We start from the raw sequence: 144,179 nt of genomic DNA on the forward strand, positions 1-144,179 counted from the left end.
AGAAATTTGACTAGAGCTCTTTCCTGTAGGTTCTAGATTTACAAGGAACAATGAACATTCCTCCTGTCATACAAACTCTAGTAAATGAGGAGAAGAATCCTAAGAGGAGCAGGGAGGAGGCATCTATCTCTGCCATGGAGACTACTGATGAGCTATTTGAGCCAAGCAAGAGGCCCAAGTTGAATCCTGTCTTTGAATAGGAGGAGAACATTGATTTAGAGGAAATAAATGACACTGAGGCAATAGGCTAGAGAAGTAAAGAAACCGTTGAAACAACTACATCAGAGGAAACACAACGGCCATCAACCTCCAACACACAGATGATAGATAGACAACAGAATATGGATATCTCTTCCTATGTCAGGCCAGTTGACAAGGAAAAGGATATCAAAGACAGATTTAAAGAGATAAAGATGAGGAATGAAAAATTGAAAGTAGAAACATATGCCAAGTACCTTAAGCTTACACCACCAAACCAGACCAGACTGATGTCAGCCTTTGACATCAAAGAAGGAAGAATGCAAGTCTCATTTTTGTAGCCCACTATACAGTAGCCAAAGACCTCAGCAGATTACAAGAAAACTAATTTCGAGGTCTTCGCCAAGGATGTTCATCCCATTGATCAGATAGAGTTTCAAAAGCAGGATGGAGAAATGATCTACTCCACCCTCACAGCAAAGGCCATGGCTGCTTACAAGCTGTAGGATTCATTGGACAATGTAACAACTCAATACAAATTGGAGAGGGCCTCTTCACAGGCTAAAGACACCAGGATAAAGTCCTTGGAGGACTTGGTTATTGAACTGGGCCATGACCCAAGTGATGTTAAGGCCATAGAGAAACTAATCAAAAAGAAGAATGAGGACATAGCAGCCCTCAAGAAACAGCTCAAGTTTCCTCATTTGCAGCACCCACAGACAAAGGAAGTTCTAGAAAGCCAGACCAATCATGAGGAAATGATGGACTTAGTGTTGCAGCTGAATGACCAGTTAAAGGAGATGGAAAAAGAGTTAGATAGCTTGATTCAGCTCAAACAAGCTAGTATTGATAATGCTCCTGCAACTGTCATTCCAACAGTGACCACAACTGTACCTTCTACTTTGGCAGCATCATTAGCTCCCATTGCTCCAATGGCCACTACACTATCAACATCTACATCGACTACATCAACAACATGATCAACAACAACAACCTCCACAAGTGATGAAGTAAACATGCTGGTCAAAGCAATGGAAGAAATGTTCATTCAGGCCACTGAGATGAACAAACTGAAGGAGAAAGTCACCAGCCTAGAGATAGATTACAGACTTTCCCAGATCATGCATAAAGAAGAACAACAAAAGGCTACAACGATGAATGAAAGAATAAAAATCCCGGAGAAGGAACTGACACTAGGTGAACCTATAGGTAAGGCTAAAGAGCAACTGTGGGCCAATATCATTGACTCTATCAATGATATTTGGCCATCCATCCAGGTCATTTTTGAGCAGATTGATTTAATAAAGCAGGCTACAGAAGCCATTCAAAAAGTTAAAGAAGAACTTGGAGATATGCTAGAGGAGGCAACAAGAATCATCCATTTCCTCAACTCCAAGAATAAATATGAGCTGCAAGAACTTGAGATACCTGACAGGACAGGTACAACTTTGGAAGTCAGAAAAGTCCTTACTAAGAGGAATTTGATGTTGAACTTAGAATATAAGTGTCAAAACATGCAACTAGTCGTTGACAGGTTCATGGCTAAGTTCGAACTTTTGAAGGAAAAGGGATTACCTAATCCCTTAGTAATAAATGATAAGTTAATGACACATGAGGATTACAATAAGAAGATCAGGGAAGTGGCCAGAGAATAGGTAATCACTTCATCCATGAAGGGCTTACCAACATGAAAAGTGTTGTATCAAACTTTTGAAAACTTGTTTTATCTCCAGCATGAGGTAAAACACTTGTTTATTAATAAGCCTACTTTTGCCAAATATACAAAGGTAGATGAAATATACAGAAAGATGCTCAATATCCAATTACCAAATCAGGAAAGATGGGAAAAGCTCAATGATTTACTGTAGTAAATACACAGTAAAAATATAAATTTACAATAAAAAGTAAAGAGCACAGTAAAAGGATATTGACAGGTTAGCAAGGTCAAAGTGTATAAGATGAAAGAGTATCAGATGAAAGGTTAAAGTAAAACAGAACATAAAGCGTGAAGACCAAGAAACCAACCAGCTTAAAGGGCAAAAGATCAAAGTGAAAAGCCAGCAGAACCTAAATAACAGGGAGAGCAAGCAACAGTTCAATAACTATCTCTATCTTCTTGCATGAAGATATTTCTTTTTCCTAGATTAGTTCTCAATGCAGTTTGAGATATTTTTTAATTCCTTTTTTTATAAATACTTCATAACTCGAAGTATTATGGTGGATGATTTTACATTTGTAGAGTTATTTTGATCTTATATCATTTTCAAGTCAATAGATTGGAGCAAGTAATAAAAGCATTTCGCTACAAGATTCATGAGATGAACCATTTGCAGTGAAGTATCTTCTTTGTTTGATTTTTTTACCTTCTTATGTGTTTCATAATCTTAAATGTGTTCTAAATTTGAATGAATTAAATAGAGATATCACTCAGAATTTGTTTAAGTACACTCTGTTTTGCATAGTTAGTCATTTACATGTTTTCCTTGATACCCGGATTTGAGAACCTTGGATCCAATTTGAAACCATTTCACCATTTAGCCTTTGAGATCTGCAGTAACTCATCTATCTTTCCCTGTAGACACTATTTTTAGAAATGAATCCATTCTTGTTTGTCTGACATTCGATTCCATAGCCCAATGGTAAAAGCCATACCTCTGTACATCTAAGTAAAGTGATCCCACCACCCAATTTCAAACCAAAACCCAAGCGCAAGCAATAACTAGCCTAAAATCATCTTAACAATAACAAAGTTAAATTATAAAGAGAGAGCCCTCTCTGAGCATCAGGAAAGCTAGGTCCTGATCTCCAAAAGTGGTTTGTGGTTACCTTTGACTTTTCTTCCTTCATTAACTTCGAAAGAAATATCAGAGTGACAACATAATCTTGAAAAAATTCATAAAAACAGATAAAAAGTTAAAATTCTGGCTCCCAAGAAGATTCACCATACCAAGGCAAACCCAGATCCAATCCCTGCAACTATAGTTGATTACCTAGAGAGACTTTTAAGAAAACCAAAACATCAGAAACTCAAGCAAGTAGTAGTCGGTTAGTTAGAGCCAATTCACTCCCTGAGGAGTTGTTAACTTTAGAGGAAATCCCTTTTGATTTGTCATTTTACCTCTCATTATTTAGAAGTAAATATAGGAATGAAATCCATGAAACAGTCTTAGACCCTGAGTTTGTTCAATTCATTGAATAAAAAAGGATTATTCATTCAGATTTAGATAAATTTGTTGCCAAGACTTTTGACAAGATAGAAGCTCGAGCCTCTAAATTGATAAGTAATATAGGTGATTCTTACCTTCAACAATCTATTGAAATAGCTTCCCTTACTGCTGTTGCCCCTAAAGTTTCTGCATAAACTTCACTCACTGTAAATACCCCTTCTTTTACCACAACCTCACCAATTGTATCTACCACAGTCCAATCACCTAAACCAGTTATTAATCAACCATCCTCATCATCATCTAGTTTACCTCCATCCAGTTCAGGTCCTTCCTCAAGCACCACAACTTTACCCCCTAGTCAAACCAGAATCACAGCTATGGAAAACCGATATGCACCTCTAGTTTTACTTGCACAACTCCATGCCATGCCCGCAAATTATCAGAGTAAAATCTTCCTGTTTGATGCTACTGGTCAATACACTGCCCAACAACATGTAAACAAGATGTCTGACTTTTTTGAGTTTCATGAGATAGATGAAGCAGATGTCCAAATGAGGTTATTTTCCCAAACTTTAACTGGGGATGTCAAGAAATGGTTCAAAAACTTTCCCGCCAACCATATTGCAAACTTAGCTATTTTTCATAGATTATTCATTCATATATGGGAGAGAAAGAAAAACCCATTGCAAATACTTTCTGAATATGAAAACACTAGAAGAGCTCCTAAATCTACAATGCAATTCGAGCCAATATTAAGCCTTCACCTGACCTAACATTAATTAAATTCCGTGATGGTTTTGATGCTGACATATCATACCAGTTAAGAGAAAGAAACCCTGAAACACCGGAACAAATGCAGAGCAATGCTGTTATTGTAGAGGCCAACCTATTAGCCAAGAAAGCCCGAATGAGAAATGAAAAGAAAGATGTATTTAAAGAGGAAACTTCCACTTCAGATGAAAAGGTGGATATTTTAGCTAAGAGTTTAGAGAGAATAATGGATAGATTAGAAAGCATGGAGAGGAAAAATCAATGGGAAAATCAACAACCACCCCCAATAAGAAACCTTAATTTTAGGAAGAACCCTAACACTGGAAAATACACTACACCAGATCAATAGATTAGGCCTCCCTTCGAAGAGAACTATGTTGAGGATTCACAGAACCAAGAAGGAAACGATGATACCCAGATAAACTTACTAGAAACCAAAGATGAAGACATTGTTTTTCTTACTCAAGAAGAACATGAGTTATATATGCTGCAACGATTGCAATTAGAATCTGGTGAATCCTTTGATTTTAAACAGGGATATGAGTCAGCTATATATGAGGTACACAAACAATATAGCTTAAGAAGTAAAAAGAACAATGAGACTCCCATTAAAAGATCCATCTAGACCCAGATTAAGATAATAAAAGAAGCTCCACTTACCAAAGTGTTACAATTCCTCCCTAGGGGAACAACAGAGACTTCTACCCCTAAAATTGTAGATATAACCTCCACTGAAACTCAAACAGAGACAATTACTGAAAACAATCAAAATAAGAGAAATCAAGGCAAAACAATAGAAACATAGACTGAAATGCCTAGTACTGAGAAACAGGATAAGAACACACATATTGCATATGTTAAGGAAGATGTAAATCAAACAAACAAAGCTCAACTCCCTTTCAACATCAAAACTAAAATAGAAAAATTAAATATATCAGTTCCCTTGACCGAACTATTAAAGAATGAATCCTATAGGTCACAGATAACTAAAACTTTAAACATAGGAAAGGGACAGGATGCTGTTAACTTGAATGATGATCAACCTGAATTATTGTTTGGCCCTGAGGCCAATGGTATTCATCAACAAGGGGGAGTTCCTCCTTTCTACATTAGCCTGAACATTCATGACAAAATATTGCATAATGCTATGTTAGACTTAGGGGCATCCCATAATTTGATACCAAAGACAATCATGGAGAGACTGAACTTAGACATTACCAGACCATATAAGGAATTTTTTTCTTTTGACTCTAGCCAAGTTAAATGCCTTGGTTTGATCAAGGACTTATGCATAACTCTTGTCCAGTTCCCTGCAAAGAGTATTCTAATGGACAGAGTAGTTACAGACATCACTCCTAAATATGGAATGCTGCTATCTCGCTCATGGGGAGCAAAACTACAAGGATCCTTGCAGTTAGATATGTCTTATACCACCATATCTGTTTTTGGCCAACCAAGAAAACTATATAGAGAGACCTTGATGAAATGCATGGTGAGTAGTGATGAAAAACCACAAAAATTTCCCATATACTCCATGCATTCAGATATGGACTCTTTTATCCTATACAATGCAGAATATGACAATAAGGAAATCACAGCTAAAGACCTGAAATACAGAACAAATGATAGTGAGAACATTTTTCATGAGTCCCTATGGCATCTAGACTTTGATGGGTCTGTCAATAGGTTAGGGGCTGGTGCAGGAGTGTGGATCCATAATATGGAGAATAATCATGCTGAGGGACATGCTTTCAGATTGAACTTCAAGTGTACCAATAACATGGCTGAATATGAAGCCCTAATTCTAGGGTTACAATTGGTTAGGAAACTTGGAGCCAAAAGAGTTTCCATCATGGGAGACTCAGAGCTGATTATTAAACAGATTAATGGTGAATACTCTGTAAAAAATCCTAGACTTGGTCAATATAGGGAAACTGTCCTAGAATTGATTAAAGACCTCCTGGAAACAAAATTTGCTTCCATTCCTAGAAAACAAAACATGCAGGCCACAGTCTGGCCACTTTTTCTAGTACCTGTAAATTGCCATTTCAACCCAACCATCAATACATTGCAGAAGTCAGACATAGGCCTGTTATACCAGACAACCTGAAGTATTGGCAGATTTTCTCCCAGGATTCTCAGATTTACGATTTCATGAACAATGAAGGTGAGTTTCAGAATTGTAAGATAGATATAGACTGTACAGTAGACAATAATATAGAAAGTAACATAGATGTAAATATTTTAGATATAGCTAAACCAACTAAATTTACTAGAGTAGAAATAGATAGTTTAGAGAATGTAGAGATTGAATAAATAATGAATGATGATCCTAAAATTCTTAATCTGAAAAATATTTTTTTGCCTAAGGGATTAGTCCCTTTAGAAGATTTGTTTGACTCTAATGATGTAGCTAGGAAACCCAAAATGGAACCTTTGAGAGATGACATAGAAGAGGTTAACATAGGAACTGAGGATAAACCAAAACTCATTAAAATATCAAAAGCCTTACCTCCAGAGGAAAAGGTTAAATACATCAATCTGTTTAAAGAGTTCCAGGATGTATTTGCTTGGAGTTATGAAGACTTAAAATCTTATGACACCAACATAATCCAACACAAAATACCTCTAAAAGAAGATCATAAACCTTTCAAATAGAAACTTAGGAGAATAAACCCAGTTCTTATGTCGTCTATTGAGAAAGAAGTTAAAAGAATGTTTGATGCCCAAATTATAGCCCCCATTAGATACTCAGATTAGATTTCAAACTTAGTCACTACTAGGAAAAAGACTGGTGAAATTAGACTTTGTGTAGATTTTAGAAATTTAAACAAGGTCTCACTAAAAGATAACTATCCTCTACCAAAAATGGACCATATCTTGCAGAGGGTAGTAGGCTCATCCAGGATTTCATTGTTAGATGGATTCTCTAGGTATAACCAGATCTTAGTTCAACCTGAGGACCAAGCCAAAACTGCATTTACTACTCCTTGGGGTACCTTCATGTATTTGAAGATGCCTTTTGGATTAATGAATGCAGGTGCCACATTTCAAAGAGCTATGGATATAGCTTTTTCCAAGGAGATCCATGACTTCCTAGTAGTATACCAAGATGACATCACAGTCTTCTCTAAATCTGACAATGAACACCTAGACCACTTGAGAAGAGTATTTATCAAATGTAGAAAATTTTGGATTTCTTTAAATCCCAAAAAGGCACTCTTTGGTCTGGAAGAGGGAAAACTGTTGGGACATATCATATCTAAAGATGGGATTAGAATATATCCTGCTAGAATAGAGGCCATTTTGACCATTACCCATCCTAGAAACATTAGAGAGTTACAGTCATTTCTAGGCAAGATAAACTTTCTTAGGAGATTCATTTCAAATCTAGCAAAACTGATTAGAGAATTAAATAACATGCTAAGAAAGGACTCAACACTTAAATGGACAATGGAGGCCAAACAATCCTTTGAAGCCATCAAGGAAGCCTTAACCAAAACTCCAGTCTTGATAAGTCCTGATTTTAACAAGGATTTTATAATTTTTTCTTTTGCTTCAAAACAAACCTTTGCAGAAGTGTTGCTGCAAAAGAAAAACCAAGGATATGAAAAACCAATTGCGTTTTTTAGTAAATCCTTAAGATATGGCACACTCAAATACAATATTACGCAAAAACAAGCATTAGCTTTAGTAAAGGCTATCAAAGACTTCAGAGTATTCATTTTGTATTCTCACATTATTGCTTATGTTCCAAATTTTGTAGTAAAGGACATTTTGACACAAAATGGGCTTGAAGGGAAAAGAGGCAAATGGATTGTCACAATATTGGAATATGACATAGAGATAAAACCAACTAAGCTTATCAAAGGCCAAGGTTTAGCCAAACTCATGGCTGAATCGAACTGTCAGGCCCTTGATATAAACTTCATTAGTGCCCTTGATGATTAGGAAGAGATGGCAACTCCACCAATCAGTGAACCTTTTACTGATTCACCCTGGTATGCATATATTATATTTGTATTACAAAATTTACAAGCTCCTCCTAGTTTAACAAGAACTAAAGCTATATTTTTAAAGATGAAGTCATTAAAGTATTGTATCATAGATAATGCATTGTTTTGGAAAGACAATAGTGGTATTCTTTTGAATTTTTTATTGAAAAATGAAGCTGATAAAATCATGCAAGAGTTTCATGCAAGGGATTGTGGAGGACACTTGTACTGGAAGACTACTACTGACAAAATCCTGAGGGCTGGTTTCTACTGGCCCACTTTGTTTGCAGATGTTAAGAAACATGTGACCTCCTGTCATAAATGCCAGATATTTGAGGGAAAGAGAAAACTTTTACCCTTGCCTCTTAAACCAATTTCCACTGAAATGCCATTTCAACAATGGGGGTTAGACTTCATTGGAGAAATACACCCAACCTCCTCAGCTCAGCACAAATGGATTCTGACAGCCACTAACTATTTTACCAAATGGATAGAAGCCATACCTTCTAGACAAGCCACAGACACTATCATAATCTCATTTCTAGAGAATAATATCTTGTCAAGATTTGGATGTCCCCAAAAGCTCATTACTGATAATGCAATTGCCTTTAAATCCAAGAGAATGATAGATTTCTGTAACAAATACCACATCACCCTTGGCCACTCCACAACCTATTACCCTCAAGGTAATGGACTTGCAGAATCATCTAATAAAAGCTTGGTCAATATCATTAAGAAATTGTTGGAAGATAACAAAAAGACATGGAACAAGAAGTTAGTCAATGCCTTATGGGTAGATAGACTGACTACCAAGAAGTCCATTGGCACATCTCCCTACCAGTTAGTATATGGGATGGATGCAGTTTTTCCATCATCTTTGGGAGTGCCAGTGATGAAGATCATCCAGGAATTACAGGTGGAACCAAATGATATTCAAAGAAGAATAAATCAGACCATACACCTGCAGTAGACCAGAGAAGAAGTATATGTAAAATCACAAGTAATCCAAGACAAAATCAAGAAGGTTTTTGATAAAAATACTAAAGCAGATGATTTTTACATAGGAGATAAAGTCCTTAAGTGGGATTCAAGGAGAGAAGACAAAGGCAAGCATGGAAAATTTGATTTTTTGTGGCAAGGGCCTTATGTCATTTATGGCTATAGGGGCAACAATGCCTTTTTCTTGAGAGAGATAGATGGATCAGATCTACCAGGAGGACCTGTTAATGGTAGAATGTTGAAGCATTATTTTTCCACTGACTAATAATAGTTCACTTTACTTTACATCATTGTACATAACATTGCAGAGTGTAGATTGGATTGGATGGTGATCTTTGAAGTTGAAGCTCGGAGAGAAGGCCCTGAGCTTTGAAGGTTTCACCATCATAACTATTAATAAAGCAGAAATCACAGAAGGATAGTTCACAAGGTAACTACAGTCACAATTCAAAGGCAACTGATCTTTAGAGTTCTTGACATTTCAACATGAAATGCCATCCCCATGTGGAGCCACTGTTAGGGTCCTATAATAATAGGATTCATAATTTTGAATTGACTATGGTTAAGTCTTGTAATATTGTGCATACCTTTTCTTTCTGCAAATGTTTTCCATATTAAAATTAAAAAATGTAAAGAGGGTATGTCCTAAAAGAAATATCAAAGGACAAAAAGAATAAGGAAAGACCAAAAAAGTGAAAAATATGAACCCCAAACAAAAAAAGATCATGAAAGTCTGCAAGTTCAAGTGCCACTACTCTTTACTTTACTGTATAAAATAATGGTTGTGTGCAACTTGTCATACATGCTACAACCCATGATAGTCAAACTGTTTAATCTTGACTACTTCATGCTTTGAATTTCATGTTTATAGTTAGAGAATAAAGATCTGGCCAAACAGTTTAATCTTGGTAGATCAGTAGATAGGTAGAGAAATAAAAGGAGCTCATCAGTTTAATCTGAGCCCTTGGAAGGTATAATGTTAGAAGTAGATAGTTTGTTTCATAAAAGAAAAAGGAAATAAAAGGGTTTGCTAGCTTAAATGCACCCAACAAAGTGAAGAAAAAAATGTTAGGGTAAGTATAAGAAAGGTTGCAGAAAGTACAAAGTTCATTGAAACAAAAGCACACTTATCATGTTTAATCATGTGTTTCAGTGTGCAGGAGAAGTTATGAAAGCAAAATAATGCTCATAAGTTCATTTGGTTAACTTCCCCCCATTCCATTTCACCCCTCACTGCATACTTACTAATTTCCCCTTTTACCCCTTCATTTCTTATGCAAGCCCCTTTTCCTTCATTTTGATTCCTACCCCTTGGTTTCACACAATTCCCTAACAAAATACCCTCCAAAGTCATTCCCCTACCCAAGAATCCTTTTTCCCTAGTGTGAAACCCTTTCCCATGCAAAAAATCACTTTCCCTTGATTAATTTCCCTAAAAACCCCAAAAAACCCATAAAACCCTTTATCCTAAGTTTTACCCCACCCCCCGACATTACTTTATTAACTCCGCTACAATATCATTCTCCCAACAAAACCTTTACCCCACTTCATAAACCTGCATTACATTTTAACCCCGCAATTATCCATTAATTAATTATACTTGAGCGAAATTATTTCCCCAGGCTCCGCTAAATTTCTCCCCCATCTCCTGCTGTGCAACTTCACCACGCTATGGCCGTTAGATCTTGCACCCCCAGATCCTACGACCCTCACCCATATCGCACCCATTCATCTCTCGAGCTTTGCTGGCCCAAGAGCACGAGATATGAGCGGTATTGCTTGGCCCCCCTTGGGTTACATGGTGAAACCACGTTAAGTTGCGTGCTCTTGGGAAAATAACACCCATTGCTAAAAAGCAGTGCGTGGCTCCCTAAACAGCCTCCTCACCGAAAGCAAAAACCATCACTATTCACTAAACGAGTTTCCATTCCAATTTTTAATCATTGCAGGTTAAAAGGCCACAAACCCCCATTTTAACCCTTTTTGCTCATTTTCTCTGCAAAAGTGTCCTAAGATTTCCTGCGCCCCCAAGCCTCTACAACCATTTCTGACCACCAATTTCCTCCCGAACATGCTCCAGAAGCCCAGTTCAGCCCTCCAGTGCGCGACTGAAGCCACAAAACCCTCTGCAGCTGCCATCAAAACCAATTTGCAATTTGAACCTCAAACTCCAGGTATTTGACAACAAACCACAGACAACCCTCTCAAATTCAAAAGTATACAGTAAATTCAAACATTAAAGTAATTGAATTTAATTAATTTTCCTTGAATTGAGAGTATTTCCCCCCAAATACCAAAACCCCTATCCTGCAAATTTCCATTACCCTATCCCTGTACCAGAGTTGTCAAGACTTCATTTCCACAAGCTATATAAGCCCAATTCCCACATTTTATCACAAAGATGGCTACCCAGACCTCTCTGGATGTCAGACTTGTGTCAACCCCTCACCTGGACATTGACCATTTGGCCCTAGCAGACAGGGATTTCCAAATCAAAGACACTTCTACTCTAGGCCACCTTCTGAAAATCCACTGCTGGAGTAAGGATAGGTTCCTAAACCATGCTGATGACATCAACCTTTGGGAATCCAATTTTCCCAAGTATACATTCCCAGAAGTTCACCCATTCCCAGACATTGTACATTTTTGTCATGCCTGCTATATCCCTAGCCAAAGGGATATTGTGGCACCAAACCATGAGTTACTATTCACCATTACTGCTGAATATATCAATTAGATGCTGCAAATCCAACCTAGTCCTAATCTGACCCCTTTGTCCATTGGAAACTTATTGGACCTGTACATCACACTAGACCCAGTCAAAATCAAACAAATTTTCCAGAATTTCATCATTGAGGAATGCCATACTCCTACAGACACTCCACCCTATTTTGCCACTATTTTTCAGAGACTGGCAGGTGCATAATCAACATGCTCTCATGCATTCTAGGATACACATCAGATGAGCATGTGGATGAGGTCATCATGGCCTTCTTGTCCATTTTCACTCTAGGAAAGACTCCTGCTATTATGTATGATTATGCTCAGTTCATTGTAGACAGAATGCATGAACAATTCACTAGACTTCCCACTCAAAGAGTTTTCAAATACTCTTCAGTGTTGTTTTATATGTTTTTGTATTACTAGATAGACAAGTTCCCTGTGAGGATCCAAAAATTGGGCACCAAGGGAAAGGAGAGATCAGTCATCTACTGGACACCCTTGGTCCAGAAGTTTTCCACAACATTCACCCACAAATTCTTCATAGACCCTTTTGTGTACCTTGAATCAATGTAGAGATCAAGAGAGTACTTCAACTAGCCAAGAACAACAAGGTGGGAGATTGGTACTTGTACCAAAACCACGCTGAGATCAGAATTTATGGCTGTGAGCTAGCCCCTTATAAGTTTCCCAAATACCTCCCTATGAGGATATTTTCTCTTGAATACTTCAGACAAATCATTAGCTCTGTTGAAGTCCATTTCATAGCTTATAGGAAGAAAACCTAGTTCAAAGTGAAAAACCAAATGGGCCCATTCATTTGCAACAACAGAGAGGCTGGACCAGAGGCCGACGAGTTACATCAACAAACGAAATTCAGAAACAGTTTCATCTGGCACTATGACCCTCATGAGGTCATAAACAAGCTTAGACTCAGGGTCAAGTTGGGAGCATACATCCACCACCCAAGACCTGACATTGAATTGTTTGCTAACTAGGATGAGTGGGTGGAGAACACCTTGATTGATATGGACAACATTGTTGTGGATGTGGAGAACACATTGATTGATCTAGAAAAGAAATTTGACTAGAGCTCTTTCCTGTAGGTTCTGGATTTACAAGGGCCAATGAACATTCCTCCTGTCATACAGACTCCAGTAAATGAGGAGAAGAATCCTAAGAGGAGCAGGGATGAGGCATCTAGCTCTGCCAAGGAGACTACTGATGAGCTGTTTGAGCCAAGCAAGAGGCCCAAGTTGAATCCTGTCTTTGAACAGGAGGAGAACATTGCTTCAGAGTAAATAAATGACACTGAGACAATGGGGCAAAGAAGTAAAGAAACAGCTGAAACAACTGCATCAGAGGAAACACAACAGCCATCAACCTCCAACACACAGATGATAGATAGACAACAGAGTATGGAGATCTCTTCCTATGTCAGGCCAGCTGACAAGGAAAAGGATATCAAAGACATATTTAAAGAGATAAAGATGAGGAATGAAAAATTGAAAGCAGAAACATATGCCAAGTACCTCAAGCTTACACCACCAAACCAAACCAGACTGATGTCAGCCTTTGACATCAAAGAAGGAAAAATGCAGGTCTCATTTTTGCAGCCCACTGTACAGCAACCAAAGACCTCAGCAGATTACAAGAAAACTAATTTTGAGGTCTTGGACAGGGATGTTCATCCCATTGATCAGATAGAGTTTCACAAGAAAGCTAGAGAAATGATCTACTCCAGCCTCACAGCAAAGGCCATCGATGCTTACAAGCTGCAGGATTCACTAGACAATGTAACATCTCAATACAAATTGGAGAGGGCCTCTTCACAGGCTAAAGACACCGGGATAAAGTCCTTGGAGAACTTGGTTATTGAACTGGGCCATGGCGCAGGTGATGTTAAGGCCATAGAGAAACTAATCAAAAAGAAGAATGAGGACATAACAACCATCAAGAAACAGCTCAAGTTGGCTCATTTGTAGCATCCACAAACAAAGGAAGTTCTAGAAAGCCAAACCAATCATGAGGAAATGATGGACTTAGTGCTACAGTTGAATGACCAATTAAAGGAGATGGAAAAAGAGTTAGATAACTTGATTCAGCTTAAACAAGCTAGTATTGGTAATGTTCCTGCAACTGTCATTCCAACAGTGGCCATAGTTGTACCTTCTACTTTGGCAACATCATTAGCTCCCACTGCTCTAATGGCCACTGCACTACCGACATCTGCATCGACTACATCAACAACAAGATCAACAACAACAACCTCCACAAGTGATGAAGAAAACACGCTGATCAAAGCAATGGAATAAATGTCCATTCAGACCACTGAGATGAACAGACTAAAGGAGAAAGTCACCAGCCTAGAGAAAGATTGTAGACTTGCCTAGATCATGCATAAAGAAGAACAACAAAAGGCTACAAGGATGAATGAAAGAATAAAAAGCCTGGAGAAGGAACTGAAACTAGGGGAACCTATAGGTAAGGCTAAAGAGAAACTGTGGGCCAATATCATTGACTTTGTCAATGATATTTGGCTATCCGTCCAGGTCATTTTTGAACAAATTGATTTAATAAAGCAGGCTATAGAAGCCATTCAAAAAGTTAAAGAAGAACTTAGAGATATGAGAGGAGGCAACAAGAATCATCCATTTCCTCAACTCCAAGAATAAATATGAGCTGCAAGAACTTGAGATACTTGATAGGACAGGTACAATTTTGGAAGTTAGAAAAGTCCTCACTAAGAGGAATTTGATGTTGAACTTAGAAGATAAGTGTCAAAACATGCAACTAGCCGTTGACAGGTTCATGGCTAAGTTCGAACTTTTGAAGGAAAAGGGATTACCTAATCCCTTAGTAATAAATGATAAGTTAATGACACATGAGGATTACAATAAGAAGATCAGGGAAGTGGCCAGAGAACAGGTAATCACTTCATCCATGAAGGGCTTACCAACAGGCAAAGTGTTGTATCAAACTTTTGAAAACTTGTTTTACCTCCAACATGAGGTAAAACACTTATTTATTAATAAGCCTACTTTTGCCAAATATATAGAGGCAGATGAAATATATAGAAAGATGCTCAATATCCAATTACCAGATGAGGAAAGATGGGAAAAACTCAATGATTTATTGTAGTAAATACACAGTAAAAATATAAATGTACAGTAAAAAGTAAAAGAGCATAGTAAAAGGATATTGACAGGTCAACAAGGTCAAAGTGTATTAGATGAAAGAGTATCAGATGAAAGGTTAAAGTAAAACATAACATCCAATGTGAAGACCAAGCAACCAACCAACTTAAAGTGCAAAAGATCAAAGAGAAAAGCCAACAGAACCTAAATAACAAGGACAACAAGCAACAATTCAACAACTGTCTCTATCTTCTTGCATGAATATATTTCTTTTTCCTAGATTAGTCCTCAATGCAGTTTAAGATATTTTGTAATTCCTTTTTTGTATAAATACTTCATAATCAAAGTATTATGGTGGATGATTTTACATTTGTAGAATTATTTTGATCTTAAACCTAAGGATGATTGTACCATTTTCGAGCCAACAGACTGGAGCAAGTAATAAAAGCATTTCGCTGCAGGATACATGAGATGATCCATTTACAATGAAGTATCTTCTTTGTTTTATTTTGTTACCTTATTATGTGTTTCATAATCTTAAATATGTTCTAACTTTGAATGAATTAACTGGAGATATCACTCAAAATTTGTTTAAGTACACTCTATTTTGCACAGTTAGTCATTTACATGTTTTCCTATGATACCCGGATTTGAGAACCCTTAATTGCTCTCCCATCCCGGTTGACTGCTTTCATTCCTTCCAAAGTCTGGCCTAGGGAACCCTTACTTGCTCCCTGGATCCGATTTGAAACCATTTCACCATTTAACCTTTGAGATCTGAAGTAACTCCTCTATCTTTCCCTGTAAACACTGTTTTTAGAACTGAATCCAGTCTTGTTTGTCTGACATTCGACTCCATAGCCCAATGGTAAAAGCCAAACCTCTATTCATATAAGTAAAGTGATCCCACCACCCAATTTCAAACCAAACCCAAGTGCAAACAATAACTAGCCTAAAATCATCTTAACTAAAACAAAGTTAAATTATAAAGAGAGAGCCCTCTCTGAGCATCAGGAAGGCTAGGTCCTGATCTCCAAAAGTGGTTTGTGACTACCTTTGACTTTTCTTCCTTCATTAACTTCGAAAGAAATATCAAAGTGATAATAGTATGCAAGGGCATATGGTGCTGCACAATGAGGTCTTGGAGGGTTGCCTCCAAGGAGACTTATGGACAAAGACACCGCGAATACCTTTGGGTGTACTTTACCCAGGATCAACGGGGATGCAGATGAGTGATACTCGATGGTATCCATGGGCACTCACATGCCTGTACCTCTTATACATCACTTACAGGCACAGGCGATTTGGATGTTGTCCTTTGACACTCTAGGCGCAAGCAGCTGGGGACAGGGAGCTCATCTGAGATATTGGGATGACACTCAATGCACTAGGGGAGAGACTTCTTAGTGGTGGCATTGGGTTGGTGTATGAGTTGACAACCACAGGTTGGGAAATGAGGTGATCATTTGGGGTGGCATATCGTTCATCAACGAGCCTATGCTTGGGGACTTGGTCACGAGGGAGACATGTGCCACTGTTTCCACAGGGCATGTCAGGACCATGCATGAGTAGAGAATACTGTGTACGATTGAGGCAATTTTCCAGTATGTGTCCGACCTCCAGACATTGTATTGGCACATTATCGAGGGGGTGGATGGTAGACTCAGTGGTGATTGTTGGTAGGAGCGGGATGGGTCCACATACACTAAGTTGATTGCGAGTATCGGATACCCATCTATTGGCTACCTTCAAGGGGTAGTTATTTGGCACATGTGGCTTCCAATAGTCATCATTACTACGTAGTGGCAGGCATGGGGTAGTTTAGCATGCATCAGATTAGTACATGATATATGGGGCCTATATGTCAGTTTCATGCAGGGATTGGGGATGAGGAAGAAACATATTCCAATAGTTGTTAGAGCTATGCTACAGCAGGTCTGGCTATGGGATCTAAGGATTGAGTTGATTGATAGGACACTCCATTCTATGATGAGTAGGTTCATGGGAGAGAGTGATCTAGTTCACCTTAGGTGTGACACATGGGAGATTGTTGAAACCTCCATTGTATGGCGAGGTAGATTTATCATGTTGTTGCTCAGGATTGAGATTGATATTGGATGGGTAGACATTGACATCATGGAGATACTTGGGCATGATAAACTTTTTCCTCACAAATATCCCACCATTAGGTTTTGGGAGGGGAGGATATAGTCTGAGCATGATGGGAAGCTTGTCATAGTCAAAGTGGCACAATGTCAACATGGTGGCACCCTTCTAAGACTAGCATGGGATATGGGTACAACAGGATTTGGTGGTTCATCTACCCTAATGGTTGAGCTACTTTCTACAGGGGGAGATCATTCAAATATTCCATTACAATCTGGTGATTCACTGTTGACAGGGGGATCGTCACTTGTATGGCAAGATGTTCAACAACGAGGAGTGGTTAAGTGGCACATTTGGGACCCTGGCATTGGCTAGGCCAACATATAGAGTAGTAGGATATTCTTGAGGACAAGTAATTTTTGGCGGGGAGGATTGTAATGTTCCCAATTTTTGTGAGTGCAAAATTGACTAAGGAGTTTTGCCAATTTTTGGTGATATTAAATAAAAAGGAGAAAATATTATTTTGTGGGAGAAAAGTGGAAATTAGTATTTTAATGAAGAATGGCAAAAAAGTAATATTTTATTAGTGGAAGGTGGGGACCACCAAGGGAGAGGACTAGAAATTATAAATAGAGCTTGGAGGCCTCCATTGGTAGCTTTGACATTTGCAAACAAACACTCATCTGTATGCTTTGTTGTTTAGCAAGTCTACTGACTGTTTAGCCACGAGTCTCTCACACGAGAGATTCAACCTCTAATTTGGGGGACCATTCATGCCCGCCCTAGGGAGGCTGTTCTACATGAGTTTTTTAGGAGTTCCGGGGTAGCAACACACATCAGTAACCAACGCAAAAAGGGGAGTGTGTATTTTTGGGTAGCCAGGAATCACACAGAGGGAGTTTGATACTAGCAGGGATCGCATTGCTTGTCGAGTGGTTAGGGCACTGAGGTAGTAGCATTGCACATGCATTTTCACTAGAGCTTTCAGCTAGTTGAGCCAGCATACCAACAATTCACATTTCTGGGCAGAGGGACGACGTAGAGGCCACTCAATATAATTTCGTGGTGTTTGGGAGCAGCTGATCGAGCCAAGAGTTCATATGGGAAGTTAGGAGTTGGATAGCAGGGGTGAACCCAACATTTTGGAGGAGTTTGTAGAGGGATTTGCAGGCAATTTCCAGTAGGTCGAATTTGGCAGCCATAGCTGGGGTGAGGCTCCAAGGGGGTCGAAAAACAAAATTCAAAACCAACCAAATTCCCTTATGGGTTTTTCTGGGTTTTGGCCAAGGAGTCTAAGGTTAAAAGAATAAATTTATGGGCGATTTTAGAGCACTTTCCAACCATTCAAACTTCAACAGTGCAGTAGTTTTCTAGGCAGCACAGTGCAGATTGGTGCAACAGTTGGGTAGCCTTCAGCTCAACCATTTTCCTACCTGGGTTTGGTCCTGCTTGTCCATTGAGACAAGCCCAGGTGCACCATTCCACTATCTATTGTATTTGGCTTGTAAAAATATAATAAAATGGCTCATAGGTTCTTCATTTGCAGTTTTCCTGTGGGTGCTTGATGAGTATTTCATTTTGTATTTTGCTACATAGAATATTTGTTGTTATCACGTGTATTTCCTATTTAGGATCATTACAAAAAACCTGCCAATATTTGATGTTATCTGGAACAACTAGCCTATGCTTCATTTCCACCTCAAATTTTCTATTAGGATGAAAAGACATCTTATAAGTGTTGGTTGAAGTAGACAATGCATCATCTAAAATATTTTGACCCCTAGGAATCAAAGATAATTGATATTCTGGGAAACACTACAGAAAATATAAGACAACATTTTTGTAGGCCCTTAGTCTAGGGTGTTTAGCTGAGTACTCACCTTTGATTTGACTAATGATGAGTTTAGAATCACCATGTACATAAATTCTTTTAGCTTCCAACCTTTTCAAAAGTTGCAGTCCTAAAATCAATGCTTCATACTCAACTATATTATTTGTGCATTGGAAATTGAGCTTGTAAGAATATCCCTTTGCTATACCTATTTGTGAGTTTAAGACCCAAACACCTACCCCTACTCCTTCCTTACTCACTGCCCCATCAAAATCCATGTTCCAAGGGCTTCACCCTCTTCATATTCCTTCCCAGCATCTAATTTCATCTCCTCTGTTTTTCTCAATTCAGTTTTCAAGTCTGACACTTCCTCTTCTACACATATGTCATTATATAGGATGAAGGAGTCCATATTTGAATGCACAAAATACAATGGATAATTATTTGGTTTGTCTTTATTACTTACCATATACTTCATTAATGCTTCCCTGTACAACCTTCTCTGTTGACCAAAAATAGGAATTGTAGCATATGTCATGTCCATCTGCAAGGTACCCTGTAATTTTGCTCCCCATGATCTTGATAACAACATTCCATATTTGGGAGGTATGTCTGCCACTACAATGTCCATTACCAAACTCTTTGTTGGGATCTGAGAAAGAGTCACACATAAATATTTGATGAGACCTAGGCATCTTACTTTGCTAGAATCAAAATAATATAAATCTTTGTAGGGTCTTGTTATATCTAATCCTAGCTTTTCCGTAATGACTATAGGCATAAGATTGTGTGAAGCACCATAATCAATCATGGAATTATGTAGAATGTAGTCATGGATGTTCAAACTGACATAGAAGGGTGACACACTACCATCTTGAGACTTTCCTTCAACTTCAGGTCCAAACAATAATTTAGGTTGGTCATTAGTTAAGTTAACTGTGTTTGTTCCCTCCCCTATCTTTAGTGCCTTCATGAATTGAGATCTATATGCGTTCTTGTTAATTAATTCTCCCACACGAATAGAAATTTTGACCTTGGCTAATTCATTTTCAATACTGAAAGATGTTTGAGGTTTATCAACTTCCTTGATACTTACATCCTGTTTTTGAGAAGTATCCCTTTGAGAATCATCCTTTACCTGGATGGTGGAAGGGGCATCACTCTAAATCTTCTTGGGAGGATTTGCAATAGACTTCTTCTTAATTCTCAAATTGTACTATATGTGTACCTCCATTATAGCATTTTGATATCCCTTTCTATAATCATCTGATTATGCAGGGATGACTTTTGGCTATGATAACAAGAATAGATATTGTTCTTCCTTAGTTAAGAAAATATTGTCAATTTCTCCTTCCCCGAATAGATTTATTTGATTTTCTTCAAGGTCCTCAGCTATCTCAACTTCTTCATATGCATAATTCTCTTGGAATGGAGGTCTAATTTTCTGTTGATTAGTTGGGCCTATTTGCTCCCTATGTTTAATTTGGGGTGGATTCTTCCTAAAATTAGGATTTCTGATTTGAGGAGCCCCTTGAGTTTCTCTTGGTGGAGCCCTATTAGTTAAACTTATCCTTTCCATCATTATTTCCATGGTTTTAACTAAGGTGTCTAACTTTGCATCTGATGAAGAAGAAGAAGGTTCTTCTTTGATTATGACTCTTCTCTCAGCCTTTAACCTTGCTCTCTTTGCTAATAAATTGGCTTCCACACTAACAACATTTCTTTGCATTTCCTCTAGGGTAGCATGATTTCTCTTCCTTAGTTGATAAGATATATCTGCATCAAAACCATATGAAAATTTGATCAGAGCTAGACCTGGTGGAGGTTGTGATGCTGCTAGAATGGAATTGTAAATATTATTGAACATAGTGCAATAATATTGAATTATTTCAACAGGAGCTCTCTTTATACTTCCCACCTTGTGAGAAAACTCGATGAAATTGTGGGAGATCTGTTATACTAGTTGTTGGCAATGCCCTGAACCATTTCTTAACTTCTCATGTCAAACTTTGTGCAAAGAGCCTCATTTTCACATCATCTTCATCAACTTCTTGCAAATCTGAATAATCATTCATTCTGTGTATATGCTATTGTGCTATGATTGGCCCTGTGCCATCAAATTGAGGTATTTGGCTTTGATAATCCTGTGGCATGGCATTAAGTTGTCTAGGAAAGACAAGGGGGGCATAACGAGCTGCCATGACTGGTAAATGGGAGGAAGGTGAAACTACAATTGATGTGGATGTTGAGGGTGGTAAAGAAAATGGGATTATGACCTGAGTTGGTATAGAAGTAGTAAAGACAGTAGATGAAATAGGGACAGTGGAAATAAGAGAAACCACTGGAGGGGTGGGTGATGAGGCAGAAGAAGAAGAAACAATTGATTGATCAATAAATATTTTCTGAACAACCTGATTTAATTTAGTCACCAAAACTTCAAGTTTGTTAAATTGTTTTATAACATCTTCATCAGGATCTAGAATGACAGGTTGATGTGTTGAGATATAAGGTTTCAAAACATTTTCATCAAAAATTGTCTCAGGGACAAAAATTTCTGACTTGGTTCGGAAAATATTGTGCTCAAAAGGTAAGTCAAATTCAATATCATCTATAGTTATTAAACTTTCAAGGAGAGAATTAACCCTGGGCAGTGGATGATTGCTTGCTTGGCTCTTAGTGAAACTCTTCTTCTTAATCAGTTTCTCAGGATTATCTACAATTTAAGGTGGGTTAGGCTTTGGATAGGATCTAGTGTAGATCTATCTAGGGGCGAGATCTTCAATAGATTATTTACATATGGATGTTTGTACACAATCTGGGTGGAAAGACAACCTTAATTACATTTATTTCACAGTGAAACACTGAAAATAGCTTAAAGATTTGAAAGGAGTATTTACCAGGGAAAAAATGTATTTTGTATCAAGTGTCCCCAGTATGGTCGCCAGAATGTTATCACTCTGTAATTTCCCAAGGTTGTGGAGAGAAACCCAAAGGTAACCACAAAACCATTTGAAAATCTGGGATCTAGCCCTTGCAGCTTCATAGAGGAATCTCTCTTTCTGATTTAAATTTTGTCTTAAGGTATTAGGCTAGTTATTGAGTTCTAAGGTTGGTTTTTCAAAGATTTGGTTGAAAACTGCAAGGAAAGTCCATTGGGCATGGAGTCATGAGTCTTTGGGTGATCAAATACAAAAATGATAGAGCAACTATAACAGGGTAGGATAGGCAAGCTTTTGGATCTTTAAAAGTATTTGGTGGAGTGAATAGGGTGAAATATGATTTAGATTCAATTAAATATAGAGCATGCTAAGATGAATTCTATACTTAACATCATATTGAAAACATTAATATTGTTTACAAGCCAGAGAAAAGTGTACTTAAACAAATTTGGCCCTTTATCTTCTTGAAACAATAGAGACAAAAAAACATATGGAAAATTGAGAAAATAACAATTTCACATGAGAAGGAACATCACCAATTTCTTGATACGGGAATCTTGGAACAAACTCTTTGTATTATTGAAATTGATCACTTCAGTACATGCACAACTTACATCAAAATGTTTCCTTCACTCATACAAATTCCAACATTTTCTAAGTCCCATTTCTAAATATTTATAGAAAAATATTACATCTCGCATCGGACTTCAAAAAAAATATATTTACAAGATAATATATGTTAGAGGCACAAATATTTTAGAAAACAGAAGAAGAAAAATAGGGAGAATCTGCTAAAATTCACTGCTCTGTTGAGGCTTTGAAGGAATCTATTGATGATCGTGGCTATTTTGTTGTAAATGTTGTCTGACTGCTACCACAATTTGTGGGCTTCAGTTATCCTTTACTCGATCAATTCTAGCAATCGGTCCCACTTTTCTTCACTTGGGATAGAAAAGTTTACCATGTTTTTGAACCTTTCATCCACTTCGGTGTAAGTGTCAAAAGTTGGCTTATTGACAAAAAAGTGATGGATTTCATGTTGAATATTCAAATCAAACTGTAGGCCCTATATGAATGTTTCTCCACTTATAACTCCTTTGGTCTTTACAAACTTTAAAGCATCAGTAGCCATGTTACACAGTTGTTCTTGGTATTTTCCCAATAGAATCAATTTGCCATTAGAATTCCTCAGAGTAGGTAAACCCTTTTCCTGCAACAGTTTGAATTTTCTATTGAACGTCCTGACCTACAACTCAAGGTATTTTCATTTGTCCTCTAGCTGTATCATCAAATTCCTTTTTGTTAAGACCCTTTTAACACCCATTACTGTTGCTGTCATATCTGGAATGTTCAGGTCTTCTAGTTCATCCTTGGTTTTGGAGTTTAACAGTTTGATAATATTTTGTGCCTCTTCTGGTTTGTGCTCCAAATCTGCTTTAGTGTTCTGTATTTCTATATTAACTCTTTGCATGAGTTCCTCCTGCTCAAAAGTGAAGGACACATATCTGTTATATTAACATTTATGTTCTGCCAAATGTTGTTCTTGGCCTCTACCAACATCTGAATTACAAAAGTCCGATCTTCATATTTTTGATTTTGTTGAATGAGCTTGTAGTTTTTCTACATTTCTGTCAAATATGCATTATTAGTCTTAATTTTCTTCTCCATACGAGTCAATTTTGCTGATAATTTCTCTTTCTCGACTTGAATTGATGACTATTCTTTCAAATCTCTTGTAAGATCTTCTGTAGGATCTGAAGATGTTGCCTTTGCTAAAGTTTCTGCTGCTATACCTATGCCTAATGTAGATGTCCCTGCTACTGCTTCCCATTGTTCTTTTTATTTTAACAGTTCTTTTATGTGATTGATTGAGTGTAAACCACCATATTCAAAAGGTTATTTCCAACAATCTATCTCTGGCTTCTACAAATCGACTTCTCACACCAGCATTCTCCATCGCTCCTGAACCTTATTGACCATCAATATTATCTTAATCGTGTATGGTATGGATCTAGAAAACTTATTTATAAACTTGAAATAGTATATCTAGATGTTAAGGACATAATGCATTGGAAGTAAACTGACTAGTGGATACATACCAGTGAAGACATGTTACAATGTTTAAAGAATTTGCGTTGCAGAAGTGTTAAATGTTAGCACTTCTCCTGAACCTTATTGACCATCAATATTATCTTAACCGTTTATGGTATGGATCTAGAAAACTTATTTATAAACTTGAAATAGTATATCTAGATGTTAAGGACATAATGCACTGGAAGTAAACTAACTAGTGGATACATACCAATGAAGACATGTTGCAATGTTTAAAGAATTTGCATTGCAGAAATGTTAAATGTTAGCACTTTGAAATAATTCGTGTGCGCTAGTGCAAAAGATAGCGATGTAGCAATTCATGTGAGATAGATCAATGTCAGTGAAACACATAATTTTACACAGAGAAAAGAGTTTGATGGATAAGGGACTATGAAGTGCTCACATGGAGGCTTGTAGCTGAGCATTAGCAACAAACATGCGTATTTGTAGTGCATGTGAATGTCTAAGAATATTGCCACTTGTCATATGACTTAGTTTTTTATTCCTAAATATGGATGCAAAGAGGCAGAGAGGCAGAGTTTTGTTGGTGTTATCAGTTTGTGTTTAGGAGAGATTAGTGGTTGAAGTGTTAGTTGTGTGCTAACATTGATTGTGTTGTTGATGTTTGTGTTTAATTTGCTATTGCATTGCAATATTTTATGTTTGTGCACAAAAGGGCAGATTTAGTCTTTATATTGTTTGTTGAAGAATTCATAATGTGTAGAGATGCAAGGATTAGCATGTTTATTTTTCAACGATTGATTGCTGAATTTGCATGCAGACTGTAGCTGCTATAATTTTATCATGAAAATATTTTTGTAGTAGCCAGAGACCAACAACAAAAGTTATGTGTTGGTGTTGCACGGAAAGCATGGCAAAGTATTAGATGCTATAGAAATTTTATACACATTTTGTATCTTATGATGAAGCCTTGTAAGAAATGTTCAAATTTTTTTAGTCATGTCATGTGAAGTACTTGGTTGGCTAAAATGTGTCATGATCTAAAAGTCAGGTCCATAGAGTTATTGATGTCACAACAATGTAAAATGCTTATAATTTCCTACAAATTTTGGTCAAGTGTCAACATGAAATTTTTTATTGCAGATTTTTGATAGTGATGATGCTCAGGGGGAGCATGTCTAGTTGTTGATCAGTTGTGATGGTTTTGTTTTTGCTTGAGGGAGTTGGTGTTGTTTGTCACATATTATGTTGCTACTATGTTTTGCTGAGGATAATATATTCACCAGAGGTATATGTTGTTGTTTATTGAGTTAGGAGAGAGAGTGTTGTTTCTCACACTATATTGTTGCTGATGAATATGGTATGTTGTTGTTGTTGTGTGTTGGTGATCTGATTTGCTGCTACTACCATAACATGGATAGTTTTTTGTTGTTGCTTCATGGGAGAGAGCATTTGACAGAGTTATTGCTATTATTTCATGTTGTATGTTGTTATGAGGATCGAGAGAGTTGTATTGCGGTGAGATCTAGCTCATGTCCAGGGGGAGTTACTCTATTTTCATTGGATGATCAATAGAGTGATGATGTTGTTGATGAGTTTTATCCCTTTTCCATTGATATCAAAGGGGGAGTGCATGAGGAGATCAATTTCAGAGTTCAATATTAGTTGGATGGTTTGGTTGGGGTTGCCATTAATGCCAAAGGGGAAATTGTTGGCATTGATGTGTGTTGCAATGTTGTTGGTTGGCATTGATGTCAACTTGATAGCATGAGTTGCAGATTATTTCCAATGCATATGCTTGTTTGGTACACGTATTTTTCATGATCCATTGCAGATGTTTATGCAGGTATTCGATTGGTTGCACGTGGTTGGCTAACTTTACCAAAGAGTTTTCTGTGGTATTTGGTGTGATAGCTTAATGACTTACCATGATATTTGGTTTACCATGGTTTTTAAGGTATTGAGCATGAGTAAAATATTACCTTGTTATCTTCCCATGGTATTTGTTCGAGGTGGATGAGGAAAGTTTGTTCTATATGTGTGTGTGGATATTGAGTTGAATGATATGTGTGGATGGAGTATAGATAGAGTGAGTGTGTGAGAGAGTGCTACATTTCCTTGCATTTATTACTATACATTTGTAGCCAAGTTTAGTGTATTTTATCATATTTTATTTTCATATTAGAGGGGTTGTTGGGTTGCTCATATTGAGCAGATTCGAGAACCCAACATGAAACATTTTGAAATGTGGTTCGAATGGAGGAGTTTGAGGTGTAGAGACTTCATGCTTATAGAGACTAGTAAATAGTGATTAGAGGAGGAGAATCTCAATCCAATGGGTGTTGGGTGAGGCTTGTTGATTGTGGTGGCTTCCAGCGGATGATTACTTGCAGAGTTGTGTGAGTAGGAACTTCTCAGTTGATGGATGCCAGCACATTGTTATAGGAGCCGAGACCTCCATCTAGTGGGTGTTAGCTACTCCATGTACAAATTTGTTCAACTATTAATAGAAGATTTGAGCAGTAGCAATAACTGGTAGTTTTTTCCCTAGAGGGGGTTTTCCACCAGAATACTTGTTTCCTCTTGTTTTCATGTTTTGATGTTGTTCATGGTGTTAATTTATGTTGATTTTCTGTTGGTTTCATAGGTTAGCTAATGGGTTACTGATTCTTATTTGTTTTGGTAAAAAGAATACATTTTTTAATAAACTCTAGCACTACAATTCACCCCCCTTCTTGGTAGTGAGCTCATTTCTAACACATTCAAACACGTGTCCTGTCGAGTTTTTATTAAACAAACAAAAAGGTCGTATTGCAGTGATTTTGGCCATGTGGGTGAACTTACCAGTTCGGTAGACAATGTATATTATTTTATATCATAAATTTATGTTTATTACGACACATATATAAATGATATTGAAGCAGGGACAAAATGCAAAGTAAATGCACAAGATGCTTTTGGAATTTGGAATTTCTTTCCTATTGTTAATTGTTATTTATTTAGAGTGTCATGTGTAGCGATTTTCACACGAGTAATAGTAACAACCAATGTTTTTGAAAAAAATGGAGAATTGTAAAGTGAAATGAGTTTTGAATACGTTATTCATTGACAAAGTATTTTTTTTTGTTGCAAAAAAAATGGGCTCACGGGCGACGGAAAGGGGATATTTGTAGTGATACGATTAAATCACTTGCTGAGATTGAGGATAACTTTGACGAGTCGAGAACTTATGAGTGATATGTGAATCTGCCAATGGAAAAGAAAACAGGTAAACAAATTTGCAGTATTGGATTAGTGAATGTTGGGTGTGTTTTGAAGGTCTTTGATTTCAAAGAAATTGTTTATCTCTATGAAAATAATTTTGATTTCAAAAAAAGGAAAATTAAGCTAGGAGCGATAAAGGTTTCTCTGAATCCCAATGCATTCAAATTGTTATTCAAGTTATTGACACTGAACACGAATTTGGAATTGTCTGTTGCTGATAGTTTCCTGGAGCCAGAAGGGCACATAATTGACATTATGTGGGAATTCATTTCTGCAACTTCTAAGGTTCCTTCTGATATTTATCTTATAGATATTTCTTTGTTTAGGCAACTGTTTAGGGATTTATGTTGTCTCTTTTCCCATGTAGTAGGGCTAGAAAATACATCACATGTCTCGAAATGCATTTTCTATGTGCTTTATGAGACATACAAAAATAATTGTATGTTCGATTGGGATTATGTCATTTCGAATGAATTAGCTATTCAGTTACATAGATTACCCAAGAACAATGGCTTCTTTATGATGTCATATCTGATAAAATTTCTCGTGTCAAGGCATGTGTTTGATAGTTTTCCCTATAATTCTATATTCATATTTTGTGCAACAACCCTGGTGAAAATTTCATGTAATATAAGTTAATAAAGGAAAAACAAGACCATGGTTAAGGGACACTTATTCTAAGTTGAATGTTTGGCAAAGATACCCTAGTGGGCACCACTCGATGCGTGTTATGGCTAAGGAAAATTGACAAAGGCAAAGGCTTTGGAAAGGAAAAAGGCATTTTTGGCACATTTATTTATGAAAATAAAGGAAAATAGAAGAAAAGTAAGGTGAAAGGTCACAGGGTTCATGTGAGGAGCAAATTGAAGGAAAATAATGGAAAATGAAGAAAATAGAGGCCTTATTAATAAAAAGGCTTTTGAGAATCAGTTCGCAACCTTTTTTTAGTTCAAGTTTGGAGTGCTCTCATTATTTTCTCTCTCTCTCTCACTCTTGGTCACTTAGAGTTTTCTTGGAACACTCTAGCTTTGGATCAAGGAAGGAAAAGAAAGCAAAGGGAAAGGAAGGAAAGCAAGGTTCAAGGAAGAAGAGTAGGATCAAGCAACTTCTGCAGGAATACTTGCAGGTAACCTTTTGCATGTGTGATTTCCCAATTGGTTTGGACATGCATGGATTTGCATGTTGGTGTATGGTTCTCTTACTGTTGGCGGCATGGTTTTACCAGGTTATGGCAGTGGTTTTCTGCCTAGCCTTGCCTTTTTTCGAATGCCATGGTATGTTGGGATGTTTATCTCGGTTTTGAGCTTTGGTTTTCTAGATGGATTTCAAAATCCGGGGCGAAGGTGGTCTCAAGATTCATTCCCAAAGACCTAGAAATCCTTGACAAGTTTTGGCAAGATACACGGTAAAGCCTGAGGGCGAAGTCTCGATTTAGGGCCTAGTGATCTTGGTTTGGATTGTAGTAAAGCCTAAGAGACTGGTCTCGGTTTAGGGCCTAGTGATCTAGGATGGGATTGCGGTAAAGCCCGAGAGACAAGGAGACATAAAATTCCTCAAGGATAGTGATGGATTCTGGATGACATTCCAAGTTCGGTTTGGTTGTGATCGGGGCACTGGTTTTGGTATGATCACAGTTTGGTGAGGGTGGAGGTTGTTTAACCTCTAGATTCGCTTGGTTGTTCTTGTATTTGTTTTTCTATGAGATCCCACATTCATGCTTGGAATATGGCACGTAGGTGACTGGTGTAAGAGAGATTTAGTTCAACCATGTCTATGGTCGGGTGGTACGTGGAAGTCCTGAACCTAGTCAGATTTGCCTATAATTAATAAAAGCTAAGTTCTCTTAATTTTGCACTGGTTTATATGTGTATTTAATGGTTGTCATATCTCTGATATTTATATGGTTTTATGCTGGTTATAAGCATGGTTAAATGACTGGTTCATGTCATGGTTATTTCATGTATTTACTTGTAATTGTTAAATGGATGGATGCAAGACCTAATTGATAATATAATAGTTTAATGGAGAATGAGGTGATCCTTCTGGTTATGTTTCATAAGTTATTTCAGTCATTTATGCTTTGTCTTGTATCCTAGACCGATAGGTTGCATTGATGCCAAGCGTTTGAAATAATGCCAGTCCTGGTTGGGGATACTCAGGCTTAGTCCTGAAGTTGATTTTTGAACTATCAGCATTGTTATCATGTCTTTGACGAATTCTAAAGGTTGTAGCAAGTTTTGGGCAGAGGCAGGGATTCTGGGCTAGAAAAGTGGCTCAAATATTGGGGTCGTTGGCACAGGTCTGCTGAGAAAAGTCCACAGTCATTGGCACATAGGCCTATGAGAGCAACTTTGGGTTGTTAGACGCTATCATGCCTATAACATGAGAGTGACTAGGGGTTAAAAGGCTTAAATCATTAGTGGGACTCAGGGATAGGATGTCTGAGTGGCTGACATGTCTCCTGAGGGTGTTGTTGTTGATGTGGATGGGTTTGTTTGATATGTTTCATCGGTTCCATTTCCTTAAGGTCACCAAGGAAGTTGAATCCCTTATAGTAGCCTCTCTCGTTGCATGTTTACCCTGGCTGGCCGATTTCTTGGGTGGACGTGGGAGGAAGGGGTGTTACAGATTGGTATTAGAGCGTGGTTGTGCTCTCCTTGGGTGAATGTGCTTGGTCATGCATGCATGTCAATTACATGTGTGTCTCTCACACTTGCATTCCATGTGCTTGTTGCATTGCATCATGTTGACCATGATTGTAGTAAGGTTGTCATGAGGAACTTGATGTGATTTTGTGGGATGCATCATCAGAAGTATATGACTAGTTGCATATGGTTATATGTTGCTTACATGTTGATTATATGTCACTTGAATACATCCTTGAATGTTAGGTGCATTCTTGAATGTTTTGATTATATGTCTCAGTCTTGTAGGTTGATTACCAGAATTGATCGCTTATGCTTGACTACATGCATTCATACGTAGGTGTAGTTGATTAGGAATTTCTTATGCATGTTGATAGTTGCATGTGGTAATGTGTGCAATGGATTAATGTTTTTTTTCATGCATGAGGTCATAACATGCATTGTTGATATGACCTTGCATTGATGACTGGACCCTAGCTAGAATGATGTTTATGCGTTGATACACTTATTCGATATATGTCTATATGTTGTTATGATTATGTTATACATGTATCACGCTGATTTGATGATCTTGTAGACAAGGTATCCTCCTCGAATTATGATAAGGTATGTTGGTTTATTGTGATTTGGTTTAGCTGACATAGTATGCCTTGCAGGAAAGAGATCAGATGGCTAGCAAGGTGGTAGACTACATAGAATCTCCCTATGCATCAAATGGGTAGCATGGTGTGGGGCATTCTTCTGACTTGGCAGACACATTGAGAAGCTTGAAGGAAGAAATAAGGAGTTGCAAAGCAGACAATGACAAAATCATGCAGGCACAAGAGAAACAAGTAGAGGTGAATGCGATACTACTTTAGAGTTTGTCAGATTTGCAGCAACAGGGACCACTTTAGATTAGCCATGGACATGAGGATAGAACTATTGGGGCATATGGGAGTAGGTATCCTAGTAGACACATGTCAGATAGATTTGACATGATCAGAGATGGCAGGTTGTTGGAAACTTTAGATAAGAGAGGTGATCGGCATAGGTACTATTCTAGTTCTTGTTCTGATAGGCATCATGATCATCATCATTATCATCCTTACAGGAGGAGTGATAGGGGAAACTTGCTGAATGAGTTTAAGAAGGCAAAGATACCTACCTTTGATGGAGAGATGAAGAAATCGTAGGATGAAGAGGCATGGTTGTTTGGTATGAAGTAATTATTCTGATTGCATGATTATTCAAAGAACATGAAAGCAAAGATAGCCACTTTCAGTCTCAAAGGTAAAATGGATATTTGGTGGGAAGACATGAAGAATGTCAAAGGTATACATGAGGAGGATTTGACTTGGCATGCATTTGAAAGGCTCTTCAAGAAGAAGTACTTGTCTGAGAGGTATTATGATGACAGAGCTAAGGAGTTTTATGTGTTTCAGATGGGTTCTATGACATATGATGAGTATACTAGCAGATTTTTGGAGTTGTTGAGGTATGTGCCTTACCTCAAGGAGGAGAAGGCCAAGGTTTAGAGATTCATTAGTGGACTGCCAGTAGCATACAGAGACTGGATTGAGTTTGATGAGCCTAGATCATTGGAGGAGGCCATCTGAAAGTTGAAACATTGTTATGAGCAGTCGAAGCGCAAAGTTGAGCCTAAGCATGACTTGAAAAGAAATGAGAAAGCTAAAGGAAAATGGCCACCAAAGAGAGGAATACCTCAAGATGAAAGTGAGAAATAAAATGTAGTCCCTTACAAGAGATTCAATACAACTGAGAAGGGACATGGAGAGCAGCAAGCTAGAGGCAGTGGTAGGGAACCATTGTAGTGTTGGATATGTGGTAAGGATCATCATAAGAGGGATTGTCTGTAGTATCAGAGTGGTGGTAAACCAAAAATCCATAGTGCTCAAGAGGCGCATACAATTGGTGATGTTGGTCATATCATTCCTTTGATCTATGCAGATGTGGAAAACAGGAAGGCAGACCATCAAGCATCAATCATTGAGATGGACGGTAAGATTTGTGATCAAGTTGTTTCTATTTTAATTGACCCTGGATCTAACTATAGTTATATTAATCCTGACCTGGTGGATAAGTGTGGTTTGAGAAAAGAAGTGCATGTAGAATCTTGGTTGGTACAGTTGGCTACAGGTATGAAGAAGCGAGTTCACCATTGGGTAAGAGCTTGCGCATTTGACTTAAATGGTATGCCTATAGCAGCACATTTGAATGTATTTCCATTGGGATCATATAGTATGCTTTCGATATGGATTGGCTATACCTTCGCAGGACCAAAGTGGATTGCTTCAACAAGGTCATTGAGTGTGTGGATGATAGTGGGGAAAAGAGGACCTTGCGGGGGAAGAAGAATCCTACATCAGTGAGGATGGTTACTGCTATGTAGGTTAAGCGTAGTTGCAGAAAGGGTTATGTGATGTTTGGAGTACACATTTCTAGTGAAAAGGGTAAGGAGGTTGAGGATGTAGATGTGTTGAGCAGGTACCTAGTTTTGTAGCAGTTTCAAGATGTATTTCTTGAGGACATTACAAAGTTGCTATGTCACAGGGAGGTAGAATTTTCTATTGATCTGCAACCCCAACATCGAAAGCACATTATAGGATAAGCACACCTGAGTTAGCTGAGTTAAAGTTGCAGCTAAAGGAAATGTTGGAAAAGGGATACATTAGGCCAAGTGTATTGCCTTGGGGTGTGCCAGTGTTGTTCATGAAGAAGAAAGATGGTACTCTTAGATTGTGCATTGACTATAGGCAGCTGAAAAAAGTAACAATCAAGAACAGGTACCCTTTGCCGAGGATTGATGATTTGTTTTATCAGTTGAAGGGAGAAACAATGTTCTCTAAGATTGACTTGAGATCGTGATACCATCATGCATCAAGGAAGAGGATACTTCAAGACTGCATTTAGGACCAGGTATGGGCATTATGAGTTTGTTGCTGTTCCATTCGGATTGACTAATGCTCCAACTACATTTATGTGTTTGATGAATAGTGTGTTGCGTCTTTATCTAGACAAGTTTGTTATTGTATTCATTGATGACATACTGGTATATTTTGAGAGTGAGGAAGAACATGCCGAGCATTTAGAAGCAGTGTCGAGATTCCTAAGTTGTATGCTAAATTTAGAAAGTGTAGATTCTTTCAGAATGAGGTACATTATTTGGGGCATGTTGTCTCCAAGGATGGCATAGTAGTGGATCCAAAAAAGATAAGGGCCATCATGGAGTGGGAAGATCCTAAGAATGTTGATGAGGTGAGATCATTTATTAGATTGGCAGGTTCCTACAGGAGGTTCATCAGGAACTTCTCATGCATTGCATATCTTATCACATCATTGCAAAGGAAAGGTAAGAAGTTTGAATGGACAGAAGAATGTGAAGCTAGTTTCGAGCAATAATAATCAGTTGTTGACCCATGCACTAGTACTAAAGATTGCGGATCCAGAGGAGTTTTTAGTGTGTACAGATGCTTGCAAGAGAGGACTTGGTAGAGTTCTCATGCAAGAAGGACAGGTAGTGTGCTATGAGTCATGGAAACTGAATGAGCACAAGAAGAACTATCCAACACATGATCTTGAGTTAGCAGCGATTATACATGCATTGAAGATGCTAAGGCACTATCTTCTTGGCAGGAGGTTTACATTGATGAGCGATCACAGTGGGTTGAGGTATGATCAGTCGAATCTAAATTCCAAGCAAGTTAAATGGGTGAATACCCTTAGTGAGTTCGAATTCAATATTAGATACATCAAAAGGAATGAGAACCGGGTTGCAGATGCTCTTAGCAGGAAGATACAGGTAAATCATATAGCAGATCTAAGCTCTTATGGGACAAAGTTACAAGATAGGATCTTGCAGGCAGGATAGCGGGATGACAAATACATGGAGATTATGCATAGGTACAAGTATAGGTACAGGTGATAGGGATGCAGACTATCATCTCACGACAGATGGTTTGGTGAGATTTAGAGATAGGATCTATGTATCAAATTGCAGTGAGACTAAGAAGCTTGTCTTGAGGGAGTTTCACGCCAAGCCATACTCGGGTCATCTAGGATATCAGAAGATGTTAACGACAGTGAAGACGTTCTACTATTGGCCAAATTTGAAGAAGGAAGTGTTAGAGTTTGTGGCTAGATGTTTAGATTGTCAGCAGGTTAAAGCGAATGTAAGCATCTAGATTGTTTACTACAGCTTATAGAAATTCCAGAATGGAAATGCGAGGTCATTTCCATGGATTTCATCACAGGTCTTTTAAGGACAATAAAGCAGCATGACTCTATTATGTTCATGGTTGATAGGTTGAGAAAGGTAGCTCACTTCTTTCTAGTAAAGACTACATATTCAACCAGTGAGGTAGCACATATTTTCATTAGAGAGATAGTGAGACTGCATGGTGTTCCGAAGAAGATTGCTTTGGACAGGGATGCAAAGTTCACTTCCAAGTTTTGGAAGGAGTTATTTGTAGGCTTGGGTATAGAGTTTGCTTTCTGCACATCTTATCATCTACAGACAAATGGAAAAATATAGAGGGTCAATAGGATCTTGGAGGATATGTTGAGGATGTATGTGATGCACCAATAGAAGAAATGGGAGGAGTATCTTCCACTGGTTGAGTTTGCATACAATGATGGTTATCAGGAGTCATTGAGGATGAGTCCTTTTGAGGCATTGTAAGGACGGAGTTGTAACATTCCCATCAGTTGGAGTGATCTAGTGAATAGGGTATTTATTGGACCGGACATGTTTGCAGACATGGAGCAAGAAATGCAAGTTATAAATAAGAATCTAAAGGCAGCACAGGCTAGATAGAAGAGTGCGGATTAGCACAGGGCTTTCAAGGAGTTTCAGGTTGGGGAGCATGTGTATTTGCGCATCAAGTCCAAGAAAATCTCTTTGAGGATTGGTTAAAGTTCCAAGTTGGCACCACAGTATTGCGGGCCTTTTGAGATCCTTGAGAGGATTGAACCAGTGGCGTATCGACTTGAATTACCTCCAATAGTGAAAGTCCATGATGTTTTCCATATTTCATTGCTTAAAAAGTATATAAATGATGTTGATCATGTTATTGATTGGTCTGTATTGCAGGTGGAGCAAGAAAGAGAGTTCCAGCCAGAGCCTCAGTGCATATTGCAAAGGAAACATCTCATGCTTAGGAACAGAGACATAGAGAAAGTTAAAGTGCAGTGGAAGCACTTTCGGCGAGAGGAAGCTACATGGGATATGGCGGATCACATGCGGGCCCTCTATCCTTCATTTTTTGCCGGTTGAGGTAAAGTTGTTTTGGTTTGATGTTGGTATATGTTTGGCATATGTTTTGTTGATGTTTTGGTATATGTATGTATATGTATATGGATGTATATACCACCATGAGCTAAGTTATAAAGCTCCAATAAGAAATATGGGTGTTGTCAGCTCAATTTATTGTGTAAATTAAGGCATGTATTTTACTATCAATCCAGGTTGGTAATCTTAGAAGAAAACCACAATTTATGGATTTTTGGATAAGAACTAATATAGAAAGAAGTTATGAGAATGGAAATACATATTATAAATATAAATCACTCTTCACAACTTAAGCAAAAATATTTAAGTCTATTCCATAAAAGCATACATTATTGGTCAATGAAATTAGACTATTTTAGAAAAACAAGGAAGAGGCTCTTTTCAAAGAGACCTAGTTGTCCTCCCTCAACATTTCTATAATGACATTGCCAATATCTAAGTAAGCATAAGAGAATGTAATGAAAGCATAAGAATTTAATCTAAGAAAGCTTGAAAGAAGTGAATCTTGTTCAATCTTAGTCCTAGCTCACAGAGAAGAGGCTCTTTTCTAAGAGACCTGGTTGTCCTTCCACATTCAAGCTAATCACTAAAAGGAAGCAATATTCACTTAACACATGCCATAAAATGAATTCACATTAAAGATATTTACAAATATTTACAGCAAATGAATATAATAAACATGGAGAATTAAACTAACATATGCACAAATATGAACATCATACAATAAAGTGTACTTAGCTTGGTATGAGGCCCGCCAAACTTGCTGGCACACTGCTAAAATACTCAGCTACAACAACTCATTCACTCCAGCAAACATAAAGAAATCATGAAACAAAATCTCTGTCTTCAATTATCTCAAAATAATAATCTTCAAGTTTTTCTACATGTTCTAACTATGAATGCCTCTCTTTAAATAGGCAAAATAATAACCATATAAGCTAAAAAGTCTGAAACAACCATCATTAATGTTATCCCACTTCATCAGGTCGAAGCCATCCATTAGTTACAAGAAATTTGGAAGAATTCCAAAAAATACTAAAATTGCCCCTTTTAATAGGGATTTCTAGGTGACAGGTCAAGTTTGACCAGCGTTGACCAGTCATGTATTTGCAGATTTTGACCGAACCAATAATTGTTCATCCATCCATGGTTCCTAATATTTCCAAATATGTATTCATCTCGTACCTAGGTGTCCTGTGCATATCACTTTAATGGAGCTATTACGAGAATTTTCAATGCAGTCTAAAATTAATTTTAAAACCCAATTTTTACAAAAATTTCTAAAAAATGAAAAACTTAATCTAATTACCTGAATATGCAAAATAAGGGTAAAATGAAGCATATATGAGCAGAATAAGATGGAATATGATGGTAAGTAAGTGGGTTTATGATAAACAAAAATGACCAAAATTGAGGGCCAACATCTCCCCCTTGTTGATGCTGAAGCATGTCCTCATGCTTGCTTCCTTCGCTTTGACCTTCTGAGTGTTGATGTCCCTGTTGAACCTATACTTGTACCTGTAGCATCCTGTTGTGCAACTTGAAGTAAAATGTCAATGCCCTCATGCTCCCCTACTTTATAGATGGCAGCTTTTACCTTTTGTTTTTCATATTTGTATTGCCACAATTTCTTCTCTTTTAGCCATCTATAAGCTTGTTTTGAAATGAGCATGTTTTGAGTTTCAAGCTTTTTGACTTTATTTTCCAATTTCTTGTTCTCTTTGGCCATTTTATTGTTGTTTTCCCTGTACATCTTGTTTTCCTTCTTCAAGTATCTTTCCATAATTTTACTATCCCTTATCTCATCAGTCAACTCTATTATTTTCTTCAGATCTTCCTCATTGTGCAACTCTTCTCTTACCTCTTTAGCATATGCATGTGATGAAGTGGCTTCTATCCAAGGATCCTCAAAATAAGAGCCCTTTTCCATAGGCTCTTCCTGAACTCCCTTTTCCAATATTTGTATGATTTCATCGATTTCCTTTGATATGTGTGGATGTTCTTTCTCAACAATCTCATGTTCTAGTTCTTTCTCAACAATCTCAAGTTCTGGTTCCTTCTCTTGGTTACTTGGTCCTTCTTGTGATCTCCTTCTTGGTTTCCTTGGGATAGACAAAAATGATTTTTCTTTTTCTACCATGACACTATCTTGTTTCTTTTTAGATCTTGTTCTAGGATATGAAGGGGAATTCATAATGCTTTTTGTAATATGTAGCTGCTCAAGCCTTTCTTCACTCCCTATTTCTTGTTCTTCAAAGTTATTTTTGTCCAAGAACTCCTTCCAAGGTGTCCATTTGTTTATTTCTTGATATTGAACAAGCATTATAATCAACCCACAATGGTATTGATCTTCTGTTTTGTTTTTGGCTCCTTCTATCATTTTAATCAATCTCCTTGAAAAGAAGTAAATGATGTAGATTTTGCAATCTCCTTTAATGTGTTGTAGTAGTTTTATATGATAAAGATAAACTAGGTTGTGTCTATTGTCACAAGTGAAATATATTTGGATGATTGCAACTAATTTGGAGCAGGGCTCCCTGAACTAGTCCCTTTGAATTCCTTTTGATCTATTAAGGGTGCCTTTCCTCTATTTTTTCAGGAAAAAGGTCCATCCTTTTTCCTTAAAATGCAACCCCTTATGATATTCTTCCCCTTCCAAAGGAAGTTCTAAATCCTGAGATATAAATGTTGGGTTTATTGATATGGGAAGGTCACCCACCTTGGTTTTCCCGTTTTCAAAATTTTTGATGAATTCCTGTGTAATCTTGTCATTATGGCCATTAAATTTCCTTAGGAATTCAAGTAATCATGCTTGAAACGATTTTTCCACTACATCTTTACTCTAGTTTTCTAGTTTGAACACTCTAGGTTCCATTCTTGTTTCCATGTGCTCTATATATAATCAATATATCTTTGTCCCGTAAATAACCTGATAAAAATATATGACAGCAAAATATGCAACAAGAATTTTGGTAAATTTACTTACCAATCCTCCCTAGCTTTTAAAAAATAAATGAACTCTTCAATTTCTGTGTATTCTACCTTCTGCTACAATTTTTATGCTCTCTGAATGAAGGAAAAAAAAAACTATGTAAAGACCCAAAACACAAAAGATTTTCACTATAAATTTTCTCACTGTCTTTTAATTCGTGTTTTTTTTCTCCTCGTTTTGCAAGGTTTACTTGTGAAAAGTATGAGAAAGAAAGGAAAAATAATTCCTCTGTTCTAAAACATGCATGTTGTAAACATTCATTGCATAAATCATTTGACGAATTTTGCATGAAGAAATCGTTGTTTGATACCTGAACTAGAAGAGGAACTTGTTGAAAACTCCGTGTTAATGACTTCTCTTCATGTTTGTCATATAGTTCAATTAAAACTACTTCTCTATCATTTCAAGAAATCGTTGACTCTTACAAGTGGCAAAGGATTTTAGTGACAACACATAACAGACAATTCCAAAACCGAAGTCTCATATGACACATTTCAACTAAATCTGAAGTTTGATTTTCCAAATCATTTTCGTTTAATTGCTGAGGGGACTGATGCTTACCTTCACTGGGAGTTCTCTGCGTAATTCAAGGGATTCTCTGCGTAATTGATGGCTTAGGTTGGAGCTTGGCACAAAACCTTCTTCAAAACACCGTTAAACTCCTCTTTAACTCTCCACGCTGCTCGGTGTTTCCCTTATTTATCCGTGCCTCTTCTTATTTCTCCGTTCTTCCCTTGTTTCCTACACAGCATAGGGTTTTACGCCGCCCTTTTCACAATTTTCTTGGCTCAATGATTTCTCTATGGCTCAGAGTTTATGCAAAAATTTACAACGTATTCTCTATGACCAAGACTAGCTCTTTTCTACGGCTCAGGAGTAGCTCTTCTACGTCTCAAGATTGCGTGAATTCACCGTGTTTCAGAACTAAATGAGTGATGATGGCCGCAAAAAATTCTTTTGAAAATTTTCCCGTTTTTTATTTGTCCCTTTAATGTCGACTTTCAAATGATGTCACAACATGATTGATGGTTTTGTATTCGTTTGACATTTGTTTAATTAGGACCTTAGGTTATGATTTTCGTTGTATGCATTATACTCATTCCTTCAATGCATTTTGTATACTCATACTATACTCTTATCCATTATGTGTACCTTTTCTTGTTGAGTTTTTATCATTGTCATTTGTCCTTTGTTTATCATATGAGCTCATGTTTTTTTATTTTCCTTTATTTATCATATGCGCTTATGTATTTTTAAAATGACCATAGTTTTAGGTCATTTTAAATCAAATATCTTTACTATGATACTAACTTTATGACTTTGATTTTGTAGATCCAGAACCTAATCTTTCTTGGTAGTATATACAATAAAAAGGAAGGAGATGTGGTCAACAAGATTAGTCAATATTTGTAAATGATATGGTTGAAATATGAATGTATGGTATAATAATAAATGAATAAATGTGTAGGTATAATGTATATAGATGGTGGAGATGTGAATGTATAGTGGAATAATGAATGAATAAATGTGTAGGGTAATGATATAATGTATATGGCTAGGAATTTTCATATTCAAGTTTTTAAATTAAATTATCAATCTTAGGAAAAAATTTCAAAATCAAAGGCTTTAAAAAAAAATTAAACTTACAGTACTTTCTTTTGATAGCTCATTTCTTTTGTCATCACTTGACTTTCAAAATGAATTCTTGTCAATAATAGATTGTAGATAGATATTTGTGGTTGCTTCAGGTCCCTTTGATGTTAATTTTATTCAGGTCCCTTCTATATATGTTAATGATGATGTTTTCAGGTCCCTTCTTATACTTGTTGACGATGTTTGTTTCAAGTTCCTTCTGATAAACAACTGCTTGATATCAAACCATTGCATGGTTTGTTGATTTATTATGAATCTCCCCCCCTTGTTTATCTTGAGACTTGTCCTCAAGTATTTTAAATTTTGGAGAATGATCTTGTAAAAAAAAAATGGAAAGAAAAACATGAAAAAGAATTCATATTGGAAAAACATGTTGGTTTTCCGATATGAATTCGAGTTTGTATTGTGCTAGTATCATGGATCTTCACAATCAAACTCTTTTATTATTTTTTAACTTTTATTTTTATTTTTCAGGAAGTAGGGAAGGCATATTGCTATGCTTTTCCAATACTTCTATATCATTTTCTTCTGAAATTGTTTTCAAAAAGTCTTCTCTGTTTATAGGCTTATGATAAACTTTTAGTCTATGGCCATTAACCAGAAAATAATTTGCTTCTTCATCAATTGTCTTTATCCTTACTGCTCCATTATCAAATATTTCTTCTATTTCATATGGCCCAAGCCAATGAGTAGTAAATTTTGCTTTGAAATCTTTGAACTTAGAGTCAAAAAGTAGTGCCCAGTCTCCTTTATGAAAGATTTTGTTTTTAATGAATTTGTCATGCCATTTTTTTCTCTACTGTTGAACTAGAGATGTATGTTCCATAGCTTGTTTTTCTGATCTCATCTAGTTCATTAAGTTTCATTATCCTCTGTTGTTGTGCTTTTTTCAGGTCCAATCCCAATTCTGCTGTAATTTTGTATGTAGGATCTCAAATTCAATTGGCAACAAGACTTCTTTTCCATAAACAAGCTGATAGGGGCTAAATCTAGTAGTATTTTTCCATGTTATCATATAAGCCCATAATGCTTCATTCAACTTCTCTGACCAATATTTTCTATGCATGTTCATTGTCTTTGTCATGATGTTCTCAAGTACTTTGTTGATTCAACTTGTCCATTTTCCTGTGGGTGGTATGGAGTTGATTTCCTATGCTTAATCTTGTATTTCTCTGTTAGGTCTTGAACAAGCTTGGAGGTGAACTGTGTCCCTTGATTTGTGACAATCTACCTTGGAACTCCATATCTTACAAATATTTCTTGATAAAGAAAAGAAACTACTGCAGTTTCTGTTGCTTTGCTCATTGCTTTAGCCTCTGCCCATTTTGTTACATATTTAGTACATACTAGGATGTACTTCTTACCATTTTATGGTGGGTTGATAGGACCCACAAAGTCAAGAGCCCATTGTTCAAATGGCTCTATCAATATTTGCGACTTCAAATGGAATTTCATCTCAAACTATAGGTCTACCTATTCTTTGGCAGCTATCGCATCTTTTAGCATAAGTCTTTGAATCTATGAATCGTGATGGCCAATAGTAGCCTTAATTTAAGACCTTGTATGTTATCCTCTTCCCTGCAAAATGACCACCACAAGTTCGTCATGACATGTGTTTTATAATATCAATGATTTCATCTTCTCTTATGCATTTCCTAATTAAAAGATCAGGTCTAGTATAGAAAACATCTCCATTAATCCAATTGTATCTTGCATTGTCTCTAATTATTTTCTTTTTCTGCTAGCTAGTGAAATGAGATGGTAATATTCCAGATGATATATAATAAGCTATATCTGCAAACCATGGGGTTTTACTTGTCATAGAAAATATATGATCATCAGAGAAGTTATTTGACACAGGTATAAGATCATCATAAGAATGAAGTCTTGATAGAAAATATGCTACTTGGTTATCTCTTCCTAGTCGATCTAAAACAATGATATTAAATTCTTGCATTAATAACAACCATCTAGTGATTCTGCCATTGGTAATTGTTTTGTTCATTAAATATTTAATGGTTGAATGATCTGTATGGAAAAATACTTGATAACCTGTTATATAATGCCTAAATTTATTGATTGCATGGACAACAACTAGCATTTCTTTTTCAGTTACTGTATAGTTTAATTCTGCCGGAGTTAAATTTTTTCTTATGAAATAAATGGCATAGTTAAACTGATTTTCTTTTTGTCCTAGAGATGCTCCTATTGTTGTATCTGATGCATCAGTAGATATATGGAATGGTAATGACCAATTTGGTCCTCTAAGAATGGGTGCTATAGACAATTTTTCTTTCAATTTTTCAAATGCATTTTGACAATTTGTAGTCCATTGAAACTCAATGTCTTTTGCAAGTAGTTTGAACAAGGGTAAAGCTATCTTACTGAAGTTTTCAATGAATCTTCTGTAGTAGCCTGCATATCCCAAGAAAATTCTTACTTCTTTCTGTGTTTTTGGTGGCATTAAGTTTACAATGATTTGTATCTTTGTTGGGTCTACTTTAATTCCAAAAGAAGAAATGTGGTGTCCCAACACTATCCCTTCAATTAGCTTCATAAAACATTTTTCATTTCTGAGGGATAAATTTGTTTCTATACATATTTTTAGAACTTTTTCAAGATTATTTAAACAATCATCAAATGCATTTCCATAAACAGTAAAGTCATCCATGTACACTTCAACACATTCATGTATAAGATCTGCAAAGATAGCTAAGATTTCTCTTTGAAATGTAGCAGATGCATTACATAGTCCAAAAGACAGAACATTGTAGGCATATGTACTCCATGGACAAGTAAATATGGTTTTATCTTGATCCTCTAATGCTATTTTCATCTGATTGTATCCAATAAATCCATCAAGAAAGGAAAATAACTTTTTCCTTGCTAATGAGTCTAGTACTTGATCAATGAATGGTAGTGAGAAATGATCTTTCAATATTGTTTTGTTCAGTTCCCTATAGTCTACACATATTCTCCATTTTCTATTTTCTTTGGTACCACAACTAAAGGAGAAACCCATTGACTATCAAAGATAGGGTAGATAAATCCTACCTGTAATAGTTTCTACAATTCTTCTTTCATTATCTCTTTCATCATTGGATTCATTGTTCTTTGTGGTTGTCTTACTGGCTTGATTGTTTTATTTGTGTAAATGTGATGGATACATGTTTTTGGATGGATTCCTTGCATGTATGTATAGTCCTAGGCAAAAGATTTTGAATATTTATGTAATAATGCAATTACCTGTTGTTCTTGTGATGATTGTAGATTATTACCAATATTTAGATTCTTTCCTGGATTGATTTCAACAATTTTTCTTTGAGAATTGGTAATTGAGTTGATAGGAAAAATGCTTTCAAATGAATTCTGCAATGATTGAATAATACAATTTTCCTGAAAACATTGATTTAAAAGATGATTTGTAGCTTCATATTGTGTTATTCATAATTGTTCAGAAATATCAGGTTCTGAGATAAAAAAGGTCTATTAAATCCTCATTTTCTTCCTCTTCTCTAAAATTAAAGGCTTGATTAATGCTTAAAATAGGTTGAGTATTTTCTTGTTCATCATCAAGCCATGATAGTAAAGAAGGAGATTGAGCAGGAGGATAGAGTGTAATATGTTTCCTTTCATCTCCATGTGCTATGATCATGCTTCCTGATCTGCATCCAATGAAGGCATCTGCTATGGCTAACCATGGTCTGCCAAGAATTAAAGGATGGCCTCCTAGATTTGTTTTTTGTTGCAAGATAAAAAAGTCTATAGGGTATTCCCATGAATCCAAAGAAACAATGATGTCCTAAATTATTCCTTCCGGTACAACTTTAGATCTATCTGCTAGTTCTAAAATTGTAGTAGTAGCTCGGATATTAGACAATTTGAAATACTTCATAGTTTCCATTTTCGTGACATTTATAGCAGCTCCTAAATCAATTAAAGTTTTAGGAACTGAGAAATTATTGATTGAAATGGTAACCATAGCTATCACAGGATCAATATATTTTTCAATTATTGTTTTTGTAGACATCAGACTAGCTAATTTCCAATGACTTGAATTGTGGGTGGATTTGTTTTCTTTATGCCAATTTGCTTAATGTATAATTCCTTTATTGTTTTTGTATAAACTGGGATTTCTTTAATGGCTTGCAACAGAGGAATTGTGACATAAGAATACTTTAATTTATCTATAATATCAAATTTGGGAAGAGAAATTGATGGTTTATGTTCCACTAACCTTTCTGGGAAAGGTGGTGTTTGAGTCATAATAATTTTATTTTTCTGAATTTGATTCCTTGGATTGGATTTTTTAGATTTTTCTCCTTCTTCAATTTGTTCTTCTATGATTGGTGGGTAATCTTTTGGTAGTACATTTCCAAACCTCAAGTGAATGTCTTGAATGGGAAGAATAGAATATGTAGGAAATAATGTTGTTTCTTCCATATTATATGTTGGTCTTTCTACTATATTACTCGGATTTGCTACTGCCTGAGCTAATAATTGAGTTGGTCTGGGTGGTGGTTGATTAGAAGGTAGTTGAAGCTGCTGAGGTTGAGTTAGTGCAGGCATTGATTGTTGTGTAAATGGATTTGTGTTATGAAACCAACTCACAAAAAGATAGAAAAGATAGAACGAGTTAGAAATCAATCTCTTCAAGGGGAAAACCTCCTTTACATTAAACAAATGAACAATTCTTAGATGATACAAATGAAAAAACCACCTTTCTATATATAGGAGTCTAAGGGGTCACAATATAACCAAAGCCGACATAACAATAATAATATAAGGGCAATAACAATAATGGGCTTCTATGGGACACAATAATAACAATATGGGAACAACAGGGGCACAACAATAACAATAAGGGATACAATGACAATATTAATGGGGGAATCACTAGTGTTATAGGGACTTAACATGCCCCTCTCCTTAAAAAAAGTGTTTTTCTCAACGCTTGAGTAGTTCTGGATACTTCTGTATAAAATTCTCATCCTCCCGTGTGGAATCTTCAACGGGTAAGTTCTTCCACTTGATGAGATACTCTGAAATTGATCGATTTCGTAGCTGTCGAGTTTTTGTTTCTTTGACTACTTTAGGTTACAATACGATTTTTCTTTCCTCATCAAGTTTTGGAAATATTGTTTGAACTATGAGCTTGTCACCTATAACCTTCTTTAAGCATGAAACATGGAAAACTGGGTGCACTCGGGAAGCTGCAGGAAGCTCCAATTTGTATGCCATAGTACCTATCTTTTGCAACACCTTGTATGGACCATAATACTTTGGTGATAATTTATTATCCTTCTTAGCTTGCTTGAGGGACATTTTTTTATATGGTTGTAGTTGTAGGAATACCCAATCACCTACATCAAAACTTATTTTGCTGCAATGTTGATCTGCCTGCTGTTTCATTCTATTTTGTGCCAAGGTGAGGTTATCCTTTAAGAGTTGGAGAACTTGTTGTTGATGCTCGATGTGATCTTCCACTGCTTGAACCTTAGAATTTTATCTTAAATATGATGTGATGGATGGTGGATAATATCCATAAAGTGCCATAAATGGGATCATTTTTGTTGCAGTATGGAAGGAAGTGTTATACCACCATTCAGTCAGAGGCAACCATTTGACCCATTGTGTCTGTTTATTAGATACAAAGCAACAAATATATCCTTCCAAACATTTGTTCACTATCTCAATTTTCCCATCAGATTGAGGATGATAAGATGAGCTATGAGCTAACTGAGTACTAAGACAAGAAAATAATTATGTCCAAATATTTCCATTGAAAATGGGATCTCTATCGCTTACAATAATCTTTGGGTTTCAATGTAGCTTTTGAATTGTTTCCATAAATGCAGTAGAAACTGTACTCGCTTTAAATGGATGTGATAATGCACAAAAGTGTGCATACTTGGTAAGCTTTTCAACTACCACCATGATAACACTCTTTCCTATGGACTTGGGTAAACCTGTGATAAAATCCATTAAAACCTCCCAACTTTGGCTTGGAATGAATAAAGGTTGTAATAGACCCTGGGGTCTTAATTGTTTTAAATTTATTTTGTTGGCAAACTAAACATTCCACCACAAACTTTTGAATATCTAATTTAAGGCCATCCCAAAAAAATTCCTTCTTAACCCCGTGGTAAGTTTTTAGAAATACTGAGTACCCTCTTAAGGGAGAGGTGTGCAATTCCCTAAGAATCTTTTGTTTGAGTTGGGAATTCTTACATAGGTATAACCGATCTTCGTACCATAACAAATCATTTTTCCAGCTAAATGTATCAGATGTACTAGGATCTTGTTGTACCTTTTGAATGAGTTCCCACGCTTCTTCGTCATTCTTCCATTCATCCATTGCTTTGTTTATCCAATCTGGTTGGATAATAGAAATGTCGCAAAGAAATGCTTCCACATCCTCATCCTTTCTTGAGAGTGCATCCACCACAACATTTTGCTTCCCTTTTGTGTAGATTTCAAAATCATAATCCAACATCTTTGTGACCCATTTTTGCTGCTCTTTTGAAGATAATCTTTGTTCTAAAAAGTATTTAAGACTATCATGATTTATTTTTACCTTGAAGCGTCTTCCCATTAGGTAGGGTCGCCATTTCTTAAGTGCGTGTAGTATTACCGACATTTCTTTCTCATAAATAGCTTTGTGTAAATACTTTCCTTTGATTGGACGACTTTCAAAAGAAATGGGTCTTTCTTCTTGCATTAAAACAACACCAATTCAATTTCCCGAGGAATCACATTCCACAATAAAGGTTTTTGTGAAGTCCAGTGTAGCTAAGACCGCTGCTTGGCACATTTCCTTTTTAAGATATTCAAAGGCCTTCGTTGATTCTAGAGTCCATGAAAATGCATATTTCTTCAATAATGTTGTTAGAGGTGCTGCTATTCTCAAATACTTTTTAACAAACTTGCGATAATACCCTGTTAAGTCGAGAAATCCTCGAAGATATTTTATGGATGTGGGGATTTTCTATTCCTTAATGGTTTTGATTTTACTAGGGTCTACATTAACACTTTCATGAGAAACAATATGACCCAGATATTCCACCTCTTGTACTCCAAAGAAACATTTGGAGGTTTTTGCATATAATTATTTCTCCTCCAATAGTTTGAGCACCCCGTCAACATGTTGAACATGATCCTTCCAAGACTTGTTGTAGATTAGTATATCATCAAAAAATACTAACACAAATTTTCCAACGAAGGGTTTGAAAATGGAATTCATTAAACCTCGAAATGTAGAAGGTGCATTGGTAAGGCCAAAAGGCATGACCAAAAAGTGATAATGACCCTCATGAGTTCTAAATTTTGTTTTTGGAATGTCTTCAATATTCATTTTGATTTGATGATATCCTGAATGAAGATCCAACTTGGTGAAGTAAATTGATCCATGCAATTCATCCAATAATTCATCAATGACAGGAATGGGAAATTTATCTTTAATAGTGAGCTTGTTGAGCTCCCTATAATTTGGACACATGTGACATGATCCATCCTTCTTGTGGACCAATACTACTGGAGCAGAGAAAGAACTTTGATTAGGTTGAATTATACCAGCCTCTAGCGTTTCTCTAACCATACATTCAATTTCACTCTTTTGGGTGTAGGGTTATCTGTAAGGCCTGATGTTTGGAGGAACAATTCCTGGAATCAAATGAATAGAATAATCATGATTAGGAATAGGTGGTAGGCCTTTGGGAGTCTCAAATACCTTGGAACGATTGTCCAACACTTTTTGGAGATCTGGAGAAATAGATGATTTTGATGTGGGAGCCTCTAGTGAACATAATTGTGCAATTATGCCTCGTTGTTATTTCTTTAGAAGCTTTGTCATTCCGTTAGTGTCTATTATCTTTCCCGGTTTCCCTGTGATGCCCCTTAATTCAAATTCCTTTCCTTTTGAAGAAAATTTCATGAAAATTTCTTGAAAATTAAAAGCTATTGTACCCAATAATTGTAGCCATTGGACTCCTAGTACAACATCAACACCACCCATTGGAATGGAAAGCATTGGGCTATTCAATACATATTCTCCCATGGATAGCTTGTTATTATGGCACTTTCCCGAGCAATTATGGTTCCTTCACTGGCAACCATCACTTGACACTCTGGTGCTGGATATAGGAAGCAATTCAATTCCTTGGCTATCTTACAATGAATAAAATTATGGATACTGCCCGAATCAGTCAACACTATTACCTTTTTCTTCTTGATATGCCCTTCTATCTTGATAGTTTTAGGAGTGGTAAATTCCAACCAATGCATACAAGATACGGTCGGTTTCATTTCTTCTTTTTCTAGGGTTTGTTCCTGGTGTATATCCTCTTCTTTTGATGTTTCTTGTTCCTTTCTTCACCCTCTTCACAATCTATGTAAAATAATTTCTTCTCAGCACACTTATGACCTTTAGGGTAATTGCTATCACAATTGTAACAAATCCCTTTTGCTCTTTTTTCTTCCAATTGTTGTGGTGTCAACCTTGTAGGTTGTGGATGGCTAGGGGCAACAACACTTCCATCTTTATGGTTATGAGTGGTATGCTTCCTTGTTTCCATAATTTTTCTTTCCAAGCTGAATGCCTTCTCCAATGCATAAGGTTCCCAAAGGCGAACCTCATGTTGGATGTTATCCTTTAAAGTCCCTATGAACACATCAATCCTATGCTCCTTTGGAATATATTTTACCGTTATATTCAATTTTTGGAATTCCTCAATGTGCTCTATCATTGAACCCTTTTGTTTGAGATTTATCAATTGGCTAAAAAAAATTTGTTTTTTGTATCCTCATAATGTTTTATCATTTCATCCATAAAAATAGCCCAAGTGACAATTTGTTTACGAGAGAAAAGCCATAGATACCATACAAACTGATTTGGTTCCAAATATAAAGTTGCAATGCATACTTTTTGTGTGTTTTTCACATTATGGAGATCCAAAAATTGCTCTATCTGTCGTATCCATGTTACGGGATCCTTGCCATCAAACTTCCTCATATTGATCTTTGTAACATGGTGAGTATTCGATCCAACGTTAGAGTCTATGAAATCATGATTAAAATTTATTTTATTCTCATCATGAGTTTCCTTTACTACTCTTTCGCCATTAGTAAGCATTTCTTGTAGAAACTTTTTCAAATCTATCTTAAAATCTTCCATTTTAGCTTCCACACCTTCCTTTAAATCATCCATCTTAGTTTCCACGCCATCCATCTTAGCTTCTACGCCTTTCTTTAAACCATCCATCTTAGCTTCTATTACTTTTTGTGCGAGTGAATTTTATTGCACTTGGTCTCGTAATTTTGATATATCATGTTGCATTTCTTCCACTTTTTCATGAGTCATGCTAGAGCTTTCTGGTTACTTACTAGGTGTTTCCATTTTCTTTTTTCGGGGCATCAATTATTGATAATATTTTTTCAATATGCCATTTGAATTCCTTCAAACTAATTTTTCAAACCAAACTTATGCAAAAATTAAAAAAAAACTACATACCTTTTTTCCCTTTGTAGGAGCTCGATATTGAATCTGTTGCATCTCTGTGATTTCGGATCTCTAAGGTCTGGAATTTCTTTCTGCGGTAACCCTTTGAGTCATTTTTCTAACCCTACAAGTCCGATCAAGATTGGATTCTCTAATGAAGAGTTATGGCAAATCTCCCATGACGACTTGATTATAGACTAATTCAGTAGAGCGAACTTGTACAACATGCCATGTGTCACTATTTCGACCTTAGGTTCTAAAAATGATACCCAACAAACTATAGTCTGTCTTCTTTCTGTCACTTCTTATGAAATTTGAATCAGATGCTCCGAGAGAGAGTTATGATGATTTTTCCAAGGTCACCTGTTTGGGATGTAATTCGGGGGCCTGCAGAAACCCTAAATGTCTTGGACCGTATCTCCGAAAATATAGCGAAGAAAAATCTGAAATTCAGGCCTAAGCTTCAACAAGATTTCAGCTCAAATGGATTTTAATTTTAGAATCTAAAACTTCATAGAAAAAACTATAGCGAAAATCCCACAATGACCTGTTTGAGATGGAATTCTGGAGCTTGCAAAAACCCTAACTTCCTCAGGTCATATCTCTGAAACTATAGTGAGACAAGGTCTAAAATTTGGACTCGAGGTTCAAAACGATTTCGTCTCAAATGAGGTTTTTTTTTTTTTTTTTTTTATCTTCTGAAACATTGCAAAAAAAGAGTTATATAGAAAATTCCACAAAGGCCTGTTTGGAGTAGCGAAACCCTAGAATCCAAAGCTCTGAAACTAACTCACAAAAAGATAGAAAAAATAGATCAACGGCTTAGAAATCAACCTTCTTTGAGGGAAAAACCTCCTTTACATTACACAAATGAACAATTATTGGATGATACAAATGAAGAAACCTTCTTTCTATATATAGGATTCTAAGGGGTCACAGTATAACCAAAGTCGAACTAACAATAATACTATAAGGACATAAAAATAACAATAGTGGGATTCTATGGGGCACAATAATAACAATATGGGAAAATAGGGGCACAACAATAACAATAAGGGATACAATGACAATAATAATGGGGGAATCACTAGTATTATAGGGACCTAACAATTTGATTAAGTGGATTGCTGGAATTACTGATATGGGAACGATTGTTGAGGATATCGCTGTTGATATGATTGATAAGATTGATATTGTTGAGGGTAAAATTGTTAACGAGGTTGGGATCTATAAGCATATCCTCGCCAACTTTGTGAAAGTTGGTTTTGGTTTTGCTGAGGAGGCCAAACCTGCCATGGCATAGGAGTATTCCATGAATTCTGATAGTGAAAATTTTGGGGAATTTGTTGAGATGTACCTACAAAATGTGGTTGCCAAGCTCTTCTTGGTGCCACATAATAAAATCTTTGAGTTTCTGCTATTTAACTTGCTTGCAACTCTTTTAATGTTGGACAATAATCTATAACATGATTTTTTGTACATAGTCCACAAACATGTATATTATCCAAGAGACATTCTCGTAAAATATGCTTCTTCCTACACTTAGCACAAAATATTGACATTGTTTGTTCTTCTTGTTGTTTCTTCTTTTCTTTTAATACATCAACTTGTGTTCCTAATATACTCAAAAGACCTGTTTTAAATTTTTCTAACAAACTTCCTATTTTTTCTCTTGTCACTCCTCTTGCTGCAGATTTAGAAGCTCTAGAAGTTACATCTCTTTTTCCTGTTTTGGATCTACCTCTAGAGTATTTTTGACATAGTTCAGCTATTTCATCAAATGGTATGTATGAAATATCTCCTTTACCCATCACATTGAGAATATCAAGATACTCATCTCTTATTCCTTTAAGAAAAATTATTCTAATGGTATCGGGATTTAGATAATGTTGTTTAAATTTTTGCAGGTTGTAAATGAATCATTCCAAATATTCTTCCAAACTCTCATCTTCTTGTTGAGACATTCTAAAAATATCTTCTTTTGAATCTCTAGGCCTGCAATAGGCTTGATATTTCTTAAGAAAAATTTTCTTCATTTCTTCCCAAGAAGTAATAGAGTGTTCTCATAATCCCATAAACCATTTTAATGCAACTTCTTTAAGAGTAGTAGAAAAAAGACGAAGCTTGTGTATCATTGATGTAACCATAAGTTCTACATAAGATATCAAATTCGAACATGAACGAATCAAAATCTTCGGCAAGCATTCCATAGAAATTTGGTAAAACTGAAGGTGGAATATTCTTCATTTTTACTTCTTCTACTAGAATTGCTCTAGTATCTACAATTGGAAATCCAAAAGTAGCTTCTTCATCATTTTCTTCATCTTGTCTTCTTGTATGATCATATTCTCTTTTGAGATCTTCTTCTCTTCTTGTCTCTTCTTTTTTGCCATTCTTTTTGTTGTTTTTCATAGTGTAACCTTTGTTCTTGAGCGAGAATGGTAAATCCTTGCCCTTCTTCTGCCATATTTTTTTCAGCAGTTCCAAATGTTTCATTAGCAATTTGAGATTCAATTTTTTATGTGTTCAAAGATAAGTTGATCTATTTGTTCAAGAATAGGCTGATCAATTGGTTTTCTTATTTCTCTTTGTTTTCCTATGGAAAGTATTTCTATTTGTTTTTGTCTTTTTTTCACTTCATAAGCTAACAAAGTTTTTCTTTCAACAAGTGTTAACCTTTGTCCTAAACGTTGCTTTTCCTCTAACTCTTCCAAAGTTGGTTTTCCAGCAATTGGTGTAGTTAATTCAAATGGAGGCAGATCTGTTTCTACCAATGTTTTAGTAGTTGGGGGGTCTTGTTTTATGTATCTACCATTTCCATATCTATATCTAGGCATAAATAACCATAATGAAAAATCATATCTATGTTTTTTTTTCAAATGATCTTCCTAATTAGTTATATCCAAAATTTTCTTCCCCAGCAAAAGCGCCAAAAATGTCAGCTCAATTTATTGTGTAAATTAAGGCATGTATTTTACTATCAATCGAGGTTGGTAATCTTAGAAGCAAACCACAATTTTTGGATTTTTGGATAAGAACTAATATAGAAAGAAGTTATGAGAATGCAAATACATATTATAAATATAAATCACTCTTCACAACTTAAACAAAAATATTTAAGTCTATTCCATAAAAGCATACATTATTGGTCAATGAAATTAGACTATTTTAGAAAAACAAGGAAGAGGCTCTTTTCAAAGAGACCTGGTTGTCCTCCCTCAACATTTCTATAATGACATTTCCAATATCTAAGTAAACATAAGAGAATGTAATGAAAGCATCAAAATTTAATCTAAGAAAGCTTGAAAGAAATGAATCTTGTTCAATCTTAGTCCTAGCTCACGGAGAAGAGGCTCTTTTCTAAGAGACGTGGTTGTCCTTCCACATTCAAGTTAATCACTAAAATGAAGCAATCTTCACTTAACACATGCCATAAAATGAATTCATATTAAATACATTTACAAATATTTACAACAAATAAATATAATAAACATGGAGAATTAAACTAGCATATGCACAAATATAAACACCATACAATAAAGTGTACTTAGCTTGGTACGGGGGCCCTCCAATCTTGTTGGTACACTGCTAAAATACTCATATAAAACAACCCATTCACTCTAGCAAACATAAAGAAATCATGAAAAAAAGCTTTGTCTTCAATTATCTCGAAATAATAATCTTCAAGTTTTTCTACATGTTCTAACTATTAACGGCTCTTTTTAAATAGGCAAAATAATAACCATATAAGCTAAAAATTCTTAAACAACCATCATTAATGTTATCCCACTTCATCAGGTCAAATCCATCCATTAGTTACAAGAAATTTGGAAGAATTCCAAAAAATCCTAAAAATGCCTCTTTTTAATAGGGATTTCTAGGTGACATGTCAAGTTTGACCAGCGTTGATCGGGCCTGTATTTTCTCATTTTGACTAAACCAATAGTTTTTCATCCATCCGTGGTTTCTAATATTTCCAAATAAATATTCAGCTCGCGTCCAAGTGTCTTGCACATATCACTTTAATGGAGCTATTACGAGAATTTTCAATGCAATCTAAAATTAATTTTAAAACCCAATTTTTACAAAAAACTCTAAAAATTGAAAAACCTAATCTTATTACCCGAATTTGCAAAATAAGGGTAAAATGAAGCATATATGAGTGGAATAAGGTAGAATATGATGTTAAGTAAGTGGGTTTATGATAAACAAAAATGACCAAAATTGAGGACCAATAGGTGTCATGTTATTATGGTTGTTATATTGTCATGTTGTCATGATGTTTTTCTTTTGAGCAGGTCTTTCATTGTAAATAATGCAACACGCTAAGTTATAAAGCTCCATGGGAAATATGTTTGATTTTCAGCGGTTTTGCTAAGGTCTTAATGTGGTTTAACACCGAGGATGGTATTCCCCGAGGGGGAGGGTTTGGTAATATCACTCATGAAAATTTCATGTAATAAAAGTTAATAAAGGAAAAATAAGACCATGGTTAAGGGACACTTATTCCAAGCTGAATGTTGGGAAAAGATACCTTAATGGGTATCACTGGATGTGTGCTTTGGTTAAGGAGAATTGGCAAAAGATAAGGCAAAGGCTTTGGAAAGGAAAAAAGTCATTTTTGGCGCATTTATTTATGAAAATAAAGGAAAATAAGAGAAAAGTAAGGTGAAAGGTTACATGTTGCATGTGAGGAAGAAATTGAAAGAAAATAATGGAAAATAAAAAAAATAGAGGCCTCATTAATAAAAAGGCTTATGAGGATTAGTTGGTAACCTTTTGTAAGTTCAAGTCTCTTAGATCACTCTAGCATTGGATCAAGGAAGGAAAAGAAAGCAAAGGGAAAGGAAGGAGAGCAAGGATCAAGAAGCTTCAATAGGAATACTTGTAGGTAATTATAGAGTTCCATAATTATTTTGTTTTGACACCCTTTTTCCTCCATTTTCTTCTTTTTCATCATTGCTATCAACTTAATAAAAGAAGTAAATCATAGATTTTGATAAGGTAAAAACTCTTATATGTCTTATTTTTCATATTCGTTAATGTGCCTTATTGTTATGTTAAATATTGCATTAGCTACAGAATTAACATGATTCTGCAACTATTTTACAAATCTGTAGCTACCTCCATGGTTTGCAGGGTTCTGGTGCACCAATGAAGTAAAGAATCACATGGGTAGTTGAGGATCGATCCCCTCATGGATCTCCTCCTATTCACTCGAGCCAATTCACTGAAGGAATCACACAATGGCACGATCAAAGGCATGGGTCAAACACGTAGCAACAGAAGTCCAAATGCATCACGTTTCTCTGATTTGCTTTCCAAATAGAAAATCGACGAGATAATGCTTTTTCTGTTTAGTTTCAAATTTGAATAAGGATTGATTAACAGATCTTTAGGCATAGAAGTCTCAAACTGTTGATCACGCATTTTATATATAAGTATGTATCCTTTGTAAAGGATAAGGAGGAAGTAATAGTTAATTTATGAAGAATTGTGAAACAAACCTTTGTTATCATATTGAATTAAAGTTACCTCTATGTGATTTGATGTGTATGTGAGCGTAATTTACACCTACTGGATGTGGAGGGCCCGTGCACATAGTCAAGGTTTTAGTTTATTTCATTTCATCGCTTTCTGTCGTTTCGCTTTATGTTATCGCATTATCACTGCGTTCTAGTTTAGTTTCATAATTTCATTGTTTTCATCATTTCATTATAACTCAATTATTTCGTTTATCATTTTGTTATTTCATTTTCACTTACATTTCTTCACAGTCATTTAATGGTTTAGTTCTTCAAACAGTTTTTTCTTAATTACAATCAGTATTTTTATGCTTTTAGAATTAGAACTTGTATCTACTCTATAGTCAACAGTTAAAATATTACTTTCATGCTATTTAGAATCAGAATTTGTATATATTTTGTAGACAAGCTTTTAAAGGATCGTTAGAATAATTTGAATTTAATACTTTGTTTTATAGCAGCAATGTGTTTAGATAGGTTCATAATTTTAGGATGATTAACATAAGATATTTTAGGATAATACTCAATATAGATATGACCTGGTAGATTAATGTAACAGTAGCTTAATTTCTACCTATTAATTTGTAGAAATGTATCTCTAATCTAATAGGAATCTAGATAACAAAGAAAATCCCAAAGCAAACATAACCATCATCTTAAATACTAAAGGAAAAGATTATAGCATATATAGTGCACATGCACTTCATAAGTTTATCAACTCCGCTCAATAATTTATGCTTGCAATAATTTAAGAACATTAAATTGAGCAAACATTTTGGCACTGTTGTCGAGGATCTGTAAATAGAAGCCTTAAAAATAATCAAATAAAAACATGATATGCATAGGGAAAGAGACTCTAGAGGTATGTTTGTAGGTTGAGGAAGAAATTTAATTCCTACAGCATCACTCACTTCACCACAACCTTGTAGTGTCACACCACCCACACAAACTCAAATTCCATCCATAATAGGCCAATATAGACTTCCTGAAGTTTAAGATCCAAAATCCAATTTAAAGGTTCACCAACTTCATCAACAGAAGTTGTAATAGAAGTAGATCCTATATCTCTAATAGCTGGAATAATTTTCCTATCTTCAACTGGAGAACAACTTCTAGCTCAAGAGTTGGAAGTTCTTACTGAAGAACAAAAGGAAAAAACTTACTTCAAACCATTGATAGATGAACCAGAAGAACTAGAAGAAAAACTAGATAATCCTGTTGTAGAATGTAATGCCCAAATTGATCCTATCATGCTAATTTATTAGGTTTAATTAACTTGAAAATATTGACTTATAATTATTAGGAAATATTGCTATATACCTACATTCGTGAAACTGTAATTTTATTTTACTGATATGACTTTTATTATTGTTATTATTTAATTCCCAAGCTGTCTTATCAAATTTAATTTTGGATAGGATATGGTCTCCTCCAATTTATTTCCAAATTAAATATTCATATCCCTAGGTGTCTTCTCAAATCTATTTTGAGAAGATATGGTCTTCTCCAATTTATTTCTAAATTAAATATTTATATCCCTAAGTGTCTTCTCAAATCTACTTTTGAGAAAATATGGTCTTCTCCCATTTATTTCCAAATTAAATATCCATATCCCAAGGTGTCTTCTCAAATCTACTTTTGAGAAGATATGGTCTTTTCCAATTTAATTCTAAATTAAATATCCATATTTTATTCCTAAAGTGTATTCTCAAATCTATTTTAAATAAGATATGGTAAGAAAAGTCAAGAATACTAAAATGAAAGGATGGGGGGTAGTTATGATATTAATGATAGGTGGTTGAGGTGGATGGGAGGAAGAGACATAAAAGGGGAAGGAGAATGATAGGAGGAGGGATTCTTGGTCTTGATTTTGGTTTTGGAGGATTTTGGTTTTGGGGGAGGAATGTGGGGAAAGAGAAATGAGAGAATGGAGAGATAAATGAGAGAATTCAAACTTGAATTTGGAGAGTGTTCATTTAACTTGGACATACTACAGCTGGTTGAACTTAGGCTCGAAAGGCTAGGGAACCTGTGGAGGTTCCCTGGGCTAGGAAATCATTTCTAGTTGGATGGGAGGTAAATTCAGTCAAGTAGTTGAGAGGAGAATCCCAACAGAGTCAAGAGTCCAAAAAAGAAAAGGTTTGATCCAGGGCCTTTAGGTGCATATAATTAAAGAGAATGAAGTCTCTGGTAGAGCCACTCAATGACGAGGCTTGACAAAGATGAATGTGGATCTCCTTGAGATATCATGACAATGGTCCCCTCCACTCCATTTTATCCTCGCAGTGTTGGCAATGGGAACCCTACTTTTGTCCCTGGTTGTCTCGACCAGATAGCATGGGATATCAAACACCGTGGGAAAACAAATGGCTATCGAACTGTCGCTCTAGCTCCTCTAACTTTAGTAATTACAGCTTCGAAACTTAGCAAAAAGCATACCATGTAATACATTCCGTGGAGCTTTCAACAAAAACAATCCTGATCCATTTATAATGTGTCTTTGCATATACCGTTCACCCCTACCGAATTTTATTAACCTTTAAAGATTCAAAGTTGTTACAATATCTCGTTGTTTTATTTTATCATCATATCTCTCATACCTAAACGTCTTATAAATCATATTATGTTTTATGTTTCTTCTAAATATTTTAAACGTATTTTCTTTTAATCTCTTCTTCCTATACCTTTAAATGGTTTATTTATTGGACAATATAGGATAGTCCAATTACCAATAAGGTTAATAAAATAATTATACTTCATTTAAATATATATAAATTTCTGTAATTTATATTATTTTATGGAAAGAGTTGTGATGGGAACCTTTAACTTTAGGTGTTACTTTATTTTTAAGATTTATATTTTCTTATTACATAAAAATATAATAATTTATTTACCAACGAAAATGTTGTTTATGGTTCTCCAAATAACCTAATTATACCTTAATTTTATTGATAACATATATAAAGCGTTAATTGTGCTTTGTCTAAATTATGATAATAAGTGAAATAGAAAATAAACCAGTGAACAAAAACCATATCAAAAGACTTGTGATAAATCAATTTGTTAATCCATAATTTAAAGTTTTTAAACATTATAATAAAATTGAGTATTATATATATATATATATATATAAACCATCAATCAAATTAAAATTGAAGTGATTTATTTGTTATATAATGTTATATAGTTATAGGATATTACAGATATTTAACAAATAATTATATTTATTTGTATTTATTTATATCAAACATTATATACATGATATTATTATATGTTTACATTTAAATGGGAAAAATATTAATAACATATTTTTATGTTATATTTGACATAAATTAGATATTATATATCAATTGTTTATTTTGTAGTTTATGAGGGATGTGCAAATAAATAAAGTAAATTGGTGTTAATAAAGTATTAGAGCATGACTAATAGGTACATTGCATTAGTAACCTAGCTAGTATCAAGAGAAAATTTGTTGGAGCTCACACATGAGAGGAGATCCTTCGGAATCTTATTAATATTAGTGATGCTTGTTTATGAGCATAGTAAAAGAAAAACTTATGACTATCATTATATACATGTGTGTGAGTCAACTAAGAATGGACAAGTCCTAAGTTGAATTAATAAGTCTTGCGTATCATATAGATATTTGAACAATTTAGAATGGTGAGGACGCGAAGAAATCAAGGTCAAGGAGGGTCATCACAAGGACCTCCTACAAATAACCCATTACCATCACCGGAGTTGGCTCTCATCTTGCATTCCCTAGAAGCAATTAATGAGACTTTAAGAGGGTGCCAAACAATTGAAGTGGAAGTATAGCACCATCCATCAAGGTTGGGCAATCTCGAGGCATCAAAAGACTCTGGTATAGGACCTCCAATTGAGGACATTACTAGGGAGCTCCAAAAGATTAAGCTCCCATAGTTTGCTGGAGTTCGTGCCAGTGAACGCACAAAAGCCTGGTTAGAAGGAATGGGAAGGTGCTTCGCACTAAGAGATTATACTTCCAATTCAAAAGCTAAAATAACGATATTCCAACTCAGAGATAGTGCTCTGAATTGGTGGGGTAACTTAGAGTGTCAACTACACCTCACTCCAGACACAGTTACTTGGGAGTTATTTGAGGAGAGATTCAGGAAAAAGTACCTACCAGCATATTATGAAGAACAATAGGTAGGAGCCTTCCATGCTTTGGTACAGGGAAATCATACGGTAGAAGAATATGAGATTAGATTCATGGAATTGGTCAAGTATGTCTCCTACATGGATATTGATCAGCACCAAGCAGATCATTTCATTTATGGATTGAACCCTAATATTAGGGCAATGGTGCAGATGTGGAAACCATCCTTAGTTGCAGAAGCTGTGGAACATGCTCATTATGTTGAAGAGCACTTAGACTTAAAGGGTGGAAACAAAACCATTTTTCCACAACAACCAAGGTTTATGGGGAAGACCCCTCGTACCTTCCCCAGGGGAGGAAGTTTGAGGCCACTGCCATATGGAAATAGGGTTGTACCCAAAGCACCGACAATGGGGATTTCAATGGTTACTAGTGCAGCTTCACCCGCAGCTTCAAGGATGCATGCAAATCAAGGTCATACGCGAGGAGAAATAAATAGGGGCAGGGGTCCCAAGGGAAGGAAATCTTTCCAAAGAACTCCAAAAAAAATTGTTCAAAGTATACCATGCATCACTTGTGGGGGATGCGAGGGACCTCATTATTAGCGTGACTGTCCTGAGTTACAAACTAGTAACAACCATAGAGAAGGAAAAGCACCAATGGGGGGAGCAAGTAGCCACCATCGAATCTATGTAGCAGTTGATAACCAACAAGTTGAACACCAATCTATCATGGTAGAAACCTCAGGTATGATAAACAAAGTAAAAGTTAATTTTTTTTTTGATTCAGGTGCTATAGATAGTTTCATTTTACCAGTTGCATTAGAAAAATGTGCATTGGCAGCCTATGAGCACGGCGATTTTAAGCAAGTTGAGATGGATTCTGGGATAAAACAAGCAGTAGGACCTAATGTTGACCATTGTCAGGTAAACCTCGGGGTGTGTATAACTAAGTTGAAGGCATATGTCACAGCATTGGGGACGTACGATGTAATTATTGGAATGGACTGGCTAGAAGCTCATCGAGCTTTGGTAGACTGTTTCAAGAAGAAGGTGATTTGTTTAGATGATGAAGGTAGGTCAATTGAGATTTGTGGAATCAAGAGAGGAGTGTCCTATGATTCATATCCATGATGAAGGTAAAACATTGTCTCTGACAAGGTTGCAAACTATATGTGGTCAAGGCTGTAAGTGACCAGAAAGGACCCTCCCTAGATCAACACCCAAATTTGTCAGAATTCAAGGATGTTTTTCCTAAGGAATTTCCTAGATTACCTCCTATAAGGGAGATTGATTTCACAATCGACCTAAAACTTGGTGTAGAAACAATATCTAAGACACCCTATAGGATGAAACTCCAAAACTTTATAAGTTGCAGACGCAGTTAAAAGAGATTTTAGACTTGGGATTTATCAGACCTAGTATTTCACCTTGGGGTGCACCAGTGATTTTCGTCAAGAAGAAGGATGGTTCCTTAAGGTTATGCATAGATTATAGAGACTTGAATAGAGCCACAATAAAGAATATGTACCTGATACCTAGAATAAATGACCTATTTGATAGAATGAAGGGAGCAATAGTTTTCTCAAAGATCGATCTATGATCTGGATACCACAAATTGAGGATTAAGGAAGGTGACATCTCAAAAACTGCATTTCAAACTCAGTTTGGGCATTACGAGTTCATAGTTGTTCCATTTGGTTTGACCAATGCACCAATAGTGTCCATGAGCTTCATGAATGGTGTGTTCAGGAAGTATTTGGACCAATTTGTGCAAGTCTTTCTGGACGACATTCTTGTGTATTCCAAGAATGAAAAGGAGCATGAAAAGCACCTAAGGGTTGTATTGACTTGCTTAAAGGAAAATCAATTGTATGGAAAATTGTCAAAATGTTCCTTCTTTCAGAAGAAAGTTCGTTATCTTAGGCACATCATTTCAGGAGAAGGGATTTCAGTTGACCCGAAAAAGGTAAAGGTCATAATGGATTGGCCAGTACCAAAAAAATTTCATGAGGTGCGTAGTTTTATGGGGCTAGTAGTTTATTGTCAAAGGTTTGTAAAAGAGTTTTCAAGGATTGCAAAACCCATCACCACATTACATCGAAAAGGGGTCAGGTATGAATGGAAATATGAATGTGACACTGCATTCACTGAACTAAAGAGGTTACTAACTAGTGCACCGATCCTTAGAGTATTGGACATGGAAAAAGACTTCATTGTCTGCACCAATGCTTTGAAGAAAGGATTGGGAGCAGTATTGATGCAAGGATGCAGATTAATAGCTTATGCATCTAGAAAATTGAAGAAACATGAAGAGCTGTATGCTACCCATGACTTAGAGTTAGCAACAGTGATGTTAACTTTGAAACTGTGGAGACACTACCTCGTTGGGAGAAGGTTTGAGTTAAAAACATATCATCAAAGCCTAAAGCATCTCTTCACTCAAAGGGATTTGAATGCTAGACAAAGGAGGTGGAGCGAATTCATGAGTGAGTATGATTTTTAGATCTCATACATTAAGGGAAAGGAGAATGTGGTGGCTGATGCACTAAGCAGGAGACCACGAACCTTCTCCGTAGTACCCTTGAGGGTCAATTTGAGGGAACGTGTGTTGGAGAAACTCTTTGAAGATAGTTGGTATCTAAAGGTTATATCAAAACTCCAGAGTGGGAAGCAGATAGAACCAAAGTTTGAGGGATATATCCTTGAACCAGATGGACTATTGAGATTTCAAGGGAGAATGTACATACCTAAGGAAGGGGGTATAAGAAGAAGCATCCTTGAAGAGTCACATATAGCACTCTATTGTGCACATCCTGGAGTGAAGAAGATGTATGCGGACATGAAGAAACTCTTCTTTTGGGCAGGCATGAAGCATGACATAGTCCAGTTTGTCGCCAAATGTCTTGAATGTCAATGAGTGAAGGTTGATCATCGCCATCCAGTAGGACTTCTACAATCACTTGACATCCCTATGTCTAAATGGAAAGTAATTTCTATGGATTTTGTTGTGGGTTTGCCACTCACTTCACAGAGGCGCAATTCTATATTGGTTGTGTTGATAAATTAACCAAAAGTGCCTATTTCATCCCAGTAAGAGACACTTACGATGTTACTGATTTTGCACGAGTTTTTATAAGTGAAGTTATTCGACTACATGGGTTACCCACAAAGATCATTTCTGATAAAGACTCTCGATTTACATCTAGGTTTTGGACAAGTATGTAGTCAGCACTAGGGACTCAGTTGAACCTGAAAGAGTAAATCAGGTTATGGAAGACATGCTTAGAATGTACGTCATGGAAAAATAGACTTAGTGGGAAAGGTACTTACCATTGGTAGAGTTTTCCTATAATAACAATTACCACAATTCAATCAGGATGCCTCCTTATCAAGATCTATATGGGAGGCCATGTAGGACGCCATTGAGTTGGGAAAAGTTGGAGGACCGAGTAATAGTTGGGGTGGAATTAGTTCAAAAAATGGAGGAACATGTAAGACATATTTGACAAAGGTTAAAGGAAGCAAAAGATAGACAAAAGAGTTATGTTGATTCACATAGGACTAATCGAAATTATGAAGTAGGAGACCAAGTTTTTATTCGTATCCGACCCAACAAAAGCACCATTCGGTTTGGGAAGGGGACAAAGTTGTCACCTCGGTTTATAGGACCTTTTAGGATCAAGGAGAAGATTGGACCAGTTGCCTATTGTCTTAAATTGCCACCCCATTTGCATAAAACTCATGATGTTTTTCATGTATCTATTTTACGACATTATGTTTCTGATGAATCTCACAAACTGGATATGAGGGAATTGCAAGGCTCGGACATGGGAACCATAATGGTTGAACCATTACGCATATTGGACCGTAGGGTTCGACAACTCAGATGTCGAATGGTGGACCAAGTTAAGGTCCAGTGGGACAAGTTTAGCCCGGGATCTGCTACCAGGGAGGATGCAGAGACTATACGTCGTGACTACCCCTCACTTTTTGAGCATCTGTGATGCCCATTTTGACTTAGATAGCTACCTATGCTAAGGCTCTATTTGCAGTTCCATGTTATTTATTTATGAACGCTATGTAATATTGATGCATTTAGTTGGACAGGTGAAATTAATTATATAAATCATTAGATGGACTAGGTATTGATGATTGAAATGTTTGATGTATGACCTAATGTATGACTTATTTGGTGATGATTTATCTAGTGCATAACTTATCATAGTTATTGTTGTTTCATGTATGGATTAAGTGGATATGATTTATCTAATGAATGACTTAACAAAATTATGATTTATCTAGTGTAAGATTTATTTCCAATATGAATTACAAAATTTACATGTGGATACTAAACTTAATAACATGATGTTTAATATCATTTATCTATATATATTTTGTTGTTATGTATATGCATGAATGAGAACTAACCTGCAGGTTGGACAGAACTATATGATAACCAAGATATATTCTTCCATTCGAGAAGGTTGAGACATCCAATGAGGAATGGTATGATGTACATTGTTTTATTACATTTTGTATCTACTTGATATGCACTCTTATGACATGGGTAAAATGGAAATGGCAGGTGACAAGACTACCTGACTGGATTATTTGATGACAAGTATCCAACCAACATTGTAGTGTGGTTCATATTAGGGTGTTGACACTAGTTTTGAGGAGGGGTGGAGGCATTTCCCACCATGTAACCTCCAAACCTGGAATCGTGGGAGGACAATGATGGACACACTCCCCTAGACGTGTGATGATGATTGTTAATTTCCTGTTGAGGAAGTTAGGTCGATAGAGTCGACGCTTCCACCATATTGGTTTTATCAGTGGTTAGATTGGTATAGCTAGTGCCATAGTATATTGCAGTAGAGGATGGATAGGGTGGGGGAGGAAATAGGTTAGGAAGGATAGGGGGATATAGCTTAGTTGGAGACTCATGATGGGAAGTGGTATCATTTCCTGACGTACTTAATTTGACTACTATAACTCTCTTTCTATTTTGTTATGCCTAATTTTCAAACCTCTTTCAAACTCCTTATATCTTTTTCGCTCTAACTTTGGGAGAAAGTTTTATGGAAGGGTGTATGTAATGCCCTACTTGATCCTATCATGTTAATTTTATTAGTGTTTAATTAACCTAAAAATATTGACTTATCATTATTAGGAACTATTGGTATCTACCTACATTTGTGAAATTGTAATTTTATTTTACATATATGACTTTTATTATTGTTATTATTCAATTCCCAAGTTGTCTTCTCAAATTTAATTTTGGATAAGATATGGTCTCCTCCAATTTATTTCCAAATTAAATATCCATATCACTAGGTGTCTTCTCAAATATACTTTGAGAAGATATGGTCTTCTCCAATTTATTTCCAAATTAAATATCCATATCCCTAAGTGTCTTCTCAAATCTACTTTTGAGAAGATATGGTCTTCTTCCATTTATTTCCAAATTAAATATCCATATCCCAAGGTGTCTTCTCAAATTTACTTTTGAGAAGATATGGTCTTCTCCAATTTAATTCTAAATTAAATATCCATATTTTATTCCCAAAGTGTCTTCTCAAATCTATTTTGAATAAGATATGGTAAGAAAAGTCAAGGATACTAAAATGAAAGGATGAGGGGGTAGTCATGACATTAATGATAGGTGGTTGAGGTGGATGGGAGGAAGAGACATAAAAGGGGAGGGAGGATGATAGGAGGGAGGGTCTTTGGTCTTGGTTTTGGTTTTGAAGGATTTTGTTTTGGGTAGAGGAATGTGGGAAAATAGAAGGGAGAAAATGGAGAGATAAATGAGAGAATTCAAACTTGGATCTAGAGAGTGTTTGTTTAACTTGGACACACTACAGCTGGTTGGACTTGGGCTCGGAGGGCTATGGAACCTATGGAGGTTCCTTGGGTTAGGAAATCATTCCTAGTTGGCTAGGAGGTAAATTCAGTCGGGTAGTCGAGAGGAGCATCCCAACAGAGTCAGGAGCATCTCAACCAAGCTATTGGAATATGTATTCTTCCATTTATTGATTACTTATGTAAATGGTTGCAATGAAATTCTTACTTGTTTAATATGTTGTAAATAAAATTTAATTGTATATTTTCATCAAATAAATGTTGAGTTATAAATAAGTTATTTCCCTTCTTACCGTGTTTAAATTAAATAAATTTAGTTTTTAGTTAGAGGACCCTAGGATGGATCCTCACATAGAACCAAATATCTATTCTGAGGAATCCATCATGGCTGAAGAAGGAGAAGGAAAAGTACACAATGTCAATGGTGAACAACATAGGATTGGAGGAGGAGGAGGAGGAAATAGAGGAGGTGGTAGTGGTAGAGGAAGAGGAAATCCATAACCTTTTGGGTTCCCTATCCTTGATGATGATACAACATTAACAATTAAAAACATCTTGCCTTCTATCCTCCCCGATTTTCATGGAATAAGAAGTGAAGACCCAGAGACATTTCTATTTGAATTTGAAGTATTATGTAGATCATATGATTATGTGCATGATGCTCCAAAACTAATATTGTTCCTTACCACCTTAAAGGATTCAACATTAAAATGGTTTATGAGTTTAGAAACGAATTCTATAAGGACATGGGAACAAATGATATATGCATTCTTAGAGAAATATAAGGATTATTGTATGCCTCATAGCATTAAAGATGTAGTCTTCAAAATGGTACAAAAGTAAGTTGAGAATCTTAAAGATTTTGTCGAAAGATTTGTTTATAATATCAAAAGGGCAAACATGAATAATCTAGATGAGGAAACTTTGAAAGCTCTCTTACTCAAATCCATTAAAGATGAATGGATTGATATTTTCAATCTAATGGTAAAATGAGATATTTCTCACTTACCATTTGCAAATATTTGTGATCTATGTGTACATATTTCAAGAGTTAAAGCAAGAACATGGAAAAGTTCAAGGGATCCTCTTTTATCAAGAGTAAACAAATATGCAGTCGAGACAATAAATAGGGCAGAAATGGGTAGTTTTATTGATAACTTTAAAACAAATATTTTAGGGAGTTTCAGTGAGAAAATTGACACCCTTAAAATACAAAACAAACAGAAAGCCGAAAATGTTGCATTATGCATCTTTTGTCCTAGGTGTAGAAAGAAACATCTCTGAGAGAATGTCCTTTAGATTTAAAAATCATAGAAACCTGTGCTATATGTGTGAAAAATCATGATATAAAAGAATGTTCCTTTATACCAAGTCTTAAGGTTGTGTTTAGTGAAGAAGGAATGCCAAACCAGGTAGACCCTCTTTACTTTATTGCCAAAAGACCATGGAAAAATCTTCAAACAAATCAAACTCAAGGTTTTAATCCTCAACAATTTGCACAATCTTCACAAAATAATTGGAATCCATCTATGTCATGGAAGCCTTAGGCTCAACCACAATCTTGGAATCAAAGATGGCAAAATTAGGCTTATGGAAGATATTCTCAATATCAACAATATCCGTCACATTATCCAAATTTTCCACCACAATACTTCCCTCAAACTAACTAGTTACCTCAAGCTCAAGCTCAAAATGAAAATCCACAACTATCTTTGCCATTTCCACAAAGACCAAATCAATTACCCTTTCGACCACTCTGAAATCCAAACAATAAAACTTCACAACCTGTTTACAACTTAGAAGGACAGAATCCTCAAAATTACATGATAACTTCATTAGATCTAAATAATGTTCAATTAAGGTCTGGTAGAGTATTAGAAAGGAAGAAACCACCTGTTGTTATTTAGGAAACAAAAAAGAATTCTCAAAAAGATAATAATAACTCTGAAGAAGACTCGATTTCCCTTCCTTGAAAAGAAAATATTGAAATAGAAAAAAATCCTACACATTCTAATAATAGTCCTATTATAGAACAACCTTCAGCGTCTATCTCAAGACCACCTTTTCTTGAAAGGTTGAAAATCGATAAAGGAGTAGAAAAACAAATCATATTGCCTGATTATGATATGTTAGATGAATTGAAAAATGTCTGTATGAAAATTCCTTTATTACAAGCAACAAAAAAATACTGATTTTTGCAAAAGCAATTAAGGAATTGAGTACTCATGGATCAGGAAGAAAAAGAAAATAAATAAAAATAATTCAACTAATTGAGAGAATTGTAGATATCATGGTGGGGAAGACAACAATTCAAAAATATTTAGATCCAGGAAGCCCCATTGTGAAAATACACATCAATGGAACTGAAATACCAAACACATTGATTGATCTAGGAGCGACCATAAACATAATGAGAAAACAAACTATGGATAAATTGAAGCTTCCTAATATTCAATACACACCAACATCGTTACAATTAGAAGACATGTCTGTAATTAAACCTGATGATGTGTTAGAAGATATATATGTATCCTTATATTCTTTGGAATATCCTGTTGATTTCATGATTCTAACACCCAAGAATAATTTAGGAGGACATCCATTAATTTTAGGAAGGCCATGGTTAGCTACAACCGATGCTTTTATCAGTTGTAGATCAGGAGACATGTTTATCTCAGATGGAAGCTCGACAAATAAATTTACATTGTACCCACTTGCAAAAACAATGATAGAAGTAGAAAATCAAGAATTGATAGATGATGATAATGATATACACCCAATTTTCACTATTGCACAAATAAATGAAGAGGATCAAATTTTAAATTCAATAGAAAATAATGAACCCTCTTTATATTGTGACAATAGTCAAAATTTTCAGGAACAATGAAATATTGAATATCTATCATCTAAACAAATGTCTTTACATTCTATTGAAAAATTTGGAAACTCTTCAATAGAAATTTTTCCAAGAAAAATCTTGAACATCAATGAAAACGTGGAAAAATTATAGAAAAAGAAACTTGTAGAAATATTGCAAAAACACTCTTCTGCATATGCATGGGAATACACTTATATGACAGGAATTGATCCTAAAACTTGCATGCATCATATTTATATTGAAGAAAATGCTAGACTATTTAGACAACCACAAAGAAGAATGAATCCAAACCTAAAATAAATTGTTAAAGAGTAATTGCAGAAACTGTTAAATGTAAATTTCATTTATCCAATATTAGACAGTCAATGGGTTTCACCCCTATTAATCATTCCTAAGAAAAATGGAAAATGAAGAGTATGCATTGATTACAGGGAATTGAATAAAGCAACTTTGAAAGATCACTTTCCACTTCCTTTCATAGATCAAGTTTTAGATACATTAGCAGGAAAAAAATATTTCTCATTTTTGGATGGTTTTAGTGGGTATAATCAAATTCAGGTAGCACCTGAAGATCAAGACAAAACCACATTCACCTGTCCATGGGGGACTTATGCTTACCGAGTACTTCCTTTTGGATTATGCAATGCCCCAACAACATTCCAAAGAGTGGTACTAGGAATTTTCTCTGATCTTATTCATGATTGTGTGGAAGTGTATATGGATGATTTTACAGTTTATGGAAATTATTTTGAAGAAGCACTTGAAAATTTAGAAAAAGTTCTCATAAGATGCAAAGAAGCAAATCTTTCATTAAGTCATGAAAAATGTTTTATGATGTTTAATGAAGGAATTCTTTTAGGTCACCATATTTCAAGAAATGGAATTAAGGTAAACTCATCTAAAGTAGAAATTATTTCCAAATTATCAATACCAAGTTGTCATCGAGATGTTAGGAGTTTTCTTGGTTTTACCGGATATTATAGAAGACTCATAAAAAACTTCACAAAGATTTCATCTCCACTCTTCAAATTACTCACCAAAGACTGTGAATTCAGTTGGAACTCTGATTGTCAAAAGGCTTTTGAAACCTTGAAAAATAAGATCTCTAAAGCACCCATCTTAAAAGGACCTAATTGGAAATTTCCTTTTCATATATCAACTGATGCTTCAGACAAAACTCTAGGAGTTGTGTTAGGACAAAAATACCTCACTCATTATGCCATTTATTATACTAGTAAAAAATTAACTCCTGCAGAGCTAAATTATACTGTAACTGAAAATGAGTTTTTAGTTGTCATTCATGCCATTAATAAATTTAGACATTACATCACTGGCTATGAAACTTTCGTTCACATAGACCATTCTTCCATTAGATATTTAATGAATAAACCAGTTACTAATGGTAGAGTAACAAGATGGCTATTACTGTTACAAGAATTCAATATCACCATTCTGGACCGACCTGGAAAACAAAACACAATTGCTAACTTTTTATCTAGAATTCAAAATGATAACAATGATACACCTGTAGAGGATAAGTTTCCTAATGAATATATTTTTGCAGTATCTACTAAATCACCTTGGTTTGCAGATATTGCCAATTATTTAGTTACAGGGAAGTTACCCTCCTATTTATTTCCTAGAGAAAAGAGAAGAATAATCCAAACAAGTTCATCTTATTCATGGATAAATGAATAATTATACAAGACAAGTCCAGATCTCATCATCTGAAGGTGTGTAAGAGAAGACGAAATACCTGAGATACTTAAAGAATGCCATGATGAACCATGTGGGGGTCATTTTCTGACAAAATAATTGCTTATAAGAGGTGTGGTAGTTGTCAAATAATGGGGAAACTTGTTCCTTTAGACGAAATGGCACTACAACCTCAGGTACTCATTGAACCCTTCGAAAAATGGGCTTTGGATTTTGTTGGAACAATTAATCCATCTTCAAAACAAAAAATATATATTCTTGTATGCACTAATTATGTTACTAAATGGGTAGAAGCTAGAGAATTTCCTTTTGCTACTGAAAATGTTGTCATTTTCATTTCTTTTTTAGGATATTTTTACTCATTTTGGTGTCCAAGAGAAATTGTAATAGATCAAGGAAAACAATTTACATCCAGAGTAGTGCAAAATAGTGGAAGAATAAAAAATCAAGCATCAGAAATCTACTCCATACCATCCACAAGCAAATGGACAAGTAGAGTCTACCAACAAAGTGATTGAAGCAATCCTCACCAAGACAGTTCATTTGGATAGAAGGGACTAGGCAGAAAAGCTTCCAGAAGCTTTATGGGCCTACCGTACCACATGGAGAAGCACTACAGGACAGACTCCCCATGAACTTGTTTATGGGACAAGTCATATTTCCAATTGAGTTCCAAATTTAGACCTACAAGACAGCAATCAAGTTGCGACTTGACTTATTGGAAGCACAAAAGCAAAGAATGGGACAAATCAATGAGCTTGATGAAATAAGGCAAGATGTTATCCATAAGACTAGTTTAGTCTAGCAACAGAGATCCAGATGGCATGATAAATACATCAAAAAAAGAAAATTTCAACCAGGAGACTAGGCATTACTCTTTGATTCAAAGTTCAAAAATTTCCAAGGAAAGTTTCAAACTCACTGGCTTGGGCCTTATGAGATTGAAAATGCTTTTGATAATGGAGCAATCAAAATTAGGACTATTGATGAAAAAAAAGTTCCTCTCTTAGTGAATGGACATCGAATCAGGATCTTTCATAATCCAATGACAATGGAGTAATTTGTAAAGATTTTCTAGGACAACTCTGATTTGAACTTGGTCAAGAAGAATTCTTCTTCTTATACACCTTAAAATTTTCTTAAAAAAAAAAAGAAATAAATAAATAAAAAATAAATGTGCATAAACATGAAAATCAACCATTGTTGGCATGTTTATGCTGAAAATTCAAGGTGAAAACCAAGAATTATTGACATCGTAAATTTTCTTTGTATCCCATTTTCTAGAATTCCATCTTCTTTTATCCCTTTATTTTCAAAAATAATAAATAGCTACAGAATTATTGAATTTTTGTAGCTTTGATGACTTTCTGCAGCCAATTTGACAGAAACTTCTGATGATAAAATTAAAGTAATGATTGACTCCCTTCATTGCAAAGTACCTAAAGACAACAGAAAAGGCAACCAAAGGTTAGCAAGAAAACAATTCGAAGGTATGCACTTCTTTAATTTAATAATAGGGATCAATATCAAAATCATTATTGCAAAAAGTTTATCATGTCATGTCAAATTGTGCATAATCCGCCATTCACTCCTAGTCATCATAACTCATATTTAGATCCATTGAACTGACCGCCCAAATCATAAACATGAATGATCTTAATGGTTAGATTCTGCCTCATTCCGTTATACCATCACTACCTACACTCTCATTATTCCATCACCCACACTCTCAGCCTTTCTGTTCTAAAAACCCTACTAATCCATCCTACCCTATCAAACAAAACAATTTTTGAAACGAAGCTTCTCGACCATGGGAGTGATAGTCAGAACAGAGACAACAGGGAAGGAAATTTTGGAGGGGTATCCACAGACAAAAGAATTGTTGTAAAAAGCACAGTGGCAATAATTTGTAGAGAAATTCGATGGCTTCCATAAAGAAGTGACCAAATCCTTCACCAGGGCTTTTGATGGAGTTGAAGTGGAGATAGGAGACATCAAATTCACAGTGACAAAGTCGTTTATAGTTGAAGCCACTAAACTATCGTGGATTGGAGATAAATGGTTCAAGGATAGAGGTATTGAAAAAGAAGTTTGGAAGGTTTTCCTGAAGAAACCAAGCATGGACACCACCATTTTCAAGAAGGGAATCCCAAGCATGGCATTAAAAAGTAAGTGGAGGAACCTACTTCTAATAATCCAAAAATTTGTTACCTGCGAAGGAAGGTTTGGATGTATTTTTTTCTATCATATTCGGCTGCTAATGAATTTTCTTGAAGAAAATGAGATAAATCTTCCATATTTCTTGCTGAATAGTCTTAGAAAGATGTCAGGGAATGTTCAGAGGAGAATTCAGTTCATAGATAATACAATGTATCACCATGGTCTAGTCAAAATACTTGTTGAATCTCATCTCCAAAACATAGGTGATAATTGGGAAGATTTTTAGTAAGAAATCACATTCAAGAAGAAACCCATGGGCAGCCAAATAGAAGCATACCTAAGAGGGGAAGGAAAAGAAAAATTGATAGGACACAGGAACAAGAACCACAACAACCATAGAAACTGTCAGAGGATGACATCCCTCTTGCAGAAGTTTTAGAGAAAATAAACAAAAGAAATGTTAGAAGAAAGAAAGCCAGTAAAGAGACAGAGATTTCACCGCAAACAAAGAAGCCTAAAACAGAAAGGAAGAAAACTCAAAAGACCCCTATCATAGGTCTAAGAAGGAGTACCAGACTCAACTCAGCAAAAGAATTACCCTCAAAGAGCATAGAGCATGTCAATGTAGAAACAGAAGAAAACTCAGAGGCAGAAGAAGATTCAAGAATTTCTCCAAGAACATCACCAAGGGTTTCATCACCAACTGTCACCTCGCCTCCTCAGAGTCCAAGACGAAGAACACCAGAAATTGATCTAGTGCAGCAAGAGATCTATGATTATATTGAATCCCTGGAGAAAAGGGACGCAGCAAGAACATCAATTCCAATTCAAGAGGAAGAAGAAGTCCAGTTTAATGAACCACAAGAACCTCCAGTAATCAATATATTAAAATAGGAAATATTTGAACTGGAGACATTAAACAAGTACATTAAAAATGAAAATCAAGCCTTGAAAGCACATAATGAAATCCAAATAGCTAAGAGTGACAACCTCCTTTTACATCTAAGTCTGTGGTTTAATAAGAACAAGAAACTGAAGAAGAAAAACAAGGCTTTACAGAGACATGTTATAAACTTGAAATACAAGATCCTCATGAGGAAACCAAGGATGGAAATGACTAGAAAGAAAGTGAAAAGGATGAAGTTAGATGTACTAGCAGAAGTGTCCAAGCAAATGCAGTAGTTCAATAAAGATATCAATTTTGTGTTTTGTATGAGGACATACAAAATCTTCAGTGTGGGGGAATGTAGAGTTCCATAACTATTTTGTTTTGACACCCTTTTTCCTCCATTTTCCTCTTTTTCATCATCGCTATCAACTCAATAAAAGCAGTAAATCATATATTTTGATAAGGTAAAAACTCTTATATGTCTTATTTTTCATATTCGTTAATGTGCCTTATTGTTATGTTAAAGATTGCATTAGCTACAGAATTAACATGATTCTATAGTTATTTTACAAATCTGTAGCTACCTCCATGGTTTGCAGGGTTCTGGTGCGCCAATGAAGCAAAGAAGCACATGGGTAGTTGAGGATCGATCCCCTCATGGATCTCCTCCTATTCACTTGAGCCAATTCATTGAAGGAATCACACAATGGCGAAGTCAAAGGCACAGGTCAAACACGTAGCAGCAGAAGTCTGAATGCATCATGTTTCTCCGATTTGCTTTCCAAATAGAAAATCAACGAGATAACACTTTTTCTATTTAGTTTCAAATTTGAATAAGGATTGATTAACAGACCTGTAGGCGTAGAAGTCTCAAACTGTTGAGCATGCATTTTATATATAAGTATGTATCCTCTGTAAAGGATAGGGAGGAAGTAATAGTTAATTTCTGAAGAATTGTGAAACAGACCTTTGTTCTCATATTGAATTAAAGTTACCTTTCTGTGATTTGATGCATATGTGAGCGTAATTTACACCTACTAGATGCGGAGGGCCCCTGCAGACAGTCGAGGTTTTAGTTTATTTCATTTCATTGCTTTCTGTTGTTTTCATTTAATCGCTTTCTGTTATCGCATTATCATTGCATTCTAGTTTAGTTTCCTTACTTTGTTGTTTTCATCATTTCATTATAACTCAGTTATTTCATTTATCATTTCGTTTGCACTTACATTTTTTCACATTCGTTTAATGGTTTAATTCTTCAAACATTTTTCGCTTAATTACAATGAGTATTTTTATGCTTTTAGAATTAGAACTTGTATCTACTCTATAGTCAGAAATTAGAAGATTACTTTCATGCTCTTTAGAATCAGAATTTGTATATATTTTGTAGACAATCTTTTGAAGGATCGTTAGAATAATTTGAATTTCAATACTATGTTTTATAGCAGAAAGGTGTTTAGATAGGTTCATAATTTTAGGATGATTAACATAAGATATCTTAGGCTGATACTCAATATAGATATGACCTGGTAGATTAATCTAACGGTAGCTTAACTTCCCCTTATTAATTTGTAGAAATCTAACTCTAATCTAATAGGAATCTAGATAACAACGAAAATCTGAAAACAAACATAACCATCATCTTACAAACTAAAGGAAAGGCTTCTAGCATATATAGTACACCTGCACTTCATAAGTTTATCAACTCTGGTCGATAATTTATGCTTGCAATTTAAGAACATTAAATTGACCAAATAGTAACCTTTTGCATGTGTGATTTCCTAGTTGGTTTGGACATCCATGGCTTTGCATGTTGGTGTATGGTTCTCTTCTTGTCAGTGGCATGGTTTTTTCGGGTTATGATAGTGGTTTTCCGCCTAGCCTTGCCTTTTTTTGGATGCCATGGTATGTTGGTATGTTTATCTTGGTTTTGAGAGTTGTTTTACTGAATGGATTTCAGAATCCAGGGCGGAGGTGGTCTCAAGTTTCATTCCCAAAGGCTTAGGAATCCCTTGACTGGTTTTGGCGGGATACAGGCTAAAGCCTAAGGGAGAAGTCTCAGTTTAAGGCCTAGTGATCGGGTTTGGATTGCGGTAAAGCCTGAGAGATTGGCCTCGATTTAGGTCCTAATAATCTGAGATTGGATTGCGATAAAGCTTGAGAGACAAGGAGACAAAAAATTCCTCAAGGATAGTGATGGATTCTAGATGGCATTCCAAGTTCGGTTTGGTTGTGATCGGAGCACCTGTTTTGGTGTCATCATGGTTTGGTGAGGGTGGAGGTGGTTTAACCTCTGGATTCCCTTGGTTGTTCTTGGATTGGTTGTCCTATGAGATCCCACATTCATTCTTGGAAAATGGCATGGGGGTGACTAGCTGAAAGAGAGATTTGGTTCAACAATGTCTATGGTTAGGTGGTACATGGAAGTCCCGAACCTAGTCAGATTTTCCTATGATTAATAAGATCTAAGTTCTCTTACTCTTTCACTAGTTTATATGTTGATTTAATGGTTGTCATATCTCTGATATTTATATGGTTTTATGTTGGTTATAAGCATGGTTAAATGATTGGTTCATGTCATGGTTATTTCATGTATTTACTTGTAATTGTTAAATGGATGGATGCAATACCTAATTAATGCTATAATAGTTAATGGAGAAGGAGGTGATCCTTCTCGTTATGTTTCATAATTTCTTTCAGTCATTTATGCTTTGTCTTGTATCATATCCCTGTAGGTTGCATTGATTCCTAGCATTTGACATAATGTCAGCCCCGGTTGGGGATGCTCAGGTCTAGTCCTGAGGTTTATTTTTTATTTATTAGCATTGTTATCATGTCTTTGATGGATTCTAAAGGTTGTAGCAAGTTCTAGGCAGAGGCCGAGATTCTAGGCTAGAAAAGTGGCTCAAATCTCAAGGTCGTTGGCAAAGGGTTGCTGAGAAAAGTCCACAGTCATTGGCACATAGGCCTATGAGAGAAAATTTGGGTTGTTGGACATTTTCATGCCTATAACATGAGAGCGACCAAGGGTTAAAAGGCTTAAATCAGCATTGGGACTCAGGGACAAGATGTCTGTGTGGCTGACATGTCTCATGAGGGTGTTGTTGCTGATGTGGATGGGTTTGTTTGATATGTTTTGTTGGTTCCATTTCTTTAAGGCCACCAAGGATGATGAATCCCTTATAGTAGCCTCTCTCGTCGCATGTTTACCCCGGTTGGTTGGTTGCTTAGGTGGACCTAGGAGGAGGGGGTGTTATATTTTGCGAGGAACCAATGTAGTTCTAGTATCCTATATTGTGGAAGCACAAAGCTTCTTTAATTTTTTTTTTAATTTAGTATGTGTATGTGAGGCAAGTGTATTGTGTGGTAAGTGGACAAGAGTCGTCTTAAATATCTATAGAGGCTGAGGCTTTCCTACTTGGCGAAGGGAAATATGAGGAAGAGAAAGAAATGTGGTTATATGAAGCATTTTGTTACTGAATTTTGCTCTTCATTGGTTATCTATATTTGAACAGAAAAAGAACATACAGTTTATTTGTTTTCCATTCACTGTTGGCTAAGTGACTGCGAAGAATACGTCTCATGCTCTCATTTTTGCAAAGTATTTAGATTCTTTCAACCTAAGTGAAGCTAAATATATTAAAGGCTTTGATAGAGGAAGAATTTTCATGGAACACCTTGAGTCTATGAGGTACGGGAACTTATTTCTTAGAAGTAGAGAACAAAGTGAGGAAAGTCATAGTTTATCAATAGAACATCAAAAATCACTAGTAGATGTTGGGAAAATTGTTGAAAAATATATCATCAGGACAGGAGAAAGATATAATCAAAGAGGCGCAAACCCTACGGGGGAATCTCTATCTTGCACATGTAGTAGTATTGTGACTTCATCTGCTATCAAAAGAAGAAAAATAACTACTTGAAGTAAAAAAATGGTTGTCGATAGGCTATTAGGTGGTGGGGATGACGAAGAGTCTCATTGTAAAGTAACTCCAAAAAGAGAAAACATGTTTGAATCATTTGAATCTAAGAATGTGCTTGAAACAAAGAAAATTGAAGAAGTGGCAGACATGGAATTTGATAGCATTGTACTACTTGATTGGGTTAGTACTTGTTTGCAAGAAAATTAGAGAATAATGGAGGAAATTTCTAAAGAGGACATTACTTTTGATGACCATTTTATTACATTACAGGATGAAAATTATGAGAGGGGCAGTAAGAGATCGAAGATTGAAAGGATACAACTTTCTGACAGAAAAGTTGTTGATCAGGTAGAATTTAACACTGATCTGTCTTCGGTTGCAACATTGGGGCTGATGAAATTGCATCAAGGTGATGGTGAAGAACTTGCGAATTATGTTTGTTGACGATAGGAAGAATATGAAAATGAAGGAAAAAATAAAATATCTAGAAGATAACCCGAGCCTTAGTCCTTTGTTGAAGACTCCACTGATGATAGGCAGACTTCCATTGGCAATTTCTAGTCCCGACGAATTTAATGGATTTGAGAAATTTGTCAATATTTTGAGTGCAGTGAAATCATATATAATTAGTAATAAATCTAATAGATTGTGGATTATTGAATCTGCATGACAAGTTTCTTTTGATCTACAAAATTTAAAGCAGAGAACTAGGTCTTCTATCGAATTGGTCAAAAGTGAGTTGGAGGGAGACAGGGAATTCATAGACAATGACCTATTAACTTTTAGTCAAAAGCTTGATTCACTGTACGAACTAGAAAGAGATAAACAAGGGTTGCCTGATGTTGATCGGATGAGGTAGATCAAGGCTGCATGGTATGGGAAAATAAGAACATTATACATTATTTATGACTGTGGAGACATAGAAAATCGAAGAGGAGATGTGTATCTCAAGGCGGTGATGATTGTTCATGATTTAAACGGTTTTTGTATTGCATATGAATCTAGATTAATTACAAAGGAGAAGTTGTTGGTTGATTTTGAGAAGATGAAACAATCACAGACAATAGAATTCAATGATATAACTCATTTTATTGTAGATGAAATTATCAAATGGCTAATTACTTTTGTTGGTGTCAACGAAGAGTACTTTGCCTCAGTTTTTTGATTGCAAGAAGAAGCAAATAAATTTAGGAGGAGATATTCAATGAACATGCTAAGTAGGACATTACCGTTGCTTCGATGAAAGAATTAATTGAAGCTAAAGTGAAGGAATCATTGAAGCTAAAGAGAAGGAATTCATTGCAGGAAGCCTGATTTTGAAAGATAGTTGCTAATTTTGTATATTGTAAGTGTTTTAATATATTGGAACATTTGTTTTTATTGTCAAAGCATTTTACTATTTTGATATTATATGTACGTTATGATGGAATAGTCTAATTTTTTATTGCAATTCCTTGTTACCTGTTGCAGATGACTTTTGGATATTACAGTCGACGAGTTTGCAATTGCAACTCTCATTGGGACAAATGCACTTAGAAATAGAATCTATTTCCTTGACCTTGGATCTGTATTCATAACTTATTTGAATTATGATTTCTATTTTTTATATCTCTTGATATGTTTAGTAATTATGTAAACAATTTCCCGGATGCGGGTGAAAACAGCAGACGATGAGGTGGCCGCCAACTGGGTTGGCGTGTGGAGAGAGCACATGGCCTCCCACAGGGTGGCACAGAGATCCAAACATGGCATTAAACATTGCCATAAATGTGCCTCGAGTGAATACTGCCATCGCTCTGATAACCGACTTCAACCTTGGCTCACAGTAATGATGGGCTCTTTGGAAAACACCACCTCTGCTCCTGCCATTCCTCCTCTGCAACCTCCTGCCATTCCTCCTCTACAACCTTGGCCCCTGCAATGCCTCTACCCTCATGCAGTGGTGGCGCCCAGCTCCTGCACCACCACTGGATGACGCTGTAGTCTTTATTACTGCATCGATTTTGGCTCGGGCATCCATTTCACCCACAGCTTGAATTTGCAAATCCTCATCCCCTCGGCCCTGGTAGCTCATCCCTCTGCAGAATTGCCTGGTAGCTCCGTTGCAACGCAGCAGCCCACTGCGCCTAATTCGGACCAAAACTCGCCTCCAATTGCGGAAAGCATGGTGCGCCATAGGATGCATAGCCGAAGAGGTGGGAACCGAGGGAGCCTGAGTCACTCCAGGCACTCTTCTGCTTCGGAGACCACCTCCTCTCTGGCTGAGCAGAACACTGGCCGCTACCCCAATACGCGTAGTGGTAGAGGTCGTTTCCACTCGGGAGCCTCTGCTATGCCTCCCTCCACTTCTGGCCCTTCTCCCAGAAGCACTCCGCCTGCTCCTCAGCCTCAGTCCCAGAATGCTCAATTTACCTTTCACTCGACCCTGAACCAGCCCCTCATCACTGCCACAATTACCATAAGCTTTCATGAGGAGAAGCAGAATTCGGAGGCACAAGACTCTGAGGTTGGCGGTCGACTCATGGCAGCTGAGAAAAACAGAGCAATGGATGAAGGTTGCACTGAAGCAATGAGGCTCTCAGGCATTGATGCGGGAGGACGAACCACTGCGGGAAGCAGTCAACACAAAGCCAAAACTGAACTGGCACAATCGAGTCTTCAGGGTGCAGGGGAGCGAAGCACAGAGTTGCCAACCAGACACGCAAGGAAGGAAGTGGAAATGGCTCAACAGAGGAGTTGGGTATTCGATGAATACTACTGCATCATCGAGGAAGAGCAACCAGAGCTGCAGACGGGTGACACGGAGGCTACGCCACTGGCAAGTGGCGCCATGGACGAGTACAGATGCTTCATCGTGGAGGAGCACCCTCCATCGCCACCACGTCCCTAGCGCCACCTCGATGCCATGTGTTCGCCGCCTGGTCTACCACCCTGCTGTCATTCAACGTGCCACGTGCCTACCTAGTAGACCGCCACTCAGCCGCCACATGTCTCAGGTTCATTGGGATTTTGTTCATTCAGTTTCTGGTTTTCACTGGTTTTTCTTGGGGAATACTAAAATATTAGGCTCTTCTGTTGGGTTTATTTTTAGTCTCCTCAGATACAATGTTGCAAAACTTGTTAATTTGCTAGTTTCCCCTGCGTGGGCAGCAAGACAATATTTTTGAAAAACCTCGGTTAAGAACTGGTTTCCCTTCTGGGCAGTTCAAATCTAGTTTTTTTTGCTAGTTGATGCCTTTCCTCTGGCATAGCTAAGTATAGGCTTCGGCCTCTGTGTATGATATTTTTCTTACCTTAATAGAATTAGCATAACTTAGAAAAAAAAATATGTAAACAATTGTGAGATAATGTTTGACACAAGATGTTGTATGGACCTGGGTTCTCAAACATTGTACAGAAAACAATAATTGAACACATGTTTTCTAGTATTTTCTTCGATAATTTATATATTAGCTAATGTTCTGTAATGAATGATAATTAAAATGGATTCATGTTTACTCTGTTCTAATATTGAAACTTTTTACCGGTTATATCAATAATTCTTAGATAATTTTTTACATGTGAAGTTGTATCTATTGCATTTGTTGTGACTAGCATTTCAATATGAATACAAGACTATGTTGATAACTATTGACATTTTCTCGGCCAGAAATCACGACTATTATGTTCCAATTGTGTTTATTTATGAGTGCATGTACACAAGTGAGAATTGCACATATCAATGTTTCATTATACATAGTTTTTATTTTGTTGGGAATAGGATGAGATTTTTCATTATGCAAAGTTTCCTCGAGTAAAAGTTTTGCACAACAACATATGATGATAATAATAAATAATAATTTTTATACATTGGACTATGAGATTTGTTTTTTCCAAGAATTGTGAAAAAAACTCCATATTTTGTTTTGAAATAATCAATTGTAAACCAGTTTTTGTAAGCAATTTTCTTATAGACATATAAAGATTGTTTACTTAAAGAAAATAAGTATTTGAATAAGTCCTATTGGAGATAGAAACTTGTTTTATTATGGGTAGATTTTCCTTTTGTGAAATCCATATTAAATCTTATATTGTAAATCATAAAAGTTACAGTAGTCAATTGTAAATGAGTATATGTAAAGCGTCACTGAGTATAGAAGTAGTTGTGCGGAAGTGGTTGTGCATGTGTGGAGGCTATGTCAGGAACATGTGCATTTGCGGAATTAAGTATTTATATAACTCATGCTATATATAGAAACTTGTTTCACTGTGCGGAGATTTTCTTGCATCAAGCCCATAATAAAGCTTTATTTTTGCACAATGAAAGCTTTTATTAAACAACAATAAACCTAAAAATCATAAAACTAAATTAAATAAAATTATTTAATAATAAATTTTACGAATTGAAACAAACAATTAATAATAATGTCGTGGCTAAAGTTTTATTACTGATTGTAATCAATGCGGGAGGCATACACTGCATATGGAAAAGAAGTGGAATTACAAAATTGCATTATGTAGGAGCATAAGAAATAAGAAGAAGAAGAAGAAGAAGAAAACAAAATGATTTCATTGTGCGGAGTGCAGTTTCCTCATTTTCGTACACAACATAATGAGATTAACGGTTCAATATCCTTCTAGCGAATGAATAGATCGACACGTAATCGAGAACGTAAATTATATTACCTCTAAACTAACATCGATATTGTAAAACCCCTGGTTGATTTTCTATGTAAATAAAATAAGACCAAGGTCATGGGACATGTATTTGAAGTTGAATGTTGGGAAAAAATAGTGATGGGTATCACTGGTGACTAATTAATGGCTATGGAAATTGGCAAAGGCAAAGTGGAAATAATTGGAATTTTATTTATGAAATAAAGGAAAATTGGAGAAAAGGAAGGTGAAGAGACACACATTGCATGAGAGAGAAATTGAAGGAAAATGAAGAAAATAGAGGCCTCAATGATAAAAAGGCTTCTAAGGATCAGTTTCTAGCTTTTGGTTGGTTATTTTTTTGTCAGTTTAGTGTTGGAACTCTCTTCTATTCTCTCATTCTCTCATACTCTTGCACATTTAGAGTATTATTGGAGCATTCTTGGATCACTTCAGCACACATTGGATTTCAAGAAAGTAGGCAAAGGAAAATAGGAAAATGCAAGGGCACAGGTGGATCGATAGCTACAACTGGATTTGCAGGTAACAAGTTGCATGTGTGATTTCCTTGCTAATTTATGGATGCATGGTATATGCATATGATTTTCAGGTTGTGCTATCATTGGCATGGAGATTTTCCTAGATTAACAATGGTGTTAGTATTGCCTTGCCATTTCCTAGATAGCCATGGTGTTGTGGGTTTTTCCACTTCTTGTTTTTTGATTGGTGCTCAGGTTCCTTATGTTTGTGGATTGGAACAAATGCTCTGGAAGCCCTATAACAACTTGGGTTGAGTTACTAGTCCTGGATCCTAGGTTTAGACAAGTGATTTGGATCGCTTGGTGGGTTGAGTTACTAGTCCCTAGAGCTAGGGCTGACAAGTACTCTAGAACCCTGGATAGCTTGGTTAGAGACAAATCTAATTGGTGTTAGTGATGTCTGACCGTGGAGGTGGAATCACTATGGTTGAAGGTTGAGGTGGTTTGGTCTGTGGAAGCCTTAGTTTAGTTTAGTTTTGGTTTATTCCATGAGATCCCACATTCATGCTTGGAATATGGAATGAGGGTGATTGGCTAAAAGAGAGATTTGGTTCGTCCAAATCTATTGTTAGGTTGTACATGGAAGTCCCTAACTTGGTTGGTATTTTCATATGTTTATATGAGAAATTTTCCTGTTGTGATATTATGGTTGAGTTGCCATGGTTTCTATGCTAGTTATTTTATGGTTATATGGTGGTTATATGATGTGTATTATTTATGCCTCTTGCCATGATTTGTTTAGTTATTTATTGGTTCATGAATATATGGACTAATAATGTTGGTACGGCTATGTGGAGAGGGAATAGAGCCTTCTTGGTGATTTTCAAATGAATCATAGACTATTATGATCAGATATGCAATCATGAATTGTAGCTTATATGTTGCCATGTGTTTGACAAAATGTCTAGTGTGTTCTAACCAGGCTAGGTCAAGTTTTTTATTTGAGTTTGAATATTTAGCCTTGTTTCCATGTCATGTATCATTTTGTAAAGTTTTTGGCAGTGGTTTGGAGGCTAACCTGGAATTGTGGCTCAAATCTTTGGACTGCACCCTCTAAGCCGGGCAAGTTGGGTGACAACTACATGGAGGCGGTGTTGTGCATGTAGATGGAGGCCTTTAATTGCACCTAAGCCTTGTCATGCATGTTGTTGGGTGTCTAGGTCAATGAAAAGAGCCCCAACTCAGGTTTTGGTCACTTGGGGTGGTCCTTTGACCTCTGAGTGTCTTGTAGTCCTGAGGGATGTTACGAGTTGTCAATTTATGGTCAGTTGTAGGCCACAGTTCTTTAAATAGATCTTGGAGGTTGGGTCATGTCATAGCAACTCTTTGTTCTCATGTTGAAGGTCGGTGAAATTGGGTAAATGTGGGAAGGGGTAGTTACATATATAGTAGTGAATGTGATTTTTGACAACCTATATACTAGCTGCCATTATTAGAAAAGATTCAGATTTAATTTGTTTCATACATAGAGCAACATGTGAGTCTGAATTTTGAGATTTGTTTTTAAACTATTTCTACGATTTCTTGGAAATGTCTGATTTGTTGTTTTTTAATTACTATTTAATCAAAATGTTCTATCAAACACATTTCACACGTAGAATAGTAACATGTAGCGGAAACAGAAAAAAGGAAGAAAATTTAGCACTATCAACAATTACTTTGATACCAAAAGTCCTGTAGTTTGACAACTATAACCTGATTTTACAAAAAATTGTGCCCGATTTTCCAAAAAATGTGTCAGAATTTCTACTTTTTTTGGTCTAGAATTGTGGTGCATTTATATTATGCAAATTATTTCTACTATTCCTCGTAAATGCAAATTTTTCTATACTAAATTGCTATATATTAGAAGTGTCATGTAAAAGGGATTTCAGAGGCAGAGTAGTAAAGTGGTAGTTGTTTAGCATATTGATGATCTATACCTATAGCACGTTGAAAATGTTGTCTGTTGATAGAAAATTTTAAAAGTTCAGAGTGGAAATGGCTTCAAGGGGGAGGAAATAAGTTATTTTCATTGATATTATTAACTCACTCGTGCTCATTGATTAGAACTTTCAGGGGTCGATTGTGTATCAACTATATGTGAATTTGAATATGCAAGAGAAGAGCAGCAATACAATTTGATCTACCAGATTAGAAAATGTTTCATGCATTCCAAAGGTATTTGATTTCAGGGAAATCATTTATTTATGCGTAGAGAAATTTGATTTAACAATAAAAATAATTAGGTTATCAACCAAATAATGGTATTTCTTTGACTTTAGAGACATTTAGGCAGATATTGAAGCTATTAATTATGGACATGTGCTTAGATTTTTCAAAAGAAAATAGTTTTTTTAAATCACAGGAAGGTGGCTCGAAAATCATACAGGAGTTCATTTCACTAGTTGTTGAGGTTCCTTTGATCTTTCCTCTCTAGATATTACTTTGTTTAGAGAAATGTTTAAAGAGTTTTGTTGGTTGTATGTCTGTTTAATGGGCCAAGAAACTACGACCAATGTGCCAACATCCATCCTCTATGTGCTCCATTATTCATATAAAAAAAATTGTCTATTCAATTGGGTTGATCTTATTTCAAATGAACTATGTTTTTAATTAGTACATTTGTTCAAGAGCGGTAGGTTCTTCATGATAGTGTATCTGATAATAGCCCTAGTATCAAGTCATACTTTTGATGAGTTGACACATAACCCTAATTTCAATTTTAACAAAGAATCAATATAGTTCCATACTGTGGAAGCAAGAACTTATTTTAATTTTTTGTCTAATTCAATATATTTTTGTAAATCAATTTATTAGCGTGATCACTGGTGAAGAGCCCCATCGAATATCTATCGAAGAACAAGTTTTCCTCTGGGGGGGAGGGATACATGAATAAAGAGGAAACAATATATTTATTTGAGTTTATGGGCTTCGAGGTAAACCACTATTGCTTCCAAGAATTGTTATGGACAGGTACTTTAATGTTGAAGTCTGTAGACAACACTACTATTAGCAAGTTAAATTTGAACAAAAAAAGAAGAAACAATTTATTTATTTTCCATTTACTATTGGGCGAGTAATCGTGAAGAATGGAAGCTAACTTGTAGAGTTTGTGAAGTCTTTGCATTGTTTTAATTTAAAAGAAGCTGAAGGTTGGTGAGATGTTGATCTAGAAGGCCTATTTATCACACATTTAGGTGCCATCAAATGTGAGAGCTTGTTGACAAAAGTTGAAAGTGAAAGCGAAAAGAGTCACAATGTTGCAAGAAATCATCAAGAAGGAGCAATGGCTATTAGAGAAATTGCTGAAGAAGCAAGTATTAGCACCAAAACAAAGTGTTAACAAAGAAGTGGAAAACATGTATAATCTTAGGTTTGCATATCTAAAACTACTTTGGCTTCATCTTCAAGTGAAATAAAATGAAAATATACCAAAGTTACACAGTTGATTCACGGTTAGCAATCAGCTATCGAAGATGACAAGGAGCCTCAATTGGAAAATTGCAAAAGTCCCCTACAAACACGAAATAGTCAAGAAGCTATCAACGAAGAAATTGAAACTCTGCTACATGATTGGGTTAGTAGGATTTGAATGAAAAAAAAAAAGAAAATGGAACAAATTGCCAAAGAATTTTCTATATTTGATGATCAGTTTTCAACTTTTCAAGATGCAAACTATAATAGGGAGAGTAAAATATTAAAAATTGAAAAAGTAAGTATGCATGGTAAAAGAGTTATTGATACAGTAGAGAAGAACCTTCATATGTATGGAATTGTAGCCACAAATATTTTGAAATTGCATGAAACTATCAGGAACGCACTTGTAGTGTCTTTTGACAAACAGGAAGCAGAGAACCTGGTACTAAAAGAAACAATAGAAATGTTGGAAAATGCTTTAAATACAGGTCCTTTGTTAATGACTCTAGTCACAATACGAACTCAACAATATGCAATTCCCACTGCTAACACATCTCATGGATCTATTGGAGCTCTACAATTGGTTAATGTAGTCAAATGTCATGTTATCGGAAATATATGCGAGATATTAGAAATAACTGAACATGGATATCAGGTGGTTTTTGTTCTACTATGGTTAGCACAGGAAATAAAATCATTTGTCGATTTGGTGAGAAGTAATATTAGCAAAGACAAGCATTTCGTTAACAATGAATTACTTGCTTTTAGTCAAAGTCTTGAATTGCCATCTAATCTAGACAAGAAAAATAGAGAAATTTCAAATGCTAATCAAATGAGGAAAATCAAAGTTGGATGGTCCAGAAGAATCAGTACACTAGAAAACATTATTTCTAAATGTGAGAGCATAGAGAATAGGAGAAGTGATGTGTTTCTAAAGGAAATGCAATTTTTTCGAGATCTAGATGGCCCATGCATTATACATAATTCGGAATTGATTACAAAATATACACTAACATTTGAATTGGAAAAAAGTCATTGGAAAAACAGTTTGATGTTATAACTAATTTTACTCCAGAAGAAACTGACAAATGGCTAGTTTGCTTTGTCATTATTAATGACAGGAAATCTGTGTTAACTACTCAGATACAAGAAGAGGCAATGGAGATCGAAAAATAAAATAAAATAAATATTCAATTATCATGTGAGGCTAGAGATTACAATGGGACCAATGAAATAATTCATTCAAGATAAGTTGAAGACATTGGTTCAAGAGGCCATGCATTCGGAAGGCAGTTGATAGTCAAATTATTATCCTATATGTTTTCACAAATTGTAATTGTCCTTAAATACTTGCATATTTCTTTTCTGCTTACTAGTATTCAATCACCATGATTTATTAATTTTACTAATGTCACATAGTCTACTTGTTGAATGCAGTTTCTTGTTTTCTTTTGCAATTCTCTCTTTGCATATTACAATTCACACATTTATTTTTGCCAAATGAAGAAGAAACTACTTAAAGAGAAGATGCTAGAATAACATAGTGAATGAGCTAATGAATGAAGCCATTGTGCATTTTCATTACTGATACAAGTGATTCCCACTAAGAATCAGAGTTATTAATTCTTAGCATCTAATATTCTATGCATTTGTATTCTATTTATTTATTTCAATCATAGCTATGATGATTGAAATTTGAAACTTGATATTAGTCTTATTATTGTAATTGTATTGCTTAATGTTATAGGCTAATGCTTTGAGAATTTGTATTATGTCATCAATACATATATGAGAATAACATGAAACATGAGAATAGTTTTTTTTCTATGAAACATGAATAATGTTCATTGTCATCATATTTTTAAATTTGTGCAGATACAATACTCTAGGAAGAAATTTCATCACACCTTTTTCGTATCTATCTGTTGAGCATAATGAAAGTTTTTTTTTTTCTATATTTCGAATTGAAAGTGATTTTATCAATTTTACATGGTTTCAATTTCGATTGGTCTTGTCTTGCATTACATAATCTTTAATGAATTAATTAGTGGTGGATTTTTCTACGAACAACTTTCCTTGTATAGGAAGGTTTAACTGTGTGAAGTACGAAGGTCACATAATCAAAGCTTGAAAGCTTCCTCCATACAATGGACTTCATCCACAATTTGACGCATATGCCTATTTACACAAAGATAACCATAAACAAAGCTTTCATTATGCAAAGAGCACAACCTTTAATCAATTGATTAGCAAATTTTATTGTTCAAAAGAGGTTGATTTTGTAGGAGTGTAGAAACCATACTTGTTATGTAAAAGGTGTTCCCTGACATTTTTGCTTATGCTCGATCATTGTCCCGTTGCATAATTTAAGCCTCTACATTTTCACATAAAAGTTATATGCGAAGGTAAGAAAATCCACAAGAATGTTTTGTACAATAAAACTTTGGACTCTACTTCCGCACTCTGCGCTAGAATTATATTGACATTAGGATATTCGTAAGCAAATATAAACATTAGACTATTAATAAGCATCAACATTAGATGTGTTGCAATTTTGAATTTGAATGGACCTTATTGTTTTGTCGATTAACTCAGATAGTAACAATTTATATGTTAATATTAATATTTTACTGCTTTCAAAATCATAACGAAAGCTTGAAATATTTGCATTTTGTATTAATATTTCAATGATTTGAAAATCATGATTTTATATGTAATATTTTAATGCTTTGAAATAATGGCAAGTTGGATAACACTACAAAGTGGTAACCATTTTTTTCATATACATTGAATTGGGTTCCCAATGAACCCTTGTTGACAATGTGAATAAAATTGCCATAATTAAGTACCTTTACCATAATTATCAAGTTTTCTCAAGAGAAATAATCAGTTTACGGAGCACTTCTTGTGCGAATAGGAAGTGTGCAAAGTTATATGTAGAGTGGAAGTTTCGCTCAAGCAAAGGTCCGCACAAGGTTTATTAAATAATAAATATACAAATATTTTTTTAATTACTATTTAGTAACGCATTTCACCCCTCAATGAAGTTGTTATAAGGCACACTCTTATTATGCCATATTAAATAATTCGTGTTTGCAATCTATATGACATGTGGATTCAGAGTAGTGTTATGCTAGTGCTTTGTTCATTGATGCGAGAGAAGATGTGGTTGCACGTTTTTCGACATAAGTGGGGGCGGGAGCTAGGGAGAACTAGGGCTCTTTGGCATATACAAGGGTGCTAAATAAAATGTGTTTTTTGTTGGGTGTGTGTTATATTCTTTCCACGACTAGTTGCATGCATGGAAGAATCATAGGGGGTACAATAGCCCCCCCTATTCATTGTGTCGGGTGCAGTAGTGGGGTTTCAGGGGGGCGTTAACCCCCCTATATGGGGTTCGAGGCAGTGTCTCGAGTAATATTTTTTGGACCCTATATTAGGGACGCAAACCTACCTATGGTTTTGTGCATGGGTTTTTCACATGGTTTTGGGCATGATGGTTTTTTTCCCATGGTATTTTGTAGATCCAGTCAAGGAAACTATAGTTATGTTCTAATCTAGGGTTAATGGATTGGGGTTTATGAATGCTTCTACATGTATATATATGTATTGTAACATTGAAAAGAACATAATGAAAAATCAATCTGGTAGTCTTGGTTGTGTGATCTAGGGGAAATCTCTGTGTATTTGTTTTGTTTTTCTCGCCATTGTATATTTTTTGTTTTTTAGAATTCCTCTACAAGTAATTTTTGTACAGGGTTAAAACCTAAAATTTCAATTCGGATGAAAAATAAGTGTTGTAGGGTAAAACAAATGTGTGTAAGGCTTGTGTATGGTTTATTAAAACAATAAATATACAAGTCTCTTTTTTAATTATTATTTAGGAACGTTTTTTGCAAGTACAAAAGTAGTTGTGTGGAAGGAGTTGTGACAAGGTGGTTGTGTGGAGCTGGATGTTCAGAGGTAGCATGTGCGGAGTTTCAAATGCCAATGGTTGATTGAAGGGTTTTATTGAGTGTGGAAGTAGTTGTGTGGACAAAGTTGTGCGGAGGTGGTTGTGTGTGTGTAGATGTTATGCAAAAGTTTTGTGCAAAGATTATTAAAACAATAAATATATAAATCCCTTTTTTAATTCTTATTTAGGGACGTATTTGAAAATGTATGATCATTAATTAATATCAGTTGAATGTCAATAACTAAGGGCCCTATTGAGTGCAAAAGTAGTTGTGTGGACAAAGTTGTGCAGATGTGGTTGTGTGTGTGCATAGGTTATGCGGAGAACAAATGCATGTGCATAATTTGTGTAGAAAGAGGGAGGTGCAGAGGGATAATAGATGCTCAAAGGTACCATGTGTGCAGAAAAATACTTTGTGCAACATTTATTAAAAAAATAAATATACAAATCTCTTCTTTGGTTCTTATTTAGGAATGTATTTCGCAACGAATGATTCTTGCCCACGATATTTGGGACCCACATTTATTAATATCAGTTTCAAATGTCAATTATTGATGGAAGGGCATTGTTGAGTTCGAAACTAGTTGTGTAGACGAAGTTGTGTGGAGGTGGTTGTGCAGGTGCGGAAGCTATGCAAAGAACACATCCACATATAAGCATAAAGAAATAAATGTTCGGAAATACAAAGATAAGCATTATTTACTCAAAAACATCTACCACAACAATTAAAAACAGTCTACCATGAAGATTAATCCTAAAACACAGAAAACTCGTTCCCTAAAGTACACACACACACACACATATATGGCTTTTGCAAAGGTATCTAAAGATTAAATTTAGTTATTTCTATGCATAGCTTTCCATGCAACTCATAACTATAACACATTTTTAATAATCAGACTATATTTCAGAATACATCGTAGAAATTTTGACCATACTGCACTTACAACGATGTAAACGAAATTTTCAAAGCCAATTTAAAGGTAATTTAGGCGAAGCTTCCAAGAGCTATGTTAAATGAAATAAGCTATTAAAGGAAATTTCAGCCTAAAAGTAGCCTCCTAAGTAAAAATCAAGAAATTAATAAAAAAATGGCATGTAGAGAATTTTTTAATATTAATTTATTTTTATCTATATTCCACAATATTTATTAGCATGGGTTTTAAGAAAAAATTTAATATATTATTTCTAATTTTTTACTTTTATCAAAATACCTCAATATATGACACTTTTATTAAAATAATTGTCTATATTTATATTTTATATTTACTACTTTTTGGTGTCTTTTTAACTACTGAAGCCACAATTTCGCTGAATATATTTTTTGATTGGAATTTGGTAATTTGTCATGGAGTTGTCTTTAATGCGACTTTTTGGACTTTCTGGTGTCGAAATCCGACAAAAAAATTGAAGAGAAATCATGATTTGTGTTATTTTAAAAAATTCAACTAGAAAAACCCACCGGAAAAACTTCCAAAAAGTCACACAAGTCGCACTAAAGACAACTCCAAAATCCGACAGAAAAATTGAGGTGAAATCTTGATTTGTGTTATTTAAAAAAATTCGACCAGAAAAACCCACCGGAAAAAGACAACTCCATTTGTCATTTCTAGAACATGTTTTTTAACTATTTAACTATTTATATTTAACTATTTATTAATTGTAACTATTTTATATTTAATTGTATTTAACTATTTTATATTGAATTATATATTCTATATTTTTGGTCGAATCTGGTAATTTGTCATTTTGTTAATACATTTTTTAACTATTTAACTATTTTATATTTTACATTTTACATTTAATCACTTGTAACTATTTAACCATTTCATGTTTAACTATAATTATATTTTACTTTTAACTATTTGACTATCACTGTATATATTTATATTTTTTATTTAATTGTCTAGATATATTTTATATTTAACTATTTTTTTGGTGTTTTTTGGAAAATGGTTATTAATATCAAATGGTCCACGTTTTTTATTTATGTTTTTTAACTAATATTTATATTTTTTATTTAATTGTCTAGATATATTTTATATTTAACTATTCTTTTGGTGTTTTTTTGGAAAATGGTTATTAATATCAAATGGTCCACGTTTTTTATTTATGTTTTTTAACTAATATCAAGATTTGCAGTTCAACAACTTTTTTGATATTCAAATTCATATGGGTAACGTAGGTAAATAACATTATTAAAATATTTCACGAATACTCATATTAATAAGAAAATATTTCATGAATACCCAAATTAAACAATTTAAAATGATTTAGGACATGTACCTCTTTTTAGATTTACAGGATTTTGATTGATTTGACTATTATCACATGGAAATTAAGTGAAAATTTCATGGGCACTTTTCGATCGAAATTTCCTCTAATGTGTGGAGAAATCTATGCAAAGGAAGCATATGCAGAAGAAGTTGTGTGAGGCAAGCATGTACAAAGAAAGTTGTGCAGAAGAAGCATCTGTGGAGGAAACTATGCAGAGATAACTTTCGTTGCGCAAAGTGCGGATATGCGCAGGCGGGAATAACGAGAGATTGCAAAGATGATTGCTAGAATAAATCATTTTCAAAAAACAACAAAATGCGGACCCCACACTACCTTAATCAATTAATTAAGATTTATTTCTTAGGGTCGGTTGTGGAGCTAAGTAACAAATGACTATTACTTTTATAAATTTCCATAGTGGTAAATTGGTAATGACACTATTGAAACTATAGCCTTAGCATTTCATTTAATTAATGAAATTAATCATATTTACCAATCCATCATTTATTTCCATCCATGTAAAAAAATTAACCTTTTAGGAACGTGTGGCATTGATTCTTTTCTTTGTTTTTTAAAGGAAGATATTAAACGTAAACATTTGCAGTCAAAATATGTTGACTTTCAATTACTTTATTATTATTATTATTATTATTACAATTTTTTTATCTACCACTCCAACTTTGTTAATTATCTAATACATATGTTTAATATTTATATGCTAACATCACAATACTAGCAACTAATTTTGGTTGTGTTGTTTGTAGAAGCATTCGTCACGTGTTCATCATGCAATCTTTTTAGCATGCATGTCAAAATAGTTTTTAGAGAAGGTAGTTACAAATAGAATGCTCGTCTAGGATGTATGGTATTGTTCTGGTGGTTGCACACTATGAGTAGCTACCATTTAGAACGAAAGTGCAAAACGTGTAGCATTATTGACAGGTTAACATTGTACTATTAGTTCTATATGTGAATATTAAGAATGTCTATACAATATATGGTACAGTACTATGGCAATGATATACAAAGTTCAAATACTATTTAATATGATATTTTTGAAGTACTTTTATGCTATGGAATTAGAAACTCTTATTTTTTTAGTTTTTGTATATTTGAACTATCTCATTGTTGAAAATAGCAACAAGAAATGCTAAAAATAGAAGTGCTAAAAATATCACTGCTATAAATAGCATTTCAGGATACATTCCAATTTTAGTTAGTCCTTGGACTAAAATTGAGAATTAAAATTCGAATTTGATTTTAGCAGCTGTTTGAAAAATAATTAATTAATTCATCTTGAGTTAATTAATTGTAGAAAATCAAACATGAAGTCTATGTGAAGACATGCAATAGTTTCCCCTTTGATTGAGGAAGTTATCCCTTGATTAAGGAGATCAAGATGAGTTGTACTTTGAGTTGTAATTAGTTAGCTCAGTTAACTGAGTTAAGTCCAATTAGATTAGTTCCAACAGTTTGCGGAGCTGATTATGAGTTCAGTTAGTTAATGCATGCATGCATGTAACTACTGCACTTCAGATAACTGAATATTCTCTCATAAATAACTCATGCATGTTAGTTCAGTTAGAGACCCAGTTGAGATTAGATGATGGGACAATGTACTATCAGTTGCAGGAATATTCCATTGAGGATATCTCTTGCATGCAAAAGGAATTCATTCCTTGGAGATTGCGCAGTTACTTCTGAGTTTGTTGAGTTGTGTGAGAGGTGAATTCACATAGGTGGCAGCCAGAGGACCTAGGAGAAACTGCGCAAGGAAATAGGAGTCTTGGAGGACTGAAGGAAGGCATATTTTGTGTCTATGCAGTCTATGAGCAGCATTGAGGGATTGTACTGAGAGCTGGATAGCTTGTGAGCTAAAGCTTTGTGTAATCTGGACATATTTCCACTTGTATGATAATACAAAGATCGGGGTTTTTAACTGAGGCTTTCCCCAGAGTATTCTTCTCTATTCATGTGTGATTGATTTCTCATTCTCTGTTATATGTGTTCTATTTGATCTTGCTCAAAATCGATTAAGCTTTCGCAACTTTGTTTGTAGAAGTAGATCAAGTATTTTGCTTTAGTATATTGCATTATCAGGTGATCTATAGTGGGAAATTCTACACTCATATCATCATAATCGCAGAAATGAATGCAAGCACAACAAATAATGTTAAGGACAATGATAACTCTTCTAAGGGCATGTTTCTATTTTATTTATTATACTTTGATTATATTCGCGTTACATAACACAACTGTGTTTTTTTTTGTTGTCCCCGCCACTTTTGGGCCATATTTTCTAATGTCCTATAACTAAAAGAAAATATTTTTAATTTTTTAGGAAACATATGAAACTTAGAGATTCAGATCTAGGACAAGGATTACAAGGAAAAAATAACTTTGAACATTTTTATAAAACTTTTGTAATGACTTTGCTTCATCTTATTTTGTTTTCATTAAACAGTTCTTATTCAGTTTCAATTATAATGTCCTTTTAACTAGTGGTTTCAGTGTAATATTTGTGAACAAATAAAATTTATCGAATTCGAATGATGTCACATTAGAGATCGACAACAATGTAGAGATAGCAATGAATAGTATTACAGAAACAAATATCGCAACAGGAAAACTAAAAGTAACAAAAACTAGCAAAGAAATAAATGCAAATAGGTGCTTCTGTGCACGTTCATTTAACTCTCTATGAGATTTCTTCTTTATTTATTTTTCTTTTTTTTCCCCTCTATCTTTATATTATTTTCTCTCTTTTTTCTAAAAACCAAAAAACTTATTTCAATTCAATGTTCATGACTAGAAAAAAGAGGCAAGTCTATGCCATTATTGATCAAGGATATCAATAACAATATAACTAGGAAAATTTTTGATGGTGTTGTCTTGGTTACATATCGAACATTTTTTGGCAAAGAAAATAAGTCAAAAGAAATATTATGTGTAGACTTAACAGATAAGAAAGTGGAAATGAAAATAACATTGCTTGTGCCAACATCGTTAACCGAACAACATGAATCAAAGCTTGTTGGAAATATCATTGTTTCTATTAAAGATTTCAAAATATTCCAAAGCACAAATACGATAATTATGATTATGAGAAAATTATTTGTCTAAATAGTTTTAGAAGTGTAGAAAAAATTTGTCTGTGCAAAGTATTGATTTTTTCCAAACATGATGACTGCAAATTTGTCACGTAATGACAATGCATTTCCAGTGGGCACAATTGTAGCTATTGCAATTTTCGATAACGCAGATAACAATGCAATATGTATTGGAAATCAAAGACGACAATGGAGAACATGACAGGGCTATAGTAAACTTTGTTTTATTTCTAATTTGTATTTTTACGAAGTTATTGTCCATATTTTTATTTTTCCCCCACCAGAAAACCCAGTTTTCATTGAAATAAAAAACAAGTTACATATGCGTAGATCTGTATATCCCAATGTTCGGGGAAAAGATCATTATTGATCTATTACAATTTTCATGTATTGTTTTACAAGTGCTACATATGTAACAACTTCAAGTACATGATAAACTTGTTTCAACATGTGTTTCAATTCAAAGAGATTTGCATCAAAACATTTTTTGTTGATCTTGCTAAAAAATATAGTTAAAAAACAAGAAATAGTTTTTCGTACTTCACAATCAATGTTCATATGTGCATTGAACATGGGAAAGAAAGTTGGCAATCTAATAAACTTGCTTTCCTCGCCAATCGGAATATGCACGATAAGCTATATCATATTGTTTCAATAGATATGGATAAAGAGCAAAAAAAAATGTTTGATTTCATGTTACTAAGCGTTTGTTTTCTATATCGATTTTACAACATTTTCAAGGATACCTAAGAGCAGTTAGCATATACACAAACTCATTTGAAACTATATGCGCTAGATGCAGTAATCCAATTACAAGTACTAAAACTATGAACAAAAGTATTCTTTATTACAACACTTGCAAGTAAGACTCACACTTTCTTTATTTTCATCGCTTAAACTACATCATACATGCAAGTGACAGGACTGAAAAATAGTGTATTCTGAGGGGCGTCGAACTAGAAAGTGTATTACTTGCACTACAACAAACTTCCAATGACCAATGTTGTGCAAACAAAACAAATGTTATTGAAATTTGTACCAACTTCTAGATGCATAGTACATTTATGATAGACCATCAAAATGTAGTTGTACATATACAATGACAAGTTGCTTTGTTTATGTTGTTAAGAAATTCGGTAACAACACAATGCTCATTCCTTGCATTGCGAGGCATTGTTCCTTGCATTGTGAGGCATCCTAACATTGCCTCAAAGTTTACGGTAGACCATCAAAATGTATTTGTACATATACAATGAGAAGTTGCTTTGTTTATGTTGTTAACAAATTCGGTAACAACACAATGCTCGTTCCTTTCATTGTGAGGCATCATTCCTTGCATTGCGAGGCATCCTAACATTGCCTCAAAGTTTTTTTTTTTTTTTTTTCCAAAAACTCTTTCATCTTACTTGATATTTGGGATATAATTCACATTATCAATCAATATACTATATTCATGGGAACAATATTAGCAATGTCATCATCGAAGCAAACAACACAACTTTTTCTACCAATGTAAATGCTAGAATGACATTGTACATAATTGTAATCCAATGAGCTATTTTTGTTCCAGCACTATGTTTTGTACCATTTTATGTCATTTTTTATTTTATTTTTTCAGTTTTGTTTCTTACATTATTTTCTCTATTTATCAAATTTGCAAGCTCTATAACCACTTAGGCAATATTACAAGTTGGTTACATTGCAATTTTCGGTGACATTACTTTACAATAATGGTTTACATTATTTATAATATTGACCAATCCAGTATTTTTTTCTATTTAAACAACTATTCCATACAAGAATTAAACAAATATCTAAATAAGTTGTTGTCATACAAATCTAAAACGAGTTTCTAGACTCAATAACTAAGATTATGATATAACTTATAAAACATATTGCATTTATGCATAGATTTGTAATCCAATGTAATCTGATATATTTTTGCTTTAACTTTGTCGAGAATATTACAATACATCAGCAAATAGAAAAAAATGGTGGTGATTTATTTACTAATTAACCATTGTTTCTACATATTAATGTCTATACTGGTTATGCTACTAGAATCGAAAGTTGATTCATCTATTCATGTTTTGCAATAGCTCTTCTAACAATGTTCTTACGGTATCTAGTTCATCTTCTAGATGCCTAAGCATTTGTTGAAGTTCTATTATTTTATCCATTAGCATTAAAATATCTTGCCTAAGCATTAAGATATCTTGCCTAAGCATTAAGATATCTTCTCTCCATGCATATACCTCTTCCTTTATGCCACTGCCATTGTTTCTTTGGGCCATTTATTCATTGTTAGTAACAAATGTAAAAAAAATAGACATATTATAAAGAAAAACTTTAAAACACTTAACAATTTTAGAATAACAAAACAAGTCGATTGCCTATAACCTACTAACCAGTCTAGAACAAAATGAACATTGAATAATTTATTTTAGAGGCATCAAGCGTATATATAATACGTCAGAGGAAATAAGTCATCTAAATCATGAATTGACATATAAGTTTTGAAACAACATTTAACTACTGTCAATTTTAATGGTATCCACTAACCAGTAATTGTTATCAATGTGGATAGTACCAATTTGTCTGATCTTTAACCAAAAAAGATCCTCGTAAAGTATGTTACTTTAAATCATATACATTTTAATTAAATTCCTATTTGACATAGTCCAATTGACACGAGTACGTTTCATGATTAATATGTCTTGCATGATTAGAAATCAATATCGAGATACTATTTTATTAATATCGTTACCCGCATTCTATTTTCATTAACTAAAGATCCTTTACCAATAAATAAAAGTACTTTCCATAATTATTCAATGAACTAACGCATATCCAACACATTTACTAAGTAGACTTGCCTTTCTATCAGTTAGCTTTTACTTTCCAAAAGTAATTTCAGATGTTAATGGTCAATTCACCACTTGAATACCTTTTTTCCTTTATCGCATTATCCAAATGTTAAATGAAATTTTCTCACTAAAATAAATAAATTAGGTAATGGTTTACAACTTCGTATGGTTTTCATTTTGTGTTAAGCTAAAAATTAGCATTCCCAAACTATTATAAGATTTTTTGCACAACAAAAGCTTTGATTTCTCTGCAATAGTCTAACAAAACATTCAACATCTGGAAAATATGCCTAATCATTGCATTGCATAAAACCATTTTGCTCTGAAGATTACGACAAAAGTATGGCTGGATAGCAATATCCATTTTCATGTTGCATTTTCATATAGGCACAACATAATAGAAATAAGTATGAAACTATTTAGTAAAAAAATAACATTTGAACTAAATTGAATCTAGCAACGAAGAGATGAAATCAAGTTGATTCGCATAACTATCACTTTGTCTGCAACCTAACGTACATGCTATGTGTTAGTGCATTGTTTATGTGTTTGGAATTGAAGGTTTACGACTAACGTTTCTAACTCATCGCAATAGAGCTCTACATAACTCAATTTTCAATAACCCTTTTCAAGTGGGCCTAGGATTTCAATGATTGTGCCTCATTGATCTTGCATTGTCCCTTGCAACTACCTTGGAAGAATCTACAATAATTACGTAATAAATTATGTTGCAAGCACTAATGTTATACAAAACAAATATCAATTATAATATGTGATATTAAATTTGATAAATGAAAACCGATATTGTACGTTAGTTTTGAAATTTTTGGCAACCAGACTTAGCACTCATGCATTTGTTCTGAGAAAAAATATATAAAATGCTTTAATGTGGAGTGAAAGCATTCACAGAATCAAAGCTTGAAAGCTTCCTTTGCATAGTGGACTTCCTCTATACTTCTGCACATTTTCTTAATTTCAACAACATAACCGTAAACAAAGCTTGTGCTTAGTGATCCAATATTCTTTCAGACTGTGCAAAACCTTTCCTTAATTGAATTCGGGAATACAGAAATACACATTATTTATAATTAAATTTTTATTAGGATGGGTTTCAAGCTCTATCATTTTATTTTTAGGTCAAAGCCTCCACTGTAGGCTTCTAGGGTTTATGTCATGAGTCCTAGGCCTTGTCATCATTTAATAGACCCTTCTTAGGCTTTGTATAACAAGAAATACATTTAGTTTTGTGTCATAATATCCATCTGTGCCTCCTCCACCAAGTCAACCTCATTAAGGACAGTCGGCCACCCAGAAAGACTATAAATAAATATCTACTCAACCTCATTAGGAAGAAAAAATCAAGCAAGTTTGATCTACAGTTCCTAGAGAAGAAAAGAAGAGCGAAATACCTAAAGAAGAAGGAGAAAACCCTGGCGAAGAAGAAGGAGACACTTGTAAAGAAAGAAGACACTTAAATTCTCTCTCTTCTACCACACATGCAAGTTTCTGGGTTGTTGCAAGAGGGCCGAAATCACAAATAGATAGTAGGGCTGAAATTCTAAAAGTTGGAGGGAAAAAATTCTGAGTTGTACCTGGGTTGAAGTTGTTTGACTAGAAGTGACTACTGAATTTTGGTTAATCAATTTGGAAGGTTGACTTGGTGGAGAGAGGAAGTTATTTTGGTTTGGTCTAAGGTCTTGGATTGTCTCAATTTGATTTTAATCTACTAGTGGAAGAGTTTGATTGGGTTTTCCCCTACATAGAGGTTTTAGCCCTATTTGAGTGCCTATATCTGGTGTAATTGATATTCATCCTTTTTTATTTGATGATTTCTTGATGAAAAGAAGATCAAATAAGAACATAAATAAATTTAATGAGGATACAAGAATATCACAAGTAATTTCCAACATAAGAAAATATTCCTACCTTTCTTGTTTTCGAACATGGAGGGAGTGTTTTTGGTGAAAAGGTCAAGGTTGTCTCATTTGATTTGATCCTAAAGAAGAGAAGATAATTTATGGGTTTTCCCTTGGAGAGGATTTTTTCCCTCACTGAGTGCCTACATCTTGTGTCCTCTTTGGTGTTTGTGATCTTCATTGCTTGGAATTTATCTTGATGTTAATAACATAATAATTTGAAAGAATATATAATAGGAAATATCATAGGAAAATGTCAAAGAAAGAAAAATAAAATTTATAAAACCGTAATTATATTACCCTAATGGATTTTTTAACATGGTATCAGACCTAAGGTGAAGGATAAGAGGGAAAAAGGCAACTTGAAAGAAGAGAAGATCATAAGAAGAAAGCTTATTAAAGGAAATAATATTCATCTAGAAAATATATGGCCACATCAATGAAGCTAGAAAATAAAATAGAAGGAGACACCAACTATAGATCATGGTAGAAAATGATAGATCTCATCATCGTAAAGCACAAAGTATCAGATTTTATACTTGGAAAGATTAAGGAACCCAAAGATGAAGCAACAAAAGAAAAATATATGGAAACTGACATCATGGCCATGAATGTAATTGTAAATGGAGTTAATGATAACTTAATCCCCTACATACCCAATATAGATTATGCAAAATAAATGTATGAAGCTCTCTCCAAACTATTCACAATCAAGAACATTGGACAAATGGCTAGTCTAAATAATGAACTATGAATGGTGAGGATGATAAAAGATGACACTATGTCTTCTTATTTTGTGAGGATCTCCTGAATAAGAGATGAGATCTAAGCAATTGATGAAGCCATACCAAAAAAAGAGCTTGTGATTGTTGCACTACTAGGTCTACCGAAATCATGGAGTGCCTTTGCATCAGGTATTAATAGCTGGAAAGAAACACCATCCTCTGAATAAATTTGGAATGAATGTAGTCAAGAAGAAGCTCGCATCTCTTTAGCTAGATACAAGAAGGAATATGAAGAGAACAATACATCCAATGCATATTCTACTCACTACAAGAAAAAGGGAGGATACAAGAAGTTTAATGGACCAAAGAAGAAGATTGACCTATCCAAAATAGAATGCTTTCATTGTCATAAGATGGGACACTACAAAAATCAATGTCCTAAAAATCCTAAGAGTAAGGAGAGAGAGAGAGAACATGCTACAGTTGCAAATGAAGTTCCACCTAAGAAGAACAAAATTGAAGAATCTGAATTCAAAGACTTATATTATTAAGTCTCTTACATATCCTCCTACTTATATCATAGAAAATTGTTTTAGAAATTTTTCCTTCTTTATTTCTAGAGTTTATAGACCTAATATGTCATGTTAGAAATTCTTGAGTTGTTTTGATAAGGTATAAGTATCCCACAAAATAATTGAATTAATGAAAGATTAAGAGGGAACCTCCATCATTTCACAAAAGAGAAGTATTTTTTTCTCTAGTTTCTCTTTCATGATTGAGTTACTTTAAACATCTAGATTTGTTTGTATTACATACTTATAATCCATTCTTTATATTTTCCTTGGTAGGAAAGGTTGCAGAAATACATAAGGATTATGGCTAGACTCAGAAGGAGACATTAGAGAAATTTTGTGGTCAAAAATGGGTGTCAAAACAAAAATGTACAACCAAAATCAACGTTATAAGAATCAAAATGATTCAAGATGATAATATCAACCATGGGGGATGATTCACTATTTTTTAGTAAAAAGGTAAGAAAAAAAAAATCAACTTGTATTTTCAACTTATCTCCCAATAGTTTTACTTAAATTTCGAGCGAGAGCCCTAGTTGGATGCGAAATTTAATTCCTCATCCAAGGAGTACCCATGTTTCATACTTTCGATGGACCCTGCTACATGGAAAATGAGAAATATGTGAAAAAACATGATTGCAATCACATTTTTTCATGTATATCATTTTTCTTTTAGCAGGGTCCATCGAACATATGCAACATGGATACTCCTTGGATGAGGAATTAAATTACACATCAAATGAGTGCTCCCGCTTGAAATTTGAGTAAATTTGTGGGGAAAAGTAGTTTTTTTATTTTTTTCCTCCAAAATTTGATGAGGTAATCCAATCTTATGTTATTATTTCCTCTATTATTTTATAATATTCTTTAGGAAGCCCATTTTAGACCTCAAAATTTCTCTAATGCATAATAAAAAGGTCTTAAATAAGCTTACTCTAAAGGGTCTGTTAAAGAACAACTCAAGATATGTTTGATTTTTTATAGATCTTCTTCTTATAAGAATGTATTATTATTCTTCATTTAAATTTTGCTTTACATTACTAACTCTCATATATCTAGGGTTTTGAATCTTAAAGATTCTTGTTAGGGTAACTGATCACCAGATTGAATCTACACTTATCATATCATCTCTTACCATTTGTTCACTTTGGGGAAACCTTAACCTTTAGGGTCCACTTTAAAACCTAGCCTTTTGATGTTTAGGGTTTGTTAATATAAGTCTAGAACATATGATTAAATCATTTTCTATTGATGATTAGGGTTTGTTGATGTTATAGAACCATAACCATTTAGGGTTTGTTGGTAATGTCTAGATTATATAATAAATCCAGGGTTTGATGGATTAGGGTTTATAAAAAAAACCCTTGTAATAGTTAAGTAAGGTCTTAGGAATGAAACTCTAGGTGTGAGTGCTTCCATATGATAGAAACCCTTGCGAGATAAAAGATTGTCATATATCTAATTTTGAAGTTTGATGTATGTATGTAGGGTTTACTATAAAACCCTTAGTGAGATTTAAGAAAATAATAGTGAAACCCTATATATGATATGTTAGAATTCTAACTCTGTTGTTGATATCCATGATTTTGTTTTATTAATAGAATCTAGGGTTTGTGACAAAACCCTAGTAGAATTTGACATGAAATTATAGGAAATAATATTAAAAATTCTATGATTAGATGCTAACTTTATTTAGTTGATGTCTAAGGCTTTAAGTCTTGATGATGGAAGGGAAGGTTTGTGACAAAATGCTAGAAAAGTTTTTGAAATCTAGGATATAAGAGATGTAATTCTTGTTAATTGTGAACCTAACTAGGTTTAAGTTTTGGATATCTAAAGCTTGATTTTTTTTCTGCTTCCATTGTAATGACATGATAACCCTATTTTGATAAATTTAACTTCATGCTCATTTATATTTGTACCTAGTTGTACTTAAATATTTTCTGGTACATGATCTTCAAGATGTTGAAGATGTTCGCCTACCTTATAATTGCAGATAACTTTATAATAATAATAAGCATAATGGAAAGGAGTTGTAAGAATAATGATAATTAAAGATTAATAGATGATCTTGTTGCCATAAAAAGAATGATGTTCCTAAAAGAATAAATATTTGAAAGGTTGAAGTTTCTTCGATGATATGATACAAATAAAAGAGCATGTGTGGATGGAAGAAAGATCTTCTTGTTATAAAAAGAAGCTTGGATAAAGAAAGGGTATTTATCCTAGTTACGAGGGAGGACATATTGTGACAGCTATAGTAAAAGGCCTTGAAAAAAGAATGAAATTGCAGAACAACTAGAGCACCACATATCGTTAATTAATATATTTATAAACAAAACTTTGATATTCTGGAAGAAGTGTTGAGACTAAGTTTGATGTTCTAACGAGATGTGATAGATAATGATGGCATAAGCAACATCAGAATATTTGAAGACCCGAAGGTTTGTGCTAAGTTGTATACATTTAAAAGTTTGTTACTAATTGGGGTTGTGATGATACAGGTAAATATCTCCATAATAAGGTTGAACATTTGGAAGCATGCTTGGATTAAGTGGACATTACATATTTATTTGATAGGGAGAGATGAAGTATCTTGGAGCACCAAGCTACTTAGGAGGACATATGGTTGACTTGTGATGATGTCTATATCTCAAAGTCTAGAGGGTTTCATTGGTCTTCTCGAGCTATGACCTTGTATGATAGCTAGATCCCTGGGTTGGTGTTAGAGCTTAAGGTTGATGGTACCTATAGTGACTAAAGCTTGGAATACACCTTAGTCCAAACCAGTGAGATACCTTGGTCAAGTATCTAATATGTAGCACTGTGTGTGTTATGACTCTTCGTAGAAACATATCATTTTGAGTTCATATATATATATATATGAATACCTCCCTAGTTAAGAGGGAATGTTGAAGAATGTAAGTAGTGTTGGTCTTCATAATTGTATCATGATGAAATCTCTTTTTCAAAAGAAAGAAAAAAAAAATTATTATGAAATAAAAAATGATTTATTAGCACGGGTTTCATCCTCTATTATTTTATTTTTAGGTCAAATCCTCCACTATAGTATTCTAGGGTTAATGTCATGAGTCCTAGACCTTGTCATCTTTTAATAGACCTTCTTGGGTTTTGTATAACAAGAAAAAAAATTATTAGTGTGTGAAAAGAGTCATTTTTCCCTCCTCCACCAAATCGACCTCAAAGAAGACAAGTTAACCTCATTAAGGATAGTCAACCACCCAAAAATACTATAAATAATTAGTTACTCGACCTCATTTGGAAGAAAAAAGCAAGTTTGATCTATAGTTGCTAGAGAAGAAAAGAAGAGTGAAATACCAAAAGAAAAAGGAGAATACCCTAGCAAAGAAGGATAAACTTGTCAAGCAAGAAAAAGTCTAAATTTTGTCTCCTCTACCACACATGCGAGTTTCTGGGTTGTTACAAGAGGGTCGCAATCACATATGCGTAGTAGGGCCGAAATTTTGGAAGCTAGAGAGCCGAAATTTTGAGATGTAGATGGGTTGAAGTTGTTTGACTAGAAGTGACTATTGAAGTTTGGTTAATCAATTTGGAGGGATGAATTGATGGAGAGAGGAAGGTCTTTTAGTAGAATCGAAGGTCTTGGATTGTCTCAATTTGATTTTAATCCACTAGTGGAATAGTTTGATTGGGTTTTCCCCTACATAGGGGTTTTAGCCTTGGCTCAGTGCCAATATTTGGTGTCATTGATCTTCATGATTTTTTATTTGATGAGAAGAATATAAAATAATAACATGATGAAAGTTAATAAGAAGACAAGAGTATCACAAGTAATTATCAACATAAGAAAATCTTTTTGTCTTTTTGGTTTTCTAACATGGAAGGAGTCTATGTTTTTGGTCAAAAGGTCAAGCTTATCTCATTTGATTTGATCCTTAAGAAGAGAAGAATAATTTATGGTTTTTCCCCTAGGAGGGGTTTTTCCTTGGTTGAGTGCCTAAATCTTGTGTCCTCTTTGGTGTTTGTGATATTCATTGTTTGGCATTTGTTTTGATGATAAGAACATAACAATTTGAAAGAAGATATAATAGGAAATATCATAGGAAAATGTCAAAGAAAGAGAAACAAAATTTATAAAACACTAATTATGTTGCCCTAATGCATTTCTTAACACGCAGGTGCATGAAATCTTCCTCCACACAATGGAATTTCTAGGAATTTCTTCACATATGCTTAATTTAAGAAAAATCACCATAAAAGTGATCCGTTATGCCATTACCAAAACCTTATCCTTCACATTCTCTATACATTTTTCTAGGACAGACACAATGGCATAAGGAAAATAGATTATGCTAGTGAAAAGTTGTAGGCTAGTCTAGTGGGTTTTGGTTGGCCTGTAGGAGGGTGACACCATTCCTATAATCTGTAGCTAGGAGTATAGCAATGACCTTGTGTTTGCAATATGGAATGCTCTTGCTATTTGCATTTACTCTAGTTATTTGTGGCATTTACTATGGGAGTTGGTAGCATTCAGTGTAGCAAGGACTTGAATTCATGGATCCAACACAAAATCATTGCTTTGGGAGTTCTCCAAGCTTGAAATATTTAAATATTTAAGAGCTTGACTTTAACTTTGTATTCCCAAGCTGATTTTTTATGGTGGCCCCTACATGGCATAGTCCTCCACATCTGCATTTCCATTGTGTGGAAATTCAACTCACTAATTTGACTTCTGCACATCAATTTTTTTTTACAATGATTCAATTTTTATAACGATCTAGATTAATGAAATCAAACTAATTAAAAATTATAGTAATGTGTAGTTGAGCATCAACCATAAGCAATAACATTAAGCTATTAATTAATATGGTTAAATTGAATCAGCATTTGAAGCATTAAGCTTCTCTTTTAGAACAGTTATAGTCTCAATACTTACAGTAAGAGCACCCCCGTTTTAGGCTATCCAAACAATTCTATTTATCATAGATACTCATACCTAGAAGTCTTTTATTTTCTACTGTCACATTATCCACACCCCATTGTCAACCCAAACCAAAAATCTCATGCTAACTAGATGGTTTGTGCGGAAAGTTTTGTGTGGAGAAAGCTTGTGCGGAGGAAGCATGTAGGAAGGTGGTTGTGCAAAAAGCTTTTATTGTGTGAAGAGATTTATGCAGAGAGTTTTGTGGGGAGATATTTTTTCTTTCATTATGCAAAGTTTTTTGTGCACTCCGCACAACCTTTAGTCATGAATTAAATAGATATAGTGGTAGAGGTAGGGACTATGTTGCGTAGCAACTATCAGTCTTGTTATTCAAGCAAAGGAAAAAAATGTAACGATTTTATTAACTTTAAGAGAAACATTTAATAGTAAATTTAAAAAAAATTGTTATATTTGAAATACAAATTAATTAAAATGAACGATTCATTTTTTATTAATATCTCTTTTTTTAAGTTGTAATGAACATATTAACATACTACTAACTCATAAAAGTGGGGACATCAAAACCATTTTGAGTTTTATCCATTTCGAAATCATGAGTTGGAACATTAAGATTAAAAATTCTATCATGGAAAGGTTGACAAAATTATTAGAGGAAGAAGGACCTGATTGCCTCTAACGAAGGGTCAATTGTATTATAGAAATTACACTGGAAACAAGTTGATTATATTTTAATTGAAGTTCACTGGTATCTTCCTGCATCTAATGCAACCTCTTTATTAAGTTCTTGTGAATTTCCGCAACATTTCTAGGCATTTTGAAGTTAGATTTAAATTCACACATTAGAAGTTGCTCAATTATCCAATCTCAAGGAATATGACAATGAAACTGAATTTATGTTCCCAAACCTCGATTCTTATAGCCCTATCCAAATTCAAACCACGAAAGGGAGAGAAAAAGGTTAGGAACTAAATTTAACTCTATTAACACATCACCCAAACTTTAACCAATTACAAAGAAAGTCAATGACAGATAATGGAGGGTCTTACCTCCTACACCAAAATCAATGATGGAAAATGGGGGGACAAACCTTTCGCAACACTAGATCCCTACACAATACAAACAAGACAAAACTATTCAACAAGCCAAATAATACCAAGTTTTGTATTGAACCTTAGCCAACCTTCACAATTTACATTAATGACACATGGGATAGCCACCAATCCTAGTTGGGCTTTCCAATTTTGGCCATTTTCCATCCATGTAATGAATTGATGCAGCAAGTAGGCCATGAATGATACCCAATCAATATATGTAGAAAATTTATTTATACATGAGAAGACATAACAAAAAGTGGAATTGTTGCAATTTCACATAACTTCCTTGTTCCCACTTAAAACATTCCTCGTATGATCTCATGGAATACACAAACATGGTAATCCCAAACCACATTCCCTTTTTCATCCTCATGAGAACAATGGTGCATGCACATAGAGGAAAAGACTTGTCATAGCTAATTATTATACCATAATCACATCTAAACCTTCACCATTGTTCTTATTTTGTGTGATATAACAAGGTATGGATGATATTATTAACAAATTATTCCAACTCTGTCGAGATTCCCAACTCTTAATAGTCAATAATCAGGCATAGAGATTGGTTCCAAGCGTGACAAATGAGAATATTCATCAATGATCATATTCATTTGATCATCATTAGATGTTGATGGGTTGGAAAAAGACTGAATGGCCTCATAGGCTAACTCAAAAGGGCTACGATGCATTTCATCACCATATAAGATCATTTCTGATTCTGACGGTACTTTCCATGGATCTCTCATTTCGAAAGTAATTGATGTAATCATGTTAATCTATGATTCATTATGAAGAATAACGGGTGGAGGGAATGCAAAAGTTCTTATCAAAGATGAGTCTTTGAGCATACCAACACCAACTTCCTCATATGGAGTGGTGGATTTTCCAACAAATGGGATACTTTCGGTAGAATTAGGGTTAGAGGTATAGTAGGACAATTGATCTACTTTCACAATTCTTCCTTTGTGAAGAAACATAATCATCCTAAAATATGGGGATACTACTACCGCCATGGAATAATTCCAACTCTGACCAAGCAAAAGGTTATAGTCAAGTTGAGCATCAATAACCTCAACGGATATTGCAATTGTTTTTCCCTATAACTATATTGGAAAATCGTTTAAAAGTCCATATGGATGAAAACCTCTCCCATCGAAAGCTTTCAAAGTCATGGGAGATTGATTGATTGTTGGAGAACCTAAGGCTTTCCAACAGGCAATAGACATAATACATGTTGATGCTCCTTCATCAATCATTGTTTGAAAAACTCGTTGGGTTTTGATGTGAACTGGTATCTGAAAAACTAGTTGATGTGGGAGACACAGGACATGATTCTCGAGATCGAAAACAATCAAATGGGAGTCTTGAGGATCTACAACTCCTATAGCTGATAATAATAATTTCCTTTGTGTTGGACAAGTTTGCGACACTTCAAGGGCATACATGGCCGAAGGTGACATAGCCAGATCTTTGACGATGTTATAATTTTGGGCAGCCCTCACATGAGGATTAAAGGCTTACTTACAAAGCATACCCTTAGGAGGTGGATGAATTATCATATCAAGATTTGGTTTTTCAATATGTAATGGTTCATAAGAAGGAGGAGTAGATGCGGAAGTTTGACCAGGTGAACTGGAGTCATCTCCACTTTCAACAGGACTCTTTGACGAGTAATATTTGGATATCGTTGCTACCATAACTCTAGAAGACATCATCACGATATATGCCAATGGAGATAAGGAGGATTGGTCGTGAGAGACCATTTTATTGCCTTGAGGAGGAAAATGATCCTTCAAAACAACGGGTGTGAGCAAACTTTTGACGAATTTGGAAACTTTGGCCCAATTAGGGCACTCCCTTGTGTAATGATCTTCCTCACAAATCAAGCAAGGGTATCGAGGTTTCCTCTTTTCGTCAGATGGTTCTTTCTTGATTGATTTCTCCTTAGAGCGTTTGTCTTGTTTAGTTTTGCATTTTCCCTTTTTCTTATTTCTGGATGACTTACCCTTTCCAGTAGATGAATATACAACATTGATTTCAGAAGTATTTCCGAGAGAAGGATCTTCATCAGGTTAATCAGATAAAGCCGAAACCAGACCATTTTTAGAAAAAAAAAATTGTTCTTAAATTTCTAGCTCACAAAACTAATCATGCCATCTACGACATGTGATCCTGGAAGAGGTGGATTACTTGGAGTAGATTGGGGTAAATCTGGGATCTTTTCATACAAAGTACCAGACTGAGTATAAACAAGATCGAGATATTGAGTGTGGGAAATTACCTGCTCTTTAGTTACAACACCCCCTTTGGCCACATCTTTAGTTATTACTGGTAAAAGCAACTTTATGAACCATTCGGCCAAAATCTGGTCTGGAATGTAAACTTTAACTAGGTGACGTCTTCGTCTCCATTCGTGAATGTGATCTGAGATATGGGTTGATGTTGATTGCTTTAAAGAAGTCAAAAGTTCAGTTCCATTGTCATATCGAACGGGTAACTGAAAATGGGTCAAAAAGGTTGTAGCAAGGGCATTAAACGTGTTGAAGGAAGCGCGCGGAAATTCTACATACCATTTGGTTTCCGAACCGATTAAGGTTCATTGAAAAAGTCGTAATCTAATAGAATCATCGTTTAATGAGTTGGATGTGCACCAAAGATGGTAGGTCATGACATGGTTGGATGGATCTTCACCCAACTTACCTTCAAACTTAGGAATATCACTGGGCAACTTAGTAGGAATAGCTGGCCAATAGGGTAAATAAAGAAGTGGATCATTAGTTAACCGAGAGAGGTCAGGCAAATCCAAAGTTGCAATGAAGGGCAACTAGTGATTAGGGTCCTACGATGGATATTGATAACCCTGAGGGATGAGTCCCGTACCGGGAGGAGGATATCTAGGATATCCTGGGATAGCCTAAGCAGTTGGAATCTACATACCTCTTGGATATCCAGGATGAGCCATACCATATTGCGGTTGAATAGGTTGTTGAAACGTATGACTTAGGTACGGTTGATTCTGGAAGGGGAGATTCTGACCCATTTGACCTTGAAGAAATTGTCCTTGAAAGGGTTGACCTTGGAGAAATTGAGTTTGAAAAGGTGTACCTTGAACAAACTGACTCTAGGGTAAACCTTGGAAAGGTATCCCTTAAAAAGTTACTTGCATATATGGGACTATGGAGTAGGAAGATTCTCTCTGCGAACAGAGACAACCCCTCTAGCCCAGGGGAGAGGGTCTAGCCACAAATAAGACAATATAATATAAGTTCCCTTAAATCGAGCAAGGATAAGATCCTACCTCTTGTATCGCTAATCCTTGTCTAATGAAGTCCTCGTGCCTTTGCTCCAACGATCATCTCCTTAGTGTCAAACAAGTACCTGAAACAATGAGACAATATACCAAAGCACAGATGATAGCATACAAAATATTCAATATACTTAAGAGGCTAGGGAGTCTTAAGCTACCATCTAACATATGAAATTGATATAGGAAACAAAATATCATTTGTTTTATTAATAAGACAAAAAGGAAAGTACAACCTTCACCTTAGCGTTACAGGTCTCCTTCGACATGTCTGGGTTCTAGCACCATTGTTAGCATCTCATGGTTCACCCTCAAAACAATGGAATTTCACGGCTTCTTCCTCCTTGCTCCAAACCAAACACTACAAGCTTATTCTCCCTTCACACACAAACTAGAAGGATAAGGCTCTCAAGATGACTATCAAGATTTACAGATTATTCCATCCCTTTCATTAGCTAGCTGAGGTTGGAAAATTCAAAGTTTATATAGCTTTTATAGAGGGGAATGGATCCTCTTATGATGGGAGAGGCCTTATCCCTTTTGGTTTATTCCATTTTAATAGGGGAAAGGAGCCCAAACAATCTCTCTCAGCTCTATCTTGCTCAACCATTTACCAGACTTCTGTTCACGAAGCTTCTAGACTTGGAAGCTTCGACTCCATTTTTAAAAACTTGCCAAAAGAGGGTCAGCATGGGTCATGAATGGCTTACTAGTGCCATTCGGTGCTAGGCTCGGTGTTAAACTCTGCAAATTGGTGCAGTGAAGAAACTCAGTGCTAGCGTCGGTCTTGAAAACTGGTTTTGAAGGAGTATTCTTGGGAAATGATGTAAGAGGGAAATGTTCTACAAATGAAGAGGGATGTAGGGACATGTTCTTCATGGCAGGGAAACACATGAGGGTCACTGTAGAGGTCCTCCAGGATCGAGGAACGGGGAGTACAAGGACAGTGAAAAAATGTTGTGTAACATATGCCCCCTAAAGCATGAAGGTCGAACAAGAGTGAGGGGTGAAATGCTTTACGAGTAGATGCATGGAACTGGAGACTGTCATCAGAAAACCTGCAAGCAAGCATAGATACATATACATCACTGAAATCTCTGATACATGAATCATGGTATGGACACAACCATCCAAAAGAAATCCATGTAAATGGATCCAAGGTATGGGCGCATCCATCCAGTAAGAAGGATCATATCAAACCCAAGGTATGGTCGCAACCCAAACCTAGGAAGGTCAATGATGAAGTGGGGATACCCCAGCCCGACATGAAGCAGAAGAGTGTCATGTTCAAGAGTGACAAACTATCGACACAACTGGTAAAAAAATTTCCATTTTCCCCCACCATTTCTGGCAAGTACCCCAATTATTGTTTATCACAAGCTTGAAGGGGATAACATATGATTGTAATTTAAATCTATCCTTCGGATAGATCCGACCTAGTAAGATTAACGAGCCCTAGGAAGGAGGAGCTTGTGTCCATCATGGTGACGAATCCGATGTCATTTAAAGTTTAACAAGTTCGACAAAGGGAAAACTCGATATCTTTTTCATGTTTAGAGAGTTTGAAAAAGACACGGAAAAGAAAACTCCAAAAGGTCCCTTTTCGTAAAGTTGTCTCTCGAGCCCGAAAAGGTAGAAAACAATACTCAAAAGAACCTCTTGACCATGTTAGCCAAGGAGTACCTTTTTCATAAATAGTTTATCCCAGCCCAAAAAAGGGGTAAACATATACTAGGTAAACGACGTTTCGAAACCATTTATGAGGTCAAAACGACAAGAACTCGGCAATCTTTTTGTGTTTTAAGAGTCGGAAAAGAGCTTAAAGTGGACTCCCCATTTTTATTTTCTTTAACGAGTCAAAAAGGGAAAAATACTCGGCAATCTTTTCATTTCAATTTTTTATGAGTCGGGAAAAGAGTTTAAACACGACTCCAGCATCATCATTGGAAAACCATCACTTGTGGCTGCACAAGAAGAAAACGTATTATCTGTTTCTAAGGTAAAATGGAAAAAAATGCTTTTAAAACCCTAAAACATGGCTAAAAGTTTATAAAAAGGGGAAAAGTTAAAACATTTTATCATTTACCTTATTTACCTCATTTGGAGCAATTTGTACCCACTTGTGCCCTAAATCTTTAGGAGTAGATTGTGTTGGATCCAGGAGGCCGATTGACAAACCGTCTATTGCAAGTAAGAGCTGAGACCTTAATCTTTGCATTAATATCTGTTTCGCAAGCATTTAACCATTTTTTCAGAGCTTTTGAGGGATTCCTTGCAAAAAAAATTGCCCTCAATCAACACGGGATCTAGGCATGGGACTGCACCGATCGGGGGTTTTTAACAAGGGCATTCACACCGGTTTGGTGCACCTGTTTTAAAAACAGTCATGTTGGCACAGAGAACTAAAAATTTTCAATTTCCCCTCAAATTCATTGCTTCAAATTGGATATTTCCCTCGCAAAAATTGATGTTAAGTTAAATGTGGGGTGTTTGTAGGCCAATCAAGGCAAGAAAAGATGGTGATCGAGTGGAAAGAATGTGAGAATGAAAGAATAGATGCATTGGCATTAGAAGATCCAAACTGTCTAGATGCATTGAGGAACTGTGGGCTCCTCAAGTTCTTTCTTACACCGGGCCTACGGGCTCAACCTGAGCTACTACAATACCTAATTAGTTTATGGGACATTGGACAAGAGGTATTTGTGATCCATGATCAAGAGATGGAGCTAGAGACTTCAAAAATTTACTTCATTACTAGACTGTCTCGCAGAGGGGAACCAGTCCAATTGTATGGAGGCAAGCCCATTGGGGTGAGTGTAAACATGCTCCTTGTCAAACATTGCCCGGGAGCTCTGAAATCTACAAGTGGTAAGATCGACATCATGACCATAAACGATCTGATATTGAAGGTGCTGCTCTTGACCATTAACAGAGTAGCTAGGGCTCAAGCATTACATGAGTCCAAAAAATCTAAGTTCCAGTATGTTGTAGACTACATGACACCCATTGTCTTCAACTAGGCGGAAGCCATGAAAGTGAACATGAAACATCAATTATCCAAATGCAAGGCATGGAACTTGAGGTAATTTGGATATGGTTATGTTTTGGTGACTTTCTTCCTAGAATGGATCCCACTATTCCACTATCAGCTAGCGGAGGTGAACCCCCCGATGCCACGAGATCCACGGATGGTCTATTGGGGTGAGTTGATGCCCAGGACTGGAGGGGACCAGCACATGTCATATAAGGATGCTTTCTTTACGTGGTTGAGGCATCAGCTGATCATCATGGAGGATTGGCCGGGGAACTAACTTCCACGGTGATCCTAACATGCCACTCCCAGAGGTAGAGGATTTTGATGATGGAGGTGAGCAAAACAATTTTGGTTTTTGGTTTTTTAATTGTTTTTTCATATATGTATTCATGACATTTTGACAGTGTAATTACAGATGTTGGACCGAAAAGACCAGCAGGGATGTCCCCTATAGCTATAGGTGTGGCTCGATAGTTCGAGGTTGCTCCTTATCAGGAAGGAGTAGACAACGAAGAAGAGATTTCCCGAAATCTAGAGGGCTTGACCAGAGGAATCCCAGAGTATGCATGGATTGAGGACATTCCTCGCCATTATCAGAGGCACACTGTGGTGGTGTCATTTCGGATTCATTATTCATAGTTTTGTGGCCTGCGAGCCACGGATGTATTTAGAACACATATATTATTTTTTGGATGTTGATGTATCACACTCAAACATTATATATATATATATATATATATATATATATATATATATATATATATATATATATATAGATATATATATATATATATATATATATATTATGATACAATGTTTTTTCACATATTGCATAAATGTTTGTCTAAAACCCCCGGATGCGGGTGCTACCTTGCCAGCTCAAGGAGAGCCACGTGCCCAGCACGGGCTGCCATGTGAAGGCTGGAGGGCTTTAATGCCTCTCGCCGCCAACACTCCAAGCCGAGGATTGCAGAGTTATTGCCTTAATGAAGGCCCGGGACGCGATGGAAGGGACGCAGAGCGCATTCAATGCGATCGAGCTGCAGAGGAATGTTGATGGGTTTAAGACGGAGGGAATGTTGGCATGCAGAGCTCAGTTCGATGTGGAATTTGTCCAGATCTCTGAGCAAAGCTGTGTTATTGCTGTTGATTGCTTGGGCGAGGTTTGTCCCTTGCTGGTTACTCCCGGTTCTTGCTCGTGTTCAATTGTGCTCTGGTGCGAGCCAATTTGGAGGGGAAAATTCTCCGGGGAGGAGCGCGGAGATAGCAGACCCTCATCCACTGTGGAGAAAGTCAAGGGAGCTGAAGACAGCATGGTGCGAGAGAGGATGCCTAGCAGGAGAGGAAGAAGCTCAGGGCGTGGAAATTCACCCCGCACACCTGCAACGGACACTCACCACCACTGTTGCTGTTGTTATTGCTATCGAAGAGGGGGAGCTTCCCCTGTTCAAGCTAGTCAGTTTATGGAGGCGGGTGGCTCCAGTGATGGGGCGCCTAGACTCCCTGCGTTCGGATCAGTTATCTTCACCCTGGGTAGCTCCAGGGACAATGCCGGCATTAATGCCCACATCTCAGTGCTATTTACCAAGATCCCTGGGGAGAGTGAAGATGGAGTGCAGCAGCTCCCTGCTGAGGAAAATCCAGAGGATGTCAAAGGGAAACGGCCAATGGGGGAGTCTTCAAGTGCAGGGGGCAATTCACTGCAGGCGCCTCAGCAAGCACCTTCCCGAGCTCGCGAACCTGAACCGCCTGCCCCAGCGCATAATCCCATGGCGATGTGGGAGGGATACCCGGAAGGACAAGGCTGGGCTACAATTGTGGAAGAAGAACCAGAGGAGTAACCCCCAGCGGCACTCCCTCGTCTTTTTCGGCTGGCTCTGGGATCGCGGTTGGCTTCTGATACACTCCTCTTGTCTTATGTCTTATGTATTCGGTTATATCTCAGGTCGATACTTGTTTCTTTCTCCGTTTTGGGTCATGGCCGCGGCCATTATAGTCTTTGTCTCAGGTCGAAACTTGTTTCTTTCTCTGTTTTGGGTAATGGCCACGGCCATTATAGTCTTTCTGTCTGGGGTAATGCACGATGCTTATATGGACTTCTGGGTCATGTGTCATTTGAAGGTTGCCCCTGCGTGGGCTTTGTCAGTACTATATGGGGGCATTAGTCTTTCTGTTTTGAGTCTGTTTGAGCTGCCCACAGAGCCACTGTTGGACCTGGACAGCCAGTCCTCCTGATTGTAAGTTTTTCTTGTACATATTAATATATAAGTAGTTAGTGTTGCTGAGAAAAAAAATAAAAATGTTTGTCTAAAACATAATTACCCATGCATCTGTTATTATATTCATATGCCTAGGAATGTGATGATATGTGATATAATCAAACTTTATTTCCAATCGACGAATACGAAAATACATTCTCAATATTTGAGGGTTTCTGACAGAATATTGCCCATTGAGATGAAGAACAACAAGTTGCGAATCAAGGTTGACAACCATTTCTCGAATGTCAAGAGCAATGGCTTCTGACAAGAATTCGATAACTGTGTTATATTCAGCAATGTTATTAGTTGTTTGACCTAAACAAATACCTTGAAGATCAACCAACTCACCATGAGGGGCATAAATAGCCCGTGCCAAAAATGATAGATTCTGGGTACTATGGAAAGCACCATTAGTAAAACCGACATAAGGAGTCACAGACATCTGCAAAGCAGGTGAAGGCATAATAAGCAAGAAAGCTGCTTGAAAAAACACACCAAACCAAACTGCACAAAAATGAATAACACACTTATGTACACAAGTAACCATGCGAGATGACTCACGCATAATACTTTTTGAGATACAACCCATTGCGGGGCTTTCTCAAAGGGTTACCCTCATAATCAATTAGCTCATAGGCCCCTTTTTGTAATACACGCTTGACAATATAGGGCCCATGCCACATGGGTTCGAATTTACCTACCCCTAGCTTATCGTTAGCTTGGTCATATAGCAAGACCAAATCACCTTCAGAAAAAGCACGAGGAGAGACCAACTGATCAAAATGGGATTTGACTCGCTTTTTCTGAGCTTCAATGACTAAAGCAGCAAGACGGCGGGTTTCATCTAGTCATTCCAAATATAGGAGACACTCTTCTTGAGGCAAGGTTTCAGGGAGTAGTTTGACAGCCAATTTGAGTGAGGGAATTTCACATTCAATCGGTAGGGTAGCTTCCAAACCATAGACGAGTTGAAAAGGTGTGAATCTAGTTGCGTCTTTAGTCGAGGTTCGGTAGGCCCACAGAGCTGAAAAAAGCATGAGATGCCAATTGGATTTGTGCATCCCAATGGTGCGCTGAAGCATATTAATTAAAACTTTGTTCCCTGCTTCAAGTTGGTTGTTGGCCTGAGGGTAATACGGAGTTGAGATGTCATGACGCAAGCCCAATTTTGAAGTCAGCTTAGTCATCATATAATCGTGAAAATGGGAGCCATGGTCAATGACAATGGCTTGAGGCACTCCAAACCTGGAAATCACATGATTGAATAGAAATTGTGTCGTCGTTTTACCGTCAGCTGAATATGTAGGCATTGCTTCGTCCCATTTGGTGAAGTAATCTACAGGAACGATAATATAACCATGCCCCCCTACCGAACAAGGGTTACATGTCATAAAATCAATGCCCCATTTGGAAAAGGGACAAACGATAATAACGGGGTGTAGGAAAGCGGATGGGGCGTGTATTTTCCACTGATAAATCTGGCACTGTTGGAATTTGCAGACAACAAGAATTCAATCCTTAAAAATGGAGGGCCAGAAGTAACCATCACGGAGGATCTTTTGAGTAGTGGCATAGCCAAATAGATGACCACCACATGTGCCAGAATGGAAGTCATTTAAGACTCTTTCAGCCTCATCGAGAGTTAAACATCGGCGAAGAACTGAATCAACACCAACGCGGTATAAAGTATCCCCAATGATGCAGTAAGGTTGGGATTGATGCTGAATGCGTCGACGATCATCCTTGGACAACGCAAACCGGAAGGTAGAAGTTTGGAGATACATGATGATATCACCATACCAAGGATCGAGAGTGTTAATCAGAAAGAGAGTCTCATTGGGTAACTGCTCATCAGCACTAGTAGGGAGAGAGGCAGAGGGAAAGGAGCAAATTAACTCAGCAAATACAAGTGATTTCTTCGATTTGGTAGTAGTGAACACCAAATCGAATTCCTGGAGGATGAAAATCCACTTGGAATATTTTCCCCCAAGCAACTGACAAGTCAGAATATAAGTCATGGGGTTGCAATTAGAAATCACGGTTGTAGTGCGGAGGAGAATATAATGCTGAAAGTGTTGAAAAGCCTAAACAGCAGTCAAAGCCAACTTCTTGACATAAGCATAACGAGTCTCAGCATTGAGGAGATTGTGACTAAGGTAATAAATGACATGTTCATGACCTACGTCATCGTCTTTTACAAGAACCATAGCAATAGTGCTAGAAGTTGCAGCAAGATAGAAGAAATAATCACGATGATAGTTCAGAGGGTGCAATAAAGGAGAATTAATGAGGGAAACTTTCAAGTCATCAAAATACTTTTGGGCAGTCTCATCCCAATGAAACAGAGTTCCTTGCTTAAGCAATCGAGTGAACCCTGAAGCTAGCTCAGCATAGTTAGGCACAAAGCGACGAAGGAAATTCACTTTCCCTTGCAGACTATGTAATTGATGCAACGAAGAGGGAGGGGGTAGATTAACAATAGCCTCGAATTTGAGAGGATCAAGATGAATACCATCCTTTGAAACAATAAAACCGAGAAGTCATCTGGACTCGATGCAGAAGACACACTTATGCGGATTAAGTTGAATGTTATAGTGTCGACAGCGAAGAAAGATTTGTCGAAGGTGATCGGGATGGTCACGGCGCTTACGTGAATGAGTAGGAAGATCATCCAAATAAGGTTGAATGATGTTTTTAATGTCATGAAAAGCATAAGACATCGCCTGTTGGAAAGTAGCCCCAGCATTCTTAAGGCCAAAAGGGAGCTTTTTATATGCAAAGTCCCCCATGGACAGATAAAGGCGGTCTTGTGTTGATCAACGGGTGCAATTTTTATCTAGTTATAACCAGAGAAACCGTCCATAAAGGAGAAAATATCACTCCCAACACATTCATCTATGATCTGGTCTATAAAAGGAGTGGGATAATTGTCCTTCGGACAGGCACGATTAATATCACGGTAATCAACACAGACCTGAATGGTGCCTTGCTTCTTAGTCACTGGTACAATATTGGACACCCAATATGTCAGAGGAATAGGATAAATAACTCCAACTTTAAGAAGTTTTTCAATTCCCCCCTTAATGGTGGTTTCTTTTCTAGGGTGCATGGGACGAAGCCATTGGAAAACGGGCTTCACGTTAGAATAAGTCGGAATTTCGTGCACGACTATACTTGGGTCAATGATGGGCATTTCTTCATACAACCATGCAAAAACATCTAGAAACTCTTGAAAAAGATGAGTATAAAGCTTGATACCATCAGGAGAAAAAGTTACCCCAATATGAACATTTTCAACGATACCAGGCTTAACAGAAGTGTCAATAGGCATTATTTGGGTGATATTACCCATGTTTCCTTCCGACCAAACTTCATAGTTCATGATAGGAATCTGGAGTGGTTGGGTCGAGAAACGAGAAGAGAACTTCTCAAGACAGGTAGGCATGGCTCCCTGGCCAAGGAAGAATGAGGAACGATGGTGACTATCATTCCAAGGTGCTTCCTCAAGAGACATAATTTTCATTATACTTTCGTTAGTAGGAAATGTCTCGATTAAGGGATCGGAAGAATCTAAAGAACCAATCCAAGGGGATTGAGAATACGCATCAAGAGACATACCCAAATCAGTGTCATCAGTAGATACCGAGGCCAAAGCCGAAACAATCTCCACATAATTAATCTTGGCAGGGCTTAACGGCATGACATCACCCCATGCATCAACTTGATCAGGAGGAGGAATGACCCAAGGATCAAACTTAACCAAGATCATGTTGACTGAGGCAACATGCAAAGGTGGGAGAGGAAAAATACCCATTAAGGTGGGATATTTGAAAAGTCTAGCCCCCACACTCTCATATGGAGCACCGATATGCTTCACGTAAGGAACATTGCCATCCGAGGAAGAAGAAGCAAAGAAAGACAACTGGTCGATCGTGACGATTTTCCCTTGATGAGGAAAATGGAGCACACGGAACAGAGAAGAGGCTACAACATGCATGGCATGGGTCCAACTCTGTCCAAGTAGAAGATTATAGTTAAGATTTGCATCAACAATTTCTACTTCGACATTAATTGTCTTGCCTTCCAAGGTAATGGCAAGATTAGGAAGGACACCGAATGGTCAAGAATCGTGTCCATCAAAGGCTTCCAACGTGTTAGGTGATTGGTTCAGGGTAGGAGAACCGATTTCCTTCCAACAAGACACAGACATGATGCAGGTAGAAGCACCTTCATCAATGACGGTCCTGTGAATTGTCTTTTCATTAATGATCACTTGAATGAGAAAGGAAATTTGATGAGGTAAGCGTGGAACATGGTTTTCCAGATCAAAGCAAATAAGGTTTGAATCAGATGGATCAACACCTCTAATGGCTGACAGTAATGCTTTCCGCTGAGAGGGACAACTTTGAAGGACCTCGAGAGCAGACATAGCTGATGGCACTTGAGCCAAGTCCTCAACAATATTATAGTGCTAAGCAGCTCGAGCGTTTGGATTATACGAGGACTTTCGTAGCACACCTCGAGAGGGGGGTTGGACAGCAAAATTAGGATTAGGTCGCTCTATATGGAGAGGATCGGAGGTCAACAGGATAGAGGAGGAAGGGGTATTTTCTTTGTCTTTCCCTCCCATTGGGGTTTGATAATCCTTAGATCTAGTAGCCACATTTATAGGCGTATTCATCATAAACACTTGGGAACCTGAAGGAATGGAGGACTGAGGCTCATCTACCATTTGGGTCTGCTGGGATGGAAATGGTTCTTTTAAGACAATTGGGGTCCCTTTAAGCAAGCAACTAACTTCAAATAATCGGGGACAATATTTAGTGTAATGATCCTCCTCACAGATGAGGCAAGGATACTTCAGCTTTATTTGAGAAGCATCGTCAGCAGATGACTTAGGAGGGCCCTATTTCGGGGCATCAGCTTTAGCCTTTCCTTTTCCCTTCTTTTTACCCTTAGAGGATTTGTCCGTTGTGGTAGACTGGACAGCATGAACCTCAAAGGTTTTACCAGGACCAGGTGAATTTCGAGAGGGATCATTGGAACCAGTGTTCGAGACTGATTTCTACTTGGAAGAATATTTCACGGGGGTCTGAGACACAAAACCAATCACTCCATCAACGTATCCAAAGACTTTGATGTGGCTAGATAGGATGATGGTCTAGGAGCATCGAGTAACATCTCATACAATGTGTCAGATTGTGAGTAAACAAGGTCTAAATACTGGGCACGAGCAATGGCTTTCTCCTCAGTAACGCATCCACCCATAGCTATGTCCTTAGCAATTTTGTTGATGAATGATTTTGTGAACCATTCTATCAACAACTGATCAGCAATTTCAAACTTGATCAGGCGACGCTAATGTCTCCATTCGTGGATGTGATCGGAGATATGGGTCGTGGTGTCTTGCTTAAGTGACGTAAGTAGATAGGTGCCAGTTTCATAGCGAACTGGCAGCTAGAAATGAGTGAGGAAATCCATAGCGAGAGTGTTGAAGTCATTATAGGTACCTCGAGGCAATTCGATGTACCATTTCGCTGCATCCCTTGTGAGAGTTCTTTGAAAAATTCGTAAGTGGATAGAATCGTCGACGTACAAATTGGAGGAGCACCAGAGGTGATATGTCATCATGTGGGCTTGTGGATCCTCCTTTGCTTTTCCCTCAAATTTTGGGCAATCACTCAGAAATTTCGTTGGAATTGGAGGCCAGTAAGGTGAATGAAGGATAGGATCATTGGTGAGCCTTGATACATCTGGTAGTTCCAACATGGCCAAGAATGGAAATTACGTATTAAACAGCATTTGGGGCCTTTGAACAGACCCGAACTGCGGAATCCCTCCTTGTTGGTAAGGATTTTTCCCCCACAGTGGAGGATTTTGTCCATATGGATTCTAATTTTTCCCCCATTATAGGTTACCTTGCCCGTAGGGAGGATTCTGTCCTGGGTAGACCTGATACTGTCTTGCCATAGGCTGTTGATAGGCATATGGGTTAAAAGTTTGTTGAGCCTGTTGACCTTGGACATAAATATTTTGAAACTGTTGACCCTAGAAATACGGATTTTGCACTTGCTGCCCTGGACATAAGGATTTTGAACCTGCTTCTGCAAGGGGTGACCTTGCCCTTGCAAAGGTTGACCTTGGCCCTGAACGGGCTGACCTTGCTTATATGCATAAACGACCCGCTACTGCAGAGGTTGGCTCTACTACTGCAAAGATTGTCCTTGTGGCTGTTGGATCTGTTGTTGCACAGGTTGACCTTGTGTTTGCTGCAAAGATTGCCCCTGTTGCTGCAAAGGCTGGCCTTGTGAGGACGAAGGTTGTGAGGATTGCTAAACAAACTACTTTTGCAGCTGCAAAGGTTGTTGCGATTGTTGCAAGGGTTTCCCTTGTGGTTGTATCAGTTGTCCTTGTTGTTGCAATGCTTACCCTTGCTACAATGAAGGTTTCCCTTGTTGCTGTAAAGGTAGTTGGATAGTTCCTGGATAGTTCCTGAATTGAATCTGGCCATACCCACCAGGCACAGTGAATTGGCCAAGCTGAACATAAGGCCTAGCTTGAGGAATGTAAGGTAGGGTAACCAAGGCTTGTGAACCATATGGAACATAAGCCGGTTGGAATGGACCCTGAGCCACGTATGGCTACTGGTATTGGATGTTAGCTAACCCAGATGGATCAACAGGGCTAGGAATAGCGTCGTAGAAAGGTTGATTTGTTCCAACCATGTGAGTTTGTGATCCACTCACATTGGTTTGGCTTGACATCATAGAGATATTCAGATCTTTCCCCCTAGGCGGCAGCACAATCTATCCACTCACTGGAGGGGTAGAAGATCTTACCGAGACCTTACCTACCGAGATCATCGATTGAACCGGAAGAGTCGGTTGAAACGATGAAACAAGCGGAGATGAAATGGTAGGTTGAACCAGAACTGAAGTGACTGCAGTTTGTACAATTGGTCGAGAGGTCATGTTCTAGACAAACAGACCTGATGTAGGCATAGTGCCAGAAGACCAAATAGGATTCTGATACAACGATGAGGCACTGGGAGCGAAACCAACTGAGCTAGAGAGGGATAACAATGCGGCAATAAAGGTTCACTAAACTCAGGATAAATGCTGGACAAGATGGCTCCTGTGTAAGGGAAACCTTTCAAAGGAAACTCATATGGCTGCTCATCACCCACTTGAGGAGTGTGAGTGGCAGAAACGCCCGACTGACTCAAAGAGGAGACTGGAATTTCGCATTCTGACTCCATAGAAAACAATCGGCGATGAGCCGAAGATGAATGAGGAGACAACTCCAACAGAACACTAGGATGATCATATAGACTATAAGGATGTTGTGGAGATACCACAAAAGGGTCTATAACCAGTCCTTGTGGACTATCAAAAGTCTGAGGACTCTCGGGAGTCTGGATAGGATTATCAGGGGATTCCAGGCCAAATTCGTAAGGTGACCCAGTATCTGATGGAGGCAGACAAGAAGACAAAGGTTGAATGCTTAAAACAATTCCAAGTTCAACACCTTGATCCTCAAGCGACTGCAGAAGTTCAGGGAAAGCTTCTCTAGATGACCTTCCAGATGAAGGAGAGGAAGAGGAACGAGGCAAACCTGATGGTTCAGCCACGATGACTTTGTCTCAAACAAAAGAGAAGAGAAATTAATTTCAAGGCTTTTAAAATATATTAGGGATATACTCACGATGTGGTCTAGAATAAGACTATCAGGAATGTGATGTGATCGTGGGCAAAAAAAAATTAAGACGTTGAAATAAACTAATGCCTTTTCATGTTTTAAGAGTCGAGAAAAAGGCAAAGATGACTCTAGTCTCTTTCGGTTTGAACGAGCTCGAAAGGACAAGTGCTTGGTGATATTTTAAATTTAAAGAGTCAAAAAGACCAAAATGACTGCTCAAGAATAATCTAGGCAAAAGGATTACCAGGTAACCGTGAACTGCATAATACCTCCCGATGAACCGAGAAGTATGGGCAGGCAATCTCCCCAAATGTTGTGTTCGGTGTATCACATTTACAAGGTGGAAGACTCGGCTTCCTATGGATAAAGGATTGTAAACCTAGTGGGGTCTCCCTTTATATACGTGACAGTATGGGGAGCACAAGTCCGTACTAGCATTGTCTAATGATGAAAAGAATGACAGCTGCTAGGTTTAAAGACATCGGAACATGTCTTTAGCCTAGACCTCTAAATGTGAGCGTTTAGTTTCAAATGTGCTTTAGGTTAATTGAATATATTTTAAAAGTTTATCTTGAAATTAAATCTCAGTTTTTAGGCCCTATCGATGTCACCTGAAAAACTCCTATGTGCAACTATATGAGACAAAACCCTTTCAATTCAATGAATGCTTACACTAATTGGGAGAAGAGAAAACAATCAATCAAACAAGCAATCTAAAGTAAGATGAATCTTCACTACTTCTCTTTTCAAAACAAAATAATGAAAATTATTTCTACTTCCTACTCTTCCTATCAGAAGCACTTCAACTAGTCCTTTTAATAGTAAAAGAAGTTCATTTATTTTCACATGCTCATGATGATGCAATTCTAGCTTTCAATGATGCCAATCAATGCAACATATCAATTAAACAAAATAGAATGATGTATTTTCTTCAATGGAATGCTAAAATGAATCTTTCACATGCACATTTCAATGAATATTTCCAAACACCAATCAAATGCAAATCACGACAAGAAGAACTCCTTTCAAACCAAATGAAAAGATTCAACCGAGACAAATAGAGAAATGTGATCTATGCTGAGAAAAGAGACGTTCAACAAGAGAAGAGTAAATGAAACTTTTTCATTTGTTCAATTGGAACCAAAGAACTATAGATGCGAGGACTAAAAAGTGAAATGCACAAAGCAGCAATCCAATAACTTGACTTGATGAGCAGACAAACAAATGAATGGACAATGACCTAGATTCCCTAGGGACACAAACCATCCAAAAACTCAAAAAATCAAGTAAGGCAATCTCAAACCAATCAAGCAAACAAATCAAGCTAACAAAGCATTCTAGCCAGGGAGAATACAGGAAAACAAGCCAAGAAACAGAATTTATGAGGACAAGACACACTGGCAATGATTTAGGAGAAACCTTGATTTTAACCTACAGGCATCAGCGTGACTGTCTAACTAGAAACAAGCACCAGAAGGGGTTGTGGTGCCACTATTCAAAGGGAACTCGTGTTGGTCGGTGTGACTGTTAGAAAATAAACAGCGTTGATCGAGGGTTTCAAAGAAAAAATAAAAAATTTCACAAACCAGAAGCAGGCCTGTCACTATAAATTCAAGAATCCAATTAGCATATGACTTGAACTATAGATTACCAAATAGAAAGAGTGAAACGAGAAAAGTTGTCACAAATCATGAAATGAAAAACAATCCAAAGAGAGGGATGGATCCCTAGCGGAGTCACCAATTTGTGGAGTAGGAAGATTCTCTCTACGGACAAAGACAATCCCTCTAGCCCAGGGGAGAGGGTCTAGCCACAAACAAGACAATCTAATATAAGTTCCCTTAGATTGAGCAAGGATAAGATCCTACCTCTTGTATTACTAATCCTTGTCTGATGAAGTCCTCGTGCCTTTGCTCCAGCGATCAACTCCTTAGTGTCGAAAAAGTACCTGAAACATTGAGACAAGAGACCAAAGCACACATGATAGCATACAAAATATTCAATCTACTTAAGAGGCTAAGGAGTCTTAAGCTACCAACTAACATATGCAATTGATATAGGAAACAAAATATCAATTGTTTTATTAATAAGACAAAAAGGAAAGTACAACCTTCGCCTTAGCATTGCAGGTCTCCTTTGACATGTCTGGGTTCCAGCACCATTGTTAGCATCTCATTATTTACCCTCAAAACAATGGAAGTTAAAGGCTTCTTCCTCTTTACTCCAAACCAAACACTACAAGCTTATTCTCCCTTCACACACAAACTAGAAGGCTAAGGCTCTCAAGATGGCTATCAATATTTGCAGATTATTTTAGCCCTTTCATTAGCTAGCTGAGGTTGGAAAATGAGGAGTTTATATAGCTTTGATAGAGGGGAAATGGATCCTCTTATGATGGGAGAGGCCTTATCTGTTAGGCCCCTATACTACTAGTGTAACCCCTTATTGTTATTAGTACAACCCACTTATTATATTGATGTACCCATGTAGTTCCCATATTGTTACTATTGTGCCACATAGAAGCCCACTATTGTTATTATTGTGCCCTTACATTATTATTGTTATGTCGGCTCTAATTATGTTATGACCCCTTAGACTCCTATATATAGAAAGGAAGTCTTTTCATTTGTATGATCCAAGAATTGTTCATTTATGTAATGTAAAGGAGGTTGCCCCCTCGAAGAGACTGAATTCTAAGGCGCTGATCTATCTTTTCTATCTTTTCTTGAGCTGGTTTCATAACATTTGGTATCAGAGCTTTGGATTCTAGGGTTTTGCTGCTCCAAACAGGTCATCGTGGAATTTTTGCTATAACTTTTTTTCTGTGACGTTTCAGAAGTCGCAAAAAAAACCCATTTGAGAAGAAATCGCGTTGAACGTTGGATCCGAATTTCAGAGCGTTTCGCGTGATATTTGGGGAGATATGATCTGAGGAAGTTGGTATTTTTGCAGACTCCTGAATTACATTCAAAACAGGTGACCTGGGGAAAATCGTCATAACTTTCTCTCCGGGGATCAGATTGAAATTTCGTAAGAAGGTGCAGAAAGAGGACGGACTGTAGTTTCTTGTGTGCATGTTTTAGATCCAAAGGTTGAAACAGTAACTCGTGGCACGTCGTACAATTTCGCTCTCCTAAACTAGTCTATAATCAGGTCACTGTGGTAGATTTGGCATAACCCTTCATTGGAGAATCCAATTGGGATCAGACTGGTGGCATTAGAAAGAGGACATAGAGGGCTACTGTAGATCACAATTTGAAAAATTAAAGATCCCAAATTATAGAGTTACAGTCGTTTCAAGATCAAGCTCCTAAAATCAAGAAAAAGCAAGATGAGGAAGTTCGATGGCAAGGATCCGGTAAATTGGATACTTCAGATGGAGCAATATTTTGATCTACATGGTGTACCACTGTTACAAAAGGTATGTATTTCATCTTCATATTTAGAACCATATCAATTTTTATGGTATAAAGGGCTTTGTTCTCGTAAACGACTTGTTACGTGGTCAATTCTCACGGAAGAAATGATAGAACATTATGAGGATACAAAGAGCAACACCTTTAGAGCAACACCACAACAATTGGAAAGAGTAAAAGGGCTTTGTGACATAGTGGAAAGTAAAATTATGGCAACAAGGAAGTCTACCCCTCACAGCTATAAAGATGGAAGTGTTGTTTCTCCTAGCCTTCTACAACCTACAAGGGTTACACCACAACAATTGGAAGAAAAAAGAGAAAAAGGGCTTTGTTACAATTGTGATAGCAAATGCACTATAGGTCATAAGTGTGCTGGGAAGAAATTATTTTACATAGAGTATGAAGAGGAGGAAGAAAAGGATCAAGAAACATCAAAAGAAGAGGATATACACCAAGACCCAACCCCAGAGATAGAAGAAATGAATCAGACCATATCTTGTAAAGCATTGGCAGGAATTACCACTCCTCAAACTATCAAGATAGAAGGACATATCAAGAAGAAAAATGTTCAAGAAGTGAAAGATCACATTGAGCATCAAGAAATGAATCCAACCATATCTTGTAAAGGATTTGAAGAAATTACCACTCCTCAAACTCTAAAGATAGAAGGACATATCAAGAAGAAAAAGGTTCAAGCAGTGAAAGATCACATCCAGCATCAACAACAAGTTCTCCAACTTTTAAAGGATAACGCCACTTTGGTGCAAAATCGAATGAAACAACAGGTAGATCAACATCGTAGTGAAAAACGTTTTGATGTAGGTGATTGGGTATTTTTATTGCTACATCTCAAGCAAGCTATTTATGAGAAGGAAATGTTGGCAATACTACATGCACTTAAAAAATGGCGACCTTACCGAATGGGAAGACTCTTCAAGGATGAGGATGTGGAAGCATTGTTTTGTGCCATTTCTATTATCCAACCAGATTGGATAAACGAAGCAAGGTATGAATGGAAGAAGGACGAAGAAATATGGCCACTTATTAAAAAGTTTCAAAAGATCCCAATTCAAACAATATTGCCAGAAATTGAAGAGGAAGGAAAAATCATATTAGAACCTGGAGCAGTCACAGAAACAAGAACTCGACAGCTACGAAATCGATCAATTTCAAAGTATCTCATCAAGTGGAAGAACTTACCCACTGAAGATTCCACACGGGAGGACAATAATTTTATACAGAAGCATCAAGAACTACTCAAGCGTTGAGGACAACGCTTTTTGAAGGAGAGGGGCATGTTAGGCCCCTATACTACTAGTGTAACCCCTTATTGTTATTAGTACAACCCACTTATTATATTGATGTACCCATGTAGTGCCCATATTGTTACTATTGTGCCACATAGAAGCCCACTATTGTTATTATTGTGCCCTTACATTATTATTGTTATGTCGGCTCTAATTATGTTATGACCCCTTAGACTCCTATATATAGAAAGGAGGTCTTTTCATTTGTATGATCCAAGAATTGTTCATTTATGTAATGTAAAGGAGGTTGCCCCCTCGAAGAGGCTGAATTCTAAGGCGTTGATCTATCTTTTCTATCTTTTCTTGAGCTGGTTTCATAACATTATCCCTTTTGGTTTATTCAATTTTAAGAGGGGAAAGGAGCCCAAACAGTCTCTCTCGGCTCTATATTTCTCAACCATTTACCAGACTTTTGTTCACGAAGCTTCTAGACCTGGAAGATTCGAATCCATTTTTAAAAGCTTTCCAAAAGAGTGTTGGCGTGGGTCATGAATGGCTACCAACACCGTTCGGTGCTAGGCCCAATGTTAAACTTTGCAAATCGGCACGGGGAAGAAACTGAGTGCTAGTGCCAGACTTGAAAATTGAGTTTGAAGGAATATTCTTGGGAAATGATGTAAGAGGGAAATGTTCTACATATGAAGAGGGATGTAGGGAAATGTTCTTCATGGTAGGGAAACACATGAGGGTCACTGTAGAGGTCCTCCAGGATCGAGGAACGAGGAGTACAGGGGTAGTGACAAAATGTTGTGAACAGGTACGCTAGGCTGAACAATAGGTATTTGAAGTGCTGACGGAATCGTAGGAATGGATTGAACATTGGATTCCTAAGGTAAAGACTGAACAAGTGGTTGCATAGTAACCTGTGATGTAAGCGGGACAGTTATTTTCAATACTCCTGGAATGGGAGTTTTAGGCAAACTTGAACCTGGGTTCTAAAAAGTCGTTGACATAGCAGACTGCCCACGGTTTGATGAGTGCTCGGGGCAGGCTACTGATTCGATTTTTGGGCACATATCGATGGGTTAGCCTGGATGGTTGGTTGGACTTGAGAAGACATACCTTGAAAAGGAAGTTGTTGCATAGGTTTTCCAAGAGGTTGGCTAGGTTGATACAAAGGCACTTGAGAAGCAACAATTCATTGTTGAGAAGGGTTCTAGATTGTATTCAATCTAGGGTAAGGCATTCCAACGACGAGTTGAGGCATAACAGGCTGACCAAAACCAGTTTGAGGCATTTGAATATAATTAAAATACTTTCCAACAGGGGGTTTCCCCCCAGCTGCAGGGTAAAGTCCACTAAAAGGTTGTCCTCCGAGCGGAGGATATGATGGTTTCCCCCCAAGGGAGATAATAAGCACCTGTTGGGTTAGCTCGTGGATTACCAACATTACCAGAAATCATATTAATGATTGTTCAGATGCTAAACCTTCATTGGCAGGGTTAATTACACCATTTGACATGTCTGAAGATGAGTTCTATGAAGAATCTCCTGAAAAAGCTCCTGTGAGAGAGTGATATCCATGTGGTAAAAAACCACTACACAATGTGGACTCTGAAGAAGTGGAATACATGGATGTATCTAACACAGCACTTCTAGGAATCATTGTGGACCAGTCAAAACCGGGTACAATAGAATAAGGAGTCGTGTAATGTGGAATCCCTTGTCCTAAGAAGTTCAAGGGTGTAAAATACCAAGGGTCAGGGTGAAGAGATCGAAACAAAATTTCTGAGATATCTACAGGTTCACTGGTAGAAACTATAGGTTCTTCCTCTTCGTCCGAAACAATTTCTTCAATGGAAATAAGACCAAGAAATAGACTATCAATAATGATATGTTTCAAACGCGATGAAAGTGGAGGATCCGGAATATGTGTTGTAGCAGGTGTATGAATTTCAAGCTCAGAAATATTAGACTCAGGTTCGTTAATATTTGGTTTGGAAATGGGATTTCTATCAAAAGATTCTCCAATATTTGATTCAGTCTGAACAAGTTCAGTAATTTGTAAATCAGTTGCTGTTGAGTGTGATGTTAAATTTTGAGTTTGATCAAATTCAATTTTTGTTACTTCAAGGCCTAAAATAGTAGATGTTATAGGTTGATTAACTTCAATTCCTCTTACATCAAAATCTATAATAGTAGAAGTTTCAGTTTCTTTTGCAATTCCAGTTTCATATGATTTAGATTTTTCTACTTTAATATTTTCTAATTGACTCGGTGTATACTCAAGGGGATCCTCGAGTATCCTACGTGATTGTCTTGGTAGTTCTGCCACAATGAAAAAATTTCAATTTATTAATAACACAATATCTAAATTAGACCTAAAGTCTCTAAAAAGTAAAAAAACAACACAGAAAGTAGCACGCGCTAAAAAAAATAGGAGTTCAAACCATACAAATTTACTCTTCACAGAGATCAATATTTACTAGTTGGTGATGAAATCCAACATTGAAGAGATCAAGGTGAAAATTTTTATAGAAAATGAGTGTTTGGAACTAGTTACCCTGACAACCTGCTTAATGAAATGGTCTGGTGCAAGTAACTCTTCTATAAACCATCTCGAGCAAAGATTACCCTCCATAGAGTCCAAGTGAGTCTAGGCAACGTATGTTCCAGGTACAACAGGACCTTCCCTCTGTCATCACCTTAGGTAGAGCCTTAGGATTATAATCACCATGTTCACCAAATACAAGTTACAATTTTTCCTGGGGGGTCAATCGTAGATCAGACGTACACGCAAGGGCCGAGTAACAAGCTCAATCCCCTTGAAGGCTCCTCCACATGATAAATTTTAGGTTTACATTCAAGTGACCCCAAGTACCTTTTGGTACCATCGTAATATGTGTAAATCACTGTATCTAGGCCAATGAAGTGGGTTGGATCACTTCACCAAATTCTACACGACCTCGTGCTTAACTCATGTCTAAGAAGAGCTTCCCAGAGAAAAATAGAAATAATTGGATTTTCTCTCCCTAACTCAAGATTCTATTGTTCATTTGTAGCTTTGAAAAGTTCACTTCCTTCCCTATTCTAAAGCCCTACACTTAAGCTACTATAGGTGAAAAGAGCCCTAAAAAATATAAAATTCTAGGTGAATTTTAATTAACGTTGTGTTCTTAAGATGTTCTTTTACTCAATGAGTAATGAAGGTGAAAATTATGATGTTGTGACATGACTCGAAATCTTAATGCACTCTAAAATGCAAAAGCAACTTTCAATTTCAATGAAATTCTATTTAGAGAAAAGAAAGAGTTTTCTTTGATTTTGAGAAATAAAATGCAACAACTCACAACTTTTCCAATTTTCTCAAAGCAACCAATTTCACTATTTTGTAATGAAAAATGCAATCAACAAACTAATTTCCATATTTCCCTAATTATCAAAATAAACTAAAACACTATTTTCTTCTAATCACTCAAAACTTTCAAGCATACAGAAATCAATCAAGAAGGTTGGAGAAAAGACATATTCTCCTATGAATACTTTGATTCAATGAAAATAACAATGCAATCGCGAAAATTTTCCTTAGATGAAAGCAACAACTCCTTTTATCAAGCAAAAATAACCAAGATTATTTCACAAAAGAACAAGGTCTTCAGAAGCCCTAATTTGTAATTCAAAGTGATTTTGACTACAAATAAGAATATTTAAGGCTTAACCAGTGTATTTGAAATAACAAAATAAGAATATCACTCACAAAAAGACATTCAAACATGTTTTGATAAATCAACAAATCAATTAGGCAAAACCCTAAGGTATTCTTTCAAGAAGACCTAATCTTCCAAAAATCATCAACAAAGCAATCAACTGAATTCAAAAAAGACAACACACAGTCCAAACAAATAGAATGACACTTTCAGAAAGACAAATTGAAGTCTAAGTTGAAGCTAGCATGAAATTTTCAAAAAAATTCAAGGCCTGCGTGGGTTTCCAGTAGAAAACAAAGGGCATGCACTCAGTGTCTACGGAAAAAAGGGCGCAAAGATGCGTTCTTTGTAAAAACAGAAATAGTGCAGGGAGGAAACCCTAAGGAAAAAAATAAAAATAAAAATCGAGAATCAACTAATCAGATCTAAAAGGCCATTAATTTATGAAGACTCGGGTCTGGATAAATCAGAAAAATCAAAAAGCAAGGCTAAGGAAAAAGACGAGAACATTGACATTCCCTAGCGGAGTTGCCAGTTTGTTACACCGGACAATCCCTCTTGTGGACAAGAGCAATCTCCCTAGATCCTAAATGGAAACTAGAAACAATCATGACAAATGAACTGACTCTTTCCCTAAGTTGAACTTGTTCAAATTATAAGCGGTCTAGTTAATGGATAAACCTCCTACCAGTTTCACGAAATGCATGATGAAGATCCCTGGTTGTGACTTGATGCAACTCTTCAATGCTTGATAAGACTTGCAAACGTAAACCAAGGAAATTAGGGATTGAACTTGCCTTAATGAACATAATAAACAATTGCAAACTATTCATCATCCACAAAAGACAAAACCAATGGGAGAAAGTGCTCATTTGTATTAATCAGAATATAAGAGGAGCCTTACAAACTTCGCCTTGATGTCGTGAGGTCCCTCCCAAATGCCTTCAATCTCCTCCTTAGATAACAAGCTCTCCAATCTCAAACTAACAACATAAGTTTGTATTCTTTGAATTCTAACCTCCTTCATCCCTCAATCCTCTAGTCCTTTTATAGATCCAACTAGGGGGAGTTTCAAATCCCTAAGAAGAGGATGAACCTCCTTTAATGAAGGATTAGATTACTATGAGAAAAGTGATGGAGATGCATCTTATCAGGGTTATAGTTCAAATAGTCATCGCCTGGAAGCATTCAGCTGGGAAATATTCGACCAACTATGTTTCTAGAATGTACTTTCTATTTTTACTTTCTAGAATTAATCTGCGCGGGTTTATAGTTACAGACATAGCACAGCTCTGCGCTGTTCTCAGAGTCAATTTCAGCACATACATGGGAAACGCTAGAGAAATCTATGCAGGTGGAACTTAACAAGGTGTGAGATCCATTTGACCCAAATTTCTCATGTACTTCAACATATATTGAGTTGTTTGACTTCTAAGGGAGTTGGTTTCAACATGTTCATGGATGGTAAAAATATCCTTAAACTAATCAAGTGTCATGGCGACAAATTAACGTGTAACAAACTTGTTGGTAAACCACATTGCACTTGATCTAGAAGAGATATCTTTGATGAGACCCTTTTATCATGATGATTCCTTTCTTCTTTTCACTAATCAATGAACTTGTATGAATGTAATGGGAGGGTTGTTATGACAGCAGAGACAAGCTCTTTACCTTCGCACGTGTGACTGTTTTCCTTGTGATGTTGACCTTTTCCTTCTTCGCTTGAGAGAGCTCCTTCTACGCTTGAGTAAGGGGCCTTATAGGCCTACTTAGATTGCCCAACCAGTGAAGTTATGTGACTGTGATTATGGTGTTGTAATGACCGTAGGAAGATGCTCTATTTCTTAAATGTGTGACTGTTTTCTACCCTAGAAAACAGTCATCTTAACTTTGTCCTAGACTTCAACTTATACACTGCACTAGAGGCTCCCTTTCTTGTCACTTGATCACCCTTTAATTGCACCTTTTCTTCACTGATTTCAGAGATGAATTCTTGACATTATAATGGAATGGACAACCTCTATATATAGAGGATTGTCCCTCCTTTTAGGCCGACTAGAAGACTACAGGCCGACTTGACATTTATAATTTGAATTGCTTCTTTTGTAGGTGTCATTGCATGGAGGATACTTCTTGACTTTGCTTGGAAGTATTCTCTTGACTCTAATACATAAACATACAAGGTGTGATGTGCCTTTAAGGTCTTCAACATTTTCTTTTGGCCATTTGACTCACCTATAGTACTTTGACATGTGCTAGACCTATTTCAATGAGTAAGAAACTCATTGATATATATTATAAAAATAATATTTCTTTCCTTGAATAAATACAAATATCAAAAGTACATTTATGAAGACCGAACCTAATTACATTTCCTTCAATAGCGGGAGATTCAAGTATATTATTACCAAAGTGATACAACAAGATGGACTATCAATCATACAACTACTTGGGGAAGACAATGAAATATATATTTCATGAATTTAAAGGCATATTTCTATGTGCTCAAGTGTGCATATTCACTTTTATTATGGATTTTAAGCTCCTCCATATATGTACTATGGACCTAGGGAGTTTAATACCATTAATAATCATTTTTGAACATATTTTGAGCATGTTATTCTAGCCCTCATGACTAAATTCGAATTTGACAAGTAGGGGCATCCCAAAATATGTGGGAAGTTAGCAAGAATATTGGAACTATTCTAGTTGTTGTAACTACTTGAGAATATCTTATCGTCAAGTGGATCTATATGTAGATATTTGTTGTAACCATTTGAGAATATTCTCTAGTGGATTTATATTTAGCAAATTGTTGTAACCACTTGAGAATCTCTTATCCTCAAGTGGATCTATATTTAGATATTTGTTGTAACCATTTGAGGATATTCCCTAGTGGATCTATATTTAGCAATTTGTTGTAACCACTTGACAATCTCTTATCCTCAAGTGGTTTGTTAGTTTCAAGTAAGTTTATGTATAAAAAAGAGTGCCATATCCATTTGGAGAGGGGGGGACTCTTAGAGAATTTTTACAACTTATGATGGAATAGTGTCAAGTTTATTTTCTCATATTCCATTTTCTAGTTTAGATGTAGAGTGCTTTAGTTTAGTATTATGGGATGGCTTGTTACTTTGTTCTTAGGAGAAAGGATCTCACTCCAAATCGATCATGGTAGCATTCTATTCCATTTCATATTTTCTTTTTATGTATTTTTATTTCTTGAATATTATTTCTTGTACTTGTGTTTTTTTCATGAATATATTATCATATAATAGTTGTTGCTTTTGAAGACAAGCTGATTAATAATCTAAGCTAAGGACTATAAGTGCCATCCACTACCTCTCTTGGTGGAAAAGGCCCTAACTTTGTCTTAGCCTCTCACTTAGTGTTGCATCAAAAGTATCATAGTTTCTTGTTTTCCTAGATTAATTTACTTTTGATTCCATGCAAGTGTGTTTCCTTTATCCAAGTGTGTTTTACTGTTAGAAAATTTGTGCGTTAAAGACTGGCATGATTTTAGTCAAACTAGTGAAACAAAGTTGAGGATCCAAAGTAGGAAACTTGAATGTGTGTGGTGCCACTTATTTGTGCTTTAGGTTGACATATCAGGATCATCTTCCACCCAGACTTTGTACTCTGATAGGATTTCGTTTTTTGCAACATAGGTCATTCAAAAATATGGTGAAGATCCTCTTTCTTGTGTGTATTGCACAGACTGGCTCGCAATATTATTGACTCTAGTTTGACAAAATAAAGTGCACAATGTATCTCAAATTTCAATTGAGATAAAAAAAAAAAAAAAACATATAAATACATTTTCATATATCAATCCAAGGATATAAGGTCTGAGAAATAATATCTCACGACAACTAGTTCTATCACTAAACTAATTTCAAGTGAATGTTTTTAAAAGGATTGCTTGAAACATATAGATTCCAAAAATTCATTCGAGAAAAGGAAGACATATTTATCAATGAGTAAAAGCGTGAAAATTTCCTATTTAGTGGGGTGTATGCAATCTACATTGACAAGCTATGATTATCATATTTGGAATTTATTGTTATCTAGAAAGGCTTCAAAAATTTGCATTCAATTGGTAATTTTTGTCTATCAAGAATCCAAACAAAACTAAAAAAAGATCCCACATTTTATTCAAAAGTAAATCATAGACGACAGATTGGGCCATTACCAAATACTACAATTTCACGGATGCAAGACTTCTTTTGAAAACATGGAGAGTATATGCTAAATAGAGACACAATACATATTCCAGATAATTTCTTGAGACAAGAAATCTACACTTATACAAGGAATATATAGAAGGTGTTGAAGGAGATGGTAATTGCATTACATATCCATATTTTACAAGGATATGGAGGAAATAATTCTATTGTGCGTATTTCTAAGAAGATGTTTCCAGTGCTAGAAATTTGTCAACCAAGGGGTCACCCCTATGTGAAGTCCCAATTAGACCTCACACCAATTGGAATAGGAGCCCCATCAGGAGTATCGGCTTAATTGACTTGTATTGTTGTAGATTTTCCTTGGCTAAAAAATTCAGCACAAGAGATTAATACACAAGTATCTTCGAATCAGCAAGTGAGTATGCCTTGTGAAATGTTCAGCTACGGAAAGTATCAAGGTCATTTTACCAACAGGGAAGATAAAAGTGGGCCCTTTAAAGACAAGTAATAGTATTAATCTAGAAAAGGCACATGAGAACATACATAATATTGAATTGTTGATTAGCCAACGAAATAGTTCACAAGGAAACAACGATTGTTAAAGCAAATAAAACACACTTTTAAGAAGATAAGTACCAAATCCACCAAAAATGGTTCAATTTCCTTAGTACAAATGAGAAACAACATACATCACAAACATTCAAAGAACAACCTTACAATATTCACGACATATGCATGAAAGTGTGTCGGCTCAACAAGCTTCTGAATTAAGTAAAAGTTCCAAGATACATTAAGACAACGAACACCACTATCCCCAACATTGGAGCATTAGAGCAGTCACTTGCTCCTCCAAAACAACTATCTTCCTCTCTAATGCCTGGTAGGAGGAGCCAAGGTGAAAATTCCTTTTCATGTACAATGAGGGTGTATATATAACAAATGGGGTGATCATTCACCTCCCATGTGACTCTTGGGCTACCCTCATGACTGTTTGACTTCTCTATGACCTTTCAACTCCCACATGACTTTTCACATTACATGGATGACTCTTGGACTTCCACTTTACATTACATTTTCCAATATAGAATTTACATAATCCACAAATGATGTGGCACATGATGACTCGTGACATGACATGACACTGATGACATGGATTTCATGATGACATGGCAATGTCAAGCCAATATGTGTTGCTGATTTGTCTTGAATAAGAGATGTGCAATGCTTAATCTTCATGAGAGATGTGATTTGTTCTTCACATCCACTCTCCAAAGGATTGTGAATCAGATGGAGCTTTCATGCGGTCTTGATCTTTGATCTTCTGTTACAATTTGGTGTTCCTTTGTCTTCTCACCTGATGATCATCATATCCCTTCAGCTTCATATGTGTCTTCTAGCATGGTCCCCTTCACCTTTTCCTCCATCATAATCCTCTCATGATAAGATAGAGTACCTGCAACTAAAAACCATTCATGAAAAGCTGACATCAGTCTGAAAAACCCTAACCTAACATATTCCATGAACTTGCATGTTAGGGCTGGAACTAGTGATTGGTTGAGTGACTGGATAAGGGATTGCACAATTCTAGAGGCCAAGGCTTGGGACCGAGGCTTGAGACTACACAATGCGTGGTTCAAGATGGCCAGGTTCAGGATATTGGAATAGTTGTGGGAGTTAAAAGCTCATGGCTGAGGCTTGAGGATTGAATATACCCATTGTGCAATTCTAGAAAAACAGAGGCCAAGGAATTGTGCAGTTGAGTGGTTCAAGGACTCGATCTGGAGGCTTGAGCCTTGAGACTATGCAATGCCCAGTTGAGGGAGGCCTGGGGAGAAGGATTACATAGTGGAGGGACTCAAGGGCTCAGGCTAGAGGCTTGAACCTTGATTTTTCCCACTACGCAGTTCTGGGAAGCAAGGATACAAAGTGATCTCACAATTTCACATTTCAAGAACCCAAGGCTAAGGCTTGAGGATTGATACTACGCAATGCGTAGTTCAGGCTGGGCTTGAGAGAAATATTGCGCAGTTCTAGAGCTCAAGGGCTAGGCTTGAGCACTGAGATTGTGCAATGCGCAGTTCTAGAAGGCAAAGACTGTGCATTGTGCAGTGCCAAGGTACAAGGGTGCTTGAGGGCTTAAACTAGGAAATGTGTAGTTCAGGTTGGACAGAATGAGGTTGAGTGGCCCAGTCGGGGAGTCTTCCCAATTGGACTAAGTGTTGGATCAACAAGCTAAAGGTGAGTAAAAGAGAGACCCGAAGCATGATCACACACTTAGATCACTTGGCGATACAAAAAGGAACACTCATAACATATGAACAACATACCTTCCTCAATGCAACAACTTTGTGACAACTCTGGCCGACTGCGATACTAAAGATACACTTTGCAATGACCGTGATGACACTTGTGTGAAAGTGCTTAAAACTTTGGGAATGAGTGTGATATATGTTTACATGATAAGAAAAACTCATTATCACAAATATTACCCCTTGAGACAAACCAAAACTCCACTTTACGCAATGAGCAACATTTCCCATGCCAGAAGACAACACATGTGATATGAAAAGAAAAGTGTGAACGACACTTGCAATATGTGAATGACAGTGAAAGTGAAACATGCCAGAGCAAAGATAACATGAAAACGACACTAATTAGAGTGAAATAAAGTAAAAGCGACAATCGAAAACACGAAAATGACACTCACGGGAGTGAAGGTGCACAAAAGAGACAGTTTAAAAAACTCACCACGATAGACGTACAAATGCAGACGAAAGTGAGAGACTGTTAATGAACATGCGCACTAACTATCAACATGGGTTGAGCTTAGCGTAGACACTATCTTGACAGAATACGCTAGGCCTATTCAAGCTTGAGTGAAAATAACGTACTAATGAATTCATTATGGATTGAGCATGTATGAGCATGTGTGAGTAGGTGACTTCGACACTTGCAATCCAAAAGGGAGCTTGAAATCTTAACAAAAAATCACCGGCCAAGGAGTGACCATGGAATGACCAATCACAAGATCCATAGTAGGCTCCAAAATTCATGTAGGAAAATTTTTGGAGGGCTTTGTCACAGCGAAAACAGAATTCAAGGATGGGGGTTTGTAGTTCTTGTGCATCTCTTAAATAAAAAAGGAATAAATGTCAATGGGAAGAAACATGTATGCATTCACAAAATTATTTCTTAAAATCGAATAGTATCAACTATGAAAATTTCTTTATTAATAAGTTGTTTTTATCTTATGTGCAAATTCCATTGTTAAACCTCTTCAAGAGCATCACAATCAGCAAAGAAGTGAAATAAAAAAGGTGTACAAGCATCAGAATAAGTGTTATGATAATCCAACTAAACATATAGGTCTTATAATTGATGGTGTGGAAGAGAAAAAAAAACTTCTACCACATTTTTTCCTCACAACAAAAACTTACAGGAAGAAAATTTTATTCAGTTTCACTGGGTCGAATGTATGGTCATTAATGGGAAAATGTCCCAAGGGTTTACTTCACAATTCAAAATATTCTTAATGATACAAATTTTACCATAACCATAATTCATGATGTGCTCACTCATTGACCTGGTAATATTCCTAGCGTTTTGTATCTGCAATTGGACAACTCTATCTTGAAAACAAAAATAAAATTGTATTTGGGTATCTAAGCATGCTTGTTGAATTGAGAATTTCTTAAAAGGTAAAGGTTGTTTTCCTTCTTTTGGGGCACACTCATGACCATATTGATCAGATGTTCAGTAATTTTTTGGTAACATTGAGGAACGATGTTTGGAGTTCTCCATCATTAATTGAATGTATTATGAAATCATACATTCTGGAACCTAATTTTCGCATGTTGGAAGAAACTATTGACATGTGAAGATTTATTGTGGGATCGCATAGTGAACAAATATTTATTGAACATCTTAATGACATTAGCTTCCAACGTCAATTTTGTATCAAAAAAATTGATGGGAAAACACTTATATGGGGCAAGAAGTAAGCAACTACTGCAGAAAAAGGGTTGTCATTAGGTTTAGTATTTTCGAAGTTTATCCCAAATCGTCATATATTTGCATCAAATATATTGTTACTACAATCAATTGTTGAAATCCATAATGCATGAAGGCATAAGAGAGATATAACTTATTATTAATTCTTGGAAGAAATTAAAAAATCTATTAGAGATATATATGAGCGTATTGATGTTACTCATTCAATATGATGGGAGTCTTTTTCAAAGATCAAAGTGATATCATTTCAAGATCATGAAATGAAGATACACTTTTAAAGACTTCATTTATTTGGCCACAAAACATGTCAAATGAATATGAGGAAAGAAACATTGTTGAACAACAACAATCTCAAGGTATTATTGATTTTTCATAGGTAAAGGAAAGAGAAATCTATATTGGTTCTAGAAGATCACGTGCACAATGTGTAGCCATGGAATACCTTTGTAGAAGTTATGTATAAGATATTAAGGAGGGTTCCATGATCTCAGTGTTAACAGATGGATATCCACACAATTGTTTATTTTGGGTTTCCAAGATTATAAAGGTCATTAAAGAAAATGAAGATGTTATAGCAGTTGAAGTACATTGGTATGCCACAAATACACACCCATTCAATGTTGTGCACAAGCCAGCGATGGTAGTTGATAAAAAAAAATCAACATAATAAGAAAAAAAAAGCATCCAAATATAAATTATCGCCACACTAACCTCTTAAAATTGGAGGTTGTTGACATACTTGCTTGTGACTTCAATTTAACAAAGAGAGGAACTCTTCGCTTTAGAACCATAAACATTATCAAGAGTTTGCTACCACAAGATGGGAGTTTGTTGAACATAGTCGTAGATGTAGAAGACTTTTGACATCTGAAATGGTGGGCATACATGTCGACTCCAATGGGGCACTCGTTGATGATAGAGAAGAATATGGGTCATCTTCATCTGCATCTAATCATTCATATGAAGATGTTGTAGATTCTAATGGTGTGTCAAAACCTATGAGTGAATTTGAATAATTTTCTAAGACATTTTATGTAAATGATGTTTTCATGGTAACTTGAAATAAAAAATTTAACTTGCATATGATCTTACATGATGTTATGAGTCATTTCTATGTTTGCTGGATTATATGTTTTAATTATGAAGAATTCATTTGTTTCAAATATCCACAATACAACAATAACTTTGAGAAATAATTTATGTGTCATTGAATCTACTTAGTATTGATATTTTGATTAAAAGTAAAAAAATATTAAGAATTAATGTTGAATTTTTAAATTATACGATGATATTGTCATGATATTATTTATTGTTATGATTTGATAAATCATAGTTAAAAAAAAAAATATTGCAATTTTAACACCCCATTAAAAAGGGCATACTTTAATTCCATGGTTGATTTTTAAGTTTTTGTTGCAATGGGACAAGTTGTCTTAAGCTAAGATTTCAAACGAGCCATACTTTTAGCCTTTAAAATAAAAATTACTCTTGATATAATGACTCTTTGATTTAGGTGTTAATTTTAGAGGTTTTTTGTTTGTAATATTTGTTCCATAATGCCATTTGAAATATGTTTAAAACTTAAGGGCTTTTGTACTCATGATATTTGATTTTAATTCCAGGGCTGAAAAATGCCAAAATTTTAAGTTTTTTGAGAGCCACGATATTTTATCTTTAACTCTATGGCTAAAAATAGTTAGGAATTTAGGGTTTTTCAGAGTTGAGATATTTTACATTTAACGTTGTGGATAAACATTGTTAAGATTTTAAGGTTTTTCGGAGTCATGATATTTTATCTTTAATGCCATTGCTAAAAAATGTTGAATTTTAACTCGAAAAATAAAAATAAAAAAAATAAAAACGTTGATGCAACATCAACACTTTTCGTTTTCAAGGTGTTCTTTCGTGTTTTTTATGCAAAAAAATTGGTTTTTACTGTCATTGCTAAAAAAATGTTGAAATTTTCACCTGAAAATAATAATAATAATAATAATAAATAAATAAATTGTTGATGTAGCATCAACACTTTTCATTTTCAAAGTGTTTTTTCATGTTTTTGCAAAAAAAAAATAAGGCCTTTTTGGGCAAGATTTCTCATTTTGAGGTTACAATTCTTGTTAAGTTGGTAACTTTGTTAACAAGATCCAAATATAGATTGTCAAAGTTTGAGTGCAATATTCTTGGAAAAGAATCTATCCTATCATTCGAAGACAAAGCATATTGATGTTCAATATCACTTCGTGAGAGATATGATTGAAGAGAATAAGGTGCTACTCAAAAAAGTGCACACTTTGAAAAATGTTGTAGATTCATTAAAAAAATATGTGAGCATTGATAATTTCTCCTCGTTTAGAGAAATAATGGGCATTATTTCCCTAGATTTTTTATCATGTTCCCTTGCACCCCCTTTTGTGCAAAGAAAATAACAAGTGGGAGAATGTTAAGTGTGTGTTATATTCTTTGCATGGTTCTCCCGACGCAATGTAAAATGCATGATGCACATTAGGGGGGGCATAGTGGGGGTAGTATCCCCCCCCATTCCAAGGGTTTGGGGGTAGCTCCCTTGTAAATAGAAATTTGGCAGTTTTTGCATCTATTTTTTGGCAATTTTTAGTGCACAATTTGCGGTAAAAGTGGTTTTGTAATGCATGTTTGGTTTCCAATTGTTTGGTAGTTTCATTTAAGGAACTACAGTTGCATTATACTCTTGAGTAAATAGATTTGTGGTTCATTGATGATGCAGGAAATATATTGTATTGTAATATTGTATAGAAAATATATTTTTTAAAATCTTGTTAGTCTTCTGTTGAAGCCCCGAAAATCGGGTCTACAACAAGGGGGATACCCGCCCGGTCCGGACCTTGGTTGGCAGCTCCTTATCCGTTTGGTATAGCGGGTCCGACTGGGGATATGGGACCAGTTTCCCAATCTATGAGTGTGTGTGTGTAGAATTTGATGTTCCTGATCTAACAGTTCCTAATTGAGATATTCTAATTCTAACTTTAATCTAATGCTATGCTATTGTAATCTAATAAGCAGCAACATCTAAGTCTATACTAACCCGGGATGTAATTCTTCTATTATGCGATCTAAAAAGATTTCAAATAACAACTGGTAATAAAGATCATTCAGCTATTATGAGAAAAGAAATCAATAAGGATGAACCACTTCGCATAAAAAGTTAGACGAAACAGTGGTGAAAAACATATTGCATAATTAGCTATTCATACATTAAGCATAAATAAATAGCTATCACAAGTGCCAAATGATAACTCAGGCATTCACGCAATAATACATAAACAACTAAAAATTGTATATCACTTTAACACATAAGAAGAAATGGTTAAGAGATAAAAGTACCATTTATAGCTAGTCCTACTCATGAGCTTCAAGCAACAATGATTTATCTCTCTTTGCTCTAACATCCACTAAGAGTACAGAAGTGCAACATCAGTAGTAGATATCAAATGCAAACATCAACAAATCATGTTCCATTCATTCATCAAAACCTCGTCTGAGGGTGCAAAAGTGCATGTTCTGAGGACAAGTTTTTGATAAATTTCTGGACCCTTCTCTAAATGCATGAGAAGGGTTTAAATACTACTAACTAAATAACTTATTTACAGAGATTCAGGATGCGGTTTAAATGACCGCCCTTTTTATAAGCAAAAATAAATCAAAACTATTTCTAAAATTTAAATCTAATATCTAACTATTTCTGCATTTTCTCCTTAACGTTGCAAGCATTCAGTATTTGCTTGAGTAGAGTCGGCTGACTGTCTTCCGCTTTTGGTTGAGCTAGGAAAACAGAATTGGAAAGAGCTGGCACCATCTTCTTAGCAAAATCGATGATATACTTTGAGAGTCATCCACTGACTATGTGGCTTTACCGTGTATGCCCAGTAATAATCCTAGTTCAACTTGGTTAACCCTTTGGATTGCTTCTGCCTTTTCTTTAGCTTTCTGTTTCCAGTTTGTTTTTTCAATGCTTTCTTGCAATTTTCGGGCTTACAGGTGACAAAGCAGTTAGAGGCTTTCCTTCTCGAGCAATTTTCTCAGCGACACGCATTAGCGCGCATCGGAAACTGCCTCCGTTCTTTGATCCGGGCTTCTTTGATGCGTTTTTTTCCTTTTGCGCCTCTTCCTCTTCTTCGGGTATAAAGCTCAAAAATTTGTAAAAATATGATCTCGTGAGCTTTTGACCCTGAGCATTAAACTGTCTGTCTCTGATATCAGCATCGCGCAGTACCCATTTCACCATGGCTATATACGGAAGATCTGTAATGGATGGCTCAGCAGTATTTTGTGAATCTACGGCTCTGTCGCATGCGGTATCTGTTTATAAGGGCGTCTTTTCTCTGTCTTTGAACATTGGAGCCTTCCCCCTTTTCCCCATAGTTTCCTGCACATTGCTTTGTGTAACTTTTGTTCTTCGTTCCTGCAGTTCACAAGTGAGGAGAGAGTAATGATAATAAATAATGACAGGAAAGCTTTAAATGCCACGGATATGCAAAAACATGCCATCTGATGTGAACTGGCTCTTCGAAAAACACAAAACCATATTTTATTAACAACTGGCGTGTAATTCATTAATTATCATTAAAGCGCGTAACCAGTTCTTGGTTCATGGAAAAACTTTTTCTTGAATATTGAGCCAGGAAAATCTGCGATGGAATGTTTCTGCGATTTGCATCGCAGTATCGCATTTCGTTGTATCGCATTACCGCAATTTCATCATGTTGTTCTATCGCAAGGTTGTTTGATTGCAACATCGCAAAGATCGCAGATCGCAATATCGCAAGATCGCGGATCGCTTAATCGTTTAATTTTTATGTGCATTTTATGCGATTTTGCGAGATGCGATATGCGATATCGCATATCGGCGATTTTAAGGTTTTCCAACATGAGTGTTTATTAATGCATGCGATGCGATGGAGTTCGCGTCGCAATCTCGC

The sequence above is a fragment of the Pinus tabuliformis genome, chromosome 5_1 (assembly GCF_031772625.1).
Source record: "Pinus tabuliformis cultivar Carrire ecotype Pingquan chromosome 5_1, CPIR1, whole genome shotgun sequence".
In the NCBI taxonomy this organism is placed as follows: Eukaryota; Viridiplantae; Streptophyta; class Pinopsida; order Pinales; family Pinaceae; genus Pinus; species Pinus tabuliformis.